The 144,179-nt window shown below is 46.0% G+C and overlaps 4 protein-coding genes across 9 annotated transcripts; 3 read left to right on the top strand and 1 right to left on the bottom strand.

Annotated features, from left to right (window-relative positions):
- The first annotated feature begins 10,129 nt into the window (after positions 1 to 10,129).
- LOC115314121 lies at positions 10,130 to 41,300 on the top strand. Its single transcript, XM_040217653.1, has 11 exons — positions 10,130 to 10,229; positions 13,855 to 13,967; positions 17,967 to 18,044; positions 20,905 to 20,965; positions 22,899 to 23,097; positions 24,984 to 25,027; positions 25,612 to 25,720; positions 25,809 to 25,946; positions 28,481 to 28,619; positions 40,230 to 40,361; positions 41,244 to 41,300. The coding sequence occupies exons 1-11, from the start codon at positions 10,130 to 10,132 to the stop codon at positions 41,298 to 41,300; spliced, it is 1,170 nt and encodes a 389-aa protein (XP_040073587.1).
- A 19,019-nt stretch (positions 41,301 to 60,319) lies between these two features.
- LOC121835044 lies at positions 60,320 to 65,449 on the top strand. The gene is made up of 2 exons (XM_042288960.1): positions 60,320 to 61,211; positions 62,032 to 65,449. Exons 1-2 carry the CDS (start codon positions 60,320 to 60,322, stop codon positions 65,409 to 65,411), a joined length of 4,272 nt encoding a protein of 1,423 aa, XP_042144894.1. The 3' UTR covers positions 65,412 to 65,449.
- Positions 65,450 to 88,100: 22,651 nt separating this feature from the next.
- LOC8033234 (casein kinase I) lies at positions 88,101 to 136,117 on the bottom strand. 6 transcript variants are annotated; one of them, XM_040503570.2, is made up of 10 exons: positions 136,028 to 136,115; positions 135,202 to 135,396; positions 125,671 to 125,711; positions 114,659 to 114,728; positions 110,937 to 111,320; positions 105,458 to 105,628; positions 104,713 to 104,858; positions 98,063 to 98,146; positions 94,643 to 94,866; positions 88,101 to 91,564 (listed from the first exon to the last, which is right to left on the bottom strand). In XM_040503570.2, exons 2-10 carry the CDS (start codon positions 135,392 to 135,394, stop codon positions 91,516 to 91,518), a joined length of 1,362 nt encoding a protein of 453 aa, XP_040359504.1. In that variant the 5' UTR covers positions 135,395 to 135,396; positions 136,028 to 136,115; the 3' UTR covers positions 88,101 to 91,515. The 6 variants fall into 6 exon arrangements, with proteins under 6 accessions (XP_040359504.1, XP_029835770.3, XP_040359505.1 ...); XM_029979910.4 differs by lacking the exon at positions 136,028 to 136,115 and adding an exon at positions 135,688 to 135,838; XM_040503571.2 differs by lacking the exon at positions 98,063 to 98,146 and having other exon boundaries at positions 136,028 to 136,117.
- A 34-nt stretch (positions 136,118 to 136,151) lies between these two features.
- LOC121835043 (centrosomal protein of 120 kDa-like) lies at positions 136,152 to 141,621 on the top strand. Its single transcript, XM_042288959.1, has 4 exons — positions 136,152 to 136,312; positions 138,595 to 138,866; positions 140,128 to 140,439; positions 141,382 to 141,621. Exons 1-4 carry the CDS (start codon positions 136,273 to 136,275, stop codon positions 141,619 to 141,621), a joined length of 864 nt encoding a protein of 287 aa, XP_042144893.1. The 5' UTR covers positions 136,152 to 136,272.
- The last annotated feature ends 2,558 nt before the right edge of the window (positions 141,622 to 144,179 follow it).

Raw genomic sequence — 144,179 nt, 5'->3', positions numbered from 1 at the left:
TACTGTGACAGTTGGCGTAGGTCATTCTGAACCCGTCTATTATTATCTGCTCTAATACCCGTGCCACACGGGCAACTCGAATGCCATTTACAACGAATGACATTCGTGTGATTGACGAATCAGCTCGCGATCTGTCGCGCGTGGAACGCCCCACGCTCGGAGTGTCGCGCGCTGATTGGCCGATCGTTCAAATGCCATTCGAGTTGCCCGTGTGGCACGGGTATGTTGGCCCAGGATAAGATTTGTAGTAATATATCATGCCGCACCCGATCAAAAGCTTTTTGTAAGTCTATTTGTAACATGCCCACTTGGCCATTTCCATCCTTTGAACACTCAAGCATGCTCCTTGCCACATGAATGTTAGTCCTAATTGACCTTCCTTGAATGCCGCACGTCTGGTGTGGTCCAACATTCCAGGTGCAACCCATGCGGTGTCCACACCTATATATACCTCGCACCGTGGCTTAGGTAAGATAGCGGGGGTCATAAAGCGAAACGCGAAGGTGTTAATAAAACTCGTGAACCCCACTTAATTCATCTATGAATTAGAACAAAGATGTTGACCCAGCTAGGCTCTGTTAGCCAATGAAGTCCCCATACTACCTAAAATAATTACCGGTTCCTGGTACTGTCCTACAAATGAACTGTGACGACAACGAAGACGATGCACGTACTCTATTATTCGCAACGTTCAGCAATGCCGGTACCGTGGTGTGAGAATCGCGCTCCCTAGCTCCTGGATGATAGGCTTCTATATAAAGACTCTTGAGAATCTTATATTTTACATTTTTTACTTCAGAGACGTGCAGACAGTTGTCTACACGTTTCTGACGTAAAATATAAAGTAATGTTCTAATACTGCTCGTAAATAGCAAAACTAGAACTACTTACGCATGAGACCCAGCCTCGTACTGCTGTCCTACGACGATCATCCCAATGAAAGCCATCATTCATTGGTGTGGACTAGGCTCTAGTGTGGACATGCTCAAGGTACGTGCCGCGCACCACTTCTGTGAAGAACATGGCGTATGAAATCTAGCTCAGTGCTTTGCTGTCCGCCATGATCTTCCCAAGGGCTGCACGTTTCATGTGTCTCGTGCATCGGCGCACTTTGCGCTACTTTTGAAACATGAAGAGGCTTTATTTTGATAGGCACCAGTGCGCCCCTGTCCTGAGAGCTGGGAATACTACGATGTCCAGCGCATTCAGCGAGCGCAGCGTAGGACGTGCGCCTTTCATTGGCGGGCGAGCAGGAACTCGGTATTTGCGACCAATCAGTGTGCACTGTGCGCTGCGCTACGCCGCGTTGGCCATGATCAACGTCAGAGTACAACAAAGCCTTGATGCACACGGTAGGGACTTTTCGCAACAGCAGTCAGCAAAAGATTATTTACAAGTCTTTCACGACTGGGCCGCCAACTGCTCACGCTGCATGGCGGAGCCATCTGCTCAATGAAAAAGGCGCTGGAAACTTACTCATCTGCTCGATTATCCATATATCGGATCACTTCCCCAGTTGTCATGTTCAACCGAAAGCCTATCATTTATTTCCGCTTCTTATACATTATTCACACGGCAGCGTAAAGGTACCTTTGGCACAGGTACCTGCAGTAAAGGGAGCTGGAGATCGCAATCGCACGGCGCATAAAGGTCCTTTTCACTAACCGCTCATTCACACTGGAAGTGGATCCGCGTTCGCAAAGCGGTTGCGAACGCGGTTGTATAGACGCTTTACACACGCGCCAAATTACGGCCGCCATTGCTGACCTTCTCTTGTCTTACCGAGATGCCGAGCAACTGATACGGTAGTTGACGATCCTCTACAAAGGCCGGTGCATTAGAAAAGGACACAGTTGAATCTAATCTGGCAATAACCTGGCCTGCTATGGTAATGATGAAGTGAAATAAACGAAATAAGAGGAAACAAAAACTGAAGGTCAGTTATGGCGGCGTCCATGCACAGCTGCTGCAAAGCGTCTATAAAGATCCAGTCCAACTTCACACGCACGTTATGTCATCAAGTGCGCGTGAGATTGTACTGGATCTTTAGAGACGCTTTCAGGCAGCTGTGCATGGGCGCCGCCATAACCGACCTTCAGTTTTTGTTTCCTCTTTCCGTTCGCTTCCCTTCATCATTCCGAAATCAGGACATGTTATTGCCATTTTAAGTGTTGATGTGTGTTTCTCCCTAGTATAGGCCTTTATGGAGGGTCGTCAACACCCGCTAAAGTGGCTCCGCATCTCGGTGAGACAAGACAAGGTAAGCTATGGCGGCTCAATCTGGCGCGTGTGTAAAACTTCTATACAACCGCGTTCGCAACCACTTTGCGAACGCGGATCCGCTTCCTATGTGAATGAGTGGTAAAAGAGGTCCTGTGTTAAAGGAGCTCGCCAAGCTCCCTTTACAGCTACAGGGAGTAGCTGCGGACCCACGAACTCAGAATAAAAATCACAGCTATATAAATATATCCTTATTAGTGCATTATAACAAATTGAATATATATAAGTAGCAAATTATTTAATGATTATGAACACAAATGCCATGGAATAATACATTAACGAGAAACGTATACTCCAGCTAGCAAGTAGCAGCTCCGACACGTTGAAAACAATGTCTGCTACGAACCCGAACACGATGGACCCCGGCGAGCTCATTTTCGAGGTTTTAGACGAGTCGTTCGTCTCTCCCGCCTAGGACCTTTTATCCTCGTCGTCGTCCCTCCCTTTCGATGGCGTGACTGAGGTAACCGTAAGACTCTGACGTGCTTCGTTTCTGCCAACGTTATTAGATTACCTCAGTTGTGGAACTCCCGCGGAGGGGGGTACCCCCCATCACTCACTTCAATCCACCAAGCGTCGTTCGAAGCGCCATCCATATTTTCGTTTCATAACTATGCGTTCCGAAGAGCCCAGCTGAAGCGCCAAATGGCGATCACAACGCCGCCATTTACCCTGCAGCGGTCACTCGAGGAACCGCAGCTAACATCTATTTTGGCTTCAATCGGCCATTTCGAAGCCGAAACAGATACAGTGGAAAGGGTTACAGGGATGCCACCCCCGTCTCCCCAGCGGACGTGCCGCGAATTCACCCCGAAGTTAAAGGAGCTGTGCAACGATATTCAATTGGAATGTTTTTCTCTCTACACGAGCTTACTGGCACACCTGGGACTCGAGGATACTCACACGCAACGCCATTGGCCAAGAAACTCCTTTGTGTAATTTCAAGGACAAAAGCGATCATTCTCATTCAATCTCTCCTTTGCAAAATTTGATGACGTAATTCGGGGATCGCAGTACACCCAAGTGACGATATTTGAATGCGGTTCATAGATTGGACCCGAGCATTGCGTGGGCACTCGACTTGGGCTCGTGACAATTGCTAGCTCGAAAAATTCGGGTTGCGACCAGTGTCCAATCGCTGCAACGACAACAGCCGAGCCATAACAATGTCTGGAACTCAGCGCGTGTCCTGCGATTTGCCAACCCCAGCGCGTGGCTATGATCAACACTGGCGGCATATAGTCGGCTCCAGATCACGTGGCCGCTTGTTCTGGCTGCGAGTTGAGGGGGTGAACGCTGCTCGTTTTTCTTAACTTTTTTTCTGAGACTTCTATTGCGTGGGGTGAAAAACGAACGCGTGTTTCATAGGTCATTAACGTTAGGGATCCGTTTTAAGCGGTATTCGTGCACAGTACAAAAATTGTTGCACAGCTCCTTTAAGATGAACCTAGGTCGGGACGCGCTACCTGAAATTACCGCTGAGGCATGGTTGAATGAAAAATATACTATTGTGACGCAAAACCTTGTAAACTAAAGATTTTAGAAAACATCACGCGCCCCCCATTTCGTACTCAACTCCAATAAAAGTTACTACAAAAAGAGTTTTTTTTTCGTTGGTTTTTACGATTCTAGTAACGTTGAAATGTACGTCTCTTGATTCAGTTACCAAAGCAGCCGTCTGGCGGCGCGTCGAGCGACGCTTGGCGATTCGTGGTGAGTGAGGGGGGGGGGGGGGGGTACTGTTCGTGCATGCAGCGTCTATGAGCAGTTCCATAACTGAGCTAATCTAATAACGTTGGTTTCTGCCGGGCACTATTTAGGCCACTTCAGTGAGAACTTTACGGAAAAATTAATATGCTAAAAAGAAAAGGTCGCCCACCTCGCAATGGAAACTCGTAAACGCAGATGATATAGGGCCAGTGTGACCAGACGGGTCGGTTGTTTTAAAGCAAAACTCATTTAGGTGCGCCCTTAGACTTAAAGAAAAAAAAAATAAGTGCCGAGAAAGCAAACACAAATAATATTTAGATTTTAAATATGATATTTCACAGACAATAATCAAAAACTGCTCGTCAAACCGATTTCGAGGAATGACTATTTCTCACGTGCTCCTCTCGCGGTTTCGCAGGAATGCAATCGACATCAACCTAAAGTGCTTCGTTTATTTATCGTGTGATCAAGAACGCCGTTTACTACAGGTACCTTCAGCTGAGGGACCTAAGCTAAAGGTACCTTTACTCTGCCGTGTGAATTGGGTATTATTCTCTCGTGGGTGCCCCGAGCTCCAGCGGAACACTCGTTGTCTAATGTCACGAGCATTCCGCCGCCTCATTCCCTACAGTGGCGCCTGAAACACATGTAAGCAAAAATCGCTTCGCATCGCGCCGACAAGCAGCGTAACCATAGCAACTGTCACTGAGGACGGGACGGCACGGCAGTGGGCCAGGTCATAGCGTGGGTGGCGGTATACGCTAGGCGCATTAATTTTGGTCAAGTGTTTCACGCTTATTATTATTTCTAATATTGTGTATAATCGCGTTGTTTGCTTTTGTGATGGAGGCAGAAGCTTGTCAAGCCACGACTTCGAGTTGCTTTTTTCCCCGTTTGCATTCGCCGAATAAAGGTTGTCGCTGTATTCTGCTGATATTGCATCTGTGATTTCAGTTGTCCGGCCTAATATCGTTCTATGGCGCACCAACGCACATTCCCAAAGCAATGACACGCTGTTTCTTAATTTTTTAGTCAAGCAGATTTCTTTAGGATCGGGCAAAAATACTTTAACAAAGACCGCCGTGTCTGCGAAAGATAAAAAAATGCTACACACTTGACGTATGAGTTCCCGGGAAAGAGAACCGTGTTTTTCGGCCCGGGTAAATAAACTATACATCGCAGAATGCTCCAACTCGGTGAGAATGTGACGCTAGCAGTTGGGTTAGAATGCGAAAGTTTGACAACATGGCATTACCTGGATCAAAAGATAATTGAGAAAAAAGAAACTTTCTTTATTAGCCGACGTCCACCTAAGCCTAACTTCGTCATAACAACAAATTACAACGGGGCCGCCTGTAGCATCTATCTCAGTGAAACTAACTTGTCAGCAAGAAAGAAAAATATATATATATCTTACTGGAAATTGTTTTCCACAGATATAAATCCCACGCGCGTTCACAATACCATGTTTTCGTGGTATTACACTTAGGCGGACGTCGGCTCATTAAGAATTTTTGTTTTATTCAATCATCTTTCAAACCAGGCCACGTCATCTTCTCAAACGTTCGTATTATATCCCAACCGCTAGCTTCACATTCTCACGGAGTCCCAGATTTCCGCGACGCATTGCTTGTTGTTCTAGGCTGAAAAACACTGCTCTCGTTTCTCGGGAACTCCCTGTACTCTCTGTACATCCAGAGTACGTCAGCGGTGTAGCAACTGCGCAATGAAGCAGCTTTCGTACAATGTCATGAGCGCTACCCTTACAAAAATGGGTCTCAACATTCTTTTTAATTTTTTTAGACTTCTTATGGACTTTCCGCGATCCTACTGAATTTCTTTAGAAACGCACTTTGTTTTGACTAATGTCAAAAAACTTTCAAAAGAAAAAATATTGAATTTTTTTGTAGACTTATTTATAAAAAAATTAAAAAGAACTTGTAAAGACGTTTTTCTATAGGATATTTTCTAAAAAAATTCAAAAGGAAAAACAATAGATATTGTTTTGTAGACTTATTTATAAAAAAATTAAAAAGAACTTGTAAAGACGTTTTTCTGTAGATTATTTTCTAAAAAAATTCAAAAGGGAAAACAATTGATTTTGTTTTGTAGACGTATTTATAAAAAAATAAAAGAAGTTGTAACAACGTTTTTGTAGGTTATTTTCTAAAAAAATAAAAATAAAACCTATTGACATTATTTCTTTATAATATTTTATAAAAAGAGACATTTTTTTATTCTTTTATTTGGTCTGCGGTCGTGTGCGGGGTCCGATATGACGGATGTTTTTTTTTCTTTTTATTGAAAATGTGTTGACTTCTTGTTCACTTTGATTACTTTATTTCGACTGACCTCCTGTTGACATGGTCAACAAAAAATTTGTTGATTTTGTGTTGAAACTTTTTTATGATTTTCTATTGACTTTCTATTAACTCTACGTTGGATCTTTTTTCTGTTGACTTCCTGTTGAAAGTGTTATCAGAAATACTGCAGACGTTCTATTTACTTCGTGTTTAAATTATTCAGTCGACTTTCTGTAGCCAGTGTCAAAAGAAAAGCTACAGACTTTCTGTTGACTTTTTATTGAACATAATACATCTTGACTAAATGTCAAAAGTCACTAAGTTTCTTAATAGTCTCTGACAAGTTGAGAACCATAGGGAGGAGCTTCCGTTCTCCTGCCTCCAGCGCGAGCCTTCTATCCTTGACAACTCTTCGACGTCTCGCGCCCCTCGAGCTCGACTGCGCAGTCAAAGCACGAAGGAAGGCAAGGGGCGCGTGCTGGAGGGCAGGCGTTCGAGAAACACGCCCTGCCGTTCTCACTTCGTAAATGACAATCGTTGCATTATTGACCCTATTCAACTAGTAAAGAAGAGCAAAATAGCTATATTAAAGTGGAGCTACCGCCTTGACTGGCTTCGTCCCGAGTGGAGCTATGCAGAGAAGCGATAAACATTTGTTCTATCAGCCGTTTTTGTGGATGTTGTTTTAGCGACTACAAGAAATTATTACTAGTTGTATCAATGCTTTTTAGTAAGAGATAGAGTCCACGATCTTCGAAACACTGCCTTTCCTTTGACAGACTTTCGATAAGGAGACCGGAGACTTGGAAACTTAGTAAGTGCTGAAGTGGTCACCGGCCAAATGATTACCTTCAATATGTAGGCTATATAAGGCTCTGGTGCTGTCAACAGTACTGTGTTTGTGGTGTTGAGTGCTTCATAGTGTTTGTGTTTGTTTACATTGCTTATTTGTGGGTGTATGTATCAAAAAGACACTATTTCCTAACGAAATTAAAAAATATATTAAAAAATTTAGTGTTTTTTTTAGACGTTAATCTGCGGTTTTGTCAAAAGGAATTCAACAAAATTTATGTAAGAAGAAATTCAAAAGAATGTATGTAAGAAGGAATTCAAAAGAATGTATGTAAGAAGGAATTCTAAAAAATTTAAGTGGCCAATTTTAACTAGGAGTTAAATAAGTTGTCAAAAGAAAGTCTAAAAAACATCAAAAAAATTTAAAAAGAAATTCAATAGGACTCCAGAAAATTTTCAACAAAAATTCAAAAGAATTTAACTACAGATTTTTGTAAGGGTAATGGCTTCCTATCATCATCCGGCGTCCCCTAGAGAAAATATGCCAACATACATTCTACAGACATTCTAGATCTATGTATTGACTGCTAAGGACGTCCTCTAGAAAAAGAGCCTAGGGTTACCCTAGGCCTATGGCAGTTCTAACATCAGATGAAGTCCAGTTGTAAGAAGGATAACCGTATGGGATGTTGCTACGAAGGCGATAGGATGTCCGTGGCATATTTTTAGAGCAGGCTCTTCTGAAGAGCCTAGGGCGCCCACAGTGAACATTTTATAGGATGCTGCTACAGAGGTAATACAATGGTCGCCCTAGGCACTCATGAGGTGCTTAGGACGAGCATAGCTAAATTTTACTCAGCAATCTGCTGCTAAAACAGACACAATTGATTTAAATCTCCTAGAATTTTATTACACACAGCCTCTTCCGTAGATAAGAACAAAAGTGCAAGCGAGCTGTGAAATGTGAAGAGACACTACTAAGCTGTTTTACAACTGAGAAAATTGCAAAGCTAACAATTAAGAGCCGGGGTAATTCTACAGGTAGTCCGGAAGAGTACCCGTTGAAGGGCGGTCAACCGTCCTTCAGCAGGTAGGTTGCAATGCACTTACGATAAAATATTCGGATTTCAAAGATGTAATCCTAGGTCTATGACGACGCGGGCACTGCGCAACAACTACAAAAACACAAAAACGAAAAGTAAGGGCTCCGTGAAGATTTAACACGAAATGGCACAAGCTGCCATTTTCTGAACCAAACACTAAACGCATCACGAATTTTTTTCCGGGGGGCTTCTTTGAAGAAATTTATTCTTAGCGATACGCGCATAGGCCAGTTCGGACGCTGTAGCTTTGGTACAATTTCAGTACGTTGTCGCGGACGATATATAATTTAACAACGAAATCCACGGCAGGCCGCAACACACGCGAAACGCTTTCAGCAAAATATAGTAAGGGTGCAGGGAAAATATAGCAAGGGAGCAGGCCAGCTGGTAAATATTAACCATGTTGTATTAGCCTGAGGCTGGGTTAGAAGAGAAACATCAAAACGTAGAAGGGAAAAAAAATAGACATGACGACGTCCTGTCTCCGGGATTGAGAACCGCTTGTACGTTATCCGTCAATCTTTTACCACGTGATCACGCTCCTTCCGTTACCCGCGCCTGACTTCAGGTTTCCTTCCAAGTCTCAGGTTTTAAGCATCACGATAAAAAGCAGACGGTTGGTTGGTCCGACGAGCGCTCACCTTCTACCACGCTTTCAGCTTAGGGTAAGAGACAAGGAGTAAAAAAGCAGGAGCTGCCTTAAGGTCAGAACAGGAGTGCGCTGACAAAAGGCTTATTATTAAGGGACTTATGCCACCAATAAACACGAGAGGATATGCCACATGTATTCTCTTGTAAGTTAGTTCCAAAGTTGACAGTCCAGTGGATGATATGTGGCCTTGGCCTTCAGGCAACTCCCGTGCTCGGCCTTATCACCAGCTGGGAGACTATAGTCACGTGACCCTAACCGGAGACGCGATTGGCCTAAAACACGCATAGCGCCTACTCTGCTGTTAATACCGAGTGAGAGGGCAGTTTCATGTAGGCTAGTTTTTGGAGTTCCGAAGAAACTGCGAAGTCCAAAAGTGAACGGAAAACGGGAAATTTGAAGGTTCTATGTTTTACGCCGCATAACCCAGATCCTAAATTGAAACATAAAATTAATTAACCGCGACTTCTTTCTGCGCACGAATTTTACAAATAACTGTATATACAATAAAATACCGCGCAATCGCTTTCTTTGTTAAGTGCCCACTATTAACGTGTTCCAAACTTGGAAATTCTGCAATTAACTTTTCGTGGCGTAATTTGTGAGCTGCAGGTGTTGCACAATCCGCTTAGTATAGCGTACTCCGCAAAAGGTCAGATTGAATAAATTTCTTCGTGCGTCAGCAATACAGGAAGTAGAGATATCTCCAGAGTGCTTGACCGACGTGAGCCTCGGAGAAAAGTAGAAAAATAAAACGCTTATTCCTCGTGTTCACTGCATTCTGGCCTTTCCAACCGGTATCATATGAATGACGTAGCTACTCAAACAATTACTAAAGCTTCCGTGTAAGCAAAAACGGATGTGCAATAACTTTATATGCAATTTTTATTACTATTTGCCTTATATGATAACTGCTCGAATTCTATAGACGCTTAACACACGTGTCAGATCACAGCCTCCAGTGCTGAACTTCTGTTGTCTTGCCGAGAATCCGAGCCACTGAAACGGGCGCTCATGAGCCTCCACAAAGGTCAAAGCTGGAGAGAAGCACACAGTACAATCGAAAATGGCATAACGTGGTCATGCTATGTTTGTGATGCGATGAAGTAAACAGAATAAGAGGAAACAAAAGCTGAAGGTTGGTTAAGGCGACGCCCACGCACAGCTGCGGCAAAGCATATATAGGTATCAGGGCTAGAGCACTTGCGAATGTTGTGAAATAATTGTCGAAACATACTTAGTTTCCACCAAAAGTGTCTGCTTACACAAACTTATTTTCGGTTACCTCAAGAATGAACCCCGTGGCTATGGCAATTAATATTTTTGTGTTGTCAGTAACCGTAAGCCAGTTCGTAGTGGCACAAGGTTTTAACTTAGAGAGCCGATCGCAAGGTGAGTTTAGTCTTGGATTCTTGTGTAGATGGTCATATAATATTAAGAAACCTCCTCGCGTGACTTCAGAGATTAGTTAAAAGTAGAATCGCCTGGTTTTGGGAAGAATATGCTTCTCAAAATCATGGATATGTTGAGTTGTTTTCAAGCTAAAATTTAGACTACCCAGTGAGAATGGTATTATATACAATATTTCTACCTTACTAATCAACACTAAAAAAAAAACTGTATTTTTTATAGTTCGGTTAGATTTTTTTGGGTGCACGGGAAGTGAGTCTTTACGTTTTTGAAAATACTTACGATAGCTCCCTGTGCCGAATATAACTAACACTTAAAAGCTCAAAGCCAAAAGAAAAAAAAAAGAAAAATGACGGTGTGTGTATGTTTATACAGCCTAGAACTTAGTCTGCCTCAATGGGCAACTTGTCTCCCAGCTGTATATGAGAAATTTAGCCAGTGCAGTACAACCGCTAGCCTGGGGTATTTAAGGGGCATCACGCAGTAGTGATGCACGACCACACGCCGGTACGATGCTCATCCAGATCGAAACGGGCAGGGATCCCTGGGTTCAATCGGTGACCGAGTGGCCCACTCGGCCACCGATCCCCCCGTCCAAAAGCAAACAGAAATGTGAAGTGCTACATTGTGAAATATTAAGTAACGAACTAATTTCTTTTCTTTTTTTTTTCTTTTTTTTTTTTTTGGGGGGGGGGGGGGGCAAAATGTAAAAAGCTTAGTTTTAATATGTATATATACCTTTTCAAGATTGCAACCTTGCTGTACGCAGAGTAATTTTGCCTAGTTCTTAATTGATGTAACCAAACAAATAGTTAGTGTTAATATTATGAAATCAAAGAACTATGAATGCGGATCTATAAACCTGAGCTTTATTATAGTGCATAGAGCGTGCTCATAAAATATGTTTTTCACAAAAATACTTAAAAACCTATAATAACAAAATATGTAGCTAGCGAGCAGAAGTGTTGCATTTATCTAAATTAATATAAATCCAAGTACTATTATAGTGTTAACTTGAATTAAATGTCAAAAAACAATGTCTTGGCTGCAAGAAAGTTGTAAATAAAGTCGCCCACAGAATTAAAAAGGGCGTATTAAAAATGACTGGCCACTTGAGGGATTAACCCACCGATTCATCGATTAATGCTTTAATCGCGATTAACAAAAAACGTCAAAGTTCAACGCTTTTACCACGCAGACGTGGACAAATACACCTGTATGAAGGCAAACTTTTGGAGTTTTCACCACCTCAAGTAAACTCTAGGGGCGATATTTGTAACTCCAAACAAGTGGAGAAGGTTACACGTGGCCCATCCACTTCAACATCGTGCAGGTGTCCGTTTTGAGCGGACGGTACGATTGTGATCAATCCGAGGATTTCGCTATTGCCGGGGAATATCAATGAACCTCTACCACACATGAAGGTTGATTTAAAATCCGAAATTGTACGCGCAGTTTGTTGCACATTCAGCAAAGGCAAAACATTTAATTTTTACTTCTTAAAACTATTACGCGTGGGAATTAATGAAACCAATTAACCGAATAATGCATCAATTAAAGGGTGGAGATGAATCGGGTAAAACTTTTTAATCGACGCCCAGCCCTAGTAATAAACAGGAACCTGCCGCCAAACCATATTTGTTCCACACGAAGAGGATATTTTGACTGAGCTCTTTGCGATCTGAACCAGATCCTCCAAGTTGTTAAGACGAAACTATTTAAGTCATGAAAAATTGTAATTTCAGGTAAATCGATCAATTAAAATCGTGGTGTGGCATCCTTAGAGTTGTATTGGGATGAAACCGGTGTATTCGGATGAAACCTGAACAGGCGGTATCTCAGGCACAGCAAAGCTGTGCCTGAGATACCAATTGCCAATTGCGTTCTTAAATCATAGTCTTGTGAAAAGCTATTCGCTACACAACTTTGTAAACCACCATACAAAGTGTACGTGCTGCTATTGACAGTGACAGCTGCTGCTTTGTTGAGAGAAGTGCTTGATGAGATTTGCTTTTAGCGTGAAACGTTCTCTGTCGAGTCAGTCGGGTGTTCAGATTTCGATGAAGCCCGAAATTGAAGGGGGGGGGGGGGGGGGGGGGCGGAGGCCGAGATAAAGGTGAAGCCGCTAAGCCTGATGCAGATTGGCTGATAGGGAAGGCCACGTGACCACAGAGGTAGGCGAGAAAAAGTAAATAAAAAAAATAAACAGACTAGCGGCAGTGTCTTCATTCCAGAAACTGCTATCAAGTTTATATGTCAGGTGTTATGTGATGAAAAGCGGCGTGAGCGTAGGCGCCGGGCTCGGTAAAGTTCGGAAGCGATACCGCAAGTATTCACGTGTAACAGAATTGTCTTGCAATTTGTTACAAATTGTTTTAAAATTTTCTCTTTAGGATCCTTTTTTTTTTTTTTTTAGAATATTTGTCGGAGATTGGTGTTATTAGAGGCGTAAAATACGCCCGAATTTTTCACTGGCGATTATCTGGGTGCTGCAGCTCTCGTGTCTTTGCGGCCCTCCGTCTAGGAACTTTGCTCAACACGGCGCGCTTGCCAGTCCTACTCCTCGGACTAAGGAGTAGGACTGAGTCAGAATGACAATGTTTCTTTTTTTTTTCTCTCTCCTTTTTTTTGGTTTGGGGGGGGGGGGGGGGGGGGAGGGGAAGTGTTATCATTTTCTTCAATAGACGACTTGGTTGTGCGAGGGGTGACGACCATGAAGAGCGATAGCGGGTATTTTGCGTACCAACGCTGGCAAATTTCACCCGAAAGGCGCATAACAGCTAACGTGGTAAAAATAAGAAACCCAAATATCGTTTTTCTTTTTTGTCTTTTTTTTAAAGAGGCAATTGTAACAAATCCATGCCTGCACCAAAGGCACTTCAATAAGGTTCCGTTGCAACCAGAAGATATAGTTCCGTCCCAGCTCTTTAGATAAGGTTTGATGTTATAATGTTATGATGCCAAAAACATAAGGAATCAAAAATAAACGGTAATACATGACTGCCGCCGGGGAGTGCAGAGAAAATCCAGGAAGATTGATGTAGATACGTACCCAGAATCCCACACTGAATAGTGTACACTTCTTAATTTTCGCGGGCTCAATACTGCGCGAATTTAGTACAGCGTGTTTTGGGAATATTTTGCGACCACGAAATTTAGGGGTTTGGAGTGACATGCCGTAACTCGTGACCGTGGAGGTGCTATGTTCACGGGATAAAACTTTCGCGACATTTTTCAAGTAAAAAAAAAAAGAGACAAGAAATGAAGTCGTTTATCTTTACAGTATAATCTGAATAAAAATTAGCACATAATGGAAAGCATAGAAATCTCAAACTCAATCACAATTGATTCGGAAGCACACGGAAAGCACAAAGGGTGCTGGTCAATTACGCCTATCGGGTGAAATATTGTGTTTTATTCATTTCTGACTGTTCTTATCTTCATTTTCAAACGTTTCACTTTTTTTTTTTTTTACTGTACTTGTTTTTCTTTTATGTCGTCTACCCTTTCATTTTATTCCCTTCAGTCTCAAACTTCCGGTCGGAAGCAACACCTGCTCTGCGTTCTTACGAATTCACTTTCAATGTTGTTTACACGTCTCTTCTAGAAACCAAGCTGAATCTGGCTGTACAAATCGTCTACGACCGAAAATTCGAAAATATTTCGAAGTTCAGAGAAAATGGAAGATACCTCGACTACTTTACTACGTTTCTAAACATCGTACGTTAGTTTTATATTTCTCATTGATTGCGTTGCCTTACCCATAATTACTATTTTAAAAAAATCCCATATCTATAACAAAGATCTCGATTCGTTATTATAATTTATTAAAACACTCAATGACTAGATTCACCGCGACAGCATAAAAAGGTCATGAAGGCAATTTGGAAGTTTTATTTGAGGATTGGAGTGGGAGTCAGGGCCCGGTCTCGGACGCTGTTGACCAAGTTCTACGTCGAACAGACGTTTGGGTGCTGCACCAATCAATTAAACAGGTAGGGTAATAATCGCACCGAACGAAGCCAGAGACCCCCGAAACGACGTCAGAAACGTGAACTAAAGATCTGCGTGACGTTGAAGCATGGCGACAACGGGCTTCTCGTCAGGCGATTGCCTCAAACGAATGACGCGCTCTTGGCGTTGCGGCGGCGTCGGCGAAACGGGCGGAGGGTCGGGAGAGTTTTGTAGTGTCCTGTTTGGACACCCCTTTAGAGGCGGCGACCGAGGTCTCGTCGACAAGCCTGGGGTGCCCTCGTAAAGGTGCCAATCCCGAGTTTCGCGTCCTGAGAAGCATCTCCCGTTCCGTCGGCGTGAGGTCGCTGAACGGGAGCAACACGTTCTGGGAGCGCGACGTTGTCGTTCATTTTTCGAGTTCACAGACCGCCGCGCATGAAAGGCATCTTGCACCTGACGTCACTTCCGGTTGGACTCGAAATGGAAACCCACATTGTTGTCTGCTATCACTGCCTTGGGCCCATGTTGGAGACATTCGGCGTCTTAGTAGTAGTACAGTAGAGTGTAGATCCGTCTTTGTATAACCGCATCTAAGAATATTTTCTTGCCCTAGTCAATCGCAAAGAGGTTCCTCACCTGACACAAAGTGCAGTCCACAAACCTTTACTTTGGCTGCGAAGTTTTTCTGGGGAGATCGTATAATAATCTAGAGTGAAAGGTCCCATGCATTTGGCCGCGTCGGAAAGGCGGGGAGAGGACATCAGCGGCCCAAGTTGCCGGTCTCGATGAGCCCATATCGCCGGCGACGCCTTTATATGCACAAAGAAGCAGAAAAACATCTCCCGTAAGGTTTGTACCTTGTCATTTTCTTTCTTACTTTGGAAAAAAAAAACAAAAAAAAAACACCGACCAGAATCACGGATCGACAGAATTAAATGAAGTTGACAAGCGCTCGAGCAACTTCAACCTTTCGAGGCGAAAAGAGGAAACCTAACTCTTCGTCTGCTTTCTTTCTCTGCTCTTTTCTCACTTTCTTTCTCGTTTTTTGTCTCGGGACCGGAGATGTTTGTGCCGAGGATTTGCAGCGTTCTGCTCCCGTCTTTACCCGCCTGGTCGAGGTTGTGCCGGCATATTCGTCGGGGTCATTCATCACGCCGGAAAACCGATTGCTCCAGCGTCGCCTTGTTGTGGTTTCTAACGATTTCCGGAATTCTACAAGAAAAAAAAATACTGCTGGACGTAGCTCCGTTTTCGCCGACTTTTACGGCTGGAAAAATTAATTAGGGCGCAACCGACTATTTTAAGCCTCAAGTGAGCGGACAGAATACAGTGCAAACACGGCCTCAAAGCACACAAAACATAGCACAACAGCGACGAATGCCTCCAACATGGATTCCGGCGGGTCCTGGTGAAATTTACAAACCGGTAGTACCGTATCATTGTGGTATCGCGCAAGTACCCAATATCCAACCGCGGGAACCGCGCTGAGAGTCAACAAAATCCTACCGACACCGACAGTGTTCCTCGACGTCATGTTCACATGTTTGTTTCGGTTTAGAAAATTTATTTCCAGGCACACAAATAAGAGTCATAAAGCTAAAAACAAAATTGAGTGACATGCTAGGAACCTAGCATGTCACTCAGGCACGCTGGAGATGGCTCCAGCGTGCCTGTGTGTTCTTGCGTCGTGAGAAACCAGAAGAACTCGGTCCAAAGCACACGCGAATGTGTGAACGGGCCTCTGCTAAATTTGAGTGGACTGTGTACCACTACATTTTTTGAGACAGTGTTCACCTAACGTTATCGGCATCACGGTTGTCACGTGACACCATGACATGACATTATGACGCAAGATGACACTGTTACGTCACATTTAACGTTACGTGACGCGACGCCATGACTCAACACTGCTGGTCAAGTGACACCATGATCATGGTCATGTAGTTTAATGGGTTGGCGTGACGTCGAGTCGCGTGACACCGTGTTTGTGCAACACCACCCAGATATTTCCACGAGAGCTGCTAAAAATAAAATAGTTGGCGAGAGAACTTAGACGTGGTCTATCAACGTCGCCTTCGTTCTTCAGAGATACAGGCAGTTCATGCAATGTCAATAGACCCTTTTCGAAAGTCACGTGCCGGATCTTAGAAGGTCGGAACCACTGCACAATGGTGGAGCAGCTAGTCTACATCGATGAACGTGCATATCTGAAACTAGAAAAAACGCAAACCCAAACGCACAAATCAAGTCCATAAGGTCTCGCTGGACGCTTGCGCTTGATTGGTTTAGCCAATGATAACGTACGCACTGGAAAACAACGGGCGCAGTGACATTGCGCATTTGGTACTGCCAACACCTCCTATACTTCGTTTCACCTTAGGTACGAGCGCGGCCGGTGTTATGAGCCAAAGGACCAATCAAACAGAGCAAAAAGCGCAGCGTCATGGCGTGCTTTCTGCGCTTGATAAGACAAGCCGGCGGAGGAGCACGCATGGAGAGACGGCGAATGCCGGCTGGTCCTATCAACTGCAGAGAGCACGCCATGACGTTGTGCCTCTTTCGCTGTTTGATTGGCCCTTCGGCTCATATAACATAAGTCGCGCTCGGACCTAAGGTGAAACGAAGTATAAACAGCAAAGCCTGCGCGTTACGTCACATGACGTTACTTCGGGGGTCCCGCACGGACGCTGATTGGATGCGAGTGCCACGTCAGCGTTCGCGTGGGGCTCGTTTCCTATCATAGTTCCCCGCGAACGCTGGCGCGGCACTTGCATCCAACAGCGCTTGTGCGGGAACCCCGGACGTGACGTCACATGGCTTTAAAGCTGTCTAGGAGGTGTTGGTACTGCGTGTCTGCATCCATCCTTGCGTAGCGGTGGTTGCGCTGCGTCATCGGTGTCGGTCATCATTCAGGGATTCCTCAGCTTCCAATAGAGGGCAGACTTTCGAAAGGGGTCTATATTAACGAGCCTCCAGAACAAGGAATTAAGCACAACAACTCGACAACGTCAAAAGACAAGGCTTCGTAACGACGCACTGATATCAGTTCGTATCTCATGCACGTTTGCGTTCAGCTAGAGTAGAAAAACGCGTGCGTCAGTAAGCAGCGAAAAAGTAGCCAAGTAAAATACAAAATACAAAGTAAATACATATATATAGATTTGTCTACTTCCTCGTCCTTGTATTTTTTGTGCTTTTTTAGGTGATCATGAAATAACTGGCCCAAATTGTTAGCTTAATGCAGTTTAAAATACAACCACAAGTACGCTAATCTCATGAAAAGCTTTACTAATGTGCGCTGAGCAGCTTCCGATACCTAACAATATCACTGGTGGCCAGCAATACCTTGAATTAGTAGCATAGAGCAAAATAAGTTTGTTGCATAGAACTACACTCAGTTGATATAAAACAATGCACTTTAGATAGGTTCTTTATGGGGACGGAGCGGTTGACGACATCTGATCTGCCCACTACGAGCGTCAATATACCAAAAAAATACTCCTTTCTACAATGCACAATTAATAAAATTAATCTTCAATCAGCCATCCGTCTTCTGAAAAATTTCATGGAGACAATTACAGAAACAGAAAGTAGACGTTACGAGTTTTTGTTAACTTTTCTTGTCTAGTGGTAATAACCTGAAGTTATTTGTTCGAATGCGTGGGTAAAGTGTAAATAAATTAACCCCGATGTTCTTGTTTTCGCTTTTATTCGATCGAACCAGCATAAGTATATGTGAGTGATTGCAAATATCTTGATTTCTAGGTAGAGTTGTGGTTCCAAGACATCGAAAAGCTTGAAATAAAACTGACGTTGCACGCGGCTACTGAAGGCCCAGAAAAAGTAAGTAAATTCTGTGCCAACGATAACTTGCTTGCACCAGCTCGCTTGCACCTTTGCATTAATTGCATTATTATAATATGATGTGCCCTTTTTCTTGGCGGCACATCTTCGAGCAAGTCTCAGCCAACGTTGAAGTTGGGGAATACGTTGGGGCATCACGCACTCCCCAGCCGACGATTCGAGTAATCTAAAGTACCCCATATTTCTCGGGAAATTCGGTTTGCATAAAGACAAACGTTACTGCCCAAAGACATAAAAAGTGATAGAGAAGAAAAAAACAAAAAAACAAGGAAGTTTCCTTGTGTGGCCGCTGGGCGACGCTGCACGCACACCGTTGACCACCAAGGTGCGGGCCCTTGGCGTGCACACCTTGTTTTGTGTATCAGAGCAAATGTTCAAAGGTTCAAAAGTTTTTATTGACTCAAACTTCCGTAAGGCCAAGAGCCTGAGGCAATCAAAAGGCTGAAATCTGGGCAGATAATGCTCATTATATAGGCAGGGGTGAGATCTTTACAATGCAGTGAAGAGATTGGGCTACTGGTGATTCCGCACCAGGTCTTTGAATTCGTCCACAAAAGGGGCCTGGCGAGCAGCACCTGGCAAGGGATTACATAGGCCAGGCGCTTGAACAAAGAGGGACGCGGATGCACTGATGGTGCGGGCAAATCGCTGTTCGAGTTTCGAGAGATCACGCCTTGACCTCCTCAAGTCACCTGTGTAGGTGCTCAGGGCCTGAAGAACAGTCGAGGTTTATCAGGTATGGACTACCGAAGATATAGGAGTCTTGCCTGAGTATCAATCAGGCAAGGAAACCATAAGATATAAGGAAATTTGAGAGAGAGAGAGAGAGAGAATTAAAAGAGAGGTTGACACCCTGTTATCACACAGCTTATCACGAGGATAGTCCACCTTCAACGTCGCTTATGGAGTTATTCACAGACGAGTTCCGCCAGCAGTCTGCGGATTTTTTCTGTATAGTGGAAGATTTCATATCAGCTTTAACAGTAACTCATTTCGATTACGAGGACTTGCGTAACCTCATGGAAGTGCTCAATGTCCATCATCGAAAACATGTTTAACGTTCACCTTAGTCAGTTCCACTTGCTGGCGAATTAAAAAATAAACAAATAGGTTATTTAACGTTTAAAGAGCACATGAGACTTTACAAGTTAGGTCCAAAAGTAGTGGCTGACGAACTCCTTATGGGAAAGACGTTAGGTTCTTGTCTCCTAGGGCGCCTGCACTCTACTTTTTATTCACTGTTTTCGAGTGAGTCACAGCCCGTGAGTGAGTGCTTAGCTTGCAGTCTTTAAACGACTGTAGAGGTGTAGTTCTTTTCTGCATAAGAAATTACCTCATCACTTTCATATTTTTCGTCAGATACGGCATCGGGGCCGGATGGCCTTTCCTTGTCTGAAATACGTAAGATTCACCGAGTTGTTCTAGCTGAAGTTGTTTTTTTTTTAATAACTGGCTTTAATTTAGGAACATCCCAGGCGAGCTTAAAGTGTCTCGTCCAGTTTCATTCCTAAAGTGGCTAACGCATCAGATGCCTTAGCCTTTAGACGCATTACTGCCTTATCCATCATATACAGAATTTTTTCCAAGGTTCTTCTTACGCGCTTCTCTGCTGAGAACAGCTACCACCACTTCCAGTCTGGTTTTGCAGACAATCGTAGTCGGAGAAAAAAATTGGGTTGTGTTTATATTTCTACAGCCTAGAACGGTGGTCTGCCTCAACGGGTGACGAGTCTCCCAGCTGTAGATGAGACATTTAGCCAGTGCAGTACAGCCGCTATCCTGGGGTCTTTAAAGTGTACCATGCAGTAGTGATAGACGACCGCACGCCGGTACGATGCTCATCGAGATCGAAACGGGCAGGGGTGGGGATTGAACTCAGGATCCTGGGCTCTGCAGTGCCAGCTTTCGCTCTCCGTGCTTTGTACTAGTTTTGAACTAAAATAATATTAAAAACGTCAAGAAATAAAGATTTATATCAGGCTGAGCACGAACAGAAAGCAGTGTATTCTGATCAAATCGGAGCATTGAGCTTTCTTTCTGCCTTCCACTTCTTTCGTCAGCTACCTAACGTTCTATTGCAAGCCAAATCAGAACGCGAAAGACGGGAACAAAAATGAGGAAAGTAATGTCTTATTGCAAGCAAATCAGAACGACCAAGAAAACTAAAGAAAGCTTTTTAGCTAACTAAAAAAAGCAAGCTGTTGTAATATGGGGAATTACAGAAATGTAAAGTAGTTAAGCTATACATCAAATTTACAGTAGTTTTTTTTATTCTGCATTGTTATCAGTGATCGGACGTACTGAAAAATCAATCTTGCGTGTGATACATGCAGTGATAATAAGTCACTAACTTCCAGCTAGGGATTTAAATCAAATTAATGCGATTTATACAAAATAAATCGAATAATTTAAATAAAAAAATCCAGTTCATTTTATTTTAAAAAATTATAATTTTTTTCACCCTTTCTCTATGCAACTGGTTCGCTGACTGCAGCTCGGCTTCACCGTCGGCAAAGACAAAGCGACCCAACGTGCCAACCTTAAAATGAGTAGCCGAGCTTGGTAAATTTAGTTGTTTTTTTTGTTTTTTTTTTATAAATACAAATTTGTTGAAAGCAGGCTCGTCGCCATTTTCTCTGATATGAGTTAATCTATGAAGGGATTCGATAAACGGGGGTCTGTAAACCGGCGTTCGCCAAACTGAGCTTCGGTAAAATGGATGTATCCGCTTTAAACCCTGTTGCTGGAAACCTGTTTCGCGAAAAACCTGCTACAGAAAGTTGCAGATCATCCGTCCAAAAATTATTATTTTCGTGTTTTTTTTTGTTTTTTTTTTTAGGATATGGATCATGAACCAGACGAGGACGAAGTAAGCGAGGAAACCACAACAGACCAGACTTGTACGTAGTTCACCTACACTACTCAAGTTACTGTAGTTTAACTGCTTTTCTGGGTAGTTTTGTACCTTTCAATTACATTTGGATTTCGGGGATTAGTAGTTTAATTCACTTACTTTTCGGAGTAACTTTTACTCAAATTGCAAATTACTTTCGAATTTTAGTGGTAGGTTTGCTTATAAACAAACGTTCCTGCACAAAAGAGATATGTCAGATCAGCTGATATTTGCAAAGAGGGGGAAAGATGTGGCGTAGGCTAGGGGGGAGGGGGCTAAAAATCTGAAAGGTTCGACACCCCTAAAATTTTCATTTGTGTTGTCTTTCGAGACGTCATCTGGTCATTTTTCTGAGTGAAGTAACGGCGGCTATAGGGAGTATTCACTGGCGGCCATATCCGTGTGCGCTGCTGCTGAGCGCGTGCTGACGGCGAGCTTCCGCAGTTCTTTCGGAGCCTGCATTTAGCACCATCAAGGTTGCCGGTCTTAGCAGGCTATTAATGTGAGCTCGTTCTGAGCATGCGCTCTAAACATCGCCCTCAAATATAGCGTCCAATGAATACCTCCTATTAGCGGCGAGATGTTTCGGTGGCGCCATCGTTTGGTTACCTTTCGTGACGTCATTACCTTGTGAACAACAAGTTCGATGGTATTTGTAATGTGCAGGGTAAAAGCCTGAAATCATAGCGCTCTCAAATCAACACTTCCAACACCGTCAAAATTGAAGTTCTTACTTTCCTCTTATTTCCGTCGATGAAACATCCTTTGTTGACGTCATAGTCAGCATTCAGCCAATTGTGGTAGGCCGACCACAGCGACGCTTTCGATCACTCACGTCGCCAATAGGACCGATACAAATAGGTTCCTCTCGCATTCGCCTCAAGGACGCTCACTACGACAGAGCGGATGATAGAACTGTTCTTAATTATCGGAGCAGAAAAAGAGAAGAAAACAACGAAGCAAAGAGTGGAGCGCGTGCAGCAGAGCGGGTGCTCTTGGCGCGTGCCGTTCGACAGCGTCGCAGGTGTTCGGGAGACGCTGCTACAGATTGCACGCCTAGAAAGAACAGCCCACAGTAAAGAAGAACAAAAAAATAGAAGGAACGACAAGAATGAAGGAAGAAAGTTATATCGAAACTGAAGTGAACATAACAGTGTCTTATAAGTTGATTTTGTTAAAAAGTTCTTGAGCGAGAATAAAACAATTATTCTGTGGTGACATATTATTTGCCACCATTTTCGAAAAAAAAAATAACTGATGCACCTCCAATTACCTCTGGAGAAATGCATACCAGTTGAAAAGAAAAAACGCTATGTATGTGATGAAAGGGCATTCTGAAAGATTGTGTTAAAAAAGTACTGCTACTTTACTTTGCAAGCACATTGTATCTATACTAATTTGGTTCAAGTATACATTGCGGCCGGTGTACTTACTACTTAATTTGAAGTACATAACCTCTCATTTACTTTGTACTTAAAAGTAGTTTTGAGACGTACTTTACGCAACACTGTAAACAAGCAAACACTGTCTGCATAATTAAGCTCAGGCGGTGCTAAAGCTCAAAGGAGAAAATATACATCCGCAGAGCATCATTGACCAAAAAGAAAAACAAGAGCAAAGCAATTAGGCAAGCGGTGGCAAAACCAGCTATTAAGGCATTTCTGTGAAAACACAAGCCGCTTTATATTCGGCTAGCAGAATTTCGCTAAAGGATCAAAACCTATGTACTTCCTTGTTAGCATAAAAAATACAAAAGTAACTTCAAAAGCAATTCGCTACTTTTTACGGCAGTTGGTAATTTATTTATTTATTTATTTATTTATTTACTCAATTACTCTCCATTTGAGTAATTTCTACTCAATTCAAATTACTTATAAGGCTAATACTCAGTAACTTAACTTAATAACATTTTTAGAGTAACTTGTATATGTCTATAACAGACGAAGAAAGTGTAGAGTCACGCAATGACGCAAGCGATGAGGAAGACGAGGAACAAGAGGAGTCTGAAGAAATTGACAAAACCATAACACCATACAAGCCCTGCCGAAATGGATCGGTAACAATGAAAAAGTTTAAATACCACGTTGCAACTCAGGGGAACGTTTACGAGGGAGCGGACGTCGTCTTTTTTGTGACTGGGTAAGACTAAGATAAATTACCACTCATTCGAGGATTCTCTTATTTATTTTTTTCTCTTTCTCTCTCTATGAAACTATTTTGTACGCTTTATTGTGTTAATCATACACTGTTACATTCTGTGTGACGTGCAGTTTTTGGGGTATAGCTATAAAAAAAAGAGCTTGTCACCACTGCTTTGTTCTGACGGGGTTGACGATTATATCTAGAAATTAACTTACTTGAGGCTGTTTCCGTAGCATAAAAATACCGGACGTTTGAAAAGAAAAGAAAATCTTGTTTTTCCAACCGCAAAAATTCGCAATGCGTCGCTGAGAGCTCTGTATCGGCCCAAATATAGTTGAAGCGGTTGAAATCAGATGCCAAGGTTCCAAAACTTACCGTTACTTTATAGCGTGATTGTAAAATCGATTACAACTTTTGTAATATATTAAAAACTTATAAATCGATTTTCGGAAAGTTTCATTGAGAGAATGGCGGCCAACAAAGCCGCGAATACATAGGAATGGCGCCTGCTATCAAAAACGTACCCCTTTTTTTTTCTTTTTTTTCATTGAACATTTGGGAAATGTTTTATGACTTTTGAATCGGATAACGGTAAGCCCTGGAACTCCGGCGTCTGATCTCAAACCGCAGCGCTACATCTAGGTGGATAATGCGCAATCATCGACGTGTAGTTCATTTTGTGGTAAAAAAAAAAAAAGTTTATCCTCGCCCCCAAACACCCGGTATAGGGTGTTTTCACTGACGTAATTTCGTCCACCATTTTGTTGTTGCGACTTCTCTGGCGTGCCAAACTCGAGCATTTCAAGAATTTACATGCCTTCTCAAATGCGTAGAGCACCGCTGATATAATTTCAACCGGTTACGATGTAATCCTTCAATGTAGTAAATTTGTTTGAAAAAGCAAACTAACAACAAAATGGCGGATTGACGTCATGTGCAAACAACCTATAGCTGCCAGCCTGGGGCGTGTGAGTTAATAAATTTAAAATCCAATTTTGCTTCATTGGTTTACTTTCTGGAGTTGAAATTAGTTTTGCAAGAGTCACTTTTCTAACCTGATTTCGATAAAATTATATTACGACGTTGGAGAAGAAAGCTGGTATAAATAAACTGAGACAGAATGTATCGCAAAGTTTACTTGAGCACTGACAAATTGTCAGTAATGTCTCAAAACACGTTATCCACAATGACTCAACTTAATATAGTCCTGAAAACTTTGAGAGAACGTTCCGAAAATAACATTTGAAAATTTTGGGGTAGCAGGTGTTAAGTGTGCACAGTTCGCTGCATGAAGCGGGATACGTAAGTCATATCAACCGGGGGAACGCAAGATATGATTTAGTCTTGCAACGCCGATATCAGGAACATATGAGTTTTGATTATAATGCAATTAAGTGCAAAGGTGCAAGCGACCTGGACAAGAATTACGAAAATAATCCCTCGAAAAGGGGAACGAGTGGGACAAACGACAAACACAAATCTCCAAACACAGCTAGGTGACCAGTGCACGACAGAAAGAATCCGCCTGGTTCGGGTATCAAACCCGGGACCTCTCCATTTCCAGTGGAGAGCTTTACCAACTGAGCTAACCAGGGACTAGACGTCAGTACAGCAAACAGGTTTTATCAGATAAAACCTGTTTGCTCTACAGGCGTCTTACCCCTGGTTAGCTCAGTTGGTAGAGCGCTCCACTGGATATGGAGAGGTCCCGGGTTCGATACCCAAACCAGGCGGATTTTTTCTGTCGTGCACTGGTCACCTAGCTGTGTTTGGAGGTTTGTGTTTGTCCTTTCTCCCTCTTGTTCCCCTTCACCAGGGATTACTTTTGTCACTCAACAGTTGTTTATTATAGTAATTCAAATCTGAATATTTCTTGGTCTTAGCCATTGTGTACACCTGGAAGTTGGCACAAACGAGGAGTGGAAAGGTGAGCATTCATTTGCACATAAGAATATTTTTCGTTCGCCTCGTCTGGCATCTCGCACACCCGTCAAAGCAATATAAAAATTGTGCTCTAGAAACTAGATACATATTATTTCTTCAGTCTGCGATATTACCCAAAATTTAATAATATAGTATACACATACTGGGGGCCTTTTAAACAGTTTTCCTTCAAAGCTTTAAGTCCCTTGCCTGTAGATTGTGTTAACAGGCCTATATCAGAGCAAACTTTAATGGTAACTTTGACAGTTTTATTTCAGATTATCGTGCAAGGGACTTGGTAATGTTCCTGCCGACAAAACACCGCAATTTTGTTTTTAGTCCTAACCTTAGCCAAAAATAAGGAAACATGCATAAGAAACAGAAGCACATTGCAGAAAGTCATACATCGTCATTTATTTAGCGAAAGAATCGGTATCTAAACGCTCGAGTTCAAGCAGCAGAAACCTAGAGTATTTATATTAACGCCAGCTTCTATTATCTCTTTCATTAAGTGGCTTTTATGATCGTTTGTCGTTATCTTGTTTGAGGGTGTTACCAGAACACAAATACCACTTTGCATTCTTACAGGACTTCCTCCATCCGAGTCACTCTGTACAAACTCCAGTGTGGGTGTTGTCCACGATGACGGTAAGACGTTCAACGGCGTTAGAAGTGCGGCGTTGCAGCTGGCGCTTATGTAAGTACAACCTGGTCCTGAGAGTTTATCCTTCATGTGAGAAAGAAAGGTTGATCGCGTTTGACGAGTTTGTGTCATCTATTTTAAGACTGGGAGCAAGGAAAGATGATGAAACGGGCTGTAAGAGTCAAGGTGGCTACTTACTTTCAAATATGACCGGTGGGAGCCGCTCTGAACTTTCAAATTGTAGCAAAGAAGGGATTTCTGAGTTCTGCAAGAAAAAAAGGTAAGCGAGCAAAGCACAAGAAATACTCGGCGTCGGGTGAGAATTTCAAACCGTCTTTATTGCGTCACAAGAATAAACACGCATTGTCAAAAGCTCATATTTTGCCAGAATGTAGCGCTATGAGATAGGACGCGAAAGCTTGAGAGGCTGCGGTTACCGAAACATTTCACTTGGCACACGGAAAAGCTGGTGTTTCCAACGAGAGGATTACGAGCAGAAGCATTAGCAAGCAATAATAATCAGACGAGTATACGTGGGAGGACTCAAAAGTAATCAGAATGAATTTCTGGATGGCCATTCCTAGTACCAGCATCCGCCGCTAGTAGCGCTTAGCGACGACACTTCCTAGAGTTCCTGTATTGGCGACGTGCGCGATTGAAAGCGTCGTTGTGGTCGGCCTTCCACGATTGGCCGAATGCTGACTATGACGTCAGCAAAGGATTTCTCATCAACGGAAATAAGATTAATGGAAGAACTTCAATTTCGACGGTGTTGGTAGTGTTGCCTTGAGAGCGCAATGATTTCAAGCTTCCATCAAGCTAATTACAAACACCATCAAACTTGTTGATCACCAGGTAATGACGTCACGAAAGGTAGCCATATGAGGGCGCCACCGAAACATCTCGCCGCTAATAGGCTCCCTACGGGAGCCAGAGTTGCGTGTTCATCCCCGTAGAGCCGTCTTTCCTGCACAACATGTTGATCCTGATCCTCACGTGACTGAATTAGGCGAATAGCGGTGCTGCGGCTCGTGGAGAACAGACGCGCAACTCTTGCTTCCGTAGGGCGCCTATACAGGAACTCTACCTCTTCCGAGTCGGTTTACCGACCGGCGTCTTGTGCTAAAGTTCTAGCGGCATGTTGTGATGTTTTTCCCCAAGCGCTTTAAAATCATTCCTCGTTTTCTTGTAATATCTGATTTGAAGGACCTTCCACATCCACAAAACGTTTTCCTTTGAGAACCTTCTTCATACGGACGAGAATAAAAATGTCACACGGGGCGAAGTGGGATCGAGAAGCGGTGTCGTGCCATTTTTGTTAAAACGTTGTTGCACTAACAGGGCAGTCTGTTCTGCGACCTTCTCCAGATGGAACCACCTCTCCCTGATTTTCCGCAAATTGGGTCGCTTTTGCGTTCACTGAGTTGCACAAGCGTCGCCAACCGCCCAGGTAAAACAGCCGGATTAACAGTTTCACTAGAAGTTTCACTGGTCGTCGATCAATAATTCACCATTCATGAAGTGATCGAACTACTAGTAAGCCTGCGATTTCTTGATAGGATGTTCTTTGTAAGCTGTCTGAAGCATTACAAGAGTTTCTGGCTTCGCTTTCCATACAAGAAAACATAAATTCACGGCCGTATGCTGTTTCTTCAAATCAGATATTGCAAAAAGCGAAGAATGGTCTTAAAACGCTTGGGAAAAAAATTCACAACATGCCGATAGAACTATAGGAGACGACGCCCGTCGGCAAACTGGCTCGGAAGGGGTGCCGCTAAACGCTTTTAACGGCAGAAGCTGGTTTTACGAACGGCCCGCCCTCCAGAAATTGATCCCGGCTACATTTGCCCCCCCCCCCCCCCCCCCCCCCCCCCCCCCCACGGTACAAAAAGGAGAAGCCATCTGCTTCCGCGGCAGTGTCAATCAAACTTAACGTAAAATATAAGACGCACCTGTGTGTTCGTGGATACCTCTATGATATCAAGCGATTGAGAAAGCTTATACCGTGAATACTGCCATACCTGTCTGCGAGCTTGCTTGCTTATTACGTGGACCTCGGCCATATTTGTAATGTTATCTAAGTAATTTTCAAATAAATTATACGACCATCATACATCTGCGAAAGTAATATTATATTCTATTACCGGTATCCGCGACGCGATGAGATGCTCTCGTATCACACTCCCCAGACCCTCTGTAAGAGCCGTAAGTTTTAAATCTGTGCAGAAAATTATCCAAGAACGTCCGAATTTAGCTGTTCCACGTGTTTCGCGCCTTCTACGCACCGCATTTTTCTTTTCTTTTTTTTTCATTTTGAGTTTTGAGTCGCAAAATATGCCAAAAGTAAACAACGGAAAAGGGTAAACTGAATTACCATACTATTTTCGCATAAGTTTATCTAATATCTGTAGTTTATAAACAAACATGAATGACGATATAAATGTTGGAGACACCATTCTCTTACAAATTTAAACAAATACGCAACACTTCTCTTTTCTTAAAACGGCGCGGTTTGCACGACGTTTTATCCAATCCATTCAGCTAACACCTAGACTAACCAAATCTCAGAAAGAGCCTCCTTTACCTTCACGTAACATCCTTGCGCTTTGATGGCGTGCACTCTGCAATTGACCCCGAGCCCCTCGCCGAGCGCCCTTCGACGCTCTGACTGAACACGAGCTCGACCGGCCCAACGCTCACGCGTCGAATTCCTCTCCAATCTGCGTCTGCTCTACATTTCTCTGTGATCACGTCAAAATGTTAATGCTAGGATAATTCCATACAATGATCGATTATTTTCTTATTCTCTTACAGCGATGAGAAATGTCTGAAGGGCCCAGGAACTCCAGCCATGTACAATGATAACCTGCTTGCAGCCCAGTTTTACGCAGCAAAAGGAACCGACGAATGTCAGGTTTATTCATCAGATTCTAACAGCATTACAAAATGCGAGGTAATATTACTTTACCTAAATGTGCATTTACTTTTTTTCTTTGCTTGTTTGTTTCTGCGTCAGTGCTGCGTAAAATATTTTGCATGCGCAATAAAGCAGCGGTACGCCCACGGTGGCACCAGCGGTGCCACCCTTGAGAATGGGGCGTACACAAAAAGCACGGCATCCCCTAGAGTTCCCGTGTTCTACGAGTATATTTCGAGATGGCATTATTGACTCCACGTCTTTCTAGAAAGGTTTCACTGCTTTAGTGGCCTCCGCGACGTGGACAGGGCTCGTTAGACCGCAAAACTTCGCGTGAAATGTATGGTATTGCGCAGTACATGGTTAAAGTCAGCGAGCAACGCGAGGAACCTGTAGAAGAATAAAGGTATTCTTCTACAGTTTCCTCACGTTGCTCGCTTACTTTAACCATGTATAATGCTGACCAACTAGCCCAGCTCATCACCCTTCTACTGGTATGGCGTAAACGACGATCCACTTGCGTGAACGGGGCAGCGTGGACGCTACAACCCGATTGACATGGTGCGATTCTGCTTCTCGCAATTTGCAGTTACGGCGTAGCTCGTGCGCCGAAAGAAGCTTGAACGAAAGCTGAGGCGCCTCTGAACGTCGCAACTCAAAGTCGCAAACATAACGCACCCTTAAATTAGGCATAACAAGTCGGTGACCATCAGTGTTTACACTGGTGATCACATGTCATTGTAAAATGACAAAATCCGTACTGTTTACACCAAGCTTATTTCTCCCGGAATTCTTTTAAATTTACGAGTGTTTGCAGGCCTATAACTACTAGGTATCTCAATTACCGTCTAAATGGCACCTAGACCATCAATATAGGCCGTTGACGTTCGAACGTGAAGATACAAAAAAAAAACAAAAAAAAAAACAACGTGTTCGGCAACGCAAAAAAAATATAGGGTGATTTCAGATAAGATCGACCAAAGGATGGCTAGTCGACATTTTCAAATCAACTGATGTTTTTATATGTTATTGCCTAGTGTCTGGTATGAACGAATCCAAACTTAGTTTTGACTAGAAAAAATACTTGGGGACAGGAAAAATCGTAAGGCATGAGGTGGTGGACAGTTGCATTAACGCGCACTGATGGAGGGGGCCCGTTTGAGAGTGAATAACTAAAGCGATAACATTAGGAGAACTCTAATACGTTTTAGGCGCAAACTATGGCTGTAGCTTGCTTGTAATATAAAGTAATCATATTTATTTAAAATATATTTATTTTTCTAAAAGTTGACAAACATGCCTGCTCGAACGACAAATGGCAAACTTTGGAAATCTGTATCACAAGAAATAATTTAATAATTATTACATAACTTGCAGACATTATTTTACTAATATATGTCTATTATTGAAAAAAATAAATAAGGTATCTGTGTGATACAATAGTTAGGATATATTTAGTAAAACATGGGAAAAAAATCAAACAAATAAAAATTCCGATGCGAATAAAAAAAACACCACCCTCGATTTTTTTTAAATTTAGGTAACCTGTTATACTCTATTTCGGCATTCATTTCCATTAAAAACATGTTGCATCATTTTATTGAGAAAGAAGATACAACTCCCCAAAGTAGGGTCCTTTTTCAAAGCCTACACTTAGCAGTGTTTTATACAAGAACTGACTCTGAGTTCCAGTTTCATGAAAGCAACACACATCTTTTATATATTTTTATTCAGATGAGGCCAATGATAACTAAAGAAATCGTTCACACACTTAAATCAAGGAGAAACTACTGTGTACAAAGAGGTATCATATTACGGACTAGTGATCCGAGAAAAGATCATGCAGCCATCGGCCACTAGGAACTTTGTTTACTTTATTCTCCTGCGACACTATATGCTATTCCCTCTTCCGCTCTACCTTCATCTCTCTCTCTCTCTCATATATATCCCTGATATATATCCAGAACAAAAACATGTTCAAGCATTCCCTTTCTGCGTGGTAGTGTTCTGTGGCTAGCAAAAACCATTTCCTCGCTAAGCTCACGATTATGGCAAAATAGTTGCCGGAAACCGCAGACGACACTCGTCGCTAGTTCTGGCAAAACGGCCGATACAATCTTTTTTTCGCATTTCCCCGCTCGCTGTCAAGGACAAGGGGGTTCGCTTCAATCAGCAAAACATGGCCGCCGACGCCTGTTTACTGAGCAGTCATGCCTGTCGCCATCTTACTCGCTGGCGTCACGGGCGATAATATCAGGCACAAAGGGCACACCAACCGGCAGCATTATCCCCAAATACTTGAACCTCGCGTAAATACATAGAGTGTAAACGCTGTCGCCATGTTATCGTAGTAAGACCGCCCCCCACCCCCTCCCCCAACGGGGACTGCAGTACGCGACGGCGTACTAACACAACGGCGACGATATCGACATCGCGGGCTCCGAATTTTCCCATAGTTCTACTCCACGGGCATTTCTCGAAACGCTTGATATTGTGTACGCCCGCCTGGAAGGATTTCAGGCGCGTAGTTAAGATAAGGCGGTTCTCCGCGGCAAAAGAAAGCAATTTCACAAAAGCTTAAAAGCGGCGGCGACGCGTGTGCGGTGAACGCTTGTAGTTTTGGTGTAGACAGGGTGTGTGTGTTCTCGTTGTTGACACCAGCCGGCGATAAGGCACTGCAGGCGGTAGCTCAGTACAGCAAGGGCTAATCCGAGTGACCATCAACGTAACCCCACCGCCAACCCCTCGCGAACCGGTCGCCGACATGGCTCAGGCTGTGTCATGAACCACGTGGTAGAAGCTCGGGTGCTTTCATATCAGCGCGTGGAGGGACGGCAGTGCGATTCCGGAAAGTCTTTTTCGAAGGCCGCTGACCACAATTTTTTGTCTGGAGACTTTCCCTCTTTCTTCCTTTGACGTGGATCAAGCTTTGCCGACAGCCTCAGTTGTGACCTCTCTTTTCAAATGTACGTTTGCAGTGAGTGAGCTCCTCAGCCTCGGACTTGTCACTTGTGCACCCAGTAGTTCTTTCACTTGGCAATTATATGCCATCAGTTGGGTTTTAATTTCTATTATTTATGTATACATTATGAAGACGTCCTGGAGCTCCGAACGAGTGTTTTGTGCAGATTAATTTTGCAAACACAAAAAGACTATACCAAAGCAGCGGAATTTTCGAAGTGTTGGCGAGTTGGACCTAAACTCGTTGAAGCAAATTCTTCCGCCTGACTGTTCCACCAAAGTGAGTGCGACGGACTACCTGTGCTACCATTGCTTCATGCACATCACTAAGGAGATCTCGATGCGAAGCTCAGAGCAGTGCCCTGACATATTTGTGCCAGCTGAAGAAGCAATTGAAGATCTAAATCGCAGCATACTACCTACAGATGTGTCGCCGCTGAGACAACCAAGCGTCGTAAGAAGTCGGGACAGGCCTGCCTATGTCAAGAGAAAGCAGACAGAACTGGAGCAGGTTGCTGTCAAGAATATACGCTCAAGGCTACGTATTGCGTACGACAGGGACGCACCATCGGGGTCGTCCGAACCAACATGCTCCACATGCACTGAGTGGGTGGACAACTTTCGGCAGGCCTTTGAAACCGCCACCTCTCTCCGGGAACGTTGTCAACTGCTTACTCTCCTGCCGTCAACACTGACGAAGAATGAGGTTCAAAAGATGATTCCACAGGCCTCAATGTACCTCATCAGTAAATCCCGAAAACTCAAGGAAAAGCATGGCGTGTGGTATGAGCCGGATCCTTACACGAGGTGCAAGGTGAGCCCTGAGAACCTGTCTGCTGCCCTAGAGTACTTCACGAAAGACGAGCTACAATGTTCGCGCCAAAGTCCCAACCAGAAGGACGTCATCTCTGTCATGCTCAACGGAGAGAAAACGTTCGTGCCAAAGCGCTTCATGACACGCTCAATACGAGAGGTCTTCCGTATATACAAAGACAAGCATCCCGATTTCGGCGTTGGGCTAACGAAATTTTATTCGTTGCGCCCTAGATGGGTCCAATGTATTCCACACCAGGAAGTGTGCGTTTGTGTGCGCTGCGCCAATTATTATCTTTGTATTGCCGCTCTAGAGAACGTTAGAGGCTCAACATTCAACACTGGTGAAATGAACTCGGCATTTCTGTGCGACCCAGCAACAGAACTGTGCCTTCAAGGAGACTGTGATCACTGCCCAAAAGGCCAGTTTCTTACACTCCAGGAACTTGATATCCCGGAGGATGAAGAGATTGTGCTTGCAACATGGGAGTCCGGCGACCTTGTGAAAAAAACTTTGGAACCTGAGACTTTCCTAAAAGTCATCCAAGTGACGGTTGGAAGTTGGGTACTTCACAACCATATCCGGCAAACGCAAGGTAAAGCGATCTACGATGAAAAACAGTGCATGCAACGCGGGAGCATTGTCTTTCATTTTGACTTTGCTGAAAACTGGACCATCGTGCTTCCTGACGAAGTGCAAGCATATCACTGGAAAAAAAAAACAAGTTTCAATATTTACATGTGTAGTGACGACAAGAAAATCTACAAACAGCTTTGCCATCATCAGTGAGGACCTGTGTCACGACGCCGCTCACGCTTGCTTGGCTCTAGAAAAAGTGAAGGAGTGGGTTGAAGACAACGTTGCGGTATACTCGTACGTGACGTACGTAAGTGACGGCGCCGCCAGTCATTTCAAGAATCGCTACCAGCTTCACCAATTTGCAAAGGACGATTGCCCACAAGCCCAGTGGTTATTTTCTGCATCTGGACATGGGAAAAATGCATGTGACGGAGTTGGCGGACTCGTGAAGCACCAGGCCACGCTGAACAACCTGAGAGAACGTTCAGTAAGCGCAATTCAGACGGCCAAGACAATGGTGAGCGTTCTATCAAAGACACTGAAAGGCGTGCATCTTGTATATCTGGACGAAAATGAGGTTGTTCGGTATCGTGAACAAAAAAAAGAAGAGTGGCTGACGGTGCGCGCCTTCCCTGGTATTCAGTCTTGGCACGCGTGGCGGCTCAGCAAGTCATCAACAGAAGGGACCTGTGACGTATATGTAGCACGGACAGTCGGATCTGCTTGGAAGCAACTTTATTAAATGGGTACAGCGAGGAAAACCTTAGCGTAAAGTGCCGAATTTGATTTCCCAAGGACTGCTCATTTTGAATGCAGGGACATCTTATTTATCACATTTTTCTTCACGGGGTATTTAACCTACTGTTTCTGTTGGTGGTTACTAATAATTTTTATCTGATCACTATAAAAAAAAATCCCAAAATGTTATCCTCGAGCAGGATAAAATATATCGGCTTGCCACGATTCATTCATACACCGAGAGCATCGAAGCTGCTCCAGTTAGGCACTATGGCATCCGTCACCTGAAATTGTTTGTAATCGTAAATACACAGCCAACCTAAATATCTTACTATTATATCTTTGTTTTTGTGTGTGGAAGTAAAGTTATTTATTTTACTCTAGATGTCAAATATACCGGAAGGTACAACTTCACACTGCATCATCTTTTCTCAAATCATTAGTCTCTAATATGATACCACTTTGTACGCTTATGTAAAATGCTGTATATAGTTTCTCCTCCCCTTTACTGTGTGACCGATCGCTCTTTTTATCAATGACCTCATCTGAATAAATGTATATAAAAGATTTGTGCAAGTTTCATGAAACTGGAACTCAGAGTCACTTCTTGTATACGACACTGCTAAGTGTAGGCTTTGAAAAAGGACCCTACTTTGGGGAGTTGTTTCTTCTTTCACAGTGCAATGATGCAACATGTTTTTAATAGAAATGAATGCCGAAATAGAGTATAAAAGGGTACCCAAATTTTAAAAAATTCGAAGGTGGTGTTTTTTTTTTTATTTGCATTGGAATTTTTCTTTGTTTGATTTTTTTCCCATGTTTCCTTGAATATATTGTAACTATTGTGTCACTCAGATACCTTATTTATTTTTTTCAATAATAGACATATATTAGTAAAATAATGTCTGCAAGTTATGTAATAATTATTAAATTATTTCTTGTGATACAGATTTCCAAAGTTTGCCATTTGTCGTTCGAGCAGGCATGTTTGGCAATTTTTAGAAAACTAAATAAATTTTTAATAAATATTATTACTTTATATTACAAGCAAGTTGTACCTATAGTTTGTTTGTAAAAAGTTTTAAAATTCTCCTAATTTTATTGTTTTAATTATTCACTTTCAAACTTGCCCCCTCCATCAGTGCGCGTTATTGCAACTGTCCACCTCTCCCTGCCTTACGATTTTTCTTGTCTCCAAATTTTTTTTCTGGTCAAAACTAAGTGTGGATTCGTTTATACCAGACACTAGACAATGTCATATAAAAACATCAGTTGATTTAAAAATGTCGACCAGCCACCCTTTGGTCGATCTTATCTGAAATCACCCTATATGAAGACTGGTCGTTTTGTTCAAAAGAAAAATAGATAATTAAAGCTAGATAAAAACTGTAAAGCCCGGTTCAAACAGACCCGGACTGCGAACCCGGGCGCCGGAACCCGTAGGGACGTCAGCGCTCCCTCCGTACGGGTGGTGACGTAATTACGGCTTCCGGCTCCCGAATTGAAGAGTTGAAATTTTTTCAACTTCCTCCTGCCCGGGTCGTAACGTAGGTTTCCGTATTTTCTCCGCGGCCAATCAGCGCGGCGCGCTTCCCTCCTCCGCCCTTCTTGCCACCGGCGTTCACGTGGTTCCGCGTGCGAATGCCTCAGTCGCTCCGTGCTTGCTTGCAAGGAAAGCTCCGGCGATGAACTTCCTGCCCGTCTCCGACGCGAGGAAAGCAGCTCGCTCAAGCTGCAAAGAAGAGTGCCGCTGCGTTTGACGTACCCGAGAAAGCCTATGGATTAGTTCAGCTAGCTCAGCGGTATCCCTGGATCTACGACAGGTATCGTAGCGACCACAAGGACCGGGACAAGTGAAAGAACTCGATACGTCTTTTAATAATTTATTGACACGGTTTCGGAGACATGGGAGGTGGTTGCAACCCGATGAAACGGCATCTTCAATGCAAATATGAGTGGCCGTTTGTAGAGGCAGGCACTGGTTGGCTTGCTGGCTGCAAAGAGACCGGAAAGGCAGTGGGATGTTGTTAATAAGCAAATGTGCTAAGCTTCCAGCTTTTAGGGCATGCTTGTTCACTACAATTATAATGAAGCAACTCATTTGTTCATTTTCTTTTTTTTTATATATATATACACAATGTTTTACCAGCCTCGGGCACTCTGCGACCGACAAAATCTCCTCCCCCCCGAAACAAAATCCTGGCTACGTGCCTAGCTGCAACCATTGTGCGTGCGAGGTACATCCGACACTTGTGTTAAAGACCGCTACCCTAGGGTCTTTAACACCCGTCACGCAGTAGTGAAACACGAAGGTCTGCTGGTACGATGCTCATCCAGATCGAAACGGGCAGGGGTGGGGATTGAACCCAAGATCCCTGGGTTCTGCAGCGCGAGCTTTCGTGCAGAAAGCTTCTCAGCACACATCCTAGCTAGCACAAAGGACAAGGAAGCCCAACGGGCTTCCCTCATACATGCACTCAAAGGAGCACAACACCGTGCCCAGATTTTGTGGACCAAGAGAGTGTGTCGTACGAGCTGCACATGTGCATGCCATTGCTATTTTTTTATAGCACAGACGCAGTAAAATTTGACAAGCATGTGACTGTTACGAAAGCTGCTCTCGTGATCCTGCCGCGTTAAAAATGATATAAACGTGCTTTCACTGCGGGAGCGCACGCTCCAGGTGAGTATTCCTGCGAGCGACGCGCGAGCCCATGTGGAACGCCACTCGATATATAACATGAAAATAATCCAAAATAAAAAGCAGCACACCCTACCTTGCTCGTGACATTCGGAAGCACTCAAAGAATTCCCGGCCGTCGGGGTCTTCGAACATCTGTCTCACAACACTGAAGGACTGTAGTCTCACGATGGTGGCATACTCGTCGAGCATTTTTCGAGGCTTCAGGAGCTCGCGGACGGCCTTTCGCTTCTTCTTTTTCTTCACGCACCGTAGGTACTGCTCACACGCAGCCGCGAAGTAGTCAGCCGACGCCAGGTGATAGTTCTTGCATTTGTGACGCACCTCACTACACAAAGGTTCATAAGTGAGGCAATTCGAGCTTCGTAGCCGGGATCCTGCCGAGACGACGCCATCACGAAACAAAGCGAGTGCCGCGGTGCCGCCGTTGCCGCCGTGCCGCTCTAGACGGAGCGCGTCGCGCGCCCGGGCTACAGGCACAAGTTCCAGGGTTGCCAGGTGTTTCAACTCCAACCCGCCAAACGTCTACGGGATATAGCCCAAAAATAGCAAGTGTCGATCCAGAAAAATAGCCCAAAAATAGCCCAAAAAAAGTGAAAGCCGTTTACAAATCCCTGTAACGCCGAATTGGAGCGCAGCTCTTGAGGAGGAGGAGTGAAGGGTACTGAGGGGAGGGTAGACCCCTCCCCCTTCTCCTCCTCCTCCCCTCATTCTTTAATATGCTCCGGGGGGGTGTCACGTGACTTCGGGGAGGGGGTCACGTGACCTCGGGGAGGCGTGACCTGGGGGTGACCTCAAGGCCACGTGACCCCAAAGGTGACCCCCACGTGACCTGGAGGGGTCACGTGACCTCGGGGGGTCACGTGGGGTCACGTGACCTTGAGATGACCTTGGAAGGGGTCACGTGACCTTGGGGGTCACGTGACCTCGGGGGTCACGTGACCTTGGGGAGGCGACCACGTGACCTCGGGGGTCACGTGACCTCAGAGGGGTCACGTGACTTGGGGGTCACGTGACCTTCAAAGGGTCACGTGGGGTCATCTTGGGGTCACGTGACCTCTAGATGACCTTGGGAGGGGTCACGTGACCTTGGGGGTCACGTGACCTTGGGATGACCTTGGTTACGCCGACGCCGACGCCGACGCCGACGGCGACGGCGACGCCGACGGCGACGGCGACGCCGACGCCGACGGCGACGGCGACGCCAACGCCGACGGCGACGCCGCTCAAGCCGGGAACGGGCCCCTAAGAGCTGCGCTCTAAAAAACAAACAAACAAACTTATCTTTTGAAACGTTTATTTTGAGCACAAAAGTCACATAATACATTTTTATCCCACAAATGCCCCAGAAATGGCGTCCCTTGCACGTTCGGCGAACTTCCTGAAACGCTCGTACAAGCGCGTGACAACATACCTTCCACTGTATTGGGACGCTACTATCGGGGCGTGATGACCAGAATGAGGTCACGGGAGAACTATGCAGAATTAAACACAAAGTATAGGTGCAAGCCAAACAAGAAACAACCTAAAGAATGAGCAGAACAGGAGCTGTTAAGGCCGCAGGGAATCGCGCCGTCACTTGTTGAGATGAGGAATAACAACACATGCTTGCATTCGGACAAAATTCGGAGGTAGACAATTGCACAAGGCGCGCAAAAAGAAGACGAATTTGTTTGCTGTCGCATACTTATCAGGGTTAAGGGACTGAAGCGCCCCCCAAGAGAAAGAGGACATGAAAGCCTGGTGCAAGGAGGCATTAGACTTCCTCCGGCAGTGACGGACACCTCCTTTTCGGACTGACACGGATCATCCCATATGACTAGGGCTCCGTGTTTTCGGATAAATCCGAAAAACTCCGAAAAACATATGCCGGTAAAATTTTTGTCAATTCGGATTTATCCGATGAACTCCGAATTGTTATGTGCCCATGCCACCCCCCCCCCCCCCCCCCCCCCCCCGATTTGAGCCCCGCAGGATGAATGGTCCTGGGAAAAAGACACCATAATTATCTTTCAAGCCTCGGACCGTTTTTAAAAGGGGGTCTTACGGCTTGTCTCGTCAAGGTTGGTTCAGGGAAACAGGTCATCGTACCATTCGTATCACGACATGAGCCACTCTTTTGGTTTCCAGTTTGGGCCAAGGGATTTTCGATTTAGAGAAAGGAGTGGGTATGTTTCTGGGGGTAACAGTGAAAGCTATGGACCATAGAGATTGTATAAAATAGGGAAGAGGGGCAGTTGAAACTTCTGAATTACATCCATAAGCACTCCACCTCGCGCGGCTGCGGAATAGATTTATGGGATGACTACGAGCTTCCTTGCGGCTAACTCCGGTAGTTTATTGATTTTAAGGTATCGACGTTTATCGAATCCACACTTGTGTGCAACTTTTGTCGTGGGACAAATTAGTATTGCCAATGACACCAACGCCAAATTCAACTGAAGAAATCTTAATTGATACAAGCGCGTTTTATTTTTTACCTGGCATACGTTTGCATTCGGTTATTATTTAATATTTTTAATAAGAAACGCTGCGAAATTATTCTCCGAATTTCGGAGAATTGGGGATTTACAAAAATAAATTCCGATAAACACTGAATTTCCGCTAAAAAATAAACTCCGAAAAACACCCTCCGAATTTCACGAAAAATAAACTCCGAAAACACGGAGCCCTACATATGAACTTTGTGTTAAACATTAATTACCGTTAATGCCCTTGTTACTGTTGTGTTAAGTTCCTGTTACAATGCGGCACCACAGGCCTCAGGTACAGGCCAATGGCATTTCTGTGGTGCTGCGACCCTCCAGGGTCAAATAAAGACTATCTATCTACTCTAAAAAACACATTTGAACCTATAAACCCAAGTGCTTTCAGGCATTTTGGTTCCAGCACAGATCAGAAATTGCCCAATGCACAGGTCAGAAATAGCCCAATGCACAGGTTAGAAACAGCCCAATACTAGCCAAATAGCCAACTACAATTTTCTCCCGCCAACTGCAAATAAAACTAGCCCAATTTGGCTATTTATAGCCCAACCTGGCAACCCTGGGCACAACCCGGGCTGCCCGGGCCGCCCGGGAGACGACCGGGCTTGACGACAGCCGCTGATTGGTTGCCTGGGGAGCCGCCGTGGCGTCAGCTACCGTATGCGGAGACCCGTGTCGCGCGCCGTTCAAACCAAACCGTGACGTCAGCGCCCGTAAACGGGAGCCGGAAGTGATTACGTCAGTACGGGTTCCGGCTCCCGGGTTCCGTATTCCGAGTATGTTTGAACCGCCCTTAAGGAGTGAAGGCGGAATAAAAAATATGGCAGAAGTATAAAAGTTATTTTTCAAGAAATTGCTGTGCTCGATACAGTCGGGTGGTTTTTGGCGAAGTTCAGAAATATTCTTTCAAGTACATTCCTCCGAGCACGAATACCAGAAGTAAATATAAATTCTTCTTTACTTACAGTCTTTGAGTGCAAACTAAGTACAAGGTTGAAGAAGTAAACAAAACATGCACTGACTGTCTAAACATCTCATGAAAAACATGCAGCACATCGCAATTATTACAGCGGTCTTTTTCGTGAAATCGCTCTTCTCCACAAATATTATCAACACTTGTTTCGTCTACTTTGTTCTTGGATTTTAGCGCTGTTTGAAGTTTTTTTTTTTTTTATTGTGCTCAATTAACTTGCCCAACTTATTACTAGTGACCGTCCTCGCTACAAAAAAAAAACGCTTTTTTTTTTTGTTCTTTATGTCTTAGTCGAGTCAAATGCGAAGGATGTGTTCACTTGACGTTTTAATTGAAAGCAAGACTATATGTCACGCTTCAAGTAATGTTTTTGTTTGTGTTTTTTTTTATATAGATAAGCAATGAGTCAGATTTAAAACATCAATATCAGGCCACTTGCAAAGTAACGTGTTGCAACGGAACAGATCAAACAGAACAAGGCTACGTGACAAATTCAGCTGATGGAACACAGTGTGAAACAGAAAAGGTAATTGTATATACTCCAACCCTATATAAACGTGTGCCCTTTATTCTTTTTATTTATAACAACTTTTTCACGCTTGAATTTGTGAAGCTTCATCTCGACATGTATGTCATTATAAAAACTGCTCTGCCAGAAAACATTTAAGAAACAAAATTCTGCGTTTATGGGAGTATCTTATAACCCAGCTACTTGCACAATAACCATTTTCAAAAGATAAGTAAACTACAATCAAAAGGCTAGGTCATATATTGTGATTATGCGTTGTTATATCGCTGTTATTGATGCTTTTTCTTCGTGTCTTTTAATGTTCATCTGTTGCGCACCTCCTTTTCGAACTCAAATGAATCTGCAGTATTGATAAATAAATTTAGAAAAGTCAGTGTTTGACACATTATGTGACCCATTTGATATTGAATAATATATCGTTAACGCATGAACCATTGGGAAAGCTTCAAAAACTAAAATAGCCACACTGCGACGTATCATAACATGATGACGATCATGACATATTAAACTTTGTATAGCACTTCTCATAAATAGTTTCCACTTCGAAAATTAAACTTTTAAAATCCTTATCATTTTAGTCCCTTGCTAAGATAACTCATTTTGTATTACACTTTCTTAAGCGTAATTTTAGCGACAACTGCCAAATGAGAAATACCTAGAAGAAATTAAGTATAGTATGCTACTTTAACCGTATCTTACCTATATTGTTCCAAATAGTTTTGTATAACAGTTTGATATATGCGAAGCGTTTAGAAGTGTTTCATTCATGAGTATGCCGTGCTTCTTTTCAAAGAACTGTTCTATGTTTATGTACAAAATTATTTTCTAATTTTCTCATTCACTAAAACACAAGTGTTTGTTTATTTTCACTGCATATAGATATGTCTATCTGGGAACTGCATACGTGATCCTAGAAGAAAGACACCCAAGAATTAAAAGAATAAAACCAATAAAATGTGTTTTATAAAACTGACTCCAAGATATTTGGTTTCGCATCATATTTCACTTGTCTTCTGAACAGTGACTAAATATTAATGATCAAAGATTCTTAGCAGCTTCAGAATGACGGGAAGGGGCAGTCAATGCCACCTCCTTATAATTTAACAACCTAAAATACTGCACCACATTGCCCAAGTAAGAACACACAAGAACCAAATTAGAATTGATTAATCAAGTCAAACGTTAATGAGGACTCGCTGACTAAATATATTTTAAAGGTGTGCTTTGAACCGTGATATTATTTTTCGTTTGTCCTCACCACTCCTATTATGCTCAGCTTAGTTCTTGCAATTGCCTACGGAAAAAAAAAAACTTCGTGAGTATCGGCAAACTTTTACACAGAGTTGGACTAGAAACGACGCCTCAGCGATAGGGGTTTTTCACAAGGCATCAATTTATCCTTTTATGGTTATCTCTGACTTAATATTTTACCAAATTAACGGGTTTCATTGAGGAAATTTACTCCCTCAGGCGTGTTCAGAGGTCAATATTCACCCTCTTAAAGCTACTCAAATTCACCTGAAAAGTTGTAATGCCGAAGAATGAAAATGACTCGCGGCGCGAACTTGGCAGAATTCTCTGTTCCTTGCGGCGTTTTATAAAAGATCTACGGCTACAGCCCAGGTGCCCCCGCACGAAGGTGCCAAAAACGCGTGTCCTACTGGTGTGTTTAGCCTCCTGTTGCGCCCATGCATAGAAATTGGTCCCAAAGAAGCAACAAATGACATCACACAAGACGGAGTTCTGGGGGGGAAAAAGGCTTGAGGTATACCTAAGCACTTCTTATGAGTTGTGAATGCGAAAGCATGAATCACGTCCTTCCACTCCCTTAGTTCGGATGTTTCAACTTTGATCAAAAGAAATTTAAGGTTTCTTTCCAGCTACATTGTGTACTAATTTTTAAAACAAGAAGAATCTAGTTGCGTTGTGACGGCCAGCATAGATTCACGGCTCTCTGGTATCGCGAAAAAGATCGCGATTCAGGAAAACCGGTAGCACTAACTGTTCGACAATTTCCAACCACGTCCAGCGGTGGAAATTTGCCTTCAACTAAGTGTTGTATATGAAGAATTGAGCAAGTGTCACCACTTCGAAATATCGCTATTAAGGTAAATTCAGTTCCAAAAAGTTACAAGCTGAGACAGCAATTATCACGAGAAAACCTGAACATACCTTGCGAGCGTACCTCATGTTCATCGGCGGTACAGCGTTCGGTGCGCGCTCCATTCACAAGATGTTCGGGGCCCAGTCGAGAAGATGGCGTTGAGGAAACGTCTTTTCGGTTTACGGACGCAACCCGGCAGCAGCCCGATATCGGGGTCATGTGGAAAGCGATGGAGTTTACAGACATTGCAGCCGCACTGGCCGGATTCCGTCCAAGGTATACATAGGTCCTCGGACAGTATTAGACGCTTTCTGTCGTTATTCGTGCACCCTGTAACCGAGCAATGGTGTCCCGATGACCGGGGGGCTGTCGCCATCGAAGCCCGTGGCTCTAACTAAGTCTGGGGAAGTGGGTTAATAGTTTTGTAATTAGCAGCCGCACACTGTCGCCGCGAAGCGGCGTGAACGCAGGCGGGGGGGAGGGGGCGGGCTGTATAAACGGGTGTATCTCAAAACGTCCCATTCGCATTTGAACCTTGCACATTTCGACCCATTCTCATTTGGTCCTTCTCGTTTGAACCTTCTCATAAGATCCGAATCGTGTTTTTCGCAACTGGACCCTTTCTCATTTCGCCCGTTCGCGCTACGACCGAATGGCACTAGTTCGGCATGCTTCTAACGTCGTTATGCCTTCGCGGCTTTGTTGATGAGCCTTGCCTTGCTTGGGCCCCCAACATACCATCAGATATATGTTATGTGTAGAGGTACGCACTGAGAATCGTGCATCGTCGCTGCTTCCCTTTCTCCCAGCAAACGAGAAAAAAAAGTGATGAACATTTAATTTGGAAACTTCGTTCCAACAGAAATAGCATACATAATAGCAGTGGTTCTCAACCATTGATGTTTCGCGGACGCCTTGTAGAAAGGTGGAGATGATGGGGGACCCCGTTCGGGGTGAGGTGAATAGAAAGGTATAGGTTAACGTGATAATGATTTAATAAGTGGGTATAACTAATTGTTAGTGTAAAGTAGACTTACCTCATTGACTTACACACGAGACTACTCCCGAAAATTGGAACGTTCTTCTCAACGTGAAGAAAGACAACTAATATTGCCGTGCCTGACTGTTGAGACAGGGCTTCGCGGACCCCTATGATGTCTTCGCAGACCTCCTTTTGAGAACCACTGCATTATAGAAGTGGTGGCATTGTCCCAAGTCGAGAGACCTCAAACAACGTGACTTTTCGGAATATGATCGAGCTGCGATAAATAGTTGGTCTGTTTTGTTGTCAGCTAGTAGCTTTTCATGACGACCTCGACGCACTGCTAAAATCCTAAGCAGAGAGAGTATTTCTGTAGTGTGGCACACACACACGCACACACACAAATTATATCAATGTCATAATATTACCTTAAAAAACGATTTTGTAAGAGAAAGAGTCAAGTGCGACGGGTCAAAGCGAGATATTTTTGAGAATGGCTGTTTTGAAAGAGCGATGCTATATGCACTACGTAGTGCACTTTGGACGGAAATTGCCATACGCACTACACGGAGAGCTCATGCCGCTCGGGCCACCCTTTTTCTAACTGCGCGTGTATCACTGGGGAGCTCGTTAACACAGCCCCCCGCCTGCGTTCACGCCGCTTCGCGGCGACAGTAGGCGGCTGCTAATTAGAAAAGTTAACCAGTACACGCAGCTTCGCGGCGTCCAGCCGGCAACCCAAGCCCCGCTGTCCCCGATCTGCGAAGTCTGCGAAGTTTATTTATTTATTTATTTATTTATTACAATACCCTCAGGGCCAAAAGGCATTACAGAGGGGGTGGGGCAACCAAAAAATGAAAAAAAAAGGGTACAAAAAGAGAGCAAACACAGCCGAGAATAAACATCAACAGCTCGAAACACAGCACTCTGGTCAAAAAATAAACAAAAGGACAATCACGACAAAAGGTGAGCAGATAAGGTTTTTTTAAATAAATCAATTGAAGGTATATTAACAAACGAAGCGGGAAGGTGGTTCCACTCAAGAGATGTTTTTGGAATAAACGCGTTCAAAAAGGCTGATGTGTTACAATGAGGGACACCAACTTTGAATGGATGATCAAAACGCGGAGAAATGAATGGGGGCTCAAGGAATAGTTTATCTTTCAATGACGTGTTAGAATGATAGATCTTGTAAAAGAGGCACACGCGCGATATTTTGCGACGTAAAGAGAGAGAGGGTAGGGATAAACTGAGTTTCATGGAGGAAACGCTTGCTGTACGATGATAGTTAGAAAGTATGAAACGAACTCCGCGATTTTGCATGGCTTCCAGGTTAGTTATAAGTGTCGAGTGACCGGGATCCCAGATTGCAGCAGCGTATTCTAATTTTGACCGGACCAGGGAGTTATAAAGCAGTAATTTCAAAGAAACGGGGGCCAGTGTAAAATTTCTTTTTAGAAAACCGAGCATAGAGTTAGCGTTAGCAATAATGTGGTCAATGTGGGTTTTCCATGACATGTTATAGGTAATATAGACACCCAGGTATTTGTAACAGGTCACAGACTGAAGTTGAGTGTTACAAATTGAGAGAGGTGGAAGAAACGTGTGACGACGAGAAACTCTCATAGACTTGCACTTGTTAATGTTAAGGGACATCTGCCACAATTCACACCATTGGGATACAGCACACAAATCATTTTGGAGGAGGAGTGAATCGGATTCATTAGTAACTTCACGATATATCACACAGTCGTCGGCAAATAAGCTAATAGAAGAGGATACACACGTAGGTAAGTCGTTAATGTAAATAAGAAACAATAAGTTTCGTCGACAACATTCGGTTATTTTTGTGTTCATCGCAAAAAAGCAATATAAATATCGCCAAATGCCTCGACAAAACAACGTTCAAGAAAAAAAAAAAAAAAAGTAGGCCCACCGCGATTTGAACCCGCGGTCACTTGTGTACGAAGCGGACACCTTAACTTTTACGCTATGCCACTTTTTTTTGTTTTTTTTTTTTTTTTGTTGCCCCTACGCTATGCCACCGCTTAGAAAACTCGTTGTGATCATTCGATTTATACGAGACAAACGTAGTGAATATAGCAATTTCCGGCCAAGCTGCACTCCGGAGTGCATATAGCATTGCTCGTTTTGAAAAGGGCCAGGTGAAAAAAGCAAAACGAGAACGGGCCCAAATGAGGAGGGTTGGAATGTGAAAGACGAAACGGGAAAGGACCAGATGCGACAGGTTCAAGAGAGAATATCTTTTTGAGAATGGTTGTTTTAAGAAAGGCCAAGTGAGAAGGTCGAAACGAGAACGGACTCAAATAATAACCACCCGTATAAACACGCTGTCCAAATCCGAGATTTAAGTTCCCGCACGTTGCCGAGCAGCCAATCCGGCGTGAGCGTCGTTGCTAGGGGGTCTACTACCTGTGCCGTAAAAGTTAGTGATGGACCGAATCTGCCGAACTTTAGATTCGGCAGAGTTCCGCACATGCCGAAATTCAGAAGGAAAGTTCGGGCGAAAGTTCGGCAAAAACGTTCGGGGAAAGTTCGGGCGAAAGTTCGGCAGCCTTTCCACTCTCGTGAAGAAGGAAGACCAGCGGAGCTGTACTCGATACACTGTGTGCTTCGTCGTCGTCGCCTGTTTTTCGCGCTGTTTCCTAAGATGAATTCCCACCAACGCGCCCAACTATCGATTCTATGATAGCTGCTAAGGTTGCCGCCATCTACGAGCGACGGCGGAAACCATACTGGTTGTGTGTTTGCAGGTGTCGCTTATTGATGACGGTAGCTGTCCAGATAGGTTTGTGTCGACATACACGGACACGATCCTGGTGAACCAAGCCCTTAACAGCTCCGCTGTAAAATTCGGCATATGTTTGCGCGCGCCCACGAACGCGACGAGGCCATGGATCGCTAATGGACGCCGCGCCGTCGCGCGGTTACCATCGTACAGTTTAGTGCAACCAGCGGTTACGGCAAGGAGTGGAGTAGGCGACACGGTAATTGTGCGTTTGTGAGCTTTTGCGAGTGTGGTTCTCGTCAATATTTTATGCTTAAGAACAGAAGATCGACCAGTAATTTGCGCAGTCCATTGCGCAAGTGACAAATGATGCGGTGCATTCTGCATAATGTGATTTTCATTTGACCTTTCCATTGATAAAACGAGGTAGTTGAAACATTGACTGACAACTGACAATTACGCTCACTGTGCACAGCCCACTGCCGTCAAACGGGGCAGGGTATACTTGCCAAAATGTATGGGATGCAGCTGGCATCCTCGTCATAATGTGATACATGTTTTACCCCTCCTTTTCTTTCCTTTTTACGCACTTTCTGTAGTGTGTATATTCTGTACATTTATACCTCGGTTTTGTTTGTTCACATGTGGTGGCGGGCTGGCAGGCGCTCTGCGTAAGGGTTTTCAATTATCTGCCTAGCCCGGGCCGCACACCACCACATGGGCCCCTTCCAGTTTGTACAAATGAAAGTATTATTAATATTATTATTATTATTATTATTATTATTATTATTATTATTATTATTATTATTATTATAAGAATGCTATTTCCGGCTCACAAGTAGTGTGTGCCAAACCAGAATAATATTGCTTTTTAGTTCGCGTTATTTCGCGATTTTTCATGTATCTGCATAAAACTAAACACAGGGCTATCTATCATGCTCAACGTTTCACATCCGACATTCCAAACTACCCCCATCTTCCTAAACGTCCCTGTGTGTCCTAACACCAAAAACCGTAATTTTAAAGGTTAAAAACGGCACGTTGTGAATATGGAAGGCACACTTTCATGCAAAGCTGACGTCAAGTGACTCAAATCGAAAAATATGCATATTTACAATATTGTTATCTCTTCTGGTGAAGGCTCAGCAACCGTTGCCTTCGTTTTCGCACACGAAACGGCGACTCCCAGAGAAAGTAAGAACGCAGTGATTGCCTTTATTTTAACAATGTAAACACACTTGCAGGTGTGCGCTGACGAAGTCTCAAAATCAAAACTCTGGTAGCGTGATTCGTGAGTACGCTGGCTACTGTGGCGAGGCGCTACTGTGGCGAGGCGTGACAACGAGGTTGGTAGCCAGCTGGCGCTGGCTACCAACCTCGTTGTCACGCCACTTTCTGGAAGCAGACACTAAAATTGCAAGTAAACACACAAAAACGACACCGATACAATTATTATGCAGAATATCACCTTATCTAGCAATAACTTTGTCAATAGGCACTACTTGTTGTATTTAAGTTAAGAAAAAAAAACTTTTTTCGTAAGAAAAAATTAAATATCAACTTTAAGTCTGGAAAATAGCCAATGTAATACCTGTTCACAAAACTGGTGATCGCCAACTAAGAAGTAATTACCGTCCCATCTCTCTCACCTGTGTTCCATCTAAGCTCATGATGCATATACTTTACTCAAACATAATAAACTTTCTTGACTCTCATAACCTTCTTTTTGAACATCAGCACGGATTTCGTAAGAAACCCAGCTAACCGCCTTCCTTACTAATATTTATTCAAGCTTCGATTCGAATATTCAGACGACGCCATTTTCATTGACTTCTCCAAACCATTCGACCGGCATTCGCAATCTTCATAGACTTTTCAAAAGCCTTCGACTGGGTCCCCCCTACCAGATTATTATCCAAACTCATACATCTAAATGTCAACAGTAACATTGTCTCCTGAACTCAAGCTTTCCTGTCACATCGTACTTAATCTGTAATCGTCGATAATGTCACTTCCCCTCCCCTGAAATTCATATCTGGCGTCCGTCGGGGTTCTGTTCTAGGGCCACTACTTTTTTCTAATTTATGTGAATGATATTGCTTCTTCATTATCCTCTACCGTCCGATTATATGCTGACAACCTTGTGATTTATCGAAATATTGCTTCCATTGATGACTGCATAACCTTGCAACAAGATCTAGAAGCTTGAACAACTTGGTGTCATTCATGGCTCATGACGATCAACACGAAAAGATCTAAAATAATGTAATTCTGAAGATCACAAAACGAAGTCAGTTTTTCATATTCTATTTTATCTGGCGTCATTGAGCGGGTGACCACGTTTAAACATTTAGGAGTGCACCTCTGTGAAGACTTATCATGGAAGAGTCCCGTCAACTATATTTGTTCTAAATCTAACAAAACATTAGGATTTATAAGAAGGCATCTTTTTCTCGCTAACTCCTTTGTTAAACGTTTAGCATATATTACGCTAGTCTGAACTAAGCTGGAGTACGCATCACTGATATGGAACCCTCATCAAAGCTATTTAATTAATCAATTGGAAGCTGTCCAAAATCGTGCTACTCGTTTTATCACTCGTAACTACACTAGGAATAGCATCTCTTCTTTAAAGCAGTCCATGTGCCTACAAACTCTCGACACTCGTAGAAAAATAGACCGGCTCTCTTTCATGCAGAGATTGTACTATAACCCGTGGTCTCCCCAAACCTTTATTTCCCCGGCCCATCATATTTCCTCTTGTCTCGACCACCCCTGTAAAGTTGAACCCATCTTTTTTTTGAAAACCAACACATTCAAATACTCACCTCTGCCATTATTCATATCGGATTGGAATAGCTTGCTAACAAGCTTGGCAATTACCAGTGACCATAAATGTTTTTTTACAGCTGATTTCTAGAAAGTTCGAATATTGTTTATATATAAATGTTTCCAAACTTTTTCTTCGTTTTTTTTTTTTTTTGTAGTGTTTTGTTGTCTTGTTTTTGAGCCATAAGGGTCTCCCTCAAGAGGCCCTTAAGGAAATACAAATGAAATTAAATGAAAAACCTTGCCGCTAAATGTAGCGGAAATTTTCAGCAGGTGTTTATCCTCTAAATTTATGGGGAAAATGTGTCCGCTAATGGCATAGTGTCACGTGACGTCAAGTGACAGATTAAGAACCACGTGACCCATGATGCCATATCTTACGACGACCCTGCACACTTAAAATTTTCACGACAAGCGATTCGCAGCGATTCTGCGGGTGTGTTCAGAGCATGCTCTGAACACACCCGCAAAATCGCTGCGAAACCTCGCTAATAATGTCTGTCATCATAAAAGAAAGGAAAAATATATTTTATACACGTCAAAGTTATCTTGAGTTTCAATAGATAAAGGCTTGAACTGCCACGATATATGTAAAAAAAAGCTACAGATTCAATCACAGAGTGTCACAAAGTTTTATCTGTTTTCCGCTCCCCATGTCACTGATCACAATTGTTACAAATTGACCGTCGGAAGTTCTCTAGCCAATATACAGTATTTGCAGCAAGAACGCGGTGGGGTAAGATAAATATTTCGGTGTTTTGTGCCAGAAAATAGGGCGATTTCAAGGCTCTGTACCATTCATATTGTAACACTACAGAAGTCTGAAGTGAAATAATTTAAAAAAAACTTTGAAATTTAAACAAAAAGACACGGGGAAAAGTTTTCTTTTCGCTATTTTTGTTCGACTCTAAAATATTTTTTAGTCATTTCACCCAAGCCTCTTGGGTAACTTGGTGACATTATTACTGTATTTTCAATGGACTATATACGCTCTCGTAAAACGTTTCATCAATGCAGATGAAACACCCCGCAGTGCAGACGAAATACCGGACGATCATATGTTTGTTATCAACTCAACCACGCTGTAAGCTGTAACAAGTGGTTGAAAGGCAGTCAATCCCACAAGTACGCAAATGTGTGAACCAGCTTTCCAATCCTCAGTCAGACTGCTAATCCATAATACAGGAGACCGTCTCCGGACAAAATAGAGTTTTAAGGAACCCTTTTTGCGTATCCCATGCGGTACTATGGGCCCTCCGGTACGAACTGCGCATGCGCTAACGCACAAAAATCCCATGTGCGTAGTGCGTACCTAAGGGCCCATAGTACCGTATGGGATACGCAAAAACGGTTCCCTAAAACTCTCTACTCTCAGAGACGTGTTTCTTGCTGTACGACGGTTCTAGCACATTGGTCATGTTCGACATCTTCGACATTGGACATGTTCAAAGCACACACATGTAGGAAACAAACATGCTTCAAAAATGCTTCAGGAGTGTCCGCATATAAATCTACCATCCTGTCTGAAGAGAAACACCGTGTCTTTTGTATGGGTTTCAAGCTCCCATGAGGTCACGGCGGCCAGAAAGGTGGCTGCTGCTTCTTTCGTTGAAACTGTTTGGCAGTCAAAGTGCGACACCTTGATGAAGATTTAAAAAAAAAAAAAAAGTATCAGTGATTGGTGTATTTAGAGCATCTCTGGATAGTATAAGCCTGGCTGCATTCTGTCCAAGTGTATCGGCGTTTCTCATTGAATGATGCTGCGATAACATTGATTCTGGCACGCGGTAATAAAAGTTACAAAAGAAAGGCGCGGCATTTTGTTAATAAATTTTATTATTATACAATTATTTTTTTAAGAAAATGTCTAAACTGTATTTTTGGCAGTAATATGATTGTTCTTCAGGCGACCTGTGAACAAAGTTTCGTGCACATGGAAGAAATATTTAAACGACATAAGAGATATAACTCGCGCCCTCGGAGATTTTTTTCTTAATAATAAACAGAACGGATAACCACCAGATTGTTTTATAATTATTGCTGACAAGACGGCATAATGCTGATTCGATCAAGCCGTTTGCCACCTTTAAAAGAGAAATACACTGTACGCATGTTAATTCCGCATTTTCGCGGAAAAAAGTGTAGTACGGAAAGCACGGAATTATATGTTGAGTTTACTATGAATACATTAAAATGTATTTTGAGTGTATGCATCGCAGCAAAAAGCAGCAGAGTTCATATGTGCATGCAGTCGAAACGCCACTAAAGCAAGAAGTGCACTTTGAATTGTTAAAATTATACTTAAAATATTTAAGCGTAGAAATACAGTGTTTCTTTTTGCACTAGAAATACAGTGTTTCTTTGCAAGCTACCGTATTTACTCGCGTATAGGTCGACCTGTTTTTCAAAAATCGCCTCATCAAAACTGGGGGGTCGACCAATACGCGAATCCCGGTATTATATTTTTCAACTTTTTTTTTTTTTTCGGGGGTCCCGAAGTTAGGGGGTCGACCTATACGACGTATCGACCAATATGCGAGTAAATACGGTAAACAGATTTGTTTAAAAAAAAAGCCGTGAAAGCTACCCAAATGCGTTGTTAAAAATCAAAAGCGCAAACACCAACGAATCAAAAATCAATAGCGCTCAGTCCTGCCCCCTTTTCTTTTACTTGGTGTTTGCGCTTTTGATTTTTAACAATGCAGATCAAACTAGCTCATCAGTTGATTTTGATACACTAATTCGGTTTTGCGCAGGTGAGGTATACGGCCAGGGGGACACGGTATAAGGGGCTAATCGTAATAATCAGTCCGCTAATTCACTAAAACGTGTTAATTAACGCTTTGATCAATGAAAATAGCCATAGGGCCTTAATTCGAAACTTGCTGAGCGTCACCGAAAACCATTAGACCAGTCAATATTAGGAAGACTTGGAGCACGTGAGAAGCACGGTTGGGTCCTGGCGTTGCCACTCGTGTAGCAGGTGCAAGGCTACCGGTGCGATAACGCGCCCGCGGCTTCTTCGTCTCTTATCAGATCCCCAGTCTTGTACCTGTTACACGAGCGTCATCTGACTGCACTACAGCGCTTCCCACGCGCTTAAAATATTTGTAAAAATTACTGCTTAAGTGGTTTTCGATGAGGCTCAATAAGTTTCTAATTGGAACCGTATGTCTATTCTCACTTATTAAAAAGATTATTAATACATTTTAGTTAATTATTCGATTTATCTTGACGATTTACCCTTATATTATGTTCTCCTGGCCGTAAAGCTAGGGTTAATTGATTTTTGGATAAATTCGAAAAAATCCGAAAAACACTCGCCGGTAACTTTTCCGTTAAGGAGGATTTATTGGGAAAACTCGGAATTTCGAGGTCAGAACGAAAAAACAACAAGCAAAATGGAGGGTATTTAGAAATAAACTTTAGAGGAGCACAGGGCCAGTGGTCTGGAGATGCCACTTCAGTTTCCTTCGAAATCTCGAGCCACCGACAAAAGTGGAATGTGGATGGTTGAGCGTGTTGGTTTCTAATTTACGATAACAAAAGAGGCACATGGAAGACAGACAACACAGGTCTGTGTTATCTGTTTGTTTTCCATGTCCCTCTTTCGTTATCGTAAAATAACAAAAGTGGCTTGCCTTTTAGCTCGTGAAGGCTCCTTCAGGGCAACGGGTCATGGTATCCGGACTTTTTTTTTTTTTTTAATTTTTAAAAATTGGGAACACAGCAAAATAAACTCCTAATTTCAAAAAATTGGAAATCTAACACAAATATACTCCAGTAAACTCCGAATGTTCTGTGTAAAAACCCCAATAAACGCCCTCCGAATCGCACAATAAATAAACACTGAAAACATGGAATTCTAGGTATAACTCACCTGCACAAATCGAATTAGTGTAGCTTTCACTACTTAGAAAAAAAAAAAAAAAAAAATCTGTTAAGGGGGCACTTACACCTCAAAAATATTTTAAGTTGTAGTCATAGGCTGCATTTACGGATGCGACCGTATCTCATCGAATTGTGATTTGACGATTTCGATTGGTAGCAGATAGGTAGGAGAGGAGTAGTAAGAAGACAGGCTGCGTGCGATTTCTTCCTGCTCGATTAGATGCACTACGATCGCGTTCACGTAGCCACTGACACGCAAGAAAATACCACAACGCAGAAAACATATTCCCCACGCGCGCGCGCGCCTTTATATCTCTGGCGTTTCTCTGTTACCTCTTCTCACCTCCTCACTTTTTTTTATTTGTGACGTAATAAATTATAAAATTTAGATGCTTTGTAAATGACATTTCTGTAATATTTATTAACGGAATTCCTAAAACATGTTTTATTAACGCCATTGAGTCCGGAATTGATGTCGTCTATAGGCTTTTTATCCTTCCTCGACAAACATGGTGGTGCTCGGCACATGTAGCACTAGTGGCACTGAGGATGATCGGAGAGTCGTGGAATCGGTCCAAGTTCTCTTTTCGGTGACCTCTCAAACTTCGAACAGAAAATCGTTTTATGGTCAAAACAACTGGGTTTGGTGCCTGTGCACCTTAGTTTCGGTTGTGATTCCGCTGCGGCAGCCCTCTACGCAGCACCGGCGCGACATGGCCCCCCACGTCGCTCACAAAAATCCACTGCGCGTTCTCTTCCACCTCGCAGCGCTTCAAAGAGATTGAGATAGCTGAAAGGGCCCTGAAAGAACTTCAAACTCGAAAGTGAAGCCTCGTTTGCTCGATAGGCGGCACGCACAAAAAAGCGGGGTCGATCGCGCGGGAGAACACGACACTTCCGGTCGGGACGGTTTGGAGGCGGCAGAGAAACTCGAGCTACAGAACGACTCAATCTTTTAGCATCCTCGATCATCCGCACTGGTGCGCACCAGGGCACCGAAATGCGCCCCGTCGTTTTCAATCAAGTGCACCAGTGCGCACCAGACGTCCTCGATGAACGGAGTGCACCCTCCCGGTGAGGCTCTTCGTTGCACTATGGTGCCTGGATGGAGCGCGTCTTCGACCGGTGTGTTTAGCGTCCCATGCTGCCATTACATCAAAAGTGGCCCCGAAGTAGCAACAAATGACGTCACAGAACCCGAAGTGTCATGCTGTCGCATGTCGCGATCCTGGCGGTTTGTTGTAGAAATGCTAACGAGAAGCTGCGAGTAGCACGACCGAACGCGAGCGTCGCTGTCGTCACGGCGTCCCAACTTCTAACTGCCTAAGCTTCCGTGAACTGTCACATGGAGAGTGACCTGCAGCAGAACAGGCGTCTGCCACATCTGTTGGGACGCGGATAGGATCGTGACCGGAGACAGCAGTTCACGATGGCGTCATCAGGCGGAAATCGAGAGCCCTTTGTTGTTGTTTTTTTGATACGGTAAACACACTGGTCGGAGACGCGTTCCAGGCACCAGGAACCTAACGCGCACCAAGAAAATCGACGGTGCGCCGGGGTGCAGTCCCATCAGGCCTTGCAGCCAGGAGCGGGAATCGAAGAGATGGCGGGAATAGCAGACGCGCAGTCTATCGAGATGGCGACCTTGCGAAAACGAACATAGAGTAACTGTATAGTAACTATATATACAGTTACTCTAAACGAACACGCCTCGCAGCGGCACTCGATGAATTCCTCGGCTCTTCTGACAGCGAGGACGGCGAGCTTCTTACCGTCGCCGCAATTACCGGTGATTGCTGCGGTGGCAAGGAGTGCCCGAAAGTGATCAACATCGTGGAAAGAGTTGTGAGGCGTTTTTATGGACACCGCGGTACGGCTATTATCTGGTGCAGCTATTTCTGGAACCAACAATGATGGCCAAAATAGAAGGTCACTGAAATAACCAAGCTCGATCTAAAATAGGCCGTAAAAATCGGCGTTTGCGCGCAGGGCCAGATTAAGAGATTTCGGGGCCCTGGGCTAATGCTGGCCAGGGCCCCGAAATCTGAGATCAGGATGATGATGATGGTAATGATGACGACGACAGTGATGATCATGATAATAATATTGGTCAAAAATGAAAAGTTTTAGTAAAAGAAAAAAACATACTTTCTTAAAACGTTCACGCTTAAAATGCCTAGAAATGTACTAAGTTAGGCGACATCTTTTAGCAATATTTGCAACGAAATGTTTTACTATATAACAGATACAATCAGTATCATACAGAATACAATCTGATGTGTCCATTTTTCTGTTTTTATGCATTCCAAGGAAATTAAAACCCATATTGAAAACCATCACTTTTTGTCGTCTCTCATACATCCCCCACGAAAACTTTTTCCAACAAGGAGGAAAATCCTTCTCGCCACCCTTCCGGTTTCCCCCTCTCCCACTCTGCTATCTCGACGACGGGGGACTTCTTTTGTTGCTGCATCTTATGGTGGATTCAAGGGCCGCCTCTCTCCTCTGACCTCGATTCACCAGAGCGCCCCCTCCTCACCACCAGAGCTACTCGGGATCCTTTTCAACCGATCACAACTGCTAACCTCAGAGCGCTCCGAGACTCTCAGACCAGTCACGGAATTAAAATTCTTGACATTGGTAATGCATTACAAAGAACACGATCTTACAGCGTACGGTGGACGATGGAGCGAAATTTACGCTCTCAACGTGATGAAATAACGGTTGTGACGTAAATTGTTTTACGCATCGGCATGTAAAAAAAAAAAGAAAACAGCAGTATGCTAATTGATTTTTGCAGAACGGAACGAAAGCTCACGCTTGGAAACAGTTGTCAACTCATCGCGTTTTCGACGGTGAACGCGCTGCGATAGCGGTCATGCGTACGGCAGACCAGGCAAATATGAAAGGAAGTGGATATTCTGCCGGCAGCCGGCACAATAACCCGAGGGGAAAAGTGCCGGCAGTTGTTCCCCATTGGGTCTCGTATAAAACGAATTGGGCACAAGGGTATTTGAAACTGTGCATTAGCGCAGTGGTAAGGTGTTTGGCTCGTGCGCAGCAGAACCCTGGTTCAAGCCCACCTAGAAGATTTTTTTTTTTTTTTTTTTTTTGAGGCATTAGGCGATATTTACGACACCTCTTTTTTTTAGAATGTTTAGAAAAAGAAGAAAACACGAATGTTGTTGACTAAACACTTTCTTTTTGGGGGTGAATGGAGAACAGCGGGGCTTGGGCCGCAGGCAAGCCGCCGCTAAGCGGTGTGTACTAGTGGGCCAAATGGGTCAATATATTTCTAATGAGCAGCCGCAGACTGTCGCCGCGAAGCGGCGTGAACGCGGGCGGGGGGCTGTGTTAACGAGCTCCCCACTGATACACGCGCCGTCCGCAAGTGCCGGTATTTTTTTTCCCGGGCTATTGTGCCGGCTGCCGGCAAAATAGTCTGACCCAATATAAAATGGTTAATAAACCTCATTTTTCTCACGGCGAAATATCGTGCAAGCATCGCAATGTGACAGAAATCGCAGTGCGTTATATTCGGCTCTCCCTTTATTTTACAACACAAACATTTGAAAGCGCTCTTATCAAACCTAAAAATTTCTTGAAGCAACCACAAAACCCGGTAAAAAAAGCGGCGAGCACTGCGAGCTGTTTCGTTGTCGGTTAGGCTTAGCGGATTCACCGCCGTGAGATGAACGATCTCGTGAAAGCACTGGGAATACTTCACACGTCGACTTTTCCCGTTACGGTCGCAAACGAATGTCGTCCCGTCCGTTGTAATTCTCGCACCGTCGAATGCACAAGCACTTTGTAGAACCACATACAAATCGCCGCCATGCCGTACCCCACACCACCCCAGACCACTGCCGGCCATCGTCAAAAAAAACCACGTGATCACCGTCCAAGTACCACGTGACGCCTGCGCCGCTTCGCACTCCGACGGCTACAGACGGAGTGCCAGGGAGCGCTCTGAGGGGGAGAGGCGTCCTCGGAATGAACCACCCGATCAGGCCACAGCACTCTCTTTCAACCACCCGATTTCGCGCAGAAAGAACCACCATTAGAGTGGGACAAGCCGGGATAAGCTAATTATCCGGGGTTCACAAGGGCAGCTGTAGCGGCGGCAGCGGCGGGATGGGCGGAGGAGGGGAGGAGGGCGATTTTGTATCTTCGTGGTCTCAAATAACGCGGGCGTATCTTTCCTTTCGTCGTATTTCCACTTCTCCGCTTCCATAACTTATGAATGTGGTAGGTCGGTTCAGTGGCTTAGAGCTCACTTTTTGAAAGGAACCTAATATCACACATTAGAGTTGGAGCAGCTGAGTGTAAACAATATATTGGTCATGAAAGCAAGAGTTGTGATTGCCGCTCAGTGTTTCTATAAAAGGTAGACTGAAAGGGTTTATCCTTTCAGTTTTTAAAACATTGTTGCCTTTAGCTCAGTCGCGTCGTCATTGTAAAACGTAATTTGTAAACTAGATTTCAGGATATATGTGGCGAGGACTTGCCTATTTCGTGATTTTTTGCCCTGTAATTAATTCCTAGGTTCAAGAGCACAGAAGGATTAAACTTTTAATAGTGCGACGCAAAGTTTTAGCATTAACGGGTGTTTTAGGCGACCTACCGAACTGATAACCTATAGATTCAAATATAATATATGCGACTGAGGCAAAAAAAAAATCGATGAGTCATATATGTTATTCTAGCTTTCTTTTACTCTTTCATCGGAATTAACGCGATTTAGTTTTGGACCTGAAAATAAAAGTGGACTCTACGATTGATAAAAAAAGCTATATAGATACTCGTTTCCGGAAAATATATTCTTAGTTTTGCGGTTCAAACCGGTTCGAACCGGTTCGAATCATTAATTTTTGCACCCCGGAACTGTACCGGCCTAGGAGAGGGCATGACGTCGGCCGCGTAGCCTCCACAAGCCATGCTTCCTTGACGCCTCGCCTCTATCTCATTTTTCTCCTTACTCTCCTCCCCTATCACACCAACGCGACCGTAGCTAGCCTTTGTCTAGCTATGGTGTACTAGAATACACCACAGCAGTGTGCTTTGATGGGCTAGTTGGTTCATGACTAGATGGAACAGCGCGGAACATAGGACAGAAAGAACTCCGTCATTGCACGCGTTGTCTACGTGCCACTGAACGGCACCAAGTGCAGTCCATTTCACTCAACCATTAAAAAAGTGAAACAAAACAAAGAGACGACGCGAACCACGCGATCACAAGCAGTACGACAACACGGCAATCAGAGCGGGAAGGAGCACGCCTGCAGCACGCCTGTTACCCGCAGCGCCCCCTGCCGTCCTTGCGCGCCGTCATCGCTGCGCCGACCTCCTCCCTCCGTTGCTTCTCGGCGTGGACGACACACTGCCCATTTCTAGTACACCATAGTCAAACTTTTCACAAGAAGTTTGAAAAAGTTGAACCTGGTCGAACTCGAACCTCGACCGGCTTGCGACATCCCTAATTGACCCCGTAAGTAAATACGTCACAACATGGCGTCTGGGTTCAAACCGGTTCAAACAAACCGTTGCTAGGGACGTTGCTATGGACTAATGCATGGAGACTCCTCATAAGGCTAGATTTTTGCTTACAAGTAAATAATTTTTTGTAAGAAACCTAACTTCTTCATATTTAATTATGAAGATGTTCTTGTCGTCTCAGTGTCGTATTGCAACGATGAAAGCCATTTCTGAAGTATTACACTACGCTTTGCTTTGGTAGCAGACGACGCGATAGATTTGCTGGCCTCTTTGCAGCGGGCGTCTTGCGACAAAAGCAAGTGCATCGCCACAGCCGTAAAAACCTCCGCAATGTGCGTTTTTTTTTTTTTTTTTTTGTGTGTGTGAGGGACTTAGCTTAGTTCAGAGGGGCGAAAATGCCGTAAAATCAAACCATGTCATGCAGATCAGTTACGACGACGACCTGAAGTGCATTACTGGCGTAGTGCAGGCCAGCATGAGAAACAAATCGTACGCCGTCGAGGTAAGTCGTTTATTATTGTTATTGAGGTTGTCAGGTTATTAAAGAATTGCATGTCTATCGCGATTTTGCAGTATTTTGCTTTTTTTCCCCTTCATACACATCTAATTCCGTGGATGTGCTCTTTTGGTGAAGATCTCCATCGAACCCATGATACAAATACAATGTGTAAAATGCATCGTAATTTTAATAATTGTAGAGGACCCATCTTTTAATTGTATTGTAGAAGACCCCTCTTGTAATCATTGATTTACGTTGAACCCGCGATGCTAGTTCGACGTAAAATGCGCTGTAGTTATAAGAACTTTAGATAACTTAGAAGACCCCTCTTTTAATTTTTTCATATCTATCGAATTAAGAAATAACATAAATATATTTAAAAAATTTAATTGGAATATAGCCATATCTCGCTGTCAAAAAATAGTGGCTTTCAAAAATCACGCTCGTGAAGCTCATTTTGCAAAAAAGGAAATTCTGGTGACAGGCACGTAAAGCTGAACTATGGGATTTTAGAAAAAACAAATGTTTTTCTTCAGGTTGAAATGACAAACCCCAGGACTGTGGCCGGGGCCACCTGCAACTGCCCTCGAGGTTCCCTTCGATGCCATAACATGGCAGCTCTCCTCCTCTTTGCTCACAAAAATATGTCCTGCACAGATCGAGCTTGCAGATGGATCATGAAAACGACTTCAAAGGACAGGCAGGTCGGACCAGTTGAGACTCTGATTCCGAGTCCATCTATTTCCGCTTCACTGAATCGGCCCGTTAGTGAGGAGGACAAAGACTGGATTAGGAATCGCCTGGGTGCTCTTGGGGCCACAGTTGGCTACACATGGCTATTGTACAGAGAGCCAGACATTCCCATTCATGTCACTATTGAGGACCTAATATTTAGTGATGAATACACCCAGGCGGCCGACCGAACCGTCTATCTGGTTGAGAAAGCCGCAAAGTAACGTGAAGAGATCCAGCAGCTGGCAGAGTCTACAACTGGACAACGCACTAATCCATTGTGGCAAGTGGAGAGGAAGCTACGCCTCACCGTGAGTGACTTTGGAAAAGTCCTCAGGGCGTGTGAGAACGACAGCTTTCCTCCTTCACTCTTTCATCATCTACTTGGTGAATACTCTCTGGAAGCTGTCCAGTGGGGCATCGGGAAGAGGAAGACGAAGCGCTTCGAACAGGTCAGTGTCTTTCTCGGCTCATCTGTTTGTACTTATTTATATTTATAATATCACCAGTTTAGACGATTCTTGCATCAGCGAACAATTAATAAGGCTTCCTCCGCTTGTCGGAGGGGTGGCTTTTGATCGGCTCGGGGTATAAACCCTGATTTGACTTCGCCATGGCTACCGCAACCCCTTCGCTAACGGCAAGTCAGAAGACCCCAACTGAGCGCTACAGCATGCCTCCTTCAACATGCGGATCCTCTATCGCCGAGCTAGAGAACGACGCCTCCGTCACTAACCTGGCAGAAGTTAGAGCGCCTGACCACGGACTCCACAAATCTCCACCCAACGCTGAAATGTTAACTAGCGACATGGAAATCGCCGACACCGACCAAGGTGAATGGTACGATGCCAAGACATCCAAGAAGCGCAAAAAGAACTCCAGTTCGAGCAAAAGCGGAGACACAGTTACGAACTCGCCTACCACGACAGTTGGCCTGACTGTAATTTTTGTACCAGCGGTTGAAAACCAGAAAATTACAGCGATCAGCAGTCTAAAACTGTCTGTTGCATTGGAACAGCTGTGTCCCGAATGCATCCACGAGATTAGGCCCAACAGCAGATTAAATCTGATCGCAGTGGACACTCGAAATGGTCAGAAGACCCGTGCGCTCCTTGCCTGTACTCAGATCTGCGGCTTGAAAGTTCGGGCGTACGAGCCCGTCCCGCGGCACTTCGCAGTAGGAGTGATCAAAGACGTGGACACTTCACTTTCTGATGCCGAAATTGAACAGCATATGAGATCACCAGAAGGCCGAGTGGCGAGAATTCGACGGCTTAGACAAAGTTCCATAGTAAAGATAGCGTTCAGCGAAACAACGTTGCCGAGTTTTGTTTATCTCGGTCACGTTCGCCATCCGGTGACCCCGTTCAAGGAACGCCCAATTCAGTGCCGCAGATGTTGTGGATATGGACATCGCGAAGCCAACTGCAAGCGCCCACCTATCTGCAGTCGCTGTGGAGAAGCCCACGACGGAAACGACACGTGTTCTGGTCAAGAAAAATGCGTGAACTGCAGTCAAGCTCACGCTGCCACGTCCTCTTCCTGCCCAAAATGGCAGAGAGAAAGTGAGACCCGCAGCTATGCACGCAAACACGCAGTTGACTTTCGCGCCGCAAGGTCAGCCGTCTCACAACAGAGGGAAACAAAACAAACGGCTGAAATTGAACAACGACCTCTACACTCACAGAACACAATAAATGAGAAATCTAACAAGCAGAACCCAAGCGCCCATGGCTATGCTGCAGCTTTAAAGAAGAATCCACAGAAGCTCATGAAGGGGGCCCCTCCCTCAAATGACCGCAAAACTCAAGTTTTAGAATCCAAGGGAGAAAAGGAAAGGCCGTCGACGTCAGCGGCTGCCACTCCTGATCCAATGCGGAAGACTACTCCCTCCTCTGACGCTCCGCCAATCAAAGGAAATGCATGGGAGAGCTGGATTCCACTTCTCAGGAAAGCAGTTCGCATGGCCTACAGCCTATTATCTTCTGTCGACGCCCAATGGGCACGAAACATCATATCATTGCTTAACATGATTCTTCCGCTTATGGGAGAATTATAAATGCGGGATGCACCAAGAAGCCGCATAAACGCGTCCGCAATTGGAAATTACTGAACATATTATCAACATGACCAGCGGTAATTCAGGAATAACCATATGGCAGTGGAACTGCCGCGGCTTCGCCGGCAAGAAGGCAGTCCTGCAACAACACATTAAGCACGCAGCGCGCAAACCAGACGTGATTTTACTCCAAGAAACGCTCACGGACGCTCCCACCCTAATGGGCTATAGGGAACACGTTTGCACGATAGAGGGAAGGGGATTATGCACGCTCGTCAGGAAGGGCCTTACGTTCGTCGACCACTAACTTTGCGGAGTTAAAGTAGAACATTCGTTTGTGGAACTCATACCGACCAAACGCAGGAAGCAGAGCATATTCGTTCTAAATGTGTACAGCAGCCCGTCCAATCGCCGCCAGAGGTTCCGGGCGCTGCTCCAGAAGGCACTCAAGACCGCCGGGTCCCAGACGCTGATCGCGGGGGGCGACTTCAACGCGGCAGAGGCCGCATGGGGTTATGGTTATAACACGGCCAAGGGGAGGAACCTCGCACAAGACACGCAGGAGCTAGACTTCGCGCTCATCACGGACCCGGCGCACCCGACGAGACTGGGCAACTCGGCCACCAGGGACACGACCCCGGATCTGACGTTCGTCAGAAACGCGGGGACAGCGAACGTTACGTGGAGCAACACGACGGTTGACCGGGGCAGGGACCACGCGATCATCGAGATACACGTCCCAACACCGGACAGAATGCAAGGCAGCAAGCGCACCTTTACGTGGACGGATTGGGAGGACTTCAGAAAGCAACGCGACCGACAACAACACGAAGCAGAAGAGATCACGGACATCGAAGCGTGGTCCCGCGAGTTAGTCGAGGACGCCAAAGCGTCGACCAAGACGATCGAGACCGACGTCGACACCGACAAGATGGACAGCCGCCTGGCGCACCTCATTGAGGCGAAGAATTCGATTCTGGCCAGATGGACGAAACAGAGACTCAACCGGAGACTCAGAAAAAAGGTTGCGGAGCTCAATCGCAGCATCGAGGAGCACTGCCGCACGCTCAACCGCCAGCAGTGGGATGAGATGTGCAACGCGGTGGACGGCCAACTACACAACGGCAAAGCGTGGAGCCTACTAAAGCATCTGCTGGACGCAACAGACACCAAGTCTCACCAGAGGGACCATCTCGCACGCCTGATACACAAGGAGATCGGGGAAAGCGGGAAAGATGTGGTGGCTGCCCGCCTGCGAGCGAAATACCTTCCGGAGACCCCGACCGCGCAGCACGGCCCGTACAAGGGCGAGCCCAATGAAGAATTAGACAGAGACTTCAACGTGGAAGAGATCAGAACAGCACTGCACGAACTCAACAGCAGGTCGGCACCGGGCCCCGACGGGGTGTCGAACCGCGCCCTAAAGAATCTCGATGACCGCTCAATGGAACAGCTGACAGACTACATCAACACCTGCTGGCGGCGAGGCAGCCTCCCGCGCCAGTGGAAGACCGCGAAGATGATCCTAATACCAAAACCCGGCAAACCACCGAGCCTCGACAACCTCCGCCCCATATCGCTGACATCGTGCGTCGGTAAAGTCATGGAGCACGCACTGCTCAACCGTTGGCAAGTGTACCTGGAACAAAAAGGGATCTACCCACCGTCCCTCATAGGCTTCCGCCAAAACCTCGGCACGCACGACGCCATGTTACAATTAAAACACCAAGTGCTGGATAACAAGACCAGGGGAACTAGGGCGATCCTCGGACTCGACCTAGAAAGCGCTTTCGACAAGGTCGTTCACTCGGCGATTCTGCGACAAATTTCACAACGAAACCTCGGCCTGCGCACTTACAACTATGTGAAAGACTTCCTGACGGACAGACGCGCCGTACTAGTGGCAAAAGATCTCCAGCTGGAAGAGCAAACGTTGGGCAGCGCCGGCACCCCGCAGGGCTCGGTCATCTCGCCCACACTTTTCAACCTGGTCATGATCGGGGTGGCAGAGAAGCTGCAAGACATCGAAGACGTCCGGCACACCATATACGCTGACGACATCACTCTCTGGGTGCACAGAGGCAGCGACGGTCATATCGAGTCGACGCTGCAGTCAGCAATTGACGCAATAGAGGCCCATCTTCAAGGCACGGGCCTGCGGTGCTCGCCCAAGAAGTCAGAACTCCTGCTCTACCGCCCCGCACAACGGGGCGAACTTAAAGCCCGAAAAAACTGTGAGGAAATCAGTCTACGCACGAGCGATGGCACGACCATCCCGACAGTCCCCAAAATCAGAGTCCTCGGCATGATAATCGAAGCCACGGGTCACAACGGCGGAATCATCACCAGACTAGTACACAAGACGTCCAACGCCACGAGACTCCTCAAGAGAATCACCAACAGAAGGAGCGGAATGAGGGAGGAGAACCTCACGCGACTCATCCACTCGTTCGTCATCTGCCATATCGCTTACGTTGCGGCCTTTCACAACTGGTACAGGAAAGAAGAAGACAAGATCAACGTCCTGATACGCAGGGTATACAAGATCGCCTTGGGCCTGCCGGAATCCACAAGCACAGACCGCCTGCTCCAGCTGGGCATCCACAACACGCTGAACGAAATCGCAGAGGCACAGCGCACCTCGCAACTGGAGAGGTTGTCCGGCACGAACGCTGGCCGCCGCATCCTCGAGAACCTCGGCATCAGATACCACACACAGCAGGGCCACAAAGTCACCATCCCAGTCGCGATCCGGGAGACAATAAGAGTCCATCCGATCCCCAGAAACGTTCACCCGGAGTACAACCGAGGCAGAAGAGAGGCCCGAGCCAAGGCTCTCCTCAATGCCCACAGCAACAATATGGGTACGCGATTCGTGGACGCCGCCGAGTACGAGAGAGGCTCCCGATTTGCCGTGGCGGTCGTCGATTCAGACGGGGAAACGAAGATATCAGCAAGCGTGACATGCGAACGCGCCGAAGAAGCGGAGGAAATAGCAGTCGCCCTCGCCCTTACGGACCCGGCGTCCAATACAGTCCTCTGTGACTCGAGACAAGTAATCAGGAACTTCGCCAAAGGACGGATATCGCCACGAGCAGCCCGAATCATAAGCCAACGCCAAGTCCACCTAGAACCAGAACCCCCAACCCGACTCCTGTGGTTCCCCGCACACGTGGGGGAAGTCTCCGAGGAGCATCATAACGGCAACGAGACGGCACACGCCAGGGCGCGCGAGCTAACAAACCGCACCGGCGACGGTCGTCCGTGGTACAGCAGCAAGGACCGTATGACGAGCTACAACGAAATCACCAAGACCTTCCGCCTGGCCCGACGGACACTCCCTCCGCCCAGCGACAAGCTGGACAGGGCACAGGCGGTCGCATTCAGACAACTGCAGACGCGCACGTACCCTAACCCGGCACAGTATCATAGAATGTTTCCCGAAATATACACGACGAACACGTGTAAGGTCTGCCGCAAAGAGGTAGCCACGTTAACCCACATGCTCTGGGACTGCACCAAAGACCCGCACGGTGCTAACTCCGGAACCCTCCCGCCGCGGCTGTCCGCTGCCCTGTGCAGCCCCAGCCTCGACGATCAACTCTGGGCCGTCCAGCAGGCCTGTGAGGCGGTGAAGCGGCAGGACTTCGACGCCCCTAGACGGGCGAAGAGGACCAGCGGCAACGCCCCCAAGCGGGTGACTTAGGCCCGGTCAGCGAAAGCTCTGCAGGCATTCAATAAAGTTTTTACCAACCAACCAAGTGGGGCATCATCCACGAACCAGATGCCATCAAGGCATTTAGTGAAGCCACCAACCTGACACCAATGCCAACAGGGCTCTGGCTGCACGTTCGGGCCTGTTAGGTGCATCACCAGATGGTCTTGTTGGAGACAAGGCTGTTCTTGAAGTGAAATGCCCATGGATCTTTCGTAAGGGGTCGTTGCTATGCCACTTGAAGGACACCATAAACTACAGCCTACGTTATGATGGCAGCAGCATGTTTGTGAACATGGGCCATGACCACTACCACCAACTCCAAGCTCAGATGTATTTTTCAAAGCGAACTAAGGGGTACCTCACGATCTGGAACCCAAAAGACAGTGTCGCTGTTGCCATTAAGAAGGATGCACTCTGGGCAGCTAATCTCGACATTCTGCGGAGCTTTTATCATGACATTTTTATTCCACACTTGTTCACATACTACCAATATGTACATCAAGATTAAAGTAATCGTGATTCTTGTCTCACGGTTACTTTAATCGTGATAGCTGACCAGCTTGCATGCACTTTGATGCTCATCTTACGTAGGTCACTCAACTCGAACACAAAGGCATTTACAGGTGCTGCTCTTCGTCATCACACATTCGGTCATTTGTTTACTACTTCTCATATTAGGAGCATTTTCGTGCCATGAATTGGTATGAAGCATATTTAGTAGTATTGCTATAGAGGGGAACTGTGCATGTGCTAGTGTATTTTCAGGTGCACATTCAGAATTCGGGCAGTCTAAACCTGTTATTGCATTTTCTCGCATTATTCTCGCATTTAAGCAAAAATATAAAAGCCATTGTTCATTTGTTTATGCCAACTATGTCAAGCGCTGTACAATTTGTTGTCTAATTATTTATACAAAAGAAAAGAAACTCAAGATGATCCAGTTCAATCTAACAAATCCTGTCTTTTCCACACGAGAGACACGGCTGCATGCATTTCACACTACTACACATCAAGAGACATCATTCGTTGAGTGAAGACAAAGGAAGAAATGCTCAGTCCAGCTGTTAACCATTACTGCAGCCACACATATATTTAGTTTTTGTTTCTGAAACATAACTTCACTATTTTCTTATACTGCGCGTCTTTCAAACAGGTACATCTCTGACCCGTCAAGCTTCCATTGTGAACTATTCAGTGTGCCTCGATAATCTCGCACTGTATTTGATACTTCGCTGTTTTTTTTTTCTACATAGATCTCTCCATCAGTGAGCTGAATGCAACTTTAAATAGGTAGGGACTGGAGCAAACAGTACTCACTGGCACATATTCATAGGAAATCATTTGAAAATTTGTATTGAAATATACCCCACAGGTACAAGGGCTTCCAGTTTCCCACTTAAATTCTCAAACATCTTTTAAAATAGCATGAACCCCCAAGCAACCTTTTCTGAAAGCAGAACCAGCATTATAATTAAGAGACTTCCAGATCTTGTTAGCTACTATGTAACCTAGTGAGAAAGTTTACATTCTAAGTCGCAATTGCATGGCTCAGTCATGTCTAAACTGCAGCCAAGAAACTTTTTTTTTGTAATTAGAAAATCCTTGTGCATTCAGTATTTGAGTAAGGAAATTGGAAGAAAGTATGGACGGCAACCGAAATTACACCAAGTTACCCGTGTCTCATTTATTGCAGAACATCCATGGCCTCTCGGAGTGTCTTTGAAATATAGTTTGATAATCAAACTTTCATCCAAGAAAAAAAGTGCACATCGCAACATGCAATGCGAGTGCACATAGCAACATGCCATGAGAGTTCGGTTGGCGGCCTGAATTATTTTCTTTGGTTCTTAAAGGGGTCCTGCAAAGACTTTTTTACTGGTTTTTAATTTGCACCGAACCTGAGCACACTGAACGTAGTAACTTAATGAAACTTTTCTTTTCTCGAATTTCGCTTTATTTTAAAAGTTATAGGCAGCGACGCCACCGGTCTTCAAACAACGCGGCACCGTTTCGCACGGGAGACAAGAGATGGCGCAACGAATGCCGTCAACGTATACCTTACGCCAACGAACGAGCATACTGCGCCGAGAGAAGGCGTCTTTAGCAGACGAACTTTTCGACTCGAAAACGGCGCGCGTTCCGCAGGCGGCGACAGTCGCAGAAACAGAAACAGGCGCGGTAACAACAAGGAACTGCAGTTTCTTGTCTGCTAAAGACGCCGGCTCTCGGCGTCCTATGCTCGTTCGTTGGCGGCAGTTGGCGTCGCGACTGCTTGCGCCATCTCTTGTCTCCCGTGCGAAACGGCGCCGTGTTGTTTGAAGACCGGTGGCTTCGCTGCGTTTCCATAGGAGCTAAGCCTTTTTCTTATTTTACTTTTTTCTCAGGTAAGTTCGCTCTTTGCAAATTTCACACACACAAAAAAAAATGCACCATCTGTGGGCAACGCTACACAGAGTCGTAGCGCGATAGGATTTTGCGGTCGATTTAAAGAGCCTAGCCCCTCCTTGTATCACCCTGTAGTATGCGCAGACTTTTCCACCGCTTGGTGGCGGGTATGTCGACGGGTCATTTCTTTTTTCCTTACTTTATAAACTGCATTTGTTTCTTTTCTGATCTAGAATACTGAACAAAAACTACTTTTATAAATAATTGAAACGGTTCGCGCCACTTATATTTTGTATTTCGACTAAAAAGAAGCTTTTAGCGACTCAGACCAGTAGTAAGCCCAGCACCAAAGGCGTTACATATCGCGCGCTTTCGGTATCGCGGGTCGCTCCCGTCGGTGGAGGAGGTTTCCGCGTCGTCCGGTTAAAATATGACGCACTGATATTTAGTTACTCTCTCCGTGCCCGCTGGCTTGCCCGAACCCCAAGAGACATGGAAACCGCAAAAAAGGTAGTCGCTTAAAGGGGCACTGACACATCAAAATCATAATTTTTTTTATTATCCGAAACGATTGAAAACGATGCCGGGACATTACCCTCGAAATTTTAAATTTGGGAATTCAGTATTTGTGAAGTAAAAAAACAATTTCCAAATGCCGAATTCGAAGTTCCCGCGCGATCGGCACCGGTGCCTTGACGTCAAAAATTGCGGAGACCTGAGAGTCGACTTCCTTTCACCACTCCCGGCTGTTGCCATGGCGACCCAAAGCGAGGAGGAAAGGAGCGAGCGCCCGCGTTGAGGCGGACCGGTTTTGAGCGGTGTCGCCTGTTTTCCGTTGGAGGATACAAATCCAGGAGACGGCACCACAACGAACTCCCGATTTTTGGTATTTCAAAAAGAAGGGCCGTAGTGCGTTCGCAATTGCGTTAAAAAACATGTTTTAGGATTGCCGTAATTAAATGTTATAGAGATGTCGCCTACAAAGCTTCTAAATTTCCTGATTTTTGACGTCACCGATCAAAAGAAGCGAGGAGGCGAGAGGCGGGAAAATCAAACGCCAAAAATAAAAAGGCGCGCGCGCGCGCGGGAAATTTTTTTTCGCGATGCGGTTTTTTTTGCGGGTCTATGACTGCAACTTGCATCGTTTTAGACAATAAAAATAAATACGACCTTTGGGGTGTCAGTGCGGTACCACGGCGGCCATCTTGAACAAAACATTAGTTGAACCACCAGGGTGGCGTTGGCTATGAGCAAATGCTGCAAAACCTGCGCGCCAATTTCGAAACCCTTTTTCCCGTCGCTTGCGACCTTGAGTTGCCTTCTCCACTCTTACGCCCCTCCTTTCACGTGTTCACCCTCCGGCGCGTCGCGCCCACGTTCATTGTTGGGAGGACAAAATTCTCCGGCTGCCAAGTGATTTGAGCGAGATGGGGTTTTGAAGCGGTATGGAAAAGTGGGACCGTCAATTTTGAACTATGCCTTTTCGATACTGCATAAGTTGTGTACGGGGCTGGCCAAGGCACGGGTGCGAGGACGTAACTGTATACAATGCTTGGGTTGCAGGAGCACTCGCGCGCAGAAATGGTAGGACGCGCTTTCTGAAATCACACGCCTACATTCCGCAGCGTTGCAATCCTACGAGTAAAACAGAGTACATCTTCGGACAGTGCGTGAGTTGATGCCGGCCGTACGAAAGACACACCTCGCGCTTCCTGTCACTACTGCCGCTGCTTGCACGCGCTGCCGATTGGCGGTCCTTTCTTTATTTTGTTTCGTCGCTCTTTTGAAAATACTGAAACTAAAATTTTCTCAGACCCTGCTCATCGTACCTCTGCACTACAGTTGTGTAAACACATTGTGATGTAATTTGAGATATGGGACGGAGTGTCTACATTCTTATTTCGTGTGTAATGCCGGCATAATATTCCTTTGCTGCCAGAGGGTCAAAATAATGGTAGGGTCCGCAGCAAAAACTATTTCAATGACCGAATTATGATCAAACACCAGTAAGAACATAAAAAAGAAATCACATGGGGAGAATAAAAATATTGCTAGAAGAGGATGGTGCGCGGGGCACAAACAATATTCGGAGTGACGTTGAGGGAACGCGACAAGCCAGATCTTTCCTGATGGCAGCCGTAAAAGTTGATCTGGTGCCTCGTTTTTATCGGCTTTGCACGGAAACTCGTCGACTACCGACTATCTTGTCAGTGGTGAAAATAGTGAACATGAACTGGATGACTTTTTTTGTTGTTTTTGTTTCTGTAGTTAAATGAGAGTATGAAAATATGAGACGTCCGCTGACGCTTGCGTCGGCTAACGGAACCTCAATCGCCGATCGCGGCCGATGTCATGGGCGTATACAAATACATCAAGTCGTCTGGGCGGGAGCAGTTGAAGCGCCGCACTTTTAGAGCGCAGCTCTTAGGGGCCCGTTTCCGGCTTGAGCGGCGTCGCCGTCGGCGTCGGCGTAACCGCGCGGTGCATCATGGGAAATGTCCCATAATGCACCGCGCGAGCCCCCCACCAAGGTCACGTGACCTCGTGGGGGGTCACGTGACCCCCCGAAGTCACGTGGCCCCCTCCTCGAGGTCACGTGACCCCCGCCGATGTCGCGTGACCCCCCGATGACGTCATCGTCACTGATGACGTCACCGGCATCCACATCGTCATCGTCATCATCACTGATGACGTCACCGGCATCCACATCGTCATCATCACTGATGACGTCACCGGCATCCACATCGTCATCGTCATCACTGATGACGTCACCGGCATCCACATCGTCATCGTCATCATCACTGATGACGTCACCGGCATCCACATCGTCATCGTCATCATCACTGATGACGTCACCGGCATCCGCATCGTCATCGTCATCATCACTGATGACGTCACCGGCATCCACATCGTCATCGTCATCATCACTGATGACGTCACCGGCATCCACATCGTCATCGTCATCATCACTGATGACGTCACCGGCATCCACATCGTCATCGTCATCATCACTGATGACGTCACCGACATCCGCATTGTCATCGTCATCATCACTGATGACGTCATCAGTGACGTCACTGATGTCGTCACCGGCATCCGCATCGTCATCGTCATCATCACTGATGACGTCATCAGCGACGTCACTGATGACGTCACCGACATTCGCATCGTCATCGTCATCATCACTGGTGAAGTCATCAGTGACGTCACTAATGACGTCATCGGTACCCGCATCGTCATCGTCACTGATGACGTCATCAGTGACGTCAGTGATGACATCATCGGCATTGGGGGTCACGTGACCCCCAAGGTAACGTGACCCCCCCCCCTGGTTAGTTTAACCCCCCCCCCCCCCAGTGCCCTTCCCTCCTCCTCCTCAAGAGCTGCGCTCTAATTCGGCGTTACAGGGAGTTGTAAGCGGCTTTCATTTTTTTGGCCGGTCAGTGGAGACTCCGCGAATTCTGACTCGAGGCTACTCTGTGCGGAGGGAGCCGCTACTGAGCGCGACCAATCGGAAACCAAGGATGGCTGAAATTTTCTAATTGCCATGAGATTTGCGAATTCGTTCTTCCCGTCGTAGTAAATTCGTCCGAATCGCTATTCGATTTACTAATCGATTATTTGGATGAAAAGATATATTTCAAAATTCGTACGTGGCTCACCAAATGGCAATAAAATTGGTATATGATTTCAAACCTATATAGTGTCACCCTAATTTACAAACTTGTTTCACTTGAAATTAGAGTTCACGCGCAAGCGAGCTGGTGGAAGCCTATACTAAAAAGGCCAGGAACAAGAGAAACAAAAAATAAATAAATAAGAGCGGGATAACCGCAACACAGTCTCAAATCACAGCTGAAAATGGTTACTTGGTAAGTGTAAATGTCCAGACATTGTATTAGTAAATTGTATATATATATATATATATATATATATATATATATATATATATAAAGTCAAAAATGCGTACTGTCGGAGTTATTAATTCGAAGTTTATTCCGACGTTTCGAGCGGGGACCGTTCTTCATTAGGTGATGAAGAGTGGTCCCCGCTCGAAACGTCGTAGTAAACTTCGAATTAGTAACTCTGACAGTACGCATTTTTTCCTTTGTATATATATATATATATATAGAGAGAGAGAGAGAGAGAGATTTTTCACTATTTGCTGATGGCCGAAACTAACTATGCAACACAATTTTCGCTAAAGGCTACCGTTATTTACAAAATATGACGAGCGTAGTTATTATATCTGCAATAATTTGATAGCAGAAACATAATTCGATCAAGCTACTTGATGAGTTGGCGTTCAATGAAGCGGTGTTCGATGAAATGTCCACTATTCGATGAAACGCCAATCAGTAAAACAGAGCTTCATCGGACGAAGATGCCTAGCTGTTGTTCGATGAAATGTCCGGGAACCGGTGGAATCACCCAAACAAAGATAGTGAACGCCGTGGCGTTTAGGTGTTGAGCTGTTGGTGATGCTTGATCGGCGCAATGTGTCAGTCGAGCTCCAACTGAGGGTGATATGAGGCGGGGCAGCTCTGTGGTTTTACTTGTTGTTTATTCTGGTGTCTTTCGTTTTTGCGCGAAATATTGCGGATCACGGTTCCCGGACATGTCATCGAACGCCGTTTGGTCGAACGCCGTTTCATCGAAAAAATGGACGTTTCATCGAACGCCGTTTCATCGAATCGCTGACGGCCGTTTCATCGATTGTCTTTTAAATAAAAAGTGTGAAAGATGCTTTTTTATGCACGGATCGAGTGCATTTTCCTGTCATTCACCCATTTCATTGTCTGGTTTTTCGATGTCCAAACTTGTAGCTGTTACAATTTATTTTGATGCAAGTAACCCATGAAGATATTTGTCCCGGTCTTTATGTTTGTTTCGCACAATGTGCATATCTGTTCACCCCCTCTGTATTACCCGATTGGCCTTGAGGGTATTGTAACAAATAAATAAAAAGTCGCACTCCCGGTGAGAGCGCACTCCAACTCATGGAGGCCAGAAGGCGACATAGGTTTTGCGCAGGCGCAACAACTTTAGCCATCTGAGCCTCATAGCCTCTCATGTCTTTCTATCGATACTTTTTTACTGCCCGAAGCTTGCAGTAGCTAAAGCTGAGGTGCTGTTTATGAAACTACAACGAAACATTGTTTTGTTTTTAGTTTTAAGACTCATTGAAGTCAAAAGTAAGTACGTCACTTCAAATTTTATTTAAAAACTTTCGGGGCTTCATGTGTTCGTGCGACAGCCATTCACCGTTTCAAATGATGAGGGATTGCTCTCAAAAAGTCCCCCACAGCCGTGGTCCGTCGGTTCTCATAAAAAAGGCGGACCTTCACATTCCTTTCCGCTATATGGCCATCTTCTGGCGAGGAGGCTCTTGGGAACTCAGCATCGTCTCCAGCTTGTCTTCCGTCAGTTGATGTTCTGTGGCGATGCAAGTCAAAAACTTCCAGGACCTGGGATGGGCACCTCCGACCAGCTTCAGGAAGCGGGAATGCCACCCTGGCGTTCGATAAGACGGCGTTCGATAAAACGGCGTTCGATGAAACGGCTTCGATGAAACGGTGTTCGATGAAACGGCGTTCGATGAAACGGCATTCGATGAAACGGCTTCGATGAAACGGCGTTCGACTAAACGGCGTTCGATGAAATGTCCGGTCCCAGATTCCACCCACTAATATAACAACTCATACAATGCGCCGTGATAAAGTGCTTTTTGTCTTTGTGTATGTGTTTTCGTGACATTTAACCTCTGTTTGCGCTCTGACTAAGAATGAAACCATGTATACTAAAACATCGATAGTGGTCTCTATTTTTAGCAACGCTCGCACACGTCTTGTCTTTGACGCAGTGGCATTCTCATCTCCCATACACGGACAATTGGACAAAATAGGTTGGTCGGCCTTCACTCATTAGCTGCGGAACGTTTTGACCGTGACGTATGTATAATTCAAAGAAGCACCGACAGGCGGGTGCCCCTTTGAAAACAAATCATGCTCGCGTAGAGATATTTAGCGGCTATAGTATAGTCCGTGGGTATTTATTTCTAGACCAACTCGTCGGCGTCAGTCGGTACAGGCGCTGGAGGCGTGATGAAAATGCTGGCAGATGTCGGCTTGACGAGCCCCACACTCTCCCCTTACACCAGATGGCAAATAAACCAACAACAATATTTGTCGACGGGCAATTGATTGAAGAGGCCAATCGGTAGTAGGATGACTCGACAAAGGGGAATTCATCAAAAATTCCAACTCGTTGACAATTGTTTGTGAGGGCATTCAGTTTCCACATTGCACTCATCTTCTGTATTAGAACACATACACATGTTAGACATTTTAATATAAGCAAGTTTCGGGCACCGGATATTTTTTTGCAAAGCTGTTTCACCGAATTTCGCATCTCCCGGTTCGTCGAATTTTGATATGAAATCATAATATAATTATTATACTTGTCACTTTTTCAATTAGAAATGGTTACAGATAATTATAAAATAAAAGTAGGCTTTCGCAAAAATTATGTCGATTATAGGCTATGCCAACGTAGCCGAACAGTAAAAAAAATGTTATGAGGGTGTTTTTGTTAGGGTTCAGGAAAGACAAAGGCGATTCTTCAAATGAGCACTGGTCACACAGGCCGACTGGTAACATAATTAAAATAAAAGCACCGACTTCACCGAACAGGAAAAAACACGTTTCGCCTCCCTTGCGGGAGGCATCTTCAGTAGTTACACAACAATGCCAGTGTAAGCTTCGTGGAGAGGGCCGCGTTTTTTGTTACACACGGATGTGTGTGTCCCTGCGAACAAACCACGATTCTAGGAGCTTTCGGGACCCCCATCTGTCCTCCCTCGCCAAGGTCGTCGCGGCCGGGAAGTCAAAATAATGCCCTATTGTCCACACATTGTACACCAGTTCAGACTTCAGTTGGGTCGCGTGGGATGCGCACGTGACGTCACGCTTGTGTTTACAAAGCAAATGAAAAGTTCAATCTCAAGTCAACGCTATTTATCAAATATGTCCGTATTTTGTGGAGAGGGCCGCGGTTTTTCTTACACACGGATATGCGTCTCTGAGAACAAACACGAGTTTAGGAGATTTTCGGGACCCCCATCTTTGTCGGGCGGCGGAGAAAAGCTCACCGGAGGAAAGCTCACCGGAGAAAAGCTCACCGGAGAAAAGCTCACCGGAGATAAGCTCACCGGAGAAAAGCTCACCGCCAAACCGGCAGATGCGGAGAAAAGCTCACCGCGGCCTTTGACGGATGCGGAAGAAAGCTCATCGATTTTTTTTTTTTTTAACTTAGCGGATTCTGCATCAAACGTTGTAATTTAACATAATTCGCAACCGTCACTTCATTATAAATATGTATTCTTTTTTTGTAATATTCATGAAGTTCATTGGGCCTATTTACTAATTCATCAGAAATTAGTAATCACCCATTCTGTATATTAATGAAGCCGCATGGTATAAAATCAGAATATCGTACACCGGTAAAAAAGACAACAATTTATTGACTACTGGCAAGGTGCCGTCGGTAGCTCTGTCAAATAAAGATGTTTGTTCTTTGCGAGCTAATATGAATAGCGGTGTGTGAACCGTTTCAGCTCCGAATATTTTGTAGTGCCTAATAGATAAGTAGCTGTTTGTTGATGTAATCAGTGTCGGCTACTCCTGTTTTCTTTCTGTTTGTTTTTTCTGTTAATTTCACTAATAAAACTTTAGTTGCAAGAACAGATTTGTCCTGTCGTGTTTGTTGTCTTCACTCCGTCGTCGTCGTTTGAGCGGTTTTTATCATGTATAACGTTTACCAACCCGTCCTATTCGCCACCTTACCGAAGTCTACTTCTTATATAGACGCTTTACACACGCGCTAAATTACAGCCGCCATTGCTGACCTTCTCTTGTCTTTTCCATATGCCGAGCCACTGAAGCGACCGTTGACAAGCCTCCACAGATCGAGGCCAAGGCTGTGGAGAAGGGCACAGTACAATTTAAAATATCAATAAACTGCCCTGCTGTGGTTATGATGAAGTGAAGTAAATGTAATAAGAAGAAACAAAAACTGAAGGTCAGTTATGGCGGCGCGCATGCGCAGCTGCTGCAAAGCGTCTATAGGTCACGAGTAACAACGGCGCCAGTGTGCAGCTCAGAAGGTCATGGGTGGCTCGCCGCAGAAAGGCACTATCACACAAAGGCAACGTGTGGAAACACCAGCACGAACGGCTAGAAAACGTGCTTCTCCGTGAAAGAAAAAAAGTTCTGATATCCTACCGACTGCTTTGTCCTATTTTCGAAAATTAGTAAAAGCTTCAAAGAGAATTCCAGGCACCGGTTGTTGCGCGCATGCACTTTCGGATTTTCGGCATTTACAGTTTTGATTTTTAGGTTTTAGGCAGACATTATTAAGTTTTCGAACTTTTTTTTGTTCTTCAAGTTCATACAAATTTGAGTTGGGCTTTCGTTGCTTACAAAGTAAGCTACAGAAAACTTTCGCCCGCAATTATTAATTTGGAGCAATATACCCAATAATCTTAACAAATAATACAAAAAAGGACATTTTCTTTTTTACAAAGCTGACAAATTTTAATGATAATAAATTGATATATGTTACGTATGATCCAATAGCCTCCATATAAACAGTAGAAAAAAAATCGGTGAGCTTTTCTCCGCATCCGCCGGTTTTTGCGGTGAGCTTTTCTCCGGTGAGCTTATCTCCGGTGAGCTTTTCTCCGGTGAGCTTTTCTCCGGGATTCATCTTTGTCATAGGGTGACTCGTCTATCGGACTGTTCGTCGCAGCGAGAGTACAGGGAAGGATAATAATTCATACCCTATATCGTGCAGAAGAGAAGAATATTAAAAAAAAAAAGAAAACGAAGCGAAAATTTCGATTTCCCTTCTTGTGGACAGGGCATTGTAGGTGAACGTGGCTTCCTTGGTTGATTCGCCAAAGTAGCAACAAAGCGGCATTTTACGATCGAGCGAGCACCGTCGGAAACACTGCCCAAAATAATTTTATAGGGAGTTTCACGGCTTTCCACTGCGACATAAGCACGTGGATAGAAAAACAAATATTGACAACAATAAATGTCGAATATTTTTGGCACGCTCACACCTGGTTTTTCTTCATAATTTGATGACTCATATGTTGATTTTGTTTGCGGAACCGTACTTCTGACCGGCATTTTTATTGCGTACGCGAAGCTTTTGCGTGCGATCTACTAAAGTTAATTATTTTGGGGTGTCCAAGTTGAAACGGTGCGTGTTATTTTTCGATCTCTGTCCGAATGATACAAAGTTTCACGTTTTCACCCTGTGAGTGAAGTGAGTTGGTCAGTGCTAGCATCGAAGGCTAACTTCGAACTCTAATTTGGAAATAATGTCTCTGTTGCCGCATCGCGGACAAAGATATAGACCCTTTCAGGCAACATTTCATGGGCGCCGCCATCTTGACGTCACGTGACCCTGCCGCCATAGCCGACCTTCAGTTTCTCGCCGTTGCTCCGCGTTGTCTGCTGCAACGGCCACCACCGGAGCTTTGTTTTCAAGTTCTTTTACGTTCCGCGTGGAAATCGTGTTTTCTTTAGGTCTTTTCGATATTTCGGGCTGTCTCTTAATCATTTGATATGTACATCTCAACATAGCTCTTGTATTTTCTTATTTATGGAATGGAATCGGACAGCGAATGGATCGACGATACAAGATTGTGGCCTATAGGCTTCAGAGACCACATAAGTTCATCAAATTCTTCCGTTTTTGTCGCTAATAAAGGGCAGTCAACACCATTGCGACCTATGCAAATTTCAACTGACGCAATAAGGCTTTCGCAGTTGTGCTTCCGCTGCATGTGCGCGCTCGTTTCCGTAAAGCCGAACCGCATGTAAGCGATTTAGCATGGGATGACTCGAGCGACGGCGACAACGACGGGAGTCATCGACGAGCAACGGAGATTTCTCACTGTCGCCCGTCGCATCGCTCGGTTTTCGGATTTCTAGAGAACTTAGCGCTCACCGTCTTTGTCGCTTGCTCCCGTTGCTCGCCAAATCAGCGAAGCGGGTCGCCGTCGCTTGTCTCGTTGCTCGCCAAATCGCTTACATGCGCTTTATACTTAATATCGAGGCGTTAATGGTTCAATGCTGTGTGCATCGAAATTCAAGGGAAGCTACGGAGCTTCTTGGAAAAAAAAAAAAGAGTTAAGAGTGAATTCTAGTGCATTTTTACCCCGTGAACCCGGATACCCAAACCATTTGCTGTGCAATTAAGTATAGTCGAACGCGAGAAAACGCGAAAGAAAGTCGCCGTACGTGTCGTCATCAACGGATCTTTTGGCAGGAGGCGGACTTTCTTCGCGTTTTCTCGCGTTCGACTATACTTAATTGCACAGCAAAATGGTTTGGGTATCCGGGTTCACGGGGTAAAAATGAACTAGCAATTCAATCTTTTTTTTTTTTCAAGAGTCGTAGTTCTTGATTCTCAGATGCAGAAGTGACATTAAGCTTCCGCTATTAAGTATAAAGCGCATGTAAGCGATTTGGCGAGCAACGAGACAAGCGACGGCGACCCGCTTCGCTGTCACTCGGTCAGTCGCGCTACGAGGCAAACCGCATGGAAGCGACGGGAGCACGCGATGGAGACGGTGAGCGCTAAGTTCTATAGAAATCCGAAAACCGAGCGATGCGACGGGCGGCAGTGAGAAATCTCCGTTGCTCGTCGATGACTCCCGTCGTTGTCGCCGTCGCTCGACTCGTCGCACGCTAAATCGCTTACATGTGGTTCGGCATTACGGAAACGACGGCGCCCATGCAGCAAGAAGCACGACTGCGAGAGCATAATTACTGCGTCAGTTGAAATTTGCACAGGTCGCAATGGCGTTTACTGCCCTTTATTAGCGTCAGAAACATAAGAATTTGATGAACTTACATGGTCTCTGAAGCCTAGGCTATAATCTTGTATCGTTGATCCATTCGCTGTCCGATTCCATTCCATAAATAAGAAAATACAAGAGCTATGTTGAAATGTACATATCAAATGAAATAAAAGAAAGCCCCAGATATCAAAAAGACCCAAAGAAAACACACGATTTCAACGCGCAACATAAAAGAACATCAAAACAAAGCTCCGGTGGTGGCCGGCGCAGCACACAACGTGGAGGAACGGCGGGAAACTGAAGGTCGGCTATGGCGGCCCAGAAAGCATCTGGAGGGCGCGCCGACTGGTGGCAGCTTGAGTAACTGACTCGCTGAAAGCGTCTATATATGCTCTTATCACTGTAGCAAAATAATGTGGCAGGATTTGTGCTCTTGTTATGATCGTGTACCATTGTAGTCGACGTCATCCCAGCACGGCGTATCGTTTTTGTATTCGGTTCAGCCCTGCAAACCACACTTAGGAAAAAAATGAATGTTTGCACCTTGTTTGTTCAATTTTTTTTTTTTTTTTTTTTGTTATACTGCAGAAACACATTGCGCCCCGTGTTTTTGAAGGCACGGTAGACGGTGGTGACGGTGAGGTGACCGACCCCCATGTCAGCCGGTGTCTCGCTCGACCTCCTCGGAGGACAGGTCGTTTTTACTGGTGACTGGTGCATACGTGGAGCAACTCCGCGCGCATTGCGTTCTTCATCTCAGAGAACGCAATACATGACTCAGCTCTATCTCGTCATCGCTCCAAAATGACAAGTGGAATTCGCAACTGTAGTCGGTGACAGGTCAAGAACGGAGTGGGAGCTCCTCCCACCCTGTTCCACTTCAGCGGAGCGAACGGGGGAGAGGAGGTCGCCCCCTCTCCAGCATTCGCAAATGGCAAATTTTAGTTTATTAGGCCACTAACTGTCAATTTACGCTCGTTCCTTTACGTCCGCCGCAGCCGATAATGTTAACCCCGGGAATACCAAAGTATAATTTCTTTCAGCAAAAAAACAAACAAAACAAAACATAATAATAAAACGCCCGGTATATCACAGCTTTGACAACGCTTCACGTGTGTGAGGTTCGATGACCGACAGAGAACCACCGCTGGCCGTGCTCCCGAAGCGGGGAAGTGCAATTTATGGAGACCGATCATATTATCAGAAAGGTGCAGACTAGGGAGCCTTCATGTGCGCGAAGCGCACATGGAGGCACTCTAATGCAGACAATCCAGGAAAAGTATTCTTGCAACTATGAGGTTCCAGTTGTACTTACAAATGCATTATCGTCAAATTTGACGGAGTTCCTTCCAACACTAAAGAGTTGTCAAGAGTGAAGATTACAAAGGAGAATATCAGCAGGAATCTATTGTCTGTTTACTGAAAACAAAACAAGCATCAGAAAAACGCATTTGGGCGGCCGGGGAGGCCAGAAGCACGGACTGCGCGCACCCAGCGAGGAACCAGCGAATGAGAGGGCACTCCTAGCAATCTGTTTTCAGAGCCACGGTATGCCGGCTGCCGGCCAAATGTCCACTTTAATTCTATTATGGCTTTCGAAAAGTAAATACACGCTCGAGAATTTTCAACAATCGAAAAGTAAATACACGCTCGAGAATTCTCAACAATCGCGCGAGCGCCGACCGGCCTGTAGATCAGCGCATCGTCACGGCGCGAAGTAGCGATATCAATGACAGTACGCGCGTGCGCAGAAGAAACGCGCCGAAGTCGGCGTCGGCTGCTAAGCTGTTTCCCCAATCACGACCCACCCCTGGCGCGACGCCCACCGCTTGCTCCACCCCATAAGCAGGGGACCTAGTAATCAAAGCGACCAACACGGTACGCAAACACGAGCAGCAGCCAGTAGGAAGGACACCGACACGAGCTTAGACAGCGAACGAAAAGACAAACACAAACTTCACTCTAGGCAAACAGAGCAGGGGTAGTTACAAGGATGAGAGGCGTGCGCAGACGGAGGTAAGCAGTGCACAATAAATACGCGAAAACTCGCAGCAACCGAAGAACCACGCAGCAAACACGTACGTGCACACGCACCAGAAGCACGTGCGTCACGCTGCGTATCTACGCGGAACTGGCGGTTTTGGCATTTCGGTAATTTGAAACTTTGATATCGATTGCGTGAACAATTTATTCAGCAAACTGAACCGGTGGAGCCTCGCATAAAAAAAAAAATCGTTTGACAATATGAAAGCGACTGAAATTCTTCCTAAAAGCTATATTAGCAGAAAGTACCGTGTTATAAAGGACCTCACGAGTTTCGACCAAGTTTTCCAGCACGTTATTTTGCAAGAAACGGAAGAAGCCAAGTGTACAATCAGTTTCCGAAGCTGGCAACCACAGCTGGAATCAGCGCCATCCTCGGCAGTTTCCTGAACTTCGCGTAGTCACATTTCAGCCACCGCCACATAGAGGGCGCAACCAGACATCCAATTTGTGTTTTCTGTATGTTTTATGATTTGTTTTAATAAATAGGCTCAATTAGTGAAAATGTGGGCTAATAATCAGGACCTGGAACAGTAATCTCCATTTAATACTAAAAATATCGGCCTAAATGTCTGCCAAAAAGGGTCAAAATACTCGGTTTTGACTATCAACAAATTCGTGATTTCGCCTATATTCAAACTTTTTTTATGGAAACTCAAAGGTGAAATTTAGAAAAAGGGCCTCTAATGACAAAACAGAATATGTTTTTCTTTGCAGGTCTACAATTTTATTCAAATGTGCCAATCCCTAAGCGCTGTACCACTGTACTACCAAATGAAGTTTGCCAAAAAAAACTGTTTTTGTCACTTTTCACTTTCACATGAGCATTCCGAAAAACGTTTAGGCCATATTACAATGAAATTTAGCGTAGCTCTTTCTACCATAGTTGCAAACACATGTAAAAGGTTTCAAATAAAATGACCGAGTAGGCGGCCAAAAATCCGCGACTGAATGTGCTTCCGCGAGGTACATTTTTTAAAGTAAATATCTGTCAAAATAAAATGAAAAACGAAAAAAGGGCCTCTAATGACAATGAACGCACTCTTCTTCTATAACATTCTAAAATTTGAAATAAATTGCTCCAATTGTGCACCCTGTACCACTGTACTACGAAACCATGTTTTGCCGAAAAGGCCAATGTTCGCGGGTGCCCACTGAATTAGCGTTTTGCACTAGGAAAACAAATCCTACATCAGAGGAAAGATAATGTTGTACAGGACAAGATGATATATAACACATAATTTTAGAAAGCTTGAACACGCCACAATCGCATTTCGAAAACGTGCGGAAAGCGTCATATGTCATGGCCGCCGTGGGACCGCAGCCTTAAATATGATTGCAGGGCCCCTTTAATAATGCAAAACTCTAAAAAGGAACACCTACCTTTAGAAGGGATACAAGGGTGACTTCCACTTGGGATGACACACATTTTTCACCAGTACAAGAATTGAACACATAACACGGGCCAAACTAGTGAAATGCTGCTGCAGCCACAATATATTTTCAAGCCGGGTTGCTAAAAGGCATTTTTCGACATATGAAGCAATAGGTGCAGGAAACATGTAAGCCAAGCTGAGGTTTCTGTGTGTTTGGCCTAGGACAGTCTAAACTCCTTGTAATTCAGAGCTTGGTGGTGAACAACATTTTGGTATGTTGTAAAAAGAGTGTGAGGTATGCAGATCCAAGGTTGAATCACCGGCAGATAGGAAAACCAGCCAAAGCTGGTAAATAAGTATCCAAATGTCTGCTGCAACCAGATTTCCTGTAATGATTTTAAAGTGGATGTGCACGCTATACCTGGAAGTAGCTTACCAGTTAGAGTTGTGAAAATCTGCATAATTTTCTAATAAGGGGTCGAATATCGCCCTATTCGATTCAGCATCTGAATCAAATGTTTTCTGAAGTTTCGAATATTTTTTGAATAATTTTCGAAGGTTCGTTACCAGTCTGAATGGTTCATGGCAAAAAAATTTTTCTTCACAGGCCTTTGCTAAACACCTATACAGGGTAATCGCGAGCAGTACCGGTTTGTATATTCGTATGGGGTAGTTCTACCCGTCTTCCACTGCACATACGGTTAACTGCGCACTTTCTCACAAAACTAATCTTGCATGCTTTGAATTATAAACCTTCAACTGATTCTATCCCGATCTGCTTTGTGGAAAGACGTGTAATTATAAGTTGTATATATATTTTTTTCTAGCAATTGTTTCTGCAATCTGAGATGTGAGCTCACATTCCGCACCTTGACCTTGTTTGTTTCTTCTGTTTTGAAATACCAACTCCAACTGGCTTCCTGATATGATTTATGCTTCTTTTGCACTTTGCATTCTGCCAAAATCCTGCTGTGGCCAGAAAACTCGTACATTGTTATAGTTTCTGCCTCCATCTAATCACACCTTTTAATTCTAGTAATTTTTATTTAGCATTCTGTTCTTTTAATGGTTTCTAGAAAACCATATTAATCTGTAGTCTTTATAAACCTGTACTGCACCCAACTATTCAATAACTATTTGAAAATTATTCGATTCACGCTCGATTTGGTTTGGAAAATCATTATTAGCACACCCCTATTACAAACGCTACTTCCAGGCTATAAAACTGTTTGACTTCCCTCAGAAGTAGATTTTGGAAATTCGTTAGAGCAGCACAGACTTCCCAGACTTCTGAAGCGACGGGAAAAAATGTAACTGGAATGTTACATAAAGGGAAGGGAGGGGGAGAGGACCACATTAACGACACATTTTTTTTCTTTTTTTAGACGCTTATGGCAATCAAATTACTAGTACACACTATTCATTTCTTTTGTGGCTTTTTCTTGCTGCACTGCGCTTTCGTAAACATTTCCACGTGTTCTCAACGGCAAGTCTCATCTCTTACAGAGGGTCTTAAAAATCTTCTCTGACGAATGGCGACGAACGAGTAGAAAAGTGTCTTCAGCACGCTGCCGCCAGCCTCTGTAACGCTAGCAAAACTGCAAATCGTCTATGAGCAAGATGGCCGTCCGACGGCTTCACTCGCGGCAGCGGGAAGGGCGATCCAGCAATTGTCATTGAAATCAGTGTCTGGGGCTAACAGCATTGAAAAAAAAAAAAAAAAATAGTTTATCATGTTTCTTACAGCGATCGCAATACAAATCTTTGCTTAGTTTTGCATAAAAGTCTGAGGACTTGTGAGTCACACGTCTAGTGTTAAAAAAGTGCAACATGGCGGCGTCCACTGGGGGTCACTTTCAGGGCCCTCTACCTCGTTGCAGAGCTAAACCCAACGTTAGCTACACCCAACGTTACTAGAACGTTGGCTCCAAGGAGGATATAAATATTTCTTTATATCCTCCTTGGGAGGCTCAGGTGAGGGTGGGTGCAACTGCTAGATCGGGGATCACGGGATATAGACGCCATTTAATTGCTAAATTTTGCTGGGAGTCTGTGGCAAAGGGTCGTTTTATTTCCTAACTTGGGTCATAAGAGCCCATTAATGTGCTTGAATAATTTATGCAAGGTATAAGTGATTACTGTTCCATAACCACAAGTTTTGTTCCGATAAGTTAAAGGGGCCCTGCAAGGACTTTTTTACTGGTTTTTAGTTTGCACCGAATCTGAGCGCACTGAACGTAGTAACTTAGAGAAACTCTTCTTTTCTCGAAATTCGCTTTATCTTAAAAGTTATACGCAAATTAACATGACAAAAACAAGAAAAAAAATATTCTCCCGTGACATCCTTGGTTGCTTGAGTGGCCGTGAACTTGAGGAGAAGTAATGAGCTGAGCGAGCGCTCACGGCTACAGCACTCCGTGTCGACGGCGCGAGAGGGCGACACTAAAGCATATTTTGGATTTGCTGTATGCAGCGGGCAGCCAGAGGGGCTCTCATTGCATTTGCTGCGCGATTAAACACTAATTCGGCGTGACACTTCATTGGCCACAGACGACAGAAAAACACGGGTAAAGATCAGTTCAGAATGGGAGCCACTTCGCGCTGCCATACCGCGAAACGGCGGAACCGCAAGACAAAGCTTCTCGCCAAAGGACTTCGGAACACTGGGAGCCGGTCAGATCCTCCCGTGCATACGACCGCAGCGCCGCCGCGTACATCCGGGATCTTTCCGTGTTCGGCGCCTGGTACCACTCCTCCTTTCTAGTGTGCGCGGCATTTTCCACCGCTTAGTGGCGGGTATGTCGACGGGTCATTTCTTATTTTCATACTTTATAAACTGCATTCGTTTCTTTTCTGATCTAAAATACTGAACAAAAACTACTTTCATACATAACTGAAATGGTTCGAGCCTCTTAAATTTTGTATTTCGACTAAAAAGGAGCTTTTAGCGGCTCTGACCAGTAGTAAGCCCAGGACCAAAAACGTCACATTTTGCGAGCTGTCGATACCGCGGGTTGCCCTCGTCGGTGAAGGAGGTTTCCGCGTTGTCCGGTTAAAATATGATGCACCGATATTGAGTTTCTCTGTCCGTGCCCACTGGCTTGCCCGAACCCCGAGGGATGTGGGAACCGCAAAAAAGTTAGACGCTTAAATATGATTGCAGGGCCCCTTTAAGATTACGCACACGCCATTTACTTCTTTGAGCCCTCGTGTTCAGATGAAACCAAGCCCGTTGATGCGCGCACTGTCTTTATGCCAGCGCTCGTGCAGCCCGGGCGGCTAATCGTTAACACCATGACGTAATGACGTCCCACACCAAATGACAATCGTCAAACACCACGACGCACCTGTGCATTTGAAAAAGATTAAGTATGCAGGCACGTTTTCTGCAAAAGCAAATGGTAAATTCCGCCATCTTGGATGCTGGTGCTTGTCTGGCAACCCTGAGCGAGAAAGCTCTGGTGTTCGTTGCTTGCAATGGGAGGCGAGAGGAGGAAAAGTGCATGAAGCAACAGAGTTGCAACAGTTGCGACTGGCGCAATTTCAAGCAATTGCGCCCACCTTCACTAGAGCCCAACCTAGAGCCTCCCTACCTTCCGACGCTGCTCCCCGACGCCACCTATCAATACGAGCGATAAACGCGCCGCGCAACTCGACTTACTGGTCTGCATCGCCACTGACCCTGGGAAGTTTCCTGGTCCCATTTTTTAAAGAAAGGGAGCTACGCTTTGTAATTTTACAAGGGAAAACCGGCCTGTGAAAGATATCTTTGACGAAAAGTTTAGATTGCTATGTGCAAGCGTCGATTTTTATGGTCCATTCAAGATCGAGCCTGGTGACTTGGGGCACCCTACATTCATAAAAGGATATACAGCACCCCCTCCCCCATACATATATATACACACACCGATACCACATGCATACAGGTATACATACATGCACAGGCAAAGTTGCTGTACCTACATTGTTTATTATCCTCCTCTTGCATACAAAACGTGGCCACAGTTCTTCCATTACTTACATCATACATACTTCTAACATAAATGTGGCTATCATGGCCAATTTTTTTCACGTTTAGGAATTGGAGGAATGGGATGAAGCGCAGGCCTTCGACAAGTGGGAATGCGCCCAGTGCCTCCATTCCAAAGGGTTGAAAGAATTGGAATTGTTTAATTCCCCGGAATGGAATAGGAGTGTCCACTCCGCAACATTGTCCCCTAGGTTCCAGGCAACAAATATAAATAACACAAGATGTCAATGTGTGGAGTTGAAATTGTGCTCGGAATCTTACCATTGGCCGATCGTGCCACAAACAACGCGCTTGTAAAGCGCCGAATGATCGCTTTGGGGTGGCCTCGTACCTCACACCTTTTCCTTTAGACTTCTGCGCAGAGCCTCCCCCGTGCACAACACCGTAGGTTGCCCTGAGACAACACCGTGGGTTGCCCCGAGGTAACCTGTAGGCTTAAAATTCAACCGAGGCGCTTCGCTGGGAGTGTCCTTCATAGCCTGTTTTAGAGCGCAGCTCTTAGGCGCCCGTTTCCGGCTTGAGCGGCGTCGCCGTCACCAAGGTCACCCCAGAGGTCACGTGACCCCTTCCAAGGTCACCTCAAGGTCACGTGATCCCCTCCCCCCCCGAAGCATATTAAAGAATGAGGGGAGGAGGAGGGTCTACCCTCCCCTCAGTATTCTTCCCTCCTCCTCCTCAAGAGCTGTGCTCCAATTCGGCGTTACAGGGGGTTGCAAACAGCTTTTTTTTTTTTGAACGAAAGTCCCTCGATTTCCTAGCGCCAAGGAAAGGCGTAAACAGAGAGCAACGCCAATGTGCTACAACGAACACTGAATAGACGCTTACTCCACTTTCATTAATAACCGGCTGCATAATATAACGACCAATATCTCCACTCCTCGAATAAGAAAATTTCCAGGAAGCGTCAATATGATTAACCCAAATAACAATCGGTCGTGTCCCGATCAGTTGCATTAGGTCGGGCACCCCTAATTTAGTCTGGTTGCATTCTCAACCTTGATGTGTGTCGGGTACTGTGCCTGCATTTTCTTCATCCCACGGGTCATCCCGTCGAAAATAAGCACCCAGAGTAACTAAACATTTTGGGGAAGCTGTCCTGCATATTTAGTTGTCTTATGCCGGCATTGCATTTAGGCGACGTTTGATCGGATTGCTACAATTTTCCAAATAACTAGGAAGTATGTTTGCCTGATCGCCTCGGGGCTTTTCAATGAACCGTTAAACCAGTTCAACGCTTGTTTGATAAGTTGCGACAAATAACGAGCGAGTAACACAGGTGCCACAGCACTGAGAAGGAAGGAGTATATTTACGATAAGAATCTGTAGCATATAACGGAAGAGGTTGCCTGCATTGCTGCAAACTAGTCGAGTGTGTTTTGGGGGGTCCTTATCACCTTCATAGTATGCATCTGGAATGTGCACGTCATATATTGAAATTTTACCAGCAGGAATTTGCAACTTCGGACACATTTTAATGGCCGAATCTTGCCAGCAGCCCAAAGGGTACCGAAGTCATAGCATCACAGATTTGTTAATCCGGAACACAGAACCAGTAAAGCATTGACTTCAAAGATATCCAGCAAATCTGTAATAGACTTATTCCTAAACTCAAAGTGCCTCATCGCAGCATAATGCTACATTTTGCGTTGTGGGAATCGGTGGGCAGCAAAATGCCCAAGTGCTCCACTACTGGCCCACAGATTCCCAGAATGCAATGCACACAGTTTTATGGAAGATTAACACCATACGCATATAATGAACAGGTTTATTTCAAACTTATGCTCTTTTTGAAAGATGCCTCATGGCATCTTTCAGAAAGAGCATAAGAATCTTTCAGTTCTCAGCGAGGACTGCCCGAAGCAGTCCTCGCTGAGAACACTTCTGTCAGTGTTTCAGAAAACAGACCAAAATTTCACTTAATATTCAAAGTGTGCTCACGTCCCAAAGCAAACCAAAGACAGCTCGACTCGGGCATCTTTTCTTTTTATTTTCATTCACACAAAAGCAGAAATGATCTGGACAGACTCGTGCACGGTCCATCCAAAAACTAGTGTCGATGAAGTGTCCCTACTTAAAAAAAATTAAAAATGCAATAAAAAAAAACAGGTCTAGCTCAGCATAATATACATAGATGGGGAAGAAAAAATAGAGGACGAGAAAGCAGGGAAATCCTGCTGCTTTTTCAGAAGGCTTTCCCCCTAACCGATTATATCACAACTGTCATGAACACGTGTAATGCGATGTAGTAATGTGCTACCGACCAAACGCCCACTCCAACGGAAGGAAAAAAATATCATCATCAGCAACGGTTTTGATCGGCTTTCAAGCACTCCTTAATTTCCCACCTTGCATCTTTGGCTTGCCACACAGACTAAAAAGACGACGAGACTACGGCACACCGGTGGCATCATCATCATCATCATCGTCATCAAAGACGGCGGGGGCAGAAGAGAACGTTTGTCACCAAAATGTGCGCGCTCTTCGGATGTGCCGTCGGCGTCAGCTAGAGCCGGTTCGGAAGTGTTCCTATTATTCACACTGCAGCAAACTGCGGCAACTTTTTTTTTTTTTTTTTTTCCATTTAAGAGAGAGACAGAGAGGCAGGCACTTTAGTTTCTCAGAATGCGGAACTGCGGTGCTAAGCACATCTTGCAGACGCGTGTCGCCGCCACGATGCGCGCTAGTTAACGCCACTTTGGGACTGTGTTCGGCGGCTTCTAAAAACCTAACGGGGCACGTTTAATGAACTGCGCACGTGCGTCTTTTTGTCCGTGCACGACCATTCTCTCTCTACCGCTGTCGCCTTCGAGCGGGGGAACGCCTAGGGGCATCTAAGCCGCATCCCTCCGTCAAGGCAACCGTACAAGCTCCTACTAAGACGAAGTAAAAAAAAAGCCTAAATAAACCTGCCCCCTACAAAGGAAAAAAAAAAAAAAAAAAAGCAGGTTTTTGCGCGCCATGGAGCACGCGACCAAAGGAAAGTCGACCCCGCTGGCACAAAGACAGTATTAAATACACCGGTATTGCGTTGTTCCAAGCGACGAGCAGTCGAAAAACAGCGGCCTTTAACAACTAAAAAAAACATTAGGAAAAGAAAACAAAACAGAGGGCAGAAAACTGCAAACAAAAGAAAAGATCCACCCTTTTGAATAGATTGTGCGGGCAAGTGTTTTTTTTTCTTCTTTTTCCTGCGACAGACACGTAGACGTTGACGCGACAGAATAAACGAGGGAAAAAAATTAAACGAATAAACAAAAAAAGCAGTGCATGAGATCAAGCCATTCATTCCATTGTGAGACACAGGTAACACGGCTTCCGGAAATCGGGGGTGTATTTATTTTTTTATGTTTTTTCTCTTCCGCGGCGCGCAAACAACCCCTCCCGCAAAAAATGACTAAGTACCGCGGAGGACAACACGATTCCGACCAGGCAGCGCCGCCGCGCGCTCGGCTGATGCCGCCGCGCCGTCGCTTTGCGGCGGTGGCGACCAAACTCCTTTCAACACACCCCCTTCTCCAACTTTCTCACAACAATCTTTCAAAAAAGCTGTTGGCTCCTGGCAATATCGACAAACAAGAAAAAAAGATCCATCAACCCCCAAGCGGAAAGGAGGAGGAAAAAAAAAAAATTCGACCAAACGCGGACGTGACAGAAAAGAAGAAAAAAGCGGAGGTGGGGGAGATGTCCTTGTGTTTGCTTCACCTATTATGTTTCTTATGTACAAGGTACAGATAAATGTATGATACAACAAACAGACAAACTGGCACGCTCGTCAGTGGTGGCAGGTAAAGCCAACCTCGCTACCGGGGGCGTCACGTACGGCCGCTGGAGGTGGGGGCGGGGATGGGGCGGGGGAGGGTATGTGTGACGTGGGGCAGCGATGAAGGGGGGGGGGGGGGGGGGGAGGCGCAAGGGGATCACAACCCCCACCAAAAGTTCGACCCCAAGCTAAGGAGCGCGACTTCTCCTTGTAACGCAAAACTCGGATAGGCAAGCTTCTCTTTTTCTTTTTGCACGTAGCTTCCTTTGCACACCTTCTCCCGAAGAAAAAAGAAAAACACAAGCAAAGAAAAAAACAAAACTATTCTTTACAATTTGTACATGATTATGGTTTCGTAGGCCCTCCTCAATTCTCCCGGTAAGTCAGATTCTTGCCGAGCTGTAGGCTCCGTCGTCTCCGTGACCTCTCCAGCCAACGAAGGCGTGCCGTGCAATCCGGCCCCCTCGAGACTCCCTCTCTACCTCCTAGCAGTGCCACCTCGGGCAGCACAAATCGCTTCCAAACGTATAAAAAAAAGAAAAAGAAAGAAAAAAAAATTTCAATAAAAGAAAAAAAGAACGAAGTAAAAACCTAACTCGCCAGCGAGCGTAAGTTTCTTTTTCACCCGAAAAACAATCCAGCAAACCCACTCCGACAAAAGGGAGGGCGGGGACCGCCAGGCTTCGGACTCGAAAGAGGGGTTACCGGTCTGCCGTCGGGGGACCACGGGAAATGAGTCCGGCCGTGGTGCACGCCCGCCACAGAAGTAGAGTTCATCCGCAGGGGCGAGAGAGACGGAGTTTGCCTCAACGACAATGTCGGCCACACCGCACGTAAAGCACAACGGCACGCGGAGGCAATCGACACGTTCCCCTCGCCAACCGTCCCCAACCCCGTTGTTGGCCTGCACCCCCCCCTCCACCAATCTGAGTCCGGCTCTTCTCCGAGACAGGGGTATAGAGCCTGCCCTTCGGCCTCTCGAGCGAGCCGACCTTGCGTGTTCCCAAGCCTCGACGTACGAACGCCGGCAGACGACGCCAAACCTCCTAATCACAGTGTGGAACCCTTAATGCCAGACGCCCTGCCAGGGACGTCTAATCGACCGTCGCAAACAGCTCGTCGCCGAACGCGCGTGCTTCGCCCCGTCGTCTGCAACTCGCGTGCGCACGCCGAGGCCTACGGCGTCGTCGGAGGGGGGCGCGCCCGTTCGGCGAAGGACGTCGCTCACGCCGCGTCGACGAAGCACCAAGAGCTCTTTGAGACAACGCAACCGAAGTGCGGAAAGAGCGCTCGACTAATCACGATCGGCGTCAAAAAAGGTGCTCGGCCGGCGTGACGCCGGCGCCGTCCGCGGCAAACATCCCCGTATCGCTCCGCAGGTCGTCGCGTCGCCGTCCGGCGCCAATAAATTAGAAGACGGAGGAGGTGGCGAGGGTGTTGTTGCTCCCGTCCATGACGACCAGCACGTTGAGGGTTGCCGGGGTGGTGGCAGGCGAGGGCAGGGAGGGGGGCCCCGGACGGGTGTGGCCTCCCCCGACGCTCTCCTTGGAGTCCGACGGAGAGGCCCACAGCAGCACCGCCTCCTGGTCTGGGGTCCCCGAGGCGGCCGTGGCCAGGGCCAGTCACTTCTGCCGCCCCAGCTTCTTTTTCTTCTTGAAGAAGCAGCAGCACCTAGGGGAGGGAGAGAGGGCTCGGTTGTGGGCACCTCACGGGTGGATGACGTTCGTGCATGATGTTTCGTGTTCTATGCAGTGAACGGTGTTTGTGTAGGCCAGCCAAGACGGCTTTACAAACGGGGGTACTTGTTATGTGGGAGCGCGGCGATCACATCACTTTTCCAATTACAATAAAGATTACGTTTGAGCGAAACAACGGGGAGGACAAAAACGGTCGACTTTATCCTTGGCAGTGCGGGCCTCTGCAACCACATCCTCTGGAAGCTAAGGTGGATATCAGCAGCAGTTGGTTCAGCCCGTCTAGTACAATTCTGCAGATGGAAACAGGTTCGGTTGCTAAAACATTTTTATTGATAAGCAGCGTCTTTACAGTTCAAGCGGCCCTAAAATGGCCATTTCTTGGCAAAAAGTATGTTTTTCAAATGTTGCAGTTTTGCCACCTCTAACTACAGTTTAAGCTCGTTATAACGGACCTTGATTTGGACCAAGATTTTGGTCTGTTGTTAGAAGAGTATGTTGTGTGCAGATATGAAGTTTAGTGAATGGTATGTAGAGAGAAACCAACCGGACTTCACAAATCGGTACGTTATATCCTAATGTCTGTTGTATCCAGGTCTGTTATAATGAGCTTAGACTGTATTAATGAGCAATATGGCAAAATTCGGCAAACTTCTGCGCGTTAATTATGGAGAAAATAAACAATTCAATACCTCTGCAGTGCTCTGAGGTGCGGCGCGCTTGCGAAAGACGAGGAAAGCACCATTTTTCCGATTTTTCGTACGGTACAGTGTTGTGTCCGCAAGGCTTAGCGTGGCGTTCATACTCTCGTTGGAAAGGTTGTTTCTCCGACTTTTTAGTAAAATAGTAAACACGGGTTGAGGTTATGTGTGCACAGAGAGGATCCCGTCACAAAAACTTCTTCCATGGAAAAAATCATAGGGAATTTGACGGAACTCGTCTTCTTATTGGCCAGAAAACCGAAATTAGAGCCACGACTGGTTTTCAGCCATCAAGTGATCATTCGTGACGGTCACACTTCAGACCACATCTTATCGTCAGATCTGCTACATCTAGCTTGTTTCACTCCAATCTTACTTATCTTTTTCCGTTCCAAACATGTTGCCAAGTAAAGCCTAAGTGCACGGGAGCTTCGGTAAGCGTTCTCAATTCATGAATTCGAGAGGCATAGCGGGTGGCCGATGTTCTAAAGGACCCGTCGGCGACGTCGCCCGAACCGTCGCGCCCGCCACCGTTTCCGGAAGCCTTTTCTTCTACGCCGCATCCCGAAAGTGGTTCAGCATTGAAGGAAGCAGATGAAGTTGATAACCTCCGAGAGGAAGATCATGCTTTTGGACCGATCTGCCGGCTTGCCAAAACCAACTGACGACGTTTGCAATGCGGCGCTCGACGGATATCGTTTCGTGGACGTCCCTGCCGTGAAGACATTGGTGAGTGCCTTGCTGTGTACCAACTGCTGTGGAAATGAACTGGACTTGAAGGAAAGTGGCGTTGAAGCCTATCTTCAGTTTGCTGTCGTGTGCGGAGCTTGCGGGGACATTGCGACGACGCCACAGTCGACGTCTGTCGGTGTGATCTGGTGCAGTGAGCTTCCCACGCGACTTTGAGTCGTCGCAAGGGACCACGGCATCAGCTTCACAAAGCTGAAGACCCTTTTAGGGGGCATGAATGCACTATCGTCGATGCATCTAAAGACCTATCAGAAGACTGCAGAGAAGGTGCAAGAAGCGTCCATGGCAGCAGCGCGTGACGTGAAGCAGGAGGCAGCGACCGCAGTGAGAGGAGCTCAGGTGTCCGAGGATAGAGAAGGCCGTGTCAACAACGCAGATGACTTGCTCAACGTCTGCGTCAGTTACGACGGTACCTGAAAGAAGCGTGGACACACCTGGAACTTTGGGGTTGGCGCAGTCATTGAAGTGATAACCGGTTTGGTGCTTGACTTCTCCGTTCACAGCAAGTACTGTCACGGATGCAACCTGGGCCCAAAGAGGGATGCAGAAGGCTACCAGGCCTGGGTGGAGTCTCATAAAGATGTTTGTCAGAAGAACTTTGGAGGATCGTCAAATGCTATCGAGGTTGTGGCTGCAGGAATAATCTTCAGCAGATCTTTGGAGCTACACAAGCTGCAGTATGTCACCATGCTAAGTGATGCTGACAGCAAGGCGTTTACGCACGTTGCTGGTCTTGGCCTCTATAACGAGGACATCCAGAAGGACGACTGTGTCGACCATGTGGCTTAAAGGATGTACAGTGGCATGGAAAAGTTGAACAGCAATAAAGACTTTGGAAGGAAGAGGAAGTTGATCAACCTCATGATGCGAAAGCTAAACTTTTTTGCGACTGCTCTGAAAGACAATGCTCCTGGCGACACCAAAATGTAGAAAGGTGTGTACGCTCTAGCACTCGTACTCATAATCTACCGATGAAGCACCACGGCATGCAGCTTGATCTAGCAGAGAAGACTCATGGTGCCACTACAATTGCCACAACGCACTGGTTGCTGCTGGAAAACCGTCTGTGCCACGTCCACATCGCTCAGCCTTCACGGGGGACACTGCAAAGGAGCTGGTACCCATCTACAGCCGGCTATCCGATCAGAGCCTGCTTCAAAGGTGCTGCAGAATGAAGACTCAGAACGTGAATGAGTCATTCAACGTGCTCATCTGGAAGAGGTGCCCGAAGACGGAATTCGCATCGCTGAGGGCAGTGGAGACTGCTGTGGTTATGGCTGTTCTCAAATACAGCTTGGGGCCTAAGGGCTTTGAGAGGGTCCTCAGGATGGGCATGTGCCCCAGAAGCCACCACAAGGTGCACACCAGGAAGGCAACCAAACAGAAGATCCTGAAGGCCAAGGTGAAGGCACTGGACACCTCTTAGACTGCCTAGAAACGTCGCAAGCTGCGACGTTTCTGGGCAGTCCAAGACACGTGCCACGACTGAGCGCTCTGCAGCCATTCACTTCCAAGGGCCGCACGAGCCTAGTGTACCGGCGCATTTGACGATGCTCGTAAGACAAACGCGAGCACACGAAGGGTCTCGGGGTGTGGGTACTCACTTGGTGTCCGAGACCACCTCGACCTCCACAGGCAGCGCGATGGGGGTGTTGGAGTGGCCCGTGGTGGGGTCGTCGTTGGCCAGGTCCCCGTTGGTGGAGCTCACCACCTGCACCGAGCCCTGGGGGGGCCCCGGCTGGCCCAGCTTCTCGGCAAGCAGCGTGTTGCCCGCCTGGCGAGGGTTGCCCCCGCCCTGGTCCAGCCAGGCGTTTTTCTGGGGGTTGGACTGCAACAGGGGGGCACCTCAGTGAGCACGCCCTTTCACCGACCGTTCTTGGCTGGACGTTTGCTAACCGGACCATTCTTACCCGGGACATTTATAATTGGACCGCTCTCCAATTATCAATGGCCCGGGTAAGAATGGTAAAAATTAACGGTCAAGTTTTTTTTCCCAAAATGTATTGCTCAGTGGTAGGGTTTTGTTTCCAGAAAGAATAGCGCGAAGAGAATGTCAATGCACATGCTTTTTCTTCGTTATTATCTAGCGGGAGCTTGCAAAATACCCGCAAGCTGTTTGGGTTTAGAAGCATCAAACAAAAATATTGAAGGCAAAAAGTTGTCACCTGTCTCCCGTTTGATTTGATTTTGGCACATCCGCTTCCGCAACATTCCGGTGACTTCGGATTCCAAACCGGAGGCAATTTACAAAGCTTCTCCGTCCGATGGTAAGCCCTAATCCTCCGAATTAAATTCTAAGAAGTGTCGAAAGTTTGAAAGTCTGCAGCCAGAGCAGCCGACATGCAAAGCGGCCGTCTCCCTCACTCATGTCACGTGCGCAAAGCGTCTAATTTCAAAAACTGGTATGTATAGCCGCAGGAAAGTGAAAGCACCATGTAAATATAAATTCCAAAATCGCCAAAGACATAACAGATAACAACAACTCCCACAATGTGTGTGCACATTTTCGCCTTTAGGTGGGCACTCTCAAATCTGCAATCGCCGCAGTGCATTTGAGGCGACGACCATCAAAGGGTTAATCGAACAGTTCTGAACAGGATTGTTCTAAAATGGACCGATCCCAACCAGACAGTTCATAACCGAACAGTTTTTATCTCGTTCACTCTCACACTGGAGAGTTGTTAACTAGATTGTTCTTACTGGACTGTTCTTAATCAAGCTGCTCCCGAGAAGGGCCTCGCCACAGAGCCCCTTCCGTAAAATAAAACCCGAAAGAAACAAAAGGAAATTAACTTCCAACCCCACACATGAGCAAGGCGGCCCCCCTCCCTTCCCCCCTCAAGATCATCCTTTCATACCTTTAACTGTGCCAAATGAAAAGAAGCTGCCTCTGGTCTATCTGCAGTTTTTACAGCACAAGTGCAACGAAGAAACATCAAACCGGCACATAACACATCACCCACCTAAAAATCCCAGGACTTGGGGATGAAAACAACCAAAACAGATAACTTTGCCGTAGAACTAGAAACATGCAGTACAGTATAAAGTCGTTACAACAGACATTTAAATATAACATACTGCTTCTTGAAGTTCGGTTAGTTTTCCTATCTGTACTGCTGGTTACACTTCATATCTGCATACAGCATACTTCGTTTACAACAGACTGAAGTCTTGGTCACTGTCAAGGTCTGTTATAATGAATTTAGAATGTAGTGAATCTTTCAGTTGTGCACCCCAGTTGCACAAGCAATGCCCGTGGGAACTTCAAATGTGCACCACAAGACCAGAATCGGCCACCAGCAAAGTATCTGAGTCTGCTTTTCAATGAATGCCCACACACATACAATAACCTAGCAAAACGCCTACAAGCGGTATATCCTTATTAATTTTTATTTTATTTTTAGAATACAAGCACTTTGCTGTCTGAAAGTGCAACTACATTATAGTTCCACTGACCATCGGGTCTTGCCTACAAGCACCCTCATGCTTTTGTGTTCCTGGGCAATATGAAGTATTCATTATTCACAGTACTACAAGTAGTTTGTATCTCTTTTATGTTACCACACAGCGAACATGTAAAGAGTGATACAGACTAGCATTGGCACAAACAAGTAATCGCCAGCTATTCCCACTTGTTTCTCACAACTGAGATGCATTCACTGAGATGACAGGTGCACTGGAATTATTACATTTCAAGTACAAATCCAGGAGGTAAAATAATGTTAAAAAATACCAAAATACCCCGTAACATAGAAACGCGTCAAAAGGATGGCAATGCCGTGTTTGTGCCAAGAGTGTTGTGCAGTGCACTACTTACGTGGAGGTTCATTACAACAAATGAGCCAGAACAAGAATGGCACTAGAGATGCCGTTTTAAAGCAGTACCTCCTTAACACATGCATCATTCCAACCTTTCATCCAGACGAACGAATCCACAACACGACACCTTTAGTCACTGTTAGCACCGCACCCGCCGCGAAACCACCACCGCCACCCCTGCCGCGAGAGCATCGGAATTACAGCTAAGGCAAACCATCCACCTACACCCAAAACCAACCCCGCTTGGCTTCTCATTGCTGCCCAGGCTTAAGGAATAAAAATCAAAATCCAAAAAACAGAAAACTCAAGCAGGACACGAGAGTAGCAGAAGAGCCAAAGGGAGGGCATCCGGATGCAGTCAACAGCCGAGCAAAGCGCCGCACCCGTGCAACAAAAAAGAAAAAAGAAAGGCATTACCGAAACGCAAATCCGTCCATGCGCAAAACGACAGAAACGAACACTGATGAGAGAACGAAACAGGGGCAGTTAAAAGGAGTCGTTCCCACTCAGCAGGCAGCAACAGATTTCTCGAAAGGGTCACACCGGGAGAGTGAATCAAAGAGGCAGGCACGAGCAGAAAGAACAAAGAAAGACGGCGAGGGTATGCCGCCTGGGACGCGTCTCCGACTGGTGCGTTTGGAGTCCTGTTTCGCCCACGCATCCAAAAATGGTCCCAAAGTGGCCACGAACGACGCCGCAAAATCCAGAGTATCATGCTGTCAGACGTCGCAATCCCTGCGGTCAGACGTAGGAGCTGTGGCAAAAAGCACGAGTGAACGCTAGTGTTGCTCGTGTTCTTGGCCCTCGGCGCCTGGCGTACAGATTACGTGCCGTGATCCATACGCCGGGAGTTGCTCAGACGCACTCATTAATTTTGTTTCTCGTGACCACTACCGAGGAATTATTCGCAGCTTCCGGTCGGCCATTCAAATTTGCGAACGTGCCCCGGAAACCGCCCAGCCCGCTTACGGCCAATGGCGCCTCCTCGTCCGCCTCCTATACTTCCGAATGGCCAAGCTCTCCCCATTCATAGTTCTGGCCGCCGGCGCCGGCGACAGTTTTACGACGTCGTCGGGCAAAAGCTGAGGGGCCACTTTTTTTCGGATGCAGCAAGCACGTCGGTCGGCGACGCTTTCCAGGCGCCATAGCCGAGGGAAGAGAGAAAGGGAAGGAGGGAAAGGGGCGGGGCTGGTCCCTTCTCTCACCCGAGCATTGGTCGTTATGTGCCTCTCCCTGTTTGGGGAAACGATGACCTCCTGACCGGTCTGCAGCGACCCCACCGGGGTGGACTGAAACAGCAACGCCGAAGAGGACCCCGTCTTAGACGAGGACGCACGCACGCCGACGCCAGTCTCGGCTTGGCTGCCGCGTGCTCGCGAATGGAGGCCGGTTTGGACGGAGCCTACGCAACGCCGCCGAGGACGTAGCGACCGCCTCGAGAAGTGGTCGGCATGAGGTTACAGATGCAGTGACGTCAAGCCTTGCATGGTAATAGAGCTCCGTTTTCTTTCCTCGTGCCGACAGCTTGGCTGATCCACCCTTTTCCAAACAGGCGCTGTTGCCTGGACGCGTGGCTACTTTCGAGATTGAGTGGGAACAAAACGGCGCGCTCGCGAGGCCTCTTCTACCCGTTCGACACCCGAGATAATAGCTATATCCTTTTGGACCACTGAGATGTAGTGACCTAAATACCGCTCCCCCCAAACTTCGCTTTTGTCCCCGTTGTGGTTTATTTTTGTCCCCGAGGTCGACACAAAAGAGCCATCTTCCTTCTCTGCTCGGCCAAAGAGGGGAAGGGTACTAAATCCGTGTACTCTCGAACCAATAGTTCTAATAATGGTGGTTAAATCCTTTTGGCAAGTCACAACCGACATCCTTTCAGATGCCCTACCAAGTACGATTGATCTGGACTGCACTTAAAGCTACGGGGCACCCGCTAATTTCGAGAGTCATTACGAGTATGCGATTGCATGTGCACTAGGTATTTCTTCATTGGGTCAGGGAGGGTCCCTGCCCAGTCCAACTTACAAACACTTTGATATCCACTAACATATCACCCATCTACCCCGGTCGTAACAAATTCCTACGGCTGCACTCACTGCACCAGTCTTACATGGCTGGGGCAGCCCTCACGTCACAGTGCAACAAACTTTTAACTCGGCTACGGTCGGCAATGACTTGTACGACGAGCAGACAGGCCAGAAATTATGAGAGAATGCACCTTATGGCATTACGAGAGAAATGTGCACAGACTACCCGTGAACAAGCTCGTTTCTTACGAGATGCCGATGACGAAAGTCGGTGGGCTCGTTTAGAAGCAAAAAAAAAGCTCTCAGTGAAAAAGAGAGTTAAAGGGCGCACCAGTCAAAGCACAACGCATCAGAGCCTCGAAAATGTGCGTGAGGTCATGCTGTGGCACCGAGTGTACTAGACGACACCCAACCGGCAGAAGCACCCCCTCGTGTCAAAAAATGTCTAAAAGAAAGCTCAAGCAAGGGTGCTAGATCTGAAGGCGATAGAGAAAAGCGTCGAGCCAGACGTCGCACCCCAAACACCCGCCTCTCGTAGGATTCTCAAGCACACAAGCTACCCAGCCACACAAATAGCTTCTAGCCACCTGGAAAGTGAGCTTCTCCTTCGACGTAGGCTTTTAGCAGACGGACGAGGTGCTGCGGCAGTATCCGTCGGCCATCTAGACGACTAGTAGAACTTTCGACGGTCGTTTAAACGGCCGACGCAATCGGGCGAAGTAACCATTAAAGCGTCAAACGGCTTCCTTGCCACTGGCTGCGTCCACCTCGGGGAAATCTACTAGGGCCAGCCACTAGAGATCTGGGCAGAAAACACTAGGGACGTCAGAGGCCTAGATCTAACCCCCAACCAAACTCCCCTACGCTTCTGGGCGGATGCAACTAAGACTAGCTAGCCCGGTACAAACCTGACTGGACTGATCTTCGTCGGAGGGACGCGCTAGTTTCAGCTGCCTCATCTGGAAAAAGTTGGGAGGCTGGTACCCCTCCCCTCGGCGCAGGTGGGAGAGGAGGAGGGAGAGACAAGAAAGAGAGAGAAAGACGCCGTGGGGACGACAGTCAGGCCACGCCACCGTCCTTGCAGGAACCGAACGTCACGTACGAGGGAGACAGCGCTATGTCGAAGCACGGTGTAGATGCATCCCTTGCCTTCAAGACGACACCTTGCGGTACTGAGTGTCTTTTGCCGCTTGCGGTAGTTAAATCGCGTCCCTTTCCCGCGTAACGCCTACTGCCCTGAGAGGGCATACCAATAGGTTCTGGCATATTGCAAAAACAAACATGGCACTTAGTTTCGAACTGAATCTATGGTTCCACAGATGTTTGAAGTGAGAGACCGCCAATAGAACAGCCACCGCCAATCCAAGCATATCCCCTCAAGGGGTCCACATCCTGTGGCTCCAGCCAAATGTTTAAAATGATTTCTATTCTTCACCCAAAACTATAGCACTTGATGGCATCATCCAGGGTGACTGGACAGCTCCACATACCTCTTCGGCCCATTTTAAAAGGTTTGGGATGAGATGATGTAAACCAAATCAGGTCCCGACTAGCCCAAACCCCCAGAAACAACAAAGCAACGGGCAATTACAATGCAAAACTTCCAAAGCACAGTAGGAGCAGCTAAAAGCAGTTCAAGACAAGCTATTTTAACTGTAAAATCAACTGTTAAAGGGGTTGTGAAAAAGAAAAAACCTATGGATTTTCTGCTTGCGCAGAGCAGCTTCAGCAATGGCCAACATGTCTTGGCTCAAACTTTGGAGGCAGTTGCCTTCTAATTTTCCTAAATTCATTCGCAAAACTTTGCCGAGTTATAGCATGTTCTTAAATCTTGCAGTTTACTTCTCAAAACCAGCGCTTCTAGAGTTCAAATGGCCGTAGCCACTCATGCCACTTTCTGTTGGTTATGTTCCACACCACCAAGGGGGTTTTAGCAGGTTGGCAATTCTTTGAGTTAATTTGTTTATTGTATCCATAATAGAAACAAAAGAACATCTATAAACATGGGTGCGAAAAAAAGAAAACAAATAGTAGACAGGAATCGAACCAATCACTGGTTTCCCTTCCCCCACTGGCTCAAAAGAACCCATTTGTGTTACCCTAATCACATAGCAAACTTTTACAGTTCCTTTCTTTCAACTGCTGCTGACCACGTGACTTGATGTGACATTTTTTACGAACTGAGGCAGTGACGTTAAAACCGCGCACAAAAAAAAAAAGTTAGTAAGAAGCTGGAGGAATAAGCAGATATTCAAAAATTGCTAGGGCCTAGAATTTACATTCAACGAAATGAATTGCACAAACAATTCACAACCCCTCTAACAAAAGGAATCCTCGACGCTGTTCCGCCGCAAATGCAAGCCAAATTCCCTGAACACGCCTGCTACTCACGCGCGCTAGTGAGGTTACAGTGTCGCTCAGGGCGATGGATGAGCTTGTGCTCAAAGATTAAGCTTCGCTCGCACTTGTGCTCGAATGGGGCGTGCAAGCTTTCAGCTTTTCAAATGCGTAGTTCAAAAGGCATCAAAAGGGAGCCAAATAGAAAAAAAGCAGCCTTCCAGTTCTGCACTATCACTACTCAAAGACGTGATTCCCACCTCGGTCATGACGTGAACCGCCTTCAGGAAGCGACCCAACGAGTTTGTTGGGACTAGAAAGCGAACCTGCCAAAGAGTTAGTGCCCCAGTCTCACTCGTGGGTTCCATAGGTTTGGCTCGAAAGAAAAGGGCTCAGCAAGAAGAGACAGCATCTCCTGGCACACATGACTCAAAACGGAGGAAGGAAGCAAGCCACAGTGGCAGACTAGCGCAGAAAAATGTAGAAAGATAGCCCCGTGCCCAAACAAACCACTCCATTTACTTTGCGAGAGTCGCCCCCCCGCCCCCCCCCCGCCCCCCCCCCCCCCCCTAAATGGGTCATGTAAGTCGAACCAAGGAAGGGCTAAAAGCGTCGATAACTCTGGCAGCAACTTGGCTATACTTCTGCTCTCAAAATCACTACTTGTTTTTTTTTTCTTGTTTTTTTTCCTTCTTATTTGCAGCCTTACCTGACCTGAAACAGCCAGCATGTAGCTAGGATTCCGTGTTTTCAGAGTCTTGCCCAAAATTCGGAGCGTATTTCTGGTCAATTCCCAAATCTCTAAAATGCGGAGTTTAATTTTGCAGTGTTTCCTATTTCTAAAAAAATAAAAATAAATAATATTTGGGTGGAAACGTGTGCTAGATTCGAAAGAATACACAATTGTATCAAATAATATTTCTTCTGGCATGGTTGGCATAGACACCCTTGCCTTTGGCAATACTAATGTCCCAGGACAAAAACTTGCAAACCTCCTTCTATGAAATCTCTTTGGTTCATAGTGTTCACTAAAAAAACACAACACCTCCTACCTCTAAGAAGCACGAAAAGTATGGTCCAAACTGGATATTCGAACCGTAGCTTTTGTCGTGACCCGGAAGTAACACAACAACCTGTTGTCCGAAATGAACCTTCACGAGATATAAAGGGTCGATGATGTCCACGAACCGAGATTTTCAAGGAAAAACTGGGGTGTTATTTTCTCAGGACCACTGGCCCTCTGCGCCGACAAAACTTGATGGTAGAATAGTCTTTTATTTTTGCACTGGGACATAGAAATTCAGAGCTTATCGGATAAATCCGAGTTGACAAAAATTTCCCCGGCGGGAGTTCTTTTGATTTATCTGAAAACACGGTTTCCTACATGTAGCCAACTCCCAGAGGCAAAACCGGAGCATAGAGTATTAAATGACCCATACTGTTGGTGCCATAACAAAAGTGGTTACAAAGATCAGCTACACAAATGGTTTGCTGTTAAAAGATTACTACCAAACCCTTCCTGTATTGAGCAAAGTTAGGTTAAACAGGGAGTCGAGTGTCTTTGCCTGCTGGTAAGGATGAGTAGATGCAACAGCAGAGTGCTTCAGTTTACTTACAGTAGAATTTCAACTTAATCTGCAACACGTAAATACTTCTACGAGGTGCAATCAAAAAGTTTTGAAACTGATTTCGTACGTAAGAAGAGAGCGCAGCACGGTGATGCGTGCACAGCAGTGGAAGGCAGAGACCTTCACGTTTCATTATGCAAAAGGGCGTCACAATGTGAACACTGGGAGCTACGAAACACGAGTTTGCCTGACCATGTGCACGGACGAGGACAAACATAGAATTTGCATTGAACTCGGCAAATCTGGAGTAGTGACGTTTTAAATGATTCAGCGGGCTTATGGCGAAAAAGCAGTGACTTTTGCAAGGTGTTTTAGTGGCACTTGTGCTTCAAGAATGGCAGAGCATCGCTGGAAGATGGAGAGGGGTAGGGCGACCTTTTCTTACATCTCTCCGTCTTCCAGGAATGCTCTGCCATTCTCGAAGCACAAGTGCCGCTCAGAAACTACCTCGCACGAGTCACTGCATTTTTGCCATAAGCCTGCTGAATAATTTCGAAGGTTTGCTCCAGAATTGCAGAGTTTGACGCAAAATTGATGTTTGCCCTCGCTCTGGTTTGCAGTCCATGCTGAAGTCTCCATTGTGCTACAGCATTTGGTCTCAAAAACATGTGTAGCATAGCTCCCAATGTACACAAAACGAGGGCCTCTGGCATAATGACTCGGGATGTGCGAAAAATTGATCTCGAGTTCAAAGTGAATTCAAAGCGAGTGGTGGTTTTGACCAAACATTCCCAAATTGAATTTAGAATAGTTTTTCCAAACCTTTCACTACCCTACACCATGCTTTAAAAAAGTTCATCTGAACTCGTGAAAGTCGTTCTTAGCCTTCCACTGTCCACTTCTCAGCTTAATTAATTTTAATAAAACTATATTTATGAACTGCGACATGTAAACGACAGATTTTGTCACGGCTGTCCTAATTGGGAGGATTTATAATCTGCTCGCTATACGCATCTCCTTTTTTTAATTTTTCAATATGAAAACAAAAACAAAAAAACAAGCACTAACAATGAACACGGGTTGTTTAGACACCGCTGCCTAATGCATACTCTCACATAATTACAGCGAGTAAGGCCCCGTTGGGTGTGTTTCTCATCGAGCACATGCGCACCGTGGAGAAGCAATACCTGCAGAGCTTGCAAGCTTTGTGGGTATTGCTTCTCCACAGTGCACAGGTGCTCGGTGAGAACTGCACTCAACACGGCTAACCCGCAGTGACTAACACTTCAAAAAGTATGAACATTGCCGTTCATCTCCGGGCAAATGTAGAATAACGTATAACATTTGAAACTATTATCAGAAAATTTTAACATTTGCACAACACTAATAAAGACTGCTGCGTGCGTAACACCGTACCACCTCTTCCTTTTACATCACAAAATCAGTCTCAAAACTTTTTGATCACACCTTGTACATTCAGTTTATGGTACTTCACGGTTCTTGTTTGAATGCATCCACTAGCAGACACCACGCTTCTGGCGGGCAGCGGCAAAACGAGTGGAGACGCCAAAGGGCGAAAGCCTTCCTCTCCTATGCAACAAACGCAACAGGAGCCAGCCAGCCACCGGCAATTTCCCCACTCGTACACATTGCAGCTCACAGCCTGCCGCTCTGGATGAGACCGCGCTGCCAGTGAACCGAGCCCAGCGAAATAATAGACAGACTGCCAGAAGCTCTCGAAGAAGACCGTAGCAGACATGGAAATCCACGTACAAAAGGAGACCGCTGGCTTTGAGGGACGTGCGGGTACAAAGAGGAGGGCCGGCACGACGGGACACCCGGGCAGAGAAAGGTCAACGGTTGCGGAGATAAAAACGCGGCGGCCCAGACCGGTCCGGAGAGAGGAAGGAATGGCCTCACCATCTGCTTCCCCGTCCAGTCGAACTCCCCGTCGTCTACGTAGCCCTTGCGCTCAAACAGGTCGTGGAACATCTTCCTCAGGTAGTCGTAGTCGGGCGTCTCAAAGAAGTCCAGCCGCCTCACGTACCTCAGGTACGTCGCCATTTCTGCACACGCGCAACAAGATGTTAGGTGCCAAAAGCCAGCAACCTATCAACTTTGAAGGAAAGGGAAAAAAAAAAGTCTTTAGGTGCTGTCGTGACAAGCCGACCGACTCTCTTTTGAGGGTACGAAAACTAATAATATATAACCCCATTAAAACAAAACGTATTTTAAGGGCCGAGTTTTGAGCCAAGAGCATCGCGAAATGTTGCAGGGAAAATACAGCGACATGGCCTGTAGTCTCTGCAAGAGATTGTGTCCCTCTGCGGGGATCCAACTACCGACCTTTTGCTCGGTAATTTGACACCCTCTCCGCCGCACTAGTGGGCCGGCTTAGGTTAGCGCGATAATAGTTGGCACACAAGTGCACTCGCGTTGCCGCCAACACTTTGTTGCCTTCATGACAGAGGGGATTCAAAACAAGCTGCACATTTTTGGTCTCCGGACTTTAATGATAGAATTGAGCATTCAAATTTCTTTACAACGTTTTCTAGATTACCGCGTATTATTGCCCGGCGGTTTTAGCGTCACCTTGGTTGGCAATGCCCCCAACAAACTTGTAATGAATAACGAGTCCTAGAGACAGTGTTGCCCTCATCCTCACCTGGGTATCCGTCACAGAGCACTTCGATGGGCGTGGCCCGCTTGGTGTCTCCTATCTTCTGGTAGCGCTCCTTGAGGGTGTCGGCCTTCAGGCCCTGCCAGGGGAGGCTACCCCTCAGGAAGTACATGAACATGTGGCCCAAGGCTTCCAGGTCGTCCCGCCGGCTTTGCTCTGCAATGGCAATCAACCATAGCTAAGCCAAGAAGCAACGCGTGGCACGTCGACAAAAGTTTATCAGTTGCCTGGAACATGTTAGTGACTGGTGCGCTTACCAAATCCTCAAATGTGGTTCCCCGATTTCTGTCCTCAAATGTGGACCCTCGATTTCCATCCTCATGTGTGGCCCCTCGATTGCCCTCCTCAAAAGTGGTTCCCCGATTCCCATCCTCCAACGTGGCCCCCGACTTCCGTCCTCAGATCTGGTCCCTCGATTTCCGTTCTCAAATGTGGCCCCCGATTTCCGTACTCAAATGCGGTCCCCCGATTTCCGTCCTCAAACGTGTCACCTCGATTTTCCGTCTTTGAACATGGTCCCTCAATTTCTGTCCTCAAATGTGATCCCTCGATTTCCGTCCGATGACGTCACAGAAGTCGCATGTTGCCGCTGGCCACGATCATGACGGTGTCGCATCGGCGGTGGCGGATGTGGCAGATGCCTCTTCTACTGCAGGTCGCTCTCCAGCCTAAGGTCCCTGGGAAGCTTTGGCAGCCAGGAGTCTGGGTATGGTGCCTGGAATGCGTCTCCGACTGGTGTGTTTACCGCGTCCAAAAAAATGGTCCCTCGATTTCCGCCTGGTGACGTCATAGAAGTGTCACGCTGTCATGACTTTGGCGGTGCTCCAGCAGGGGTGGTGGGTGCAGCAGACGCCTGTCCTGCTGCAGGTCGCTCTTTGGCGTGACAGTCCACGGAAGCTTCAGCAGTCAGAAGTTGGGACGCCATGACGACTACGACACTCGCGTTCGCTCGTGCTTTCCGCCAGCATTTCTATGACCAACCGCCAGGATTGCGACATTCGACAGCACGACACTCCGGTTTCTGTGATGTCTTCTGTTGCAATTTCGGGACCATTTTTGAAGTACGGGCAAGATAGGACGGTAAACACACCAGTTGGAGGCGCGTTCCAAACACCATAGTTCGGGAGTCGCGACGACAGCGACACTCGTACTGGCTCAAACGTTTTGACGGAAGCTCTACGACCAACTGCCAGGCTCGCGACATCTGACAACACGACAACAAACGATGCCAACTCCCGCAACATGGTTTGAAAGCTGCTTCGGTAACACTCTAATGCACGAGTGGGACAGGGCAGCAAACTCAACCGTCATAGACACTATCCAGGCACCGTAGTGAGACACTGCTTTGTGCTGCAAGTTTGCGCTCCAATGTTCACCCTCGCGTTATACTCAAACGGCTGCAAAAATTAATCTCCTTGGTGCCACCGCCTTGGAAAGACGGCAACCTTCTGCGTTCCCGCCGTGTTTCTGTGTTATGAGGACGACATACATGTCTTGATACTTGAAACTTAGAACTGTGGAATTCAAATCAAAATCCATAAAAAAAAAAGAAGGCTCAATCTGCAATCTATTGGCGCTAATTTCTCCAGTTTACTCGAGCGTAGCTCAACAGGCTCAGGGGTTCAAAGGTGTTATGCTCTGGCTTTCTTTTGGAACCTTTAAGGCCCCTGCCCCTGCCGGCAGTTCCTGCCGGGCATTCTAACCTCAACAAATAAAGTTCCGTCAAGGTACTTGGTTCTTCCTCAGTTAGCCAATTAATTTTTTTCCTGCGGGGCAATACGAAAAGTTGCCCAAGCATTTAAAACACGGCCGTAAAGGGAAAGTCTAGTCAATATATTTGAATTTCGGATGACTGTTTTTAGCTAAAGCAGAGTTCCTAAATTACAAAGTACAGTAATCCCTCGTTATAACGAAGTTAACAGGACAGCGAAAAAATTTGACATAAGCGGCAATGCTATAAAAGCGGTAGAGCCAAACAAAAAACGGTGCCAGCAGCCTTGAAGGTGGACGGGAACACTGCGGAACACTCTGGCCATATATTTAATCAAACAAACCTTTTGCATTAACATCTTGCGGCAGCTTTATGGAGTAAAAAAATAATTAAGTGGAGTTAGCCGATATTTTCATCTAGGCATCAGTTTTCCTCGAGCTGCTCCAGGCATCGCAGGAACACTATCACCGCCGCTACACTCCACTTTGTTTCGAAGTAGCCGCAAGATGTTTCGAGTCTCCGCAGTTGTCAGCGTTTTCCGAGGGGCCTCTCCGGCGTCTCTTCATGTTTACCCTGGCCGCACGCAAGGTCTACGATTGCAGCATCCGTGGCAGGAGCAACAACGAAAATGTCCGCGTCGACAAGTGTGAAAGAATCGTAGTTATCCTCAGTGGCTTTGCCAACATGTTTTAACACTCCTGTAGATTGTTGCAGCTACGGAAATTGTGCGCCGGCTCGGCTAACATGCTCGCGAGAAAAAATCCGATGGTCGCAAAACAAATGACGATCTTTCATCTTCGAGTTGCAGGTGCGCTGCCTCTTGCATGAGAAACTTCTTGTTCTGCCAGATGGTGGAGTGTCGAACAGCCAATGCTGGAATGTCAAACTCTTTGGCGTTTTCAGACTTGGGTCGGCCACTTTTCTCAACCTCGCAGATCTAAGCGACTTTTGGTAAACACTCCCAATCTCCCATACGACGCACATGCGCGTGTAGTGCACCACAGGCGCGCACGTCTGGGGTTCCCGAAGGGCTACCGTATTTATTCGCATAATGAACACACTTTTGTTTGTCCAAAAAATTGACCCATATTTGGGGGGGGGGGGGGGGGGGAGAGGGCATGGGGTAAAATACCTGCATCTAAAAATTTTGCGCAAATTTCGTTTTAGGTGCCAATGGGACATGGCAGGGTACTGTGGCACGTCTCCACTGATAGAAGCACACCCATGGCTGGTTGTGGGTGCGCCAGATTAATCATGCTCTATAAATTGCAAGCCTTTTTTAGGGTGCTTTTGGCACGCCTTTTGCCAAAGAAAAAGCGCCCCACGAAGCTTACTCAGCACGGAGAGCAACACAACAGTTCTTAGGCCTAACCACTTTCACTCACTGCCCGAAAGCAGACCACAGGCAATAACGTGTTTGTTGACATCAATGCATCCAACAGGCGAAGAATGTCCGGGGCTGGGCAATTCCTTGACTTAAGCTTCGTCAATTCTGCACGCCGCTCGGTTTCATATAGCGAGTTCGTTTCACACGCACTGGCACCGTTCGAGTTCTCTCCCAGAATGCATCGCACTCACAGAGTGTTGCACGGAAACCTGGACTCAAACGAACTCGCCAAATGCACCGAGTGCAGAAGACAGATGCTGCCGCCATCTATGTTGTAGAAAAGGTACCGACTTCAAACCGAAACTAGCGCCTTTCTGTTCCGAGATGCGTGAGAATGCGAGAATGCAGTCGCTACCAACGTTTATTTACAAACATTGGCAACTGCAACCTGTAGTTTATAGTTGCGATGTCTTCAAGCAGCTCGGCTGCCGTAGAGATAGTTACAGACGGCGTAAATTTCCGCAACCAGCTGTCTACAAAGCAGCTGGTTGCGATCTTTCAATCATTATAACCGTTTACATTGAAGAAAACTGATGATGCTGTCCGAGCAAAAGCTTGATCCGTTTGAGCATGGTATTATGCGTGAACCACTGAAAAAGTACGGCTTAAAACTAGCCTGTTGGAATATCCAGCAAGACTGGGACTTTCGATTTGGATCGTCATTATAGGTGGATTAGATATTAGCCTTGGTGAGGGCGTCGAGCTTTCTCGAACAAAATACGACGGGGCAAGTTAGCTGCGTAGGTAAATGTTAAACATGATGATGTTGCCCAATCCTCAGGTAAAGTCACCATCTTTAGTTTTCTCTGAAGCTTATTGGGCAGTCAAAGGTTTCTGCTGGGGGAGTTTTATCGATAAATGTTAAATTTTTCACCCGCGCACGGATGGTGATCGACATCTCGGGAGCCGCTGTTGCGTTTGTTCTGAGCATTTCCTTACACACTGGTATATTGCAGCGTTTGTACGGCAACAGAGCGATTTAAAACCTGCAAATAAATCACGGGTTGTCAATTGCTTCCTCCGTGAAATAGCAGACGCTCACAATTCAAGCTCGTAATGATTCCGTTGCCCGCGGGACGCAATTTCTATCAGAAAATCGACTTTTTTTTTCGTTCGGTTCCGCGACACATCGTAGCAGACGAACCCTCGTCGTCTGCTCCCGCTCCTCGCCGGCCCCGCCGGAGCGAGGCATGACGGGATTGCATTTCGGCGCACTCCCGATTTTCTCGGTGCAGCGCGTGCATGCACGCGTGGGGTGTCAGCGCTGAAACGAACTTGTCCACGCTGCGAGAGGGCACGCGTGGGCACGAGTGCCGTGAAACGAACTCGCTAATAGTTGACCACTTTCTGCCAAGTGCTTAGTTGACCAACTAAGCACTTGCGGCCACTTGCAGCCACTACGAGAGCGGCTTGGCTTGGCTTGACTTGACTTGGCGTAACCACTTGGCAGAAAAAAAAAAAAATTGACTTGGTGGCTTGCTAAATTGGACGCAATTCGAGACTCGCAGAGCCGAAAATTAAAAGTGTGTTCATTACGCGAGGAGAAAAAAAAAGTCAAAATATTGGTACCCGTGTTGGGGGATGCGTTCACTATGCGAGTAAATGCGGTAGTCTTTTCCGGGCCCCATCGCTTCCTTCAACGGCTTTCGTAATAAGCGTGGTCGGCCGCAGATACACTTAGAATAATCCGGTTAAAAACGACTGCATTTCGGTCGGGACCACGTTGAACAATAAAAGCATTATTTCCAAGAAAGCAATTTCGTTATAACAAGGGATTACTGTACAATATATTTTCAGTATTGTGTGTAGTTTTATAAATATCACCGCTCAAAGTTTGGTTTTGGGCGGCTACGACAAAACTACCTGATAGAGGGATGGCAACACTGATCCTCAGACGTACTGCCACGGCGCGACGTCATCGTGGTGCTGCGGTATGCAATACAACCAATCAACAGCAGCTTCACCGCGACGTGACGACACAGGGGTGCTGCACCAATATTCTATGACTGAAAGCTAACCGTTTTCCGTCCGCTAAAGAGCAGCTGGTCTCATCTTTAAAATTGAATTCAGTGGAATATGCGGCTTCCCTTCGACGTAACATTTCGGCTGCGATCATATTTCGTGCCACTAATGTGATACCAGTCATTTATTTTGGTTTCGTTTTCAACCGGAGTTACCGTTTAAGTGCCAGTTAGTCGTGTCAACGCTTGCTTTTGTTCCCGATTTGCTTCAGGTGCTGTGCAAGCTTAATCCAGTCATTTACTACTACGTGCTCCGGGCCGAGTTAAAGGAGGTCGCAGCTCCACACTTCGGCGAGGAACACCAGACGGCAAAATCCCATGGCCCACAAGGAGCCGAACCTGTACCTTTGCCGAGGTGGGTGTTGATGCTCATGTAGCGCGCCGTGCCCGTGAGGCTCTTGTGCTCCCGGTAGGGAATGTGCTTGTTGGTCTCCGGGTCGATGTACTCCTTGGCCAGGCCGAAGTCAATGATGTGGATGACGCTGTGCTTCTTGGTCGACTGGCGCCCGATGAGAAAGTTCTCGGGCTTGACGTCCCGGTAGATGAGGTGCTTGGCGTGCACATACTCGATGCGGTGCAGCAGCTGGATGGCCGTTAGCAGCACAGTCTTGAGGGAGAACTTGCGCTCGCACAGGTCGAACAGGTCCTCCAGGCTCGGCCCCATCAGCTCCATCACCAGGGCGTTGTACTTGCCGCACGGGCCAAAGTAGTATACCTTGGGGATGCCTTCTGCAATGCAAAGGGAAAAGAACGGGGTTTCAAGCGGGAAGGCGGGCTACGTAGTAGCCCCAGGAAGGCAACTTGACACACGTTGGAGCACTATTCGCAACTCCAGAGACCTAAAGATCCTTATCATTAAAGTGCCCAAAGGAGGAGGTGTTGCATTTTTATGTCCTTGCAAACTTTCAGTCAAATGAGAGGACAGGCAATCTCCCACCGTAGCACTCATTCTTGCAACATCGACAAAATATATTGCAGGTGTCAGCTAAAGGATTGGTAAGCGAGAGATTTGGTGGAGACTTTGTAACACTCCCATAAGACGACCGATCTAATCTTGTCTGTTGAAAAGCACAGCAGAAGGACCGCGCTAAATTCTGAACTTCTGTGATTAATGTAGAACATCATTGTTCCAGGAATTTTGACATCAACAGGCCCGGAAGGCCTTACGAAACGGAGCCACCGAAAGTCTCTCGGGAGGCAAGAGACTGCTCAAGCTTGTAAATAGAAAAAGGATCCATAGGGGTCGCTACTCTCTTTGAATATGACGGCTGAAACAGGTCGTTCCGTGCCGCACGCCAGCTTAACGCAAAGCGCTTGGGTTCAAGGAGGCAAGCATAGGCCTTAAAATGTTTTCCTCCAATGTTTATCTACCACGTCCAAAACCTGCGGCAGTGTGCTGGCGTAAGCGAGCTTCCAGAGGCTTAGCTTGCTTCGAGGAAGCGACGAAAGGACTAGCTTCTGTCCCTCTACTGCACCGCCGACCGTAAATAAACGCACAATGTGTGGATTATGCGGCTGTGCGGGTTGAGTTCGGAGTGACCTCGGCAACACGCCAATAAGCAGCAACGACAAAGTCATTGTGACGACAATTCGTCCTATACATCACAAACAATGCAAGGCGCACATAATTCGTTGGACTATTTGAATCACAGTTTTTTCCTGCAGCTCTGTCGTTGCCGCAGTTTTTGTTCCTGTGGATGCGACCAACGCAACTTTCCTCACCTTACAGCGGTGGCCATCGCGCCGACCACGGACAATGTGGCAATCACAGAAGCCACAAGGGACAAGCAGGAATCCCAAAAGGACCTGTTCTGGCCTATTTAGTGTTTTCCTGCTAGGTACCGTCCATTCTGCTGGAATCGTAAACAATAACTCCTCCGTTCAGCATGAAGCTGGCAGTGAAATGGGAGCCGCATGCTTGCTGAACCAGTCAAATGTATCTTTTTCATCGCCAGAACCAGTTCGCTGTGTGTGGGCCAGGGTGGGGGCGTGATCAGAGCCCGTTTGCTCGAAGCTGGCTAACTCTAACCGTGGTTAGAAGTTAACCACATTTCCCTACGAGGGGGAATTTTAGGTCACGTGACCGGCAGAGTAAGGACGGCGGGGAAACATGGCGGTACCCCAGTGAGTGAGCGCCGCTCGCTTTGGAACTAATACGTCGTAGTAGCTGCAATATCGGGCACGTTGGTCAGCAATGAATGGTGCAGGAGGCTTTCGCTGTGCCTTACCTTACTTAAAACACAAAGCATGAGCAATGACCTCGGCACATCTTTTAGATAGTCTTTCGATTCTGGCCATTCCTAAGCCTAAATGAACGCAATAGTTGTAGTCATGGCAATGTCTTTGAAAAGTGGATTGCCTTGACTCAATCGGCCGGGTATTGATAGCACACAAAAGCACACACAAGCACCAAGGTGCATGCTACGATGTAGTTACACGCGCTGCACGTGCTGGCGTCTGCAGTTGTAACTGTTCTAAAGCGAAAAGCTTAAACAAATTTTGCCGTGCACGCGCATTCATCAAAGATTTATTATGATTATTTACTTCAAATATTTTATAAGTGGGAGGCCAGCGCACGCAGATTGTAGAATTACACTTTTAGTGTTCTCCTCGATGCTCGGGTAATTTACTAATAGGTGAATTTTCACTGGAACCGAATTGAAGGTTTTTCAATTTATGACGCTGTTATATACAGTTCTTACATGCCAGCCAACCATGCTGCCAGTGTACCGCCCGCCTTTCACTGCTCACTTCTTTCTCGTTTCTAGGACTGAACTTCGTCTGTCTCTTTCGAACTTGGAAGCAAATTTCAACAAGGCTCGTCTTCACTTCAGACAGCCAAATATTTAGAAATTCCCCAAAAAAGGGTTAATTTAGTTTTACCTTACCGATTATCTGTACCAACAGCAATACAAATTGCTTCTTGAGCTCAAATGTATGCCACGCTGCATTGCGAAAACACGGTAGTGCGCATTTTTGGGTCCCCCCATTTCGGGAACCTTTCCACGGAAGCCACTTATATTTGCTACAGCCAGTAGGTGACATCAGCTACCACCCCATAATAAAACGCGGAGCTATCGCTCATCCAGCCCTCGAACAAACTTGGCTAGGAACTTGTAGCTACCTAGTAGGGAAGGGCGGTTAACTTTTAACCGCAGTTAAAGTTAACCGGCTTCGAGAAAACGGGCCCAGGTGGCGAAAGTTAGACATAGGACTGGATTGATCAGCACACAGCTTCCACCGTACTGATAGCTTAGGGGTGAACAGAGTATAGACATACGAAGCCCGAACAGCCTGCTCGCAGAGTTTGGTCTCTGCACGTTTTGAGGCACGACGCAGAGAAGTGCCAGTTATTTTCTAAAACTGGCACTTCCTGCTTCCTGGGAAACTTGGCAAGTCGTTAATAACTTTTCCTTTAAGCATTTTGTTGTCATTTACAAAATACAGCAGGCAAAACTTGTCCGAGAAATTAAACTTCTGCTAGAAATCCGGGTGTGCGGAAGAGCAAAGGAAGTTTTTTTGTAAGCAATAAGCCTACCCAAAAGAGGTCTACAAATTTGAGGAAACTTCGAAATGTACAACTGAACTGTATACAGAACAGACCTCCATTATATAGGCGATGCCGAAGGAAGTCATGTGAAAAACAAAAATTTATGCGCCACTGAAAGCATTGATGAAATGCCATCGTGACATATATTGCGACACATCCGAAGGGGCAGAGCTCATTTTCTGACTAATTATGGAATGCCAAGTTTATATTATCAAAATATTAACCCATTAAAAACACAGGCCCGAAGTGAATTTCACACTTTCCCGCCGACAACTTACAAAGAGCGTGCATTATTCATGGTGGGCAGTGACCTCGATTTTCCCCCAAAACACACGAATTTCCCTTCTACTTCATATTTGCCACACGTTTTTTTATGTATACCTTTTCGTGATTTTATAGCTTTCTTTTTCCGTGTAACCTACAGGCACCGCTTCCTTGCGGCTGGAGAAACTGCTTCACTGGCAAACGAGAATTTGAAAAACAAATAATAGAGAACAAGTGCGACCCCAGGACTTACCATTATTTCCTAAAAGTTTGTAAAACCTGTATTCTAAGTGAAGCTGAGGAGCCTTGGATTTCATCGGTTCCTGCAAAACAAAGAAACACGAAAGCATGAGTCAGAATAGTCAGGGAGCAGCACAGCACATAGGCACTGGTGGAATCAAACCTTTCCCACTAGAGAGAATATGAGAAGTGCTATAATCACTTGTTACATCAGGGGTCAGCAACTGGAGACTTGTGAGGCAATATTGTGCAACCCCAGGCACACTTTTACAAAAGATTCCCCCCCCCCCCCCCCCCCTTTCCCCCTCTAGAGCTAATGGTACAAGAAATATGATTGGTTGCAAACCTGGAGAAATCAATGTATGTACCCTGAAACAGCAAGCCTCAGGTATGGTTTTTTATGCACGGTCACCATATTAGCCATCGTCAATTGGTGTACAACCAGAGTGATGCACTGGGAATCAATAATTAAGACTTGTGTATCTCGTAACTTTTCTCTGGAATCATAGTTTGTATCATCATGAATTTCGGCAGCTTTTGCCACACACAAAGGCCTACTACGGGAAATCTATCCAGGCTACTCGTTTGATTTGAGGAAAAAAATCTTGTAGTCCACACAGTATCGAGCAATCGGGCGGTCCCAACGGTTTCAGTTTGTCCGGTTCTTTCGACTTTCGAATCGGCAAGAACTGTGTGACTCTGCAAGAATAACGGAATCAGAACCTGTGATTCAAGTGCCTTGCCAAATACAGTGTGCAGTGCACGGCATAACAGTTCACTGTGCATCATGCCCGTTATTTTCTTTAGCTAAACCCCCCACCCCTTCCCCGATTTACCCCCCAAAACGTTGCCGACCCCCAGCTTACAGGACGAAACCTGTATGGAGAGTGCAGGCTTCCTACTTTCGATACAATTTCCATGTTTTATCAGCGCTGCATGTGCACATGCAGCCAAAACATGACAAACGGTAAGGGGCATGCGCTGGAGGCCAAGCTGAAAGAAATGCCCTGCGTTTCTGGCGACTATAGTTTCTTCTTTTACAATCTACTCAGCAATGCCAGCAACTACTACCCTCCCTTTTAAGCAGCAGCACATTACAGGTGGAAAGAACTTTGCAATATCTTGAAGCGCTGGCACGTAAGGTGTGGCGCGTGGGCCAAACAGGTTTGCCAAGATATTCGTAGGCCCAGGCTAGCCTTCATTCACAGGGTTTAAAGTGACGAAATCGAGGCTATTTAACAGCAGTAATGTATAGGTGGCTTTCATCGCACAACTCCTGAATGTGTTTCAGTCCTTTGACTAGCTAGACTGTTTTAAGGCTCAAGGGCCGGCCACACATCTATAACTTCTTAGTAAATCTTGTCCGTCTAAATCAGCTTGATTCTCTCGGTTCCACCTTTTTTCAGATATATGTCTCAGAAAAAGAGACATAGAGGCTGCAAGCCTGGGTTTGACGATCACCATCAAAGGAGAGAAAAAGAGGCTGCAAGCCTTGTCAAGGAGTGGTCAGAGACCCTAACTCTTCTCCGTGGGCCCACATTGTCACAGTTTTGCTGTATCGGTCCCTTCACTAAGCTCAGACTGAACTCGAGATGGCCGATAGGATTCTCGCTCTTCGTGTATAATGCAAATGCATTATAAATCACCATGTCCACTAAATGGCGAAACAACTTCTTGCAATAGGTCTTGTGGCCATCTCGCGCACACGGATAGTAAAAGAGGTTTTGGTCGCTTTTATCCACCTCGCTCATGGTGTTGTTGTAGTCCATGACGATGATCGGCTTTGAAACCACTTCGCCTTTCCGATTGGTGACATCAGGGCTCCCTGCTGAGTGTACAGTGCTCAGAAAAGTCACAGGCTTCTTGTCTTTTTAATGGAGGCATAGACACTTGCCTCTTTGAAACGCCTCTATCTCACCTTTCCGAAGTCGTTTTGTGTCAAAGTTTGGCATCTCCTTTCTACGGGGTCTGGCTGTGACGTAGACATCAGTATTGCATGCGGTGAGCTTGTCAACAGGCTCCGGGGAGTTGTAGAAATTGTCTACTGTAACACAATATCCTTCATCCAACAGATCCTTTTCCAGAGTACAACATAATATTCCAACTATATCCACTGGAGGCTTCACACAAAACGAAAAACTTTAGGCCAAAACGAGCACGTTTCAAGGGCATAAAATGTTTCCAGGAAAGTCTTCCTTTGAAACGGAGCAGGCTTTCATTGACGGACACGTCCCGCTCTGGCGTGTAGACTGCCAGAAAGTTGTCAACGAGTCTTGTCGGGACAGGCAATAGCTTCCGGAGTTTTGGATAGGGGTGCTGATTGTCTGGTAACTCGTTGTCCGTTAAGTGCAGCAACTTCATCGGGGGAAGAACCCATCTCTGCTCATCCGAGTCGCCAAAAATTGGTGTGCGGAGGATCTGTCGCGTTAACCAGTACAATTTCACTTCAGGCTTGTCAATCACTCCTTGCAAAATGAGTAGTGTAAGAAACACCAGCAACTCTCTTCTATCAGTCGGCTTCCAAGCTTTTCTGTGACCAGCCGTGCGCTGGTGCGACCGAAAAAACTGCGTCGCGCGGCGGTTGGTTTCACCGACGATGAGATTAACGAGCGCTTCATAAGAAAACTGAAGGAAATACTCCCCAACTGTGGCACCCTTGTCTAGTTGGACGTTCATAAGAGGAGCCAGTGAAAGGAAATCGAGGCGGTGGACGAGGATATTATTCACGTAAATTTTTGACCAAACACGTGAAGAGCTTATGTCCTCAGCGCTGTCGTCTTCACTTTCATCGGAAGTGAGGTAGCCTATTAAAGACTCACCGGAGTCAAGTCCAGGTGTCCACATCACTTCCACTCCAAGACGAAAAAGTTTCAGTCCACAGCTTTTCTTCTTTTTTTTTTTTTTTTTTTCCCCACGTGAGGAATCATCGACTCGTCCTATGTGGGCCGCCATTTTTAAAGCATAGGGTAGCCAGCGCAACAACAAAAGCCCCGGTTGAAAGAACTTTCTTTCTACGGGTTCCTTACGCCATCTGGTGCCTTTTCCAGCAAGTGCAGAGCAACGGACGAGCTCAAGACGTCTTTAGGATCATATCACCAGCGAAACTATTTTGGACGAGTTCAGCTCGTCTTCCGTATTTTTTGCAAGTAAATGCCTGACAAGCTGAGCTCGTCTCCCGTACGGAAAGGGTTAATGGGAGAAAGACCGAGACGATTACCGATCTCGGGTTTTCTAGAATGTCTAGGGAACAAAGATTGAGTTTGCAGCATAAAGAAAGCAATCCCAAAATCTGCTATGATGCCCCTTTAAAGGGATACTGAAGCGAAACTTGAAATACACCTATTATGGTCAGAAATAGGTTTAATATGATCAATGATATCCGTAAATCATAATCGCGCGTTTGTATTCTGAACGGATGGCTATATTTTTCACCCTGAGGGGCCCGATTGGGCGCGCGTTCAAAAATCAGTTATCGGAGAGCGCAATGCATCTTGGGATATTGGGCCCATTTATGACGTCACTTGTGCCAGAGGGGAAAGGCTACGGCGTGGATGTTGTGGTTACGAGCGTTGCCACCTGGTGGCGCGTCGACGATTTACGACCTGTGACAACGAGGCCGTTTGAGAAGTGCAAGGGCTGCACGCACGCTGCACCACGGCAAGTCGGCAACCAAGGCACCACTGACAAAACCAGCTCTGAGGCCGGATTCTCAAAGCGTACTTACGACAAAAAAAAGTGCGTACAACAAATTTGAGAGAAAACCCGTATTGTCGAAACGAAATTGTCGTAACTTTTGCGCAGGTTACGACAGAATCCTACGACAGCTCCGAAGCTGTCTTAAGGGGTGTCCAAACAGGACACTACAAAAGAAACGACTCCGACAAATCGTGAAAATTGAAGCGGGCGTGTCCGCTTCCATTTTCACGATTTGTCGGAGTCGTGCGTTTTGTAGTGTCCTGTTTGGACACCCCTTTACGCACTTTTTACGATCAAATATCAACATGGCCGACAGCGTCGCTCAATTAATTACTTGGTAGCGACGACCAACGGACATTTATTTTTCTATGTGCTCTTCTCGTGCGTCCCGACTTCAACCAGCAAGGAAAAAGGAAGGAGTACTTGAAACAGACCACGACGATCAAGAACGCAGGATCCACAAACACCCGAGAAGAACTACAATGGCCACGATTCTACCGACCAAGCGAGCTCGGCAGAATATAGTAGGCCTAGCAGCAACACCGACTCCGCGCACCGTTGCTCCGGCGGTCCTTGGCCAAGACCGTCTGCCCATGAACGGCTGGCCTGCTGAATGGAATATGCCCGCGCGACCCTTGTGGACCCTTCCCGGATGAATAGTTTGATCCCTGAACTAAATTTCAGAGGTCAATCTTTTCCCCTTGTCATCTCAATCTCCTTGTTTTCCAAGGCAGCGGTGACGAACGCTGTCGTCGAAAAAGGACTCTCATTGATTCTACCTCCTTGTTTTGTGTGATATAGAGCTCAAATAAACGCCATACGGATTGCCTTCACAACACGGTATGTAGTACACTTTGTTATTAGTATGCCATTTTTATTCCGACACGACGCTACGTCACTGTCGGGCTATAGCAGTTCGTGGTAGCTACGCGATGTCGGTCTAACCTTTCTTTGCCGAGTGTCATGTCAGTATCAAGTTGCAATCGTAAAAGATCGGTCCAGAAGCGCTTACCAAAACGCGGTCTAACAGAGCGAATCCAGCACTTCGATCAAACGCGCGTGTCCGCTCCAAGTGTCAACAAGTATTTGCGTGGCTCTTGCTGACATTCTCGTAGTTCAAACATCTTTTTTAACGTCGGCTCGCAGCTCGCGACTCGCAGCAACTAATACCGGCCGTGCCAGAAGCATGCTCGGGTCGTGTCGTGCAAAGAGCCGCAACGAGAACGAGCTCACTGTGGCCAACTACGCTTTGGTTTTCTCCGCCAAGGCTTTGCAAACGTGTTCAGGCCAAGGCTAATTCTGCCGGCACGCCGTATTGCCGCAGAACGGCGCTGCTCCTATGTCACAAGTGATGTCACGAGAACTTTCCCACCATCCACCAGGTGTGAATTTGAAATCGTTTAATTGGGTTTAAAATTAGTTCTGTGTTTTACAGTGCGATACTGATATTTTCGAGGTGGTGCCTGTCCCTAGCCCATATTTATGCAGAAAGATCGGCACTAAAATTTTGTTTCCGTACCCCTTTAAAGGGGTACTCCGGCGATTTCTTCATAGTCCCCGATTTGCTTGAAATTTTGCTAAACTCGCCAAACAACATCGCTAAAATAGTATCCCAAATATTAGGTTAAAATAATATTTTTTTCACGAAGTTATTGAATTTACAATTTTGGTCCTCACCGTGTTTTTCAAACTGAAAGTCTCTACTGGCAACAACGAAAAAGTGACGTCAGTGGAAGTGCAGGGGTTCACTCTTTGGACTGTAGAATTTGTTCCCAACTGATTCGAAGCAGTTTCATGGTGTCAAATGTTTCTTTGGAAGCTCGTTCCAGGACCCGCGCTCCAGCATGGAACAAATGATTGGCATATTCAATTTTTTAGACTGCTCGCTCGACTGGCAAGCCTGCCCGCCACTGATGTCACGGCACTGAAAAGTGCGGGTATATTTGAATGTTGGTTTTTGCATTATTTTCATTTGCCGATTAACTATTATGAATTTCGCAATACTAAATAGCATACCGGAAAGGGTAAAGGCCGGGGAGTCAGAAAAAAATAGTTAGTTGAGGTAGCTCAAAAAATCGCCGGAGTACCCCTTTAATAATCAACCACCTCTATAAAAAAAATGAAATAAATGGATATATTTGGATATTAAGGCGACTCCAAGAGTGACACGGGTATCTTACAAGATAAACGGGAGACATGCAATATTGTCACGGATGACAAATGATGAGGCGATGATAACTGAAGAAACTAAACGTTTAATGAGGCGAACTTGTGCCCAAAAATAAAAATAAAACAGAAAATAACAGCAGAGCGTTGCGGGCATCGATGTTGGCGAAACTGCAGGATCGAGCGCTGGGGCGAGACTGTCTGCAGCTCGCCACGCGGAGCCCCTTATGTGCACGCGTGGGCGTAGACTGGAATAATCGGCATAGAAGGTTCGGCGTGTAGAATATTCTGACCTCGAACAAACAACACGGTTCTCGAATTTACCAGAACATTACGTTAGATGTCAACAAAAAGGCGTCCCCGCAGCCAGGAATCGAACCCTGGCTATCTGCGTGGAAGGCACGTGCGATAACCGTTAGGCCACGAGCGCGCTGCCTGCTCGGTCAGCTGCGCTCGCGGCAATTTTTGCTATAACTTCGCTTTGAACCGAAAAGCAGAACTACCAAGGCTTTGCCATTCCCACAAAGTGGATGCTGCTCATGTCTATGAGCCTTTCTGGTAAAATGAACAGCTGTGCCTCGACCTGCGTCACGATGATCAGGCGTCAGCGGCCGACACGCTCCAAGTAAGAGTCCAAAAACATGTGGCCAGTACCTTGTTTCACCGAGTTGAATGATGTACATTTAAATGCAACACAATTTAAACTGTTGGTAAAACGGGCACTCATACCTTTATTGGGAATTTGTTGATCCTAATTCTTTTCCAAATAAATAAACTAAAGAAAAAGAAAAAAAAATTAGTGGATCATGCTAGGCTTTTGGGTTAAAAACACATCTATGTGTCAAATAAAGTCAACGCATCAAAAGCAGAGAAAAACCAAACTATAAAATGCCTTCGCTTTTCAAACCTTCCCCTGCCCTGATGAGCGGCACTTATCTCAACTTCTATCGGAAGTCTACGAAACCTGCTGATGTTAGAAAAGTAAAGGCACATAGGTCACAAAATGACAACATATTATAACCTTGGAAGAGCCAGGCTTAGCAACGGCATTGAAAGGAATATTGAAACGTACACCCTCATTTCACGTAGCTCCCGACGTCAATAGTGACATACGCAATAGTTTGGTTTACGCCAACAGGCACCTTGGCAATTGGCCCAATAAAAGAGATGGCTTTCCCAAAGGACAAACGAGAAGGAGCCAACAGAAATACCGCACTGAAAGACGCAAAACCTCCCAAGGCCTTCAAACGAAAAACCAAAAAGGGCCACATCGAACTGCCCCCCCACAAAGGTCGCCCACGAACGCACGCATAACAAACAACCTCCCCCGCACCAAAACAACAAAGGAAGCCCCACCTCCGCAAACAAGTCGACTGACATTTTTGCTACCCCTGTGCGTTCTAGCGTGCAGAGCGGGGTGTTTTCCATTGACACTTGGCTGCAGCGACAGTTTCCGTGCTCTGCTACGCCTGCCCGCTCCCCCCCTTTTCAGGTGTCAGGCCTTCCCCTCCCCCAGTTTCCCAACGGTGGATTCGGTCACCCGTGCCTGCGACCGGCACCGGGACGCTTCTGCCTAAGCTAGGCAGTCCACATTCCGGCGCTTGAGTGCGTCCACTGCACGGTAACCTCTTCGACATCGCTCTCCAATGTCAAAGCGAAACATACCGCACAATCTTAGGCTAAGAACGACACCTATGATGATGCCTGAACATGCTATGAGCACCTGACGTGGGAGGTTTCATGTGTGGGGAGTTTTAGCAGTTCATTCCGACACCGATTCTCAATACTCTGCCAAAGCCTTTGCGCATGCGTCTTATTGTTGTTGGGCATCATCGCTGGAGGTATTGGAGAAATCTACTAAAACACCTCATTTCTTGCATTTTATGTCTTACAAAATTCGGGAGGTAAAAGGCAAGATTCTCAAGTCGGAATATAGCAAAGAATTGGGTATTTCACATGGTTTTTCAAAATGGAGGTAGGTTGTCCTGCATATTTGGTACATTAACAAAAACATGCCCTTACTGAACTCAATATAGATATAGTTTATGGAACCAAGCAACCAAGCACATTCAATGTTTTGAGGGGATGAGGGTTTTCAACCTTTTTTCTTTTTTTTCTATTTTACTCTGGCTGAAATTCGGCAGGCAGATGTACTTCCCTTGTAATTACAAATCTATAAAAAGGGTTAAGCTATCCTTGCTTATATAAAAGATATGGGAAATACCCCACGCCAATGATGTCATTTCTCAGGACTGATTACGTCAATTCCCCTCCAAATAATTTTGATTTAAATACATGCAAAGATTCCCGAGGGTTCACCATACATCCCAGTCAATACGACGCCACCAAACATGAATTCCCACTTGACAACCAAACGAGTCGCTAGTCTGAAAATGGAAGACGACGATCGCCACTGTACAGGTCCCGCTAAGTGGTGCGGCCTGGTTCGTTATGACGATCTTCACCGCTTTGCGCAAAGCAGACTTACCAGCCCCCTAGCCAAGGAGGGATCCCCAGACGACTATGGACACTAACAGGACGAGAACAATTCTGAATGCCCGACCTCGAGCACATGCTCGCTGCCTTCCGCTGCGCACACACGCTCGAGGCTCCCAAGACTTCGTGAAGTGTTAGCTTTCACTGAAACGGGACAAGTGAAGGGCCTTCCTGCCATCCTCACTCTGCCAGTGACCACAGATGCCTCACCAACCGAGTCAAATTTGCAGTTCCACTGCTCCAAAATTTCTCTTTGTTTTCTAGCCCGCTAGGAAACCAAGCCGTCTGCTGGGATGCCCATAAAGCTATAAAACTGTGTATGCACACCCTCATTCCCTTCAAGCCCACCCCTCCAGCACTTATCTCCTATCAGAAACAAGATATCAGAAACAAGAGGGGGGGAGGGCGGGGGGTCGTTCTTGCATTCACTGTGGTTGGCTCACCCAACAATCTATTAGCACAAGCTCCTCTTTTTTTTTATATTCTATTTTCTTGTCAGAAAAGTCTGGATTGAGGGGGCCAGTTTGTTGGCAGAAGGCTTAAAGGGGCTTTGCAATCATATTTAATCTTCTACCCTTTTTGCGGTTTCCACATCTCTTGGGGTTCGGGCAAGCCAGCAAGCACGGAGAGAGTAACTAAATAACAGTGCATCATATTTCAACCGGACGACGCCGCGGAAATTTCCACCACCTATGCGGGCGAACCACGGTGCCAGAAGCGGGCGATATGTGACGACATCGTGAGGTTTTTGGTCCTGGCCTTACTACTGGTCAAAGCCACTAAAAGCTTTTCTTTTGGTCAAAATATAAATAAGTGTTGCGAACCATTTCAATTATTTATGAAAGTAGTTCTTGTTCAGTATTTTAGATCAGAAAAGAAACAAATGCAGTTTATAAAGTACTAAAACAAGAAATGACCCGTCGACATACCCCCGCCACCAAGCGGTGGAAAAGGCAGTGCAAGCTAGAAAGGAGTAGTGGGATCAGGCGCCGACGAGCAGCGAGCGTACAAGGGTCCCAGATGTACGCGGCAGCACTGCGGTCGTATAGGCTCGAGGATCTGACCGGTTCCGAGCATTCCGAAGGCCTTCTGAGAGCACATTTGGCTTGCAGTTTGGCCGTTTGGCGGTATGGCAGCGCTAAGTGGCTCCCGTTCTGAACTGATCTTTACCCTGTGTTTGCTGTCATTTGTGGCAAATGAAGTGTCATGCCGAATTAGTGTTTAGTCGCACAGCAAATGCAATGTGAGCCGCCCTGGCCGCCCGCTTCATCCAGCCTATCCAGCACATGCTTTAGTGGTGCCCTCTCACGCCGTCGACACGAAGTGCGGCAGCCGTGAGCGCTCACTGAGCTCACCACCCCTCCTCTAGTTCACAGCCACTCAAGCCAGGACCAAAGACGTCAAGAAGAGGGTTATTTTTTGCTGGTTTTTGCGATTTTAATTTACTTATAACTTTTAAAATAAAGCTAAATTGGGGAAAAGAAAAGTTTCATTAAGTTGCTACGTTCAGTGCGCCCAGGTTCGGTGCAAATTAAGAACCAGTAAAAAAAGTCGTTGCAGGGCTCCTTTAAGCGCCGTTCCCACACTTGCAGCCAAGTAGGACCGACGCAGACAAGACCTGTTTTAAGCCTCTTGCGATGGTGTAGAACCGGATGAACTGCTGAGGAGCAGGTCCTATGCCGTTGCAAGAGGCTTAAAAACTAGTCTTGTCTCTCTTGGTCCTACTCGGATGCAGGTGTGTGAACGGCGCTTTACCGCCCCACCCAAAAACACGACCAGAGGCGAAGAAGAGAGCTGCACTGTCTGGATTTCACCGTTACCATGTGCCAGAAATCAGTCTGCAGCTGTGCCAGAATTACTACTGCATGATTGTCCTTAATGCAAGAGCCGCAAACAAGGTCGGCCCCAAAATCGTGAAATGAGGCTTCGATCGAATCATCTGCGGTTGCCGACACAATCTCTCGATAAATTGGCCACGCTTCTGATACGGCAAAACACAGTCCATGTCGGGCCAGCTCTTAAGAATTGAGCAAAAAGCCTAAACAAAAGTTACTTGAGGCGAGAAAATTTGATATAAAATGGTGAAATTACGGTCCACACGCATGTACGCTACCCTCGTCAATGCTTTCTTGCCTGTTGTCTCGGGTAACGTCACTAGTCAATTTCTTCAGAGCTAGCTGGCCGTGTCTCTTCTGCATTCATACCAATGCAAGCCTCGAGTGACCTTCCTCACAACATAGTTTCACTTTTAAATTCACTGCATTTCGAACAGCAGTTAAGCGAAGCTATGCTCACAACTGCTTCATGGTCATATTTATTCTGCTGTGTTTTACTGCATTCTTTTGCTTTTTTGTTTGAATTTTCTTTCCTACATCTTTTGTGTATGATTTCACTCAGATTCTTGCAGTTTTGCTAAGTATTCTCTACTATGGGCGTTATACCATTTTTAATACCCTCGCTGACAGGGGTCTTGAAGGTTAAGCAGAATAACTGCAGAGGCTTAAGCTGTACGTCTTCAAACATTTTCCGACTTTCACCACGTCCAGTGCAACTTCTGCGATGAGTTACACGAGGCAATGATAGGTACACACGCTGGACACCTAACAAACAAATAACAGCACACGCAGCCCGTTGAAATGACAATGTGAATAACTGCTGATTACTCACCAATTTAATTGCAACATGTTCATTATTGTACAGGTTCTTTCCTGAAAGAAGGAAACAGCACAAATTAGACCGAGCAACGGAGCATGAAACACCGCTAAACAATCACCATCGTACGCGCTCAAAAACTCTTGCATGACAACATCATACGCTTCAGCATGTCTCGTGAAGCTTGCAGATGGCCGACCATCAAAGTTATTTTAAGCTCCAACCCAAATCACAGGAAATGCTTTTCTGTCCTCCAAAAATGTCAGAACAGTCCGCAGCAGAGCAAGACAATCGCCATGGCTCCCCGACAGCATGTCAATAGGTCAAAAAGTCACACTTCAAAATAGTAGCGGCTCTAGCGCTGCCCACGGGTAGACCTCGTTAAAAATCAAAATCCCCGCAAGAACTCCACACGAATAGATAAATGGAACCTACATAATTAAACCAAGGAACTGACAGAACAATAACCAAGTTTTAACAGTTCCGATTTTAACACTTTTTTTTTTTTTTTTTTTCCTGCCTGCACAATTTGGAAATGAAAACACAAACCCTTCTGAAAGCATGCCTTGCCAAATATTTTTAGGGGCATTTCTGTTTACAATTTTCTTCAGCACTCCTTTCAGTGCTTAGGTATTTGTTCCTATAAACTATTTGTTTTTCTTAACAGCAACCGTACACAAACAAAGTTGCCAGAATTACCGTAAAATACCGGGCAAGCGCCCACTCAAACTTCAGAAATAATCACAAAAAATGGGGGATGGGCGCTTGTCCGGTCATCAATTTTACATATAAATGTACTGCGCGTATTTTCTCAGATCTTACAAATTTGGGGATGGACGCTTAATGTGGAATGGGCGGATGCACGGTATTCTACGGTAATCCACTACAAAAACACACTCCGTGGCGCTTAACCAAACCAAGTGAGAAGTCAACAGTCGCCAACGTTCCGAGCTAAACATTGGAGCAAAAAATAAGACGTAACATAGAACGCACCACTTGTTATCCTTTGTTTGTGACTTTTATTTTAAAGCTGCACTACAAGACCTTTTTAAGTTAGACCTACGGAACAGAAGCCCTCGACTGACACAATGCTGCCTCCATTTCCAAAATTTTGTACTTGAACATCTGCTGGCGTCTACAAAGTTACATTTCTGAATCTTCCGAGTCCTCCGGGTACTTCTCTGGTTATCATACTCCCTTGCACTAAGAGTCGGACCGGACGGCAGCTGATGCTATAATCTGATGGAGCCTATCAAGCGGTGCCAAAAGTGCTTAGTCATGGGCACGGCATTTCTGCAGCTACTATCAGTGATTGCAAACCTGCAAAGACAATGAGCGCCGTGACAACACACTTGAAACACTGCACGATTGGCCCCGGCTCCATCGGACTTAAAGTGAAAGGGAGGAAAGAGTCCCTAAATTCCTCAACCGATCCAGACAAACACAAACGTCCAGACCGTTTGCTAAAAGAAGACAAGGACGGTGTGCCGCTGGAGATGCGAGTGTTGCGGAATGAGCTCCGCAATGAGCTCCTCCTGTTCCAACTCTGTTCCGGGAAATTATGGTGTCCCGTAATTCCGTTCCTTTCGACTCTTGGGACAACGGAGACGCTGGACCCATACCCCCTCCTGGGATGGCTAAACCATTCGTTCCATTCCTATTCCTTTACTACACTCTTATTCACCATAATTGAAAAAAACAAAAAACAAAAAAAAACTAGACTTTAAAGGCTAATTTGCCAATTAATTAGATAACACAGTTTCAAGAGCCACTTTGATTATGCGCAATCACGTTGCGATAGCAGGCCATGGGCCCTAGCTGGAGGTCAACACAATCCGCTTCTCAAGCGAGCCCATTCCATTCCCACACTATTTCGGACAAAAGGCATCCGATTCCATTTCCGTTCTGTTCCGGGGTCGGGAAAGTGTGGAACGATTTAACACTATCGGAGAGGGTGCCCTTCCCATGATACCTTAAAGAATAGGGTTAAATGGTGACACACACACACAACGCTTTTACATTTGTATCATTTGTGACTTGCTAAGATGGAAATACCTGTACGACAAAGAACACTGATCTAATCTCGTAACCACCAAGATTCTTTATCTTTTTTTTTTTATCTACAAAAAAGATTTTAAAAAATATTGTGCAATGACTATTGTGTTATTTTATGTTTCGGCTTCATTTCCTGGCAATTCCTCAACACTTCCAAGCTGACCGAAGTTTCCTAACGAGTTCAAACTCTCTCGGGTCAGCTCCCCAAACAAGCCACAGCGACGTGACACAATTTCGGCGCACAGGTTATCAAATCTTCCACCCGCCCACAAAAAAAACAACATATATATATACATAAAAATAAAAAGGGGGCTATTAGTTTCAAGGGCAATGCCAGACGTAGGTGAGGGATAGCGCAGAGGGGCGGGTCCCCGCTAAGAGGCCCGGTGCACCCCCCCACTTCCTCTATCTGTCACGCAACCGCCCCAATGTTTTCTACCCCACTTCCATAGCAACAAACCCGGCACCCAGGAATCAATAACCGAGTGACCGCTTCACAACTGCGAAGATGGCACAGCTGGGGAGAGGGGGAGGCTAGTCAAACAGTGTGCACCGGCGGAAACTCAAAAGAGAACACGGGGCGCGTCCGGCGTGCAAGAACCTGACGTGATGTAACGCTAACGGCTGCGACCCTTCGCTTGCGCGACGACTTCCTGGCCTGCAAAGAAAAATTGGTGTTTTCTCTCTTCTTTTGCGCTCCAAGTGTCCTTTCTATGCCCGCTTGTTTTCGCACACCTCTTTGCGAGGTCTTCCTTTTCGTCTTGAAGGTGTGTGGCGAGGAACAGTCTCAACAAACTTGAGAGCATGGAGTGCTCTTTAACAGAGCCCCCTAACCCCAGTGATTTGTCCATCTATCCATTCATTTTCCCGCTAAATTCAGCGGGGAAATTGACATCACGTGATGACACAGTCGCACAAGCACCCCACTTCATGCCACGACGCCATTCTACATCTTAAAAACCATCCAGCCAATCTGGCTATGCTTAGTCCCAATCTTCCTCCACTGCCTCACCTAATTAATTAGTTCTAATTCATCCTATTAACTGTACTTCAAAAACATAAACCCTATATACTGGTGGCAACTAAACAAGGTAGTTGAAATTAAGAAAAAAACCTACAGAGCAGTTCATATAAAGTTCCTTGCAAAATTATGCTCGCTAAATATAGCATCTTAAAAAGATACGGCCAGAATATCACAGTCTATCATAAATATTAGGGGCAGTTTTAATTCGAAACTTCTACTGCAAAGTAGAGTTGTTACAGTCGCACTCACCAAATTCTCCCCCTTTTTCTTTTCAACAAACAGACGTGTTTAGCATACCCAGCTTTGGGGGAGTGCTTTCCTTTCAGAACGCACAAGTGCGCTGGGGCGAGGTGAGGTAAGCAAAATCGCTATGCTTATTTCGCGGCTGATGCTTCACTATGGTATACAAGAGCGTGGTGGGAAGCGCACTCAACAAAGCTAACCTACCCACCATGTCAGACTGCAAACACGACGACTCGATGTTGCAAAAATTCCGAGTACTGCCAGTGTTTGACCCAATGCTTTTTGCAGCGATAACCGAAAGTTTCGGAAATTTGCACAATACTACCATGAGGATCCGGATGAGTAGTGGGGCACGTGTATTACATGTTCACTATTAATAAAGTTCAATCAAGCTCTGGCGCAATGTTGGAGCAGATTCCTCACATTTCTGGCTAAACATAGCAGGAGGTGCAGGGTAAGCCCTTTAGCACAGTTTGCCACAAATGGCTCAGCAATCGCATCACTGCGATTTTCCCGCCACATTTAAAGGGGCACGTGACATGACATCCTGTGACGTGAGGACAGAGACATGGTGTCACAGTATCACGTCATGGTGGCACGTTACACCGTGACTTCTCCCCCTAAACTCAGCAGGGAAATTAATAAACAATATGCGCTTTTTACTCCCTCAAATGTCTGCTTAGCGTCTTCTACACAAATTTAAACAATTGCTCAACTACTGCATTCCACACATTCTATTAAGACCGATAGAATTATTGATAAAGAATGAACCGTGCCTTTAGCTCACACTTCCCAACAAGAAGGCTTCCCGTGAGAAACACAACCTCGCATAATTTCCCATACGATTTAATTTTGCTTAGTCATACAATCTAGCCTCTTCGAGCTCTTTAACATATTTATTCAATCAATATTGCGGCTTTCAGTTAAAAATTCTTAGCAGGAAAATGTTCCACCCTCCCCTATTTTTCTGGCTGAAATGTGCGTGCCCCCACCCAAAACTTAAAACAACAATCAGCCGTAACATCCCCAGACAACGACTCCTGCCAATGAACAATGTAGCAGAAGACATTCTGAAACTCGCTCACAACACGAAACGCCTTCCAAGTGGACTCCTGATTAAGACTTCCAACCTCCCAGAAAAAAAAGAAAAAAAAAGAAGGTCAGGTCGCAATAAAGAAAAAAAAAAAAGACAGATGAAAAAGGGCCTTGGCATTGAAGCTCCGGTTCACCCAAACGAAGGTGCACGGCTTCCCTCTAATGCGTCGGCCCCGGAGACAAAAACAAGAAGTCGACAGAAGGATGCCGTCTATTAGAGGCATTTGCAAATGCAGGCCAACTGCTTGCCCCCATCGCACAGCGGCAGCGGTCTCCCGTCCCCACTGGGGCTTCCCTCGATTGTGGGACGAGTGCCTGCCCCCGGGGTCGGTCATCATTCCAACGATTCGACCCCCAAACGAGGTGGAATTGACCGGCAGCACCAGAGGCCGTTCAATTGCGTCAACTGGCACCACGCGTTTGAGGACGGAACGAAAAGCCGAGGACAAACCGCCGTAAACGGGAGAATGAGCCGGTCTCCAAAATGTTTGCACGAGCCCTTGCAAGGTGGCGGGATCTACTTATTTGTTTATAGTGGACAAACTGTCCGAGGGGTGTGTTGAACAGAGCGACAGTGGATGCAAACAGCGCAGTGAGAAATATGAAATGATAGAAGAGTGCTAGAACACAATAAGATGCTCTGCAAACGACTAAGTTACTGTGAAATCCATTACTGCATGCAACAACTCATTACGAGTGTTTAACCCCCTAATACAATCTAGTGACCTCGGAGAACAGACACACAAGTGGTCCAAAACAAAGCTAGCCTAATATGTGACTTATTCTCGCTATTACTGCTTGGACACCCTGCATCATAATTACAGGAGACATCAAAGGGAATGTCCAGACATGCTGCAGACTTCTGTGTGGTGACTTTCGGCCAGTTGAAACCAAATGTGATTTGCAACGATGGGTCTCCAAACATATTTTGGATGTCTGGACTACTCACAGAAGTAGTTTTACCAGATTTTATAAAAATAGGAAAGCAATTCCTTTACACACACATACAAGAGAACACAGAAAATCCCACCCTATTTCACGAACTCCCTTTAGTTCTTTTTCTATCAAATCCCTCAATGCAGCCAACCATGCAGGCCAAAAGTGCAATGTTATGAAGTTCCTAGTACTTCTGTTCTGCCCATTTTATCAAGGAAAACTCTAATCAAGTGCAGGGTATGTCACGACCTTGCGAGTTTATAAATGGCGAGTATAGACTGCCTTATCTCCTGACCTTTGATTAAGCTTCGATTTATAGTGCAACGAAGTTTAGAAGTCATTTTTAATTGGGGCAATATTTTTTTTTTTTATACTCACTTTGAATTTTAGTTTTCATCGGTAAGGACGTCCCATCTCTACCGGCATCATGCCGAAAATTTAGCGGTAGAAAATATAAAAAAGCCAAATAAGAAACAATAGGAAAAAGGAACATAAAGAAGCAACCACAAGCAATCCATTACCACATTACTACAGACACACTTTTCCTCTCGATCTTGTTCCCAGTGCGTGAGAAGAAAAAAAAAAAACCACTTCTCCGAGTCTATTACCTTTCTTTCTGAAAGGGTGACACCACTCAGCCTACTTTCCCTACTCTCAGCCCTGCGTTTTTTTCCTCATACAACCTCTACAAAAAAGAAAAAGAAAAAAAGAAAAGAAAATGGAGTCAAAAGAATGATGATGATCCATTTAGCGTTTTTGTGTTCTTGTCGACAAGATAACAAAACAAAATGCAAAAATCCTGTAGTGAACGCAATACATATAATCCAATTATATATGGTATTGCACCTTTACATTACATTTAATGTCCAAATAAATAAAAAGGCTGGCCAAACCTCAAGGAAAAAGAGGTCAGTTTGAAACATGCGTGCTGCTTGACAGAAGCTACCAGAATCTCAATGGTACACCTTCATTGGTTATTTTAACTCGGTAACTGTTTAATTAAGGAATTCGAAACGAATACAAACTAGCTGTTGTCAGGTGTGTGCCTATGAAAATTCAGCTACCAGTGACCTTGTGCAACACTGCCCAGAATAACCGAGGCCTCCAAACCCTTCCATGAAACGTCGTCGCAGTCTGACGGCGTCAACTCTGCGATCGGACCCGGGCTCGAACGTCCAGCCCACATTCCCCTCTACTCTTTTTCGGCAAGTTCCCTCCCACATGCCCCTAGCATCAACCTGGCCACGTTCCTCTGTCAGTAGCAGCAGTGCAGCGTTCCCCAGGACTAAGAACAGTAGACTGCAAATGCTGCTTATTGCTTGCCAGACTTCGGTCAACTATGGAGACATGTCTCCAGATTCAGTAACACTCAGGAAGGTGTGGCGCTCAGTGCTCAAGACGATGCAAGCTATATGTCCGAAAACCTGTGGACTAAAGTGAAAAAAGACCCTGCGCCAGGGTCTCTAGAAAGCTACGTCCAGAATATCGGCCCTTTTCTCTCCCCGCCGTTCGATACCAAGCCGTTTGCCTGTTCGTTTGCGTCATGCGACATCTGTTAGCATACCAGGACTTTGCAGGCATTGCCATCTTGGGGCCTAGAGCTGCACGAGCGCCGTTTACGACAGTTGTGGTTGTGCCATGTGGCCTTTCGAGCAGTAGATGCTGTGTCAGGAAATTACAGCGGTATCGTTTCTACCCTGTTGCTAATCGTTTTAGCAGGCAGGGCGACGGAAAGCATCTTTTGCATCTTCCATCAGGCATGCCAGGCAAAAGCTGGTGACAACAGGCAACACTGCTCCCACCCACCAATAATAACTGGCTAAGAAGGGCGAGGGGAGGAATCATACTTTTGGTTTCTAAGCTAGGTGGTGCAAGCTACCGCCCATTATAAAGGGTATAGCTATTAGCATCCATCCATTCAATGTGAAGCGTCATTGCTCTAGTGCTAGCCCATTCGGTGGCTCTGCCCTGCACCACAGGCTGACCTCAATGCTATCTGTGAAACAGAGTAAAGCAGTAAATTTAGCCAGTCTCATATCGTTCGCAGGTTGTAAGAGTTAGGAGACATACAAAACTTGTTGCCTCTGTGGGCGATACAGATGTACAGTACTCACCAAATTCACACATGGAGCATGCAAACTGTGTCCTTTCTCATGGCAGTGCTATACTAGCGATGGCCGAGCTACGATTTTGTGATGTAGTGCTCAACAAACCATCCCGCAGTGTTTCGTCGTAGCAGCTGTTCAGTTTCATCCCGGACAGCACTGCCACGAGAAAACATGCAGTTCCCATCTTTCATAGAAGTTTGGTGAGCACTGTACCTTCCATCCTAAACCGATTTGAAGGTGCATAACTCCGCAAGGGCTGCTATCTATCCTCTTCCAAATTGCAGGGTTGGGGGTTTCTCAATAGAAAGGTGCGTGCAAGTAGCCTGAGTGGGCACAAACATCTCTCCAAGCAACAAAGCTAGATCCCGCTGGCTCCAGTGGTGACCTAGACCGAGCTCCAAAAACATAACTTTTGTGCTTGTCATGACTTACCTTTCGGCTCCAAGTTTGTAAAAAAAAAAAATGCACCACTCCTTCCCTTTATAGCAATGCCCTTTGTTTCCTCGAGTTTCTTACCTAGACATCCTAGAACAATGTTTCCGACAGGGAGCACCAGTTCTTCCAAAGAGCGGGATTCATCTAAGATAACCGGGTCAACGATGTAGAGGGCCCCATGATATGAATATTGTAGACATAGCTCTCAACCCACAAAATGTAATTATCCATACTCCATAAAACCAGTGCTGGGTTGGAAAATGAACCACTACCACCGTCAACAATGAACCACTACCACCGTCAACAACATCCAATAATAAACCCCACATGGTAATTTTTCGCGGGGCACAGCCTCCGACCCTGGTGACGGGCAAATCCAAGGGGAACCAGGAGATTATCGACGCGCTCGATTAGAAAGACCAAACTCCAAGACCACAGAGAGAGAGAGCTTGCTTTGCGCACACACTACGATACCAAAGTCCCTCAAAACGCGATATGGTCTAGTTGTACCTGACACCATCTAAGCGAAAAAGAAAAAAAGGAACACGATGTTATAGGCAGTTTGAGAACGGCACGCGCTCGCTGCCTTCGGACGTGCTCTGGCTGCGCGTGCACGATCGAAGCTCACCAGACACCGAGGCGGGCCGACTGAAAGGCCTCTCTGCCGTTCTCACAGTCAGTGAGTGTAGCCACGGACAGCCCCCATTGCGGCGATTTTGTTTGCATCAGTCCTTCATCCGTCGCCGAGATAACATGCAACAACGCCCGACTTCATCGACTCAACTATAAAAAAAATAAATAAAGCAATTTGAAAAGGGGAGAACGAGGTGCCATCACGAAAAAAGCGCTTTTCAATCAAATGCGGCAGCACCGGGGGCAAAAGGCAAGTCGGTTTCCCACGATCCACCAAAATCGATTGCGAACGCGGCGAGTTTGCAAACACAAACCTCGTCACACAAAGAGGCACACGAAAATAAAAAAAAAGGTAGACTCCGCTGGAAAAGGTCCAAAAGGACGCGATTCTCGTTCGGAAAAAAAGAAGAAACACCAAACAAACACGGTAGCTTTGAGTGGGGGGGGGGGTGGGACAGACGCCAAGACATCAACCAAGCGAACATGTCGCAACATGACTTGCTTCTCTTGTATGCGTTCGCTTCGCGATCACGACTGTCACGTTGCTCCAAACACACTGATATGCTCCCTGTTCCAAATTTACACAGATCAGCGCGTTTGCTGGGGACAGTTCGGCCTAATCTACGGGATGAAATCTCCGATGGCTGATTCTGAGCTGTGCGACCGCCTACACCAATGCCAAGTAACTTCGTCTGTCCGAATTTCATTCGAGGTAGCTGCCCGGAGAGAAGACAAAAGCGGTGATGGACTCTGCAAAAGAACCAAGCAATTACCCAACGGAGTAGCGGGTTGATCATTAAATAACTAAAAAAAAAAAACACCGATTCTTCTGCGTGTACCAAACCCACTTTGTTATTTTTGTTTCGCTAGCCTCCTGAGCGAGCGAACTGAGGAGTACGCCCGGACAACGCAGCTTCTGTTACATAGGTGCACAGTGCGTCTCGGACAACTTGCATCGCGGAAAAAGATCAACTAGCGAAACGATCATCACACGCCTGCCGTCGGCAGAAGACTCACCTAGTCGCAGCTCTCCGAAGTTGCCGCAGCCGATCTTCTTTCCCACTTTGAAGTTGGGTCCCACCATCAACACGCCAGAGTTACTGGATCCCGTAGGCCTTGTTTGCGAATGCATAGCTCTCGCGCCGACGCTTGCCTTGGACGTACGCCGGGGTGTCTCTTCTCTGGCCTCTTTGCAATCACGTCTTTGCATCCCTGCGTCCGCGAACGCCGAAAAAGTTAGGCCTAGGCGCTAGGCTTAGCTCGCTGCTGCTCCTCCGGTGGCTAGCCGTGGATGTCATGGGTGAGAGTTTGCGGCCGCTAACAGCTCCCATCGAAGTTCCATGGCCGCGAAACGCACGACAAGACCCGGTCCCCGTCTCCGCCGAGTGGCTTACACTCGGCGATCGCTCGAAAACGTAGCTGCCCACGGGAAAAATTCACGGCACTGGCACCGCTGTACCCACAACAAAGCCGCAGAAATCCTCCATGAAACTACCAACCTACCCAGAATGCATGGGCCCACACAAACTCTTGACACCAACAGCTACTAGCTCCAAAGCAAGAACAACCCTCAATTTCGGCTTTAATTGGAGTCAATGCTCGCAATAAACACTCGCGCCTTTATAAATCGGGACGCTCGCTGTATTAGATACATTCTGCGTGCTACAGCAGCAAGCTAATTCGATTGCAATCCAGCGAGTTCGTGTCATAAACAAACCCACTTCCGGTGAAGAGAGACGAATATTCCTTCATTTTGCCGTAATTTAGGAACATCTAGACCTTCGAATTAAGTGTACGACTTGCTAGCAAGTAGCTGAACGAATCTGTGCACAAAAACGCTCACATTTCTGCCAAAAACAGTGCACGATGCTCGACCGTGAACCCAGATCAGCTGCTGCTTCGGTTAAGCCGCATTTCTACGGAATCACGCTAGGCGGCGACAAACACATCCTCCCTTCACTGCCGCCTGTAAACAACCGTTTCAAAATGCTACGGGCGCTTTGCTTAAATAACTGGGACCTTTAATGGTTTCATCACATAATATACGGTTTGGTTCGTCTCTCCTACGACGGTTGGTAGATAGCCGAGATGGAGAAGAACTTCCTCATCGTGGCGGCTATCATAGAAGGTCAGTCTTTCACTTCTGTAGCTCGCCTCACATCCGATGATGTCACCGAGTTGATTCCGTTGTTTGAACCTCGAACATTGGCGTATTTTTCTCTTGTTAAGGCACTGACGTTTACTTTGTTATAAATAAATGTACTGATGTCCAGCTCATCGCTAAAACGCATTTTTTTATTTTTTTTGCGAACGCGTTTTGCGTGTTGCAAATTTGAAAGACGCCAAGGTAGGAGACGACAAATGGTCAACACAGACCGTCATCGTTTATCTGTTCTCGTTCATGTCTCAAGTTTATAATCATCGTTGAGTTTAAGCAGCGAGCGTTGTGCGGATTGCCTTGGTTCGATAAAGGGGCTGAGAATTGGTGCTCAACAACGTCACTGGCGTATGAATTCTAATATTAGTAGGCATGGGCGTACCAACCAAGGGGGGCAAGAGCGCTTGCCGCCCCCCCCCCCCCCCCCAGTTCTCAGAGTGGGGGGGGGGGGGGGGGGCAAGGCATGCGTTCCCCCCCCGACACAGCCGCCGCTGGGCAGGCCAAACACCGGCCGACGGAGGGACCTTAGCCGACGGCGCCCAAGGGATACCAGGGGCACTGACCCCCGGCCCTGGGGGGGGGGTTCTGGTTTTGCCCCCCCCCCCCCTATTCAAAAACAAGTTGGTACGCCACTGTTAGTAGGTCTTCTTACCAGTCGCGCAGTATAGCGTTCGCTAACGTGTCAAAGTCCCTGCTGGTAGTGGCTCGTACACAACATGTATAATTGAATGCCTGAGTGTCTCAGCGTTTTTTTCCGTCCTCTTCCCCCAAAAGCCAGGTAGTGACCTGTCTCATCAATAGAGACCAATAGAGTAGCATGTGCAGAAGACACCATCAGGCTGAACCCTATATGTGAAGGTGATTGCCACCCATATGTATATGATTGTATGCCGAGCAAGTATTTCAAAATGTGCCTATGGTGTATCAAAAGGCAAGGAGAGGCATGCCGATTAAAGGGGAACATAGAGAATGTGGAATGATGAGGCAGCCATGCACACGTCGTCATTAGTTGAGCTAGGGAGGGGTGAGGGGGGGGGGGGCAAAAAGCATGTGGGCTCATTTGGGGGGTAAACAAACGCATATGGTGTTCAAGTTGCAGACAAAAATAGTGTTTTCAGAGCTTTGAGAAGTACCATCTGTTTAAAGGGGGTCCATACCTATATAGCAGGGGTCTCAAACACGCGATCCCACGGCTGCGAGCCCCCGTTCCCATTCCTCAAGTACTACATGCGCCAAAAATAAGTTTAATATCATCAATTTATTTCCAGTTGAAAAGGAGCTCTGCTCACATATTGTGCTCACACATTTTGCATTATGTTTTTTTTTTTTTTTTTTTTTTTTTTACTGAGTATTGCTTTGCCTAAGTATTTCATTCTTAGCCCTTTCTCATGTAAATCAACCTGCACGGAAATACCGCTACTAATTCACAAACTCGAGCTCTTTGCTCAAGGAGGCACCTCGGCTACATGAACTCTCGCTCAGCAGGAGAAACTGCTAAAGATATGAGCTTGGGCTTCTAGCTGTCAGACAATACCTTTAAAATAAAAGTACTTTCTCATAATACTGGCATAAAGATTGTCACGAAAGCAAACATTGTTGTGTGAAGAGATATTTCTTTTTATGCCTGTTGAGCCGAGTGAATTGTGCGACAGGGCAAGGACGGCGTGCTTGTTCTCGTTGTAGTTAAAACTGCCAGTATGTTAGTGTTTTAGATCGTGCTATAACATCAGGTGTGTGCCCAAGGTAGTAGTTATACATGCGAATGAAAGCTGAACATGGCAAAACCGTGAGCTTAAAAAAGCAGAGAGCACAAGGTTCCTTCTTAGAGAATCCCTGGTGTGTCTCTGGGGCACTTGGCTGCATGCTTTGCAAGATGAAACACCACTGCCTCTGTTGGCCCTCAACCCTTCGTGGGTGGGCTATTTGACCCCCACTAGAATCAGTTCGAGACCCCTGCTTTATAATATATGCCTCAATCTGAAAGAAAAAAAAAATTGGAGGGGCATTTTCTGCCCCACACACTCACAAACACACTCACACGCACACAACAAAAAAAGGAAGGAAATGAAGGAGCCAAATCTGCATCTGTTTCAAAGTGAGTGCTGTGGAGGCCTGTTGGTGTGGGCGTGTCTTTCCTTAGTCTCAGCTTTCGAACACCGCTGGGTCTTTGTCATGCCTTTTAGTCTCAACAAACCCCTTGACGGTCCCCCGGTCTTCTCGCTGATTGCCAACGTTTTTCTCGTTGCCTGCAGGGCGCTATTTCCCGAGCCGTTCCAACTGCACGGCCGTCGTGGAAGCCAAGTTCGACGGGGAGGTGATGACGACAGACCCGGTGCCCCACACGTGCAGCCCCAACTTCAACACGGAGCTTGCGTGGGGCGTCGACCGGAAGGGGCTGCACACCCACCGCCTGCGGAGGACCCCCGTCAAGGTGGAGTGCTTCGCCGTCGAGCGCGGCACGGGAAAGAAGGAGTCCGTTGGCTACGTCGTGCTCGAAATACGGAGCGCCCAGGAGAACGTGCGGGTAGGAGCGCCATCTGTATTTTGCGCGCCGTCAACTCGCCGTAGAGACCAGCCCACTTTTTGTGCAAAGTATCTAGAGGTCGGAACCCAACCCGACGTAAAAGGATGGGCTTAATATTTACGCGGGGTACGGGGCAACCGTCATAGTCGTTTGGTCCTTCTTCGTCGAACAATTTTTCTTTGCGCAACCCCTTCTACTTTCTCGTTTTCTTTAAGATACAAGTTGTCGCAGGCTCTGGTCGTTGCCATGAAATGTCAGTGGCACTCCATAGTAAAAAGTTCAGTCCTCAACGAGAGTACTCTGGTTGCGAAATATCTTCAGGCATGGCCACTGAAGGAATGAGAATGGCAGGGCGTCTCTCTTGGGTGCCCAGCCTCCAGCATGCTCTCGTTGCCTTCTACCATGCTTCGGCTGCAGGTGCATTCTTAAAGAGGCACTGACACCCCAAAGATCGTATATTTTTTTATTGTCTAAAAGGATGCAAATTGTAGTCATAGACAAACAAAAAAAAAAAGGAATCACGAAAAAATTAATTTTTGTGCACACGCGCGCCTTTTTATTTTGGGCTTTTTCTCTCCCGCTTTTCACCTCCTCGCTTCTTTTGATTGGTGACGTTAGTTAGTTAGTTGGAGTAGCTAGAAAAATCGCTGGAGTACCCCTTTTAAGCGTCTTTTCTGCATTGCTCTCGAAAAAGCAACATCCTAAAGAAAAGTCCTCTCAGATTTGTAGCTAAAGAAAAAGTTTATTTTTTTCAAGTGTTATTGCGACATGCCGAGTGATGCTTTTTTCAAGGGTCTAGAATCCATATAACTTGTTGTACCTCTGCTACATAGGTCCTCACGCTGCATTCCTAAAAATGCAGGGGTTCCCCAGTGTATCGTCAGGAGTTCTGCAAGCTCCTAAACTTCCTCGTTTGTCCCTGTCCCCAAGTAAAGCGTTTTTACGGTTTAAGCACTTTTTTTTGGCAGTTCTGAACCCCCCCATTGATGCGTAACTATCATCCGAACACACTGTAGTCTGTTGCGGGTTAAAAAGGTAGTACAAGCACCTATCACAAAGCCATTCGCTCTTTCCACTCTAGCAGAGCTAACGCCAGAGAGGAGAAAACCACCAGTCAGGATGAGCAAAGGGCTCCATGGGAAGGGCTTGTTTTGCTTTCCTTAACCTGCAACAGAATTATAGTAACTTGCATTTTGTTTAATTTTCTTACCTCCTCACGTCTCTTCCTTGAATTCATAGTGAGATTGTCCCGTCTGTGCAGAGCACGAAATGGTTACCCCTCCTGAGCAGCAGGTACTCGGGCACCAAGCCACAGATAAAGATTGGGCTGCACTTGGAGCCAGACACCGTTCCGGAGGCCGCCCCGACATCCGCTCCGGCGGGCTCTCGGAGCGCCGAAGTCCGGCCGCAGCCGGTGAACGTTGGGCTTCCGCCGAGTCGAGCCGCGGAGGCGGAGGCGGAAGATCTGACGCCTCGACTCAACTTGAGCGAGGGCTACTTCCAGATCGGGAGGCAGGGTGCGGAGAACTATGTCTTCACTGTGACCGTGTCGTTTGCGGCGAATCTAAATCAGGTGAGGCGCCGTGCCGTGGTCCCGTTTGCTACGCATGTCCTCCAACTTGCGGGAAAAATGTGGTGGTCGCCATTGTGGAAACAATGTCGCAGTCATTTGTAACTGCGGCAGGTTTGTCGAACATCGTGTGTACTAGAAGTCCGCTTGGGGTTTCTGCAGACAAACAACCTGGTTTTGAGCACTACTAACAGCTCTGGTCGTTCACAAAAAGAGGATAGCCATTTCTTTTTGCACATAGCATCCAACTGAATATATCGCCGAAGGTTGGGGTAGGATTTAAAAGTTTCAGAACTTCACTATTTTTTTTTTTTTTAAGTTGGAAGTGGGTGTTGTACCACTGTCAGTTGGAAAAATGGTCTTTGTCATCAAAGAGACCATGAAACGATTGTTTCACATTGGAAAACTATGTGCTTGGAATGTACACTTTACATTTATAATGTAGGGAGCAGGTATAATTATTTTGGTGTTACTTTACTTATGTGTTACTCCTCGAGTGTGTCCTATCCGTGCACACAAAAGCGGGATTCTCTCTCTGGGATAGACAATTCACTCGGTCAGGCTTGTGAGACTTTTAGAACACGAGGAACTTGAAGCCTTAAATGCAGCGGAAGAAAATTGTGTCGCACGAAGGTTCTCGAAACGCAGTAACAAAATGCTTTCATACAAAGGAAAAGGGTAATCCGATTCCTTTTCACAATATCTCCAATAAAAGCACCATTTTGCGACAAAAAGTTAGAAATCGCTTGTAATACCTTTTTTTAGGTAGACAACATGAAGTTCTGGCAAATGTGGCACGTGGTTCCGACTGCCACCATTCAATTCGGGCGACCTTTGAGTGCTTTTTGATGCACAGTTTATCTACGTGGTGTGAGAGACGTTTACTTTTTATGCAAGCGACCCTCCCTCGGGATGCGCCTTGACTCCCGACAGCTTGTTCCACAGCTGATCCACAGGTCCGAGCGTGCCTCCGCGTCAAAGTCCGGTCCGTACCACTTCCGCTACCACCTTCTCGGCCAGGAGGTCACGACGGAGCCCTTCGGAAGCCTCTCCGAGCCCAAGTTCCAACCGGAGCGCGCCTCCCTTAGGATCCGCAGCAGCGCTCCGACCCTCCGGCGTTTCTTCAAGGATCATCCAACGCTCAAGGTGAGGTCCTCTTCTTTCCGATTCTCCGAGCCATTCTGAACAAGAATTGCCAAGCGCGAAACGCTAAACAGCCATTTTGTTATGGCACTCTCGTGTAAAGCTTAACCGGCTCGCACTGGCGTGCACGTGTAAAGCTTTGCTGCCTTGCACCAGCTTTCGGGAGAAGCGGTTCGCGTAGAGGTACACCTCAGTTTTTTTTATATAGTAGCGGGGAGTTTGATGGGGTGGCTGCTTAATGTATTCTTTGCTTATATTTAATGGATTAGAAAATAAAGGGCGAGTCCTTACTTCCACATGTGCGCATGTTTGGTATCCTATAGTAGGTAACTTTTTGAGGGGTCAGAGTAACTTTTACAGCAGAGCTGTTAAGGGCTAGGTTCCCCAGGATCGTGTCTGGTACCAAACTCATGTCGACACAAACCTACACAAACTTCTGGACAGCTACCGCCATCTATAAGCAACGGCGGCAAGCACACAACCAGTCTGGTTGCCGCCGTTGCTCGTAGTTGGCGGCAACCTTTTCAGCTATCGTAGAAGAATGGATAGTTGGGCACGTTGGTGGGAATTCATCGTAGGAAACAGCGCGAAAAAGCAACGAGGACGAAGAAGAAACACACTTGACGAGCGAGCGGAGCGCTCGTCACGTGTGTTTCTTTATTCTCGTCTGTTTTGCGCGCTGTTTCCTACGCTCTTATGAGTTTCGGTTCGAACTCGGGATGAGTCGGCCACGTGCCCTTTTGGGGAAAGAAGACTGGGTGCCGAAGGAGCGGCGACGTACGCAGCAGCGCGAATGGTTTTGTAACTGACGCGAAGCCACTGTCGCCTTGACTTCCACTGCGTCCACCGCTTCAGACTCTCTTGCTAAAGAAGAGTACATTGCTCGCCTGGAAAGCCACCGCCGAGAGCAGAACCAGCGATTTAAACGGCGCCAGCGGACCAACACCACGGACGACGATCGTGCCACGGAGGCCAAGCGCAAGCGCGAGGCCCGGCGACGACAGCGCTCCACGCCAGCGGAACAGTTCCCGGGTGCGACGGCGAGGTTCCGGAGGGAGTTCGTGGAGAACCCGTTTGGCGTCACGTGCGTCGTGTGCGACCGACTCTGGTTCGCCGGAGACGTATCCACGATTGGCAGCGCGTCAGACGAGAAGAAGCGGGAAACGGGCGCGTGTGTGTTGTGGCAGTGGATCGAGTCGGTGGACGTCTACAAAGAACCGGCGTGCACAACGTGCCGAAATTCCCTCTTCAAAGGCGCGGTGGCCCGGTTCGCGACTGTGAACGGCTACATGTACCCACCCGTACCGGACCACCTACCAAGGTTGAACATGGTGGAGGAACGACTAGTGGCGCCTCCACTCCCTTACACGACCCTTTGGCGGTTGATGTGGTATACAGTCAAACTCCTTTATAACGAACAGCAGGAAACGCTATGATCTGTTCGATATAGCAAGTAATTCGATATAGCAAAGACCATTTACAACGAACTTCCTTGATACGTTCGTTGTAAGGTGAGAGCTTCTCTTTCTTTCTCATCTCTTCGCTTCCAGCTTGTAACAACACACTAGAAAGTTTTTTTTTTTTTTTTTTTTTTTGCATGCGTGCAGAGTTTGTTTTTTTAGCTTATCTTCCCTTCTGAATCGCTTCTCTTCGTGAGCAACAGTTTTGGTTTAAGCATTTTTTTCTGAGCGCGCGTGCAGTGTATTTTTTAGCTTTCTCCCCTTCTGAATCGCTTCTCTTCGTTCAATTTTGTTTACAACTTTATCTTTTGCAATTTTCTTTCATTCCTATTTTTTTTTTTGGGGGCGGCAAGGGAGGGGGAAGGGACAGGCTAGAAGACGATTGTTGGCGCGTTTTTGGAAGCCTTTCCGAGGGGAAGTAGTTTGATACAGCCAATATGTTGTTCGTTATAACAAGTATTTCTTACATGCATTTTTATTTAAATTTTTCGTGAGTTCGATATTGACTATAATTCGCTGTACATGGGTTCGTTCTGAACGGGTTTCACTGTAACAAGTACACGCGGGGGCAGTATACGGTTGTCACATAACCAATTACCCAATCACACCTTAATCCCTACATTTATAAATACTTCATTTCCACCATAGTACAGCTTCGCTGGTCTTCCTTCTTCACGAGAGTGGAAAGGCTGAAAGTTTTTAAACTAAATATATATTTTTAAACTTTTATTTGCTTGTTTTTAACATTCCACTGTGCCTTCCAAAATCAATAGATGGTTTTGAAGGGCAACTTTGATCAATATTTTTGAATTTGGGATTCAGACTGTTTTCAGCTAAAGCAGAGGTCCTGAATTATAAGGTATAACTTTTTTCCCCGGTATTGTGTGTAGTGCTATAAATGTCACGGCTCCAAGTTTGGTTTCAGGCGTCTACGACAAAACCGAAACTACATATCTGCTAGAGGGACGGCACCACTGATCATCAGCCGTACAGTCATGACGCGAGGTGAATGTGGTGCTGCGCCAGTGTCCCTTGACTACGGTTAATGCTAACCCGCTTGTTGCCCGCTAAAGAGCAGCTGTTCGCATCTTTAAAATCGTTTTTTGTGTAGTGCGCGGCTTCACTTTGACTGAATATTTC

Source organism: Ixodes scapularis, unplaced genomic scaffold, assembly GCF_016920785.2.
Source record: "Ixodes scapularis isolate PalLabHiFi unplaced genomic scaffold, ASM1692078v2 PGA_scaffold11__112_contigs__length_91849675, whole genome shotgun sequence".
Lineage (NCBI taxonomy): Eukaryota > Metazoa > Arthropoda > Arachnida > Ixodida > Ixodidae > Ixodes > Ixodes scapularis.
Note: the sequence above shows the minus strand (reverse complement) of the source record. Positions and strands in the feature narration are given on the sequence as shown.

Bases quoted from the DNA above. Each gene is read 5' to 3' on its own strand.
- LOC8033234 (XM_040503570.2), bottom strand. From the start codon at position 135,394: ATGCAAAGACGTGATTGCAAAGAGGCCAGAGAAGAGACACCCCGGCGT. The intron at 111,321-114,658 runs GTAAGTCCTGGG...TTTGCATTGCAG, and splicing joins CAAACTTTTAGGAAATAATG to AAGGCATCCCCAAGGTATAC. The intron at 98,147-104,712 runs GTGAGGCCATTC...TTGCTGTTTCAG, and splicing joins ACTGGACGGGGAAGCAGATG to TCCACCCCGGTGGGGTCGCT.
- LOC121835044 (XM_042288960.1), top strand. From the start codon at position 60,320: ATGCCTCCTTCAACATGCGGATCCTCTATCGCCGAGCTAGAGAACGAC. The intron at 61,212-62,031 runs GTGAGACCCGCA...GAGTTAAAGTAG, and splicing joins CCCAAAATGGCAGAGAGAAA to AACATTCGTTTGTGGAACTC.
- LOC121835043 (XM_042288959.1), top strand. From the start codon at position 136,273: ATGGAGAAGAACTTCCTCATCGTGGCGGCTATCATAGAAG. The intron at 138,867-140,127 runs GTAGGAGCGCCA...CCGTCTGTGCAG, and splicing joins GCGCCCAGGAGAACGTGCGG to AGCACGAAATGGTTACCCCT. The intron at 140,440-141,381 runs GTGAGGCGCCGT...CTTGTTCCACAG, and splicing joins TTGCGGCGAATCTAAATCAG to CTGATCCACAGGTCCGAGCG.
- LOC115314121 (XM_040217653.1), top strand. From the start codon at position 10,130: ATGAACCCCGTGGCTATGGCAATTAATATTTTTGTGTTGTCAGTAACC. The intron at 20,966-22,898 runs GTACGTAGTTCA...TGTCTATAACAG, and splicing joins AACCACAACAGACCAGACTT to ACGAAGAAAGTGTAGAGTCA. The intron at 25,721-25,808 runs GTAAGTACAACC...ATCTATTTTAAG, and splicing joins GCGTTGCAGCTGGCGCTTAT to ACTGGGAGCAAGGAAAGATG.